Source organism: Vicia villosa, linkage group LG1 (genome assembly GCF_029867415.1).
Source record: "Vicia villosa cultivar HV-30 ecotype Madison, WI linkage group LG1, Vvil1.0, whole genome shotgun sequence".
Lineage (NCBI taxonomy): Eukaryota > Viridiplantae > Streptophyta > Magnoliopsida > Fabales > Fabaceae > Vicia > Vicia villosa.
The window spans coordinates 125,984,400-126,128,578 of record NC_081180.1 but is presented as its reverse complement, the minus strand read 5'-3'; the positions used below and the strand labels follow the sequence as shown (position 1 = coordinate 126,128,578).

The window sequence follows — 144,179 nt, the reverse complement described above, 5'->3', positions numbered from 1 at the left end:
CTGCCGTCCCCTCCACCGTGCACCTCAAAATGAAGTTTTACACAAAGCGAGGACGAGTGGTCACCATCAACGCAGACATCGAAGCGGCCAGAAGGATTTTCGACGCCTCCGTGAAAGGGTTGCAGCTGATTGCCCCTCCATCAGATCCAAACAAAAAGCCGAGGGTCGAAGACAGTCACCCTCAGGAAGATCAACATCCACCGAACGTCAGCTCCATCGACTTAGACGCTCGGTTTACTGACGAAGAGATGAAGAATGCCGAAGAAAGAAGGCCGAATGCAACTCACCCCGTCAGGCCCATCCCAGACGGAGACTTCGACCTCATCCCGCTGGGCGACAACCCCGACAAAGCGGTAAAGATCGGCAAGGACATCCCAGATCTTCTGAGGAAGCAGCTCGTGGCATGTCTTCAAGCCAACGCCGACTTGTTCGCCTGGAGTGCAGCGGAAATGCCCGGACTCGACCCTGAGGTCGCCTGCCACCACCTCTCCATCGACCCAGCTGTAAAGGCAGTAGTTCAACGTAGGCGTCGGCAGTCTCCCGAGAAAGCGGAGGCTGCCAAGAAAGCTGTAAAAGACCTCCTAGAGGCAAATTTTATTTCCGAGGCCAAGTATTCAACTTGGCTCTCAAACGTTGTACTTGTCAAAAAATCTAATGGAAAATGGAGAATGTGCGTTGATTATACTGATGTTAACCGGGCATGGCCCAAATATGCTTATCCTTTACCTAATATTGATAGACTGGTCGACAACTCGGCCGGCTATAAATTGTTATCATTTATGGATGCTTATTCAGGTTACAACCAAATTCCCATGGCGAGATGCGACAAGCAATGCACGGCCTTCATGACCGAGTCGGGCAACTATTACTATAATGTAATGTCGTTCGGACTCAAGAATGCCGGAGCTACGTACCAGCGGATGATGAACAAAGTTTTTCGGGGAGAGATCGGCGACACCCTCGAGGTTTATATGGACGACATGATCGTCAAATCTCGGGAAGACGCCGACCACACAACGCACCTTGAACGAGTGTTCAAGCAGGCCCGAGCCTGCAAGATGCATTTCAACCCTGAGAAATGCACCTTCGGCGTACGGGCAGGCAAGTTCCTCGGTTTCTATCTGACCGAGCGAGGAATAGAAGCCAATCCCGATAAGTGCCGAGCATTCTCAGAACTCCCTACCCCCGTCAATAAAAAATCTATCCAAGTACTAAACGGAATGCTCACGGCACTATCCCGCTTCGTCGCGAAATCCGCCCAGCATGCCCTCCCATTCTTTAAGTTACTTCAGAAAGAAGCAACCTTTGAATGGTCTGAGGAATGCGAGCAAGCGCTGTCCCACCTCAAACAAGTTCTCTCCAGGCCGCCCGTCCTCTCCCGACCAGATAGCGACGAGATCCTATACCTCTACCTGGCCGTCTCAAACGAGGCAGCCAGCGCGGCCTTGATCCGAGAAGCTGAAGACGGGCAGAAACCGGTATACTTCACGAGCAAAGCCCTACAAGGACCCGAGGTGCGATATCAACAAATAGAGAAGGTCGCACTGGCTCTGATAACAGCTGCTAGGAGGCTGAGATATTACTTCCTCGCCCATACCATTGTCGTCCGGACAGACCAACCCATCAAACAACTTCTCAGTCGACCAGACATGGCCGGGAGAATGCTAAGATGGTCCCTCGAGCTGTCGGAATTCGACATACAATACGAGGGCAGGAAGGCACTAAAAGCCCAAGCGCTCGCTGATTTCGTGGCCGAGATGACCTCTATTGCCAACTGCCCGACCCCCACCGAAAACAAATGGACCATCTATGTGGACGGCGCTTCGAGCACCTCAGGGAGTGGAGCCGGCATTATCCTAGAGAATGAAGAGGGGCTCATCATCGAAGTATCCTTGGTCTTATCTTTTACCACGTCGAACAACCAGGCTGAGTACGAAGCTCTCCTAGCAGGCTTACGTCTTGCCGAGGATGTAGGAGCTCGAGAGGTCATGATTTACACCGATTTCCAGCTCGTTGCTTCCCAAGTCAGCGGCGAGTACCAAGCCAAAAACGACACGCTGGCCGAATATTTCACTCTCGTCAGAGAGAAGATGAAAAAATTCACAAAGGCAGACGTCGAGCACATTCCCCGGGAGCATAACTCACGCGCCGACATATTATCCAAACTTGCGAGTACGAGAAAGAAAGGCGGAAACAAGTCGGTAATCCAAGAAATCTTACCCAGACCGAGCATAAGCAAAAATGCGCAAGCTCTGCAAGTGTTCGCTATCGGGGACGACCACTGCTGGATGACCCCAGTATATAACTTCCTTACCAAGGACGAACTACCCGCCGACGCGAAGGAAGCTTCAACTATCAAGAGACGAGCCTGCTCGTACACAGTCATCGAGAACAAACTATACCGACGAGGCTTCTCCATCCCTCTCCTTAAATGTGTCGACACATCGCAAGCATCTGAGATACTCCAAGAGCTCCACGAGGGGATCAATGGCCAGCATCTCGGCGGCCGATCACTAGCGAGGAAAGCCCTCAGGGCCGGCTACTATTGGCCAACCATGCAACAAGACGCCAAAGAACATGTCCGTAAATGCGACAAATGCCAGCGTCATGCCGACATGCACTTGGCTCCCCCCAACGAACTCAAATCTCTATCATCACCTTGGCCTTTCTCCACCTGGGGAATGGACCTCCTCGGACCATTCACGGTCGGCTCGTACCAAAATAAATATCTCGTGGTCGCCGTCGATTACTTCACGAAATGGATAGAAGCCGAGGCGCTCGCCAAGATCACGTCTCAAAACGTGCTCCGTTTCTACAAGCGAAACATACTAGCCCGGTTCGGGGTACCTCAGGCCATAGTCACCGACAATGGCACCCAGTTCACCGACAAAAAGTTCCAAGAGTTTGTGGCCAAGCTCGGCACGAAGCAGCACTTCACCTCAGTCGAGCATCCTCAGACAAACGGACAAGCCGAGGCAGCCAACCGAGTCATCCTCCGAGGACTAAAGAGAAGACTCGGCGAAGCCAAAAAAGCTTGGGTCGAAGAACTACATAGTGTGCTTTGGGCATATAGGACAACCCCCCACTCGAGCACAAGCGAAACTCCCTTTAGGCTAACCTACGGCACCGAAGCCGTGATCCCCGTGGAAATCCGAGAACCTTCCCGGCGCACCGAGTCACCCCTCGAAGAGGAGCTCAACGACGAAGCTATGAGGGAAGAGCTCGACATGGTCGAGGAGATCCGCACAGGATCTTCCCTCCGAGAAGCAAAATTAAAACAACAGATAGCTCTCCGTTACAACACCAAAGTTATCAAGCGCGAATTCGAAGTCGGAGCCCTGGTGCTCCGCAGAAATATGAAGGATTCGCGCGAGGGTAAACTAGCCCCAAACTGGGAAGGCCCGTACCGAGTTTACGATAAAACCGAGAACGGCGCCTACTACCTCGAGGATCTCCTCGGAGTAAAACTTGCTCGGCCTTGGAACGCTGAAAAACTCAGACGTTATTACAGTTAGACCCAACCTAACGCCCCCGGACACCCGTATCCAACACGGGCGCTAGCCGGGCAGGGACCCGCGTCATCGGTACAAACGCGAGGACTCCACGACAGCAACGGTCGGATTTCCCCACAAAACGGGAGGACCGACCACACGGAAGACTCTACACCTAGACCCTCCGTGGAAGTACCTGCACGGCAGAACCCCAGCTCGCGATGGGATCGTTCACGCCGCGAGAACTTGGCCCCAATCGTGGTCTCGTACTCGCTACCAGCGCACATCTACTCTGCGCACCCGGACCGTACTCAACACGCCCGGGCAATCAATCTAGGCCGAGCATAGTCCATAAAAACCGATAATATCACAAGTATAGAGGTAACTCTCCGGCGTATCCGAGCGTAAATCATCAGTTACCTAAAACAATCGAAAAATATTCTAAGTATGGGGGAAATACCTCGTCTTACGAGCACAATAGAAAAGTTGTCAAGACACGAGCATACAACGATAACACTGAAGGTGCAGATAAACATATATAAGCAAGCAAGATTATAAAACATTAAAATTGCCGACCAAATTGGTCAACAATGTCCAAAGGTTACAATCAAATGCCGGGCGCGCAGGCCCCCAAAGTAATCCGGGCATTACCCAACAAAATATAAAATGGCACGCAGGCCGAAGAAGACAGGCACGCAAGCCCAAGGACACACTATCTACTCTTCACTCCCCGGAGACTCGGGCACTAACACGCCGTCCACAATCTTCGAAGAAAGCCCAATATTATCCTCCTTCAGGCCAGGGTTCAGAAGTTTCAGCTGACGAACTGCACGGTCGAAGCCGACTTCGGCCATGTCAGCGAGGCTTATTTTCAGGCTATCTATCCTCTCCATGAACTCCGCCCTAGACTGCAGAGCAGCCACGTCCGGCGACTCGTCAGCCGAGGGAGCCCACTCAAGCTGAAGGTCGGCAAGCTTTTTCTTCTCCGCCGCAATCTCCCCGTCCTTCTGCTTCAGAACCGCATCGATCTTTTTCTTCAACTCCTTGCGATCAGCCTCCATGGTCTTCACCCTGTCCTCGGCAGCCTTCTTTGCCGCCTCCGCCTCCTTCAGGGCCTCGGTCGAGCCCGAGCCACCATTAGCTAACATTTGGGCCATCCCCAAAACCCTCATCACGGCGGCACTGTCGCACGCCAGCTGTTTCTGAAGGGACGGAGGGTCCATCTCACCGATCCGACGAGCTTCATCCAGAGAGGTAACCAGGGGGAACTTCTCAAAATAACCTCCATCCTTGTAGCAAGGAGGCAATACAAAGGCACGCTCGGGACCTAGGCTCGACGGCTCATGGCGTCCCCCCTCGGTAGCACGAGATCTCTTGGAAGCCCTCTCGTCCAAGTTCACCCGAGGAGAGCCTGCCGAGGCCGAGTTCTCTGCAGTACCGGTTCCCCGATTCTTCTTCTTCTGATTCTTCTTTGCGTCCAGAGCCATCTTCAGGACCGTGTCCTCCTTCTCCGGCATGGCATCTGCAAAGAAAAAAAATAAAACAAGTCAGCAAATACACTGGACAGAAGAGGAAAAGCAGGGCGAAGGGACACGACCTAACAACGCCCGAGTCTCCTCGGGAGTCCGACAAGACAACAAAGCCTTGGTATTAATAGGCCGCTGCTCCACAACCGGCACACCATTCTCGTCCAACACGGGACTCCCATTCTTCGTCACCCACTGGGACATAGTAAAGCTGTCTACGTATTTGCAAAGGACCGAATATGACTCTGTGTCCTGCTCGTCCAGATCCCCATCCTCCCAAACGTAATGTTTCGGGGGAGATGAGAAGTGACCTTTCCACCAGAAAAACGGGAATCTCGTGCAAAATTCCCTTGCCACCTGCCCGTCCTCACCCCTCACTATCTCCCCGTCGGCGTCACGATGGACCACAGAATCCGACACATCATAGTAAGCCGTCGGGCTGAGCAGACGGACGACAAAATACCGGTCCTTGAAGCCTTTTACAGAGTCAGTATACATCCCGAAGAGTTTCCGCTCGGCATTTCTGAACGAGACCCAGCTATATCACCCGTCTGCCGCCTGCCTTTGGACACGAAAACACCGGCCAAACAACGCGGTCGTGGCGCCAATACCCAAATAGTTACAGACAATCTCGAATGCTCGCATAAAAGCAAAGGCATTCGGATGCAATTGGGACGGCGCCAAACCTAGAAACGCCATCATCGATTTCTGAAAGTCGGAGAAGGGCAATCGGAAGCCGAGCTCCTTGAACACATACTCGTACATCGCAAAGCCATCCCCGTTGAACCGAGAGCAGATGCGCTCGTCCCGAGACGGGCACGTCACTTGGTAATTCGGCGCTTCACCCTCTCCCAAAACCTCAATTTCTTTGAAGGCCCCGTCTAGAGACTCAGTGTATCGGGAAGTGACCGTTAAGGCTTCGTCGGCTATCCAGTCGAGCGCAACCGTGCATTCGTAACTGAACAAGGGCATTGGCGAGACCCCTCCCTCGGTGTCAGAACCCGGAGAATCAGCATGGTCATTGTCGACCAGAGAGGGCGCGTTTTGATCCTCGATGATCTCAACATCGGAGCTAGTGGCCGTCGAGTCGTCCGACTCGCTACTCCATGAATCAGATTCCGAGCTGGCGCTCGAATCAGACCCACCTGCACGCAGAAGGGAGAAAGTGAATTCGACAGTTCATCAAATCCACCCTTCCACCGCAATGCAAGCGAAAGGGTAGAGCAGGAGCTGCGGAGCCCCCGGCTAAACCCTCATCGAGGAAAGACGCCCGTCCGCCGGGGACTCACGAAATGACGTGACACGACAACGAAAAATCGTGTCCAAACAGGCACGACGGTCTAACACCAACATCATCTGGTCCACCGACCCACGCTAACCCCCGGGCTTCGCCTGGATAACCCGGGGAGGAAGCAACGACCGCTCGTTGGACCCAGCCTACGTTTACGACGACGACCGCGAAAATAAAGCGCACAAACCCTAAGGAAAAGAATAAAGCAACGAAGAGGGAAGCGAACTTACGTGAAGACATGATGACGATGACCGGATGAGCTTCTCGGTAGACGAACAGTATGTTGAACAATCTGGAAGAGTATCTTCCGAGGAACGCCTGTCTGATGCCGAGCACGTAAACAGAGAGAGGAAAACTTCCAAATGAGAGAATTTGCCCCCTTTTATAGGGAAGGGGCTCGGAAGGCGAAGCGTCACCTCTCCTGACAAGCGCCGCCTCCTAGACCCTAGGCCATCATTACCTATGCCACGTCAGCGCGTGTCGCCCACGCGCGACGTTTCGCCCCCTCCACAGGCTGTTCCTCCAAGCACATCTGGTTGACGAGGAGCCATCTCACCGAGCATCTCCGAGGTCATGGGTCCGAGCATAAAGCAAAGTCACAGCTTCTTGACCAGAAAACTCCGACTTGGGGGGCTCCTGTTCTGGACTGGGCCAAGGTTAGGCCCAATATAGTTTTCGGCCCAGTGAACCTCAGAGGCCCACGTTCCTCCATGACCCTCCTACGCACCTAGGATGCCCACCTTAGACGCGCTCGGCTGCCCCATATCCCCGGAGCATATGGCACCCGGCATGCTCGGCACTAACATTCCCGCGAACACCTTCGTTGCCGAGGACCCTGCTCCGCGCAGGGCTCCTTCATATCCAACCCTCCGAACAACACGGATTCCACGTGGCTCCTAAAAGACCGCGTCTCCCTTGAACTTCGGAGCGGTTAACCAGGACAGAGGGCATGCACGCACCTCCGATATTTCCGCTCAGGAAACCTGGCAGTCTCCTAGTTGGGCTTGGGAATCCAACCCAATAGCGAGATCATGGCCCAGCGCTGGGGGCTATAAATACCCTCTTTAACTAGAGGGTCAGGTATTCACTTCCTTCTAACCTTTAGCTAGTACTTGCACTCCTTTGCTCGTCTTCTTACTTTGGCATCGGAGTACCTTGCAGGTACACCCCCCTCCTTCTTCCTAGAAGATCCAGTCCGAGCAGCCTACGACGATTCTCCTGATCAGGTACGATCAGAATCGAACCGAACGGTTCAGCCGGTTGGATTGGGAATAGAGATGAATCCGGTTGAGCCAATTTTTCAAAATCGCTAATGAGTCAAAACCGAAATTAAATCAGAAAAATCAGATCGAACCGTCAAAAACCATTTGAACCAAAGAACCGGAGCTGGTTTTATAAAATTTCCAGGTTCAAATAAGCGCATCAAATTGACTATTTTTTAAAAAAATTTGAAAAATTTAATATGTTAATATTAAAACTTAACATACATTTTTCAATAACAAAAAAAATTGTATTTTTAATATTGATTGACGCTCAAATCAATATTGTTTGCTATCGTCAATTATGACTTATTTGTCGTAGTTTAACTTATTTTGATTTTTGTTGTTTAATTGTATATATTGTATTGTTTACTTTTAGTATTCTATCTTATTTAACTTAAATATTTTTAATTATTCAAACTTTATTTTAGTTATTATATTTTGTTATTTTAATTTTTATTTGAATTAGTTTAATCTATTTTATTATAATTTTTTAAATTATTCAAAAGATTGAAATGAAATGTAGAACTATATTGTGACATATTATAAAATTTAGTTTCATATTATTAATTTATTAAATAAACGATTCGACTCTAGGTTTCTTCCAATTTTTAAAACATTACAATAAATAAAAGTCCCTCTTTCATTTCATTAATATAAAACCTAGCTATTAAAAAATTCTGATAATTTTGAGGGTGTAACCTACTGCTTTGTAACTTCGCCAGTGTCTATAAGTCTATTGTCTTAGATATAATAAACAATGAATAAATTTAATCTTTAATCACAATATTAAGGCTTTCAGAAGCTGATAAACATTCAAAAAATTTGAGATACGGCCATATAATTATAACTAGTATTTTTACCCGTGCGATGCACGGGAAAAATTAAAATAGATATTACATCTTTATAAAGAAAAAATATGAATATAAAATTAACAAAAATTTTATTTAGCAAATATAAAGAAGTTAAAGTTAATTAATTAAATTAGTGAAAAATAATTTTTCTAAATGCAGATTGTACTTTTAAAAGTCCATCTTTTAACGATATAATTTTCAAATAAAATAATATTTAAAAATGAAGTATTATAAAAAATTATAAAATATTAAATTTAAATATTTTTTACATTGACAATTTAATAAAATATTAAATAATTTTGAGAGTATAATAAATATATATAATAAATAATTTATTGATATTGTAAAATGGAGAGAGTACTTTCGAATAATAATATTTAATTTTTATGACTTAAAATACCAGTTTATATAAAAAAATTATGTTTAATATTAGTTCAATTGAAATTTTAAGAATTAATTGATAACTTAGAAAATTATAGTTTTGAAAACAAAGAAAAATAGAAAAGGAAGTGAAGCGTTAAATACAAAGAAGGTTTAAGAGTGAGAGAAATTTTGATAGAATTTTTATTGAATGAACGGTTGAAATACAGAAAAAAATAATATTTAATATTAATTAATTATTAAATAATATTTGTTGGAAAGAGAAAAAAACAAAGTGGTTGGAAAAATAAGAGTGTCTAGTTAGAAAAAATCATGAATAATATTTATTTGTTTGATTTGAGAAGTTACAAAAGTTACTAAAATATAATAAGAAAAAATTACTCCATCAACCAATAAATACCGTGTATTTTACGAATCATATTTTAAAATTATTTAAATGACATGATAAATTATTGATTTATTATTGAAAAGTATAAAATTATTTTGCAGTGTTATTAAACTCATAAAAATATGGACCTATAAAAAATTTCCAAATCAAAAATAAATTTTATAACAATAAAAAAATAAAGAATGAAAATAATATTTTATTAAAAATATGAGGATTCACCGTAGGACCAGTCTATAATAAAAAACTGTTATTAGTATAAAATATAAAGTGTTTAATTTTTTTAAGAAAAAAATGTTTAAAACTTTAAAATTAAATTAATAAATATAAAAATAATTATGTGTTAGACTAAATTTTTAAATAAAATTATCAATAGACATATCAATATTAATGGAATGCATATAAGCATATATCAGTATTATTGTACATAAAAGGACAATTTATTTTAAAAAGTTATAAAATAAAAGATAAAATGAGAGTTAAATGTTAGAGTAAAAAAGAAAACTTGTGGGCGAAGGATGATAGCATTTGGGCTAATAAATCGTTTTCTAAAGGTAATGAGTTAAATAAAATTAAAGACGGGCTAATAAATCGTTTTCTGAAGGTAATGAGTTAAATGAAATTAAAAACTAATGAAGAATATAAACGTTTCTTTGTATGAAGTTTATGCACTTAGGCAAGATATAGGCGGGATATTGATGAAGTTAATGAAAATTTGGGGTACTTTTTATTTTAATATAGTATTTTATTTATATATATATATATATATATATATATATATATATATATATATATATATATATATATAAAATACATTTTGGACAAATTAAGGATACATTTCTCTTTACACTATTGTGATAGAAATAGAATATCAAAAAAAACATTAAATATTTTTTTCTAACCATACTCATATATATTGGTGATTCCCAATAGAATAATATATGAAAAGAAATATAATATCAGTGAGAATTAGAGTCAACGCCCACTCTTTTTTAACCCAAAATATTAAGTAGACAATTCAATTACTTTTAATAGCTCATTTAGATTGATCTTAATAAGAGGGAACAATATGGCCTTGAAAACATGATTATCTCCATTACTTTGAAATCCCTGCATCACAGGTTACAATTCTAGAGTAGATATAAAATTTGACAATGGCTATCCCAAGAATATCAACTATATTTCCTACCCGAAATAGATAAAATATTAAAAAAAACTATTTCCATTCTATATATTCTTAACTTAAGATCCAATTGAATGGGGGACAAAACCACATAAAGTAAGATAACAACAATAGGGTAACAGAAAGAAAAATTGTAGTGATTAAGGGATCATTACTGCATTCTTAGATCACTTTTCATTTTAGTGTTTCTTGTGTTCTATTAATTTACTCCTTTTTATACAATGATAATTCATTTTCTAGAAAATAACTGTAACCAAAAGGAAAGGGTGGGGATAAAACACAACTACATTGGTGGGGACTTGAAGATCAAATGGACTAACACATCAATAAAAAATCTATCTTTTCCAATAATCTTTATGCAAGTTTATGCAAAATCTTCTTATCAAGTACATGACATCAAACTTAGTGAACTTCTTCACACGCTCTAAATTGAAATGAGATTATATATAGAGAATGCATAGATGGAAGTGATATTCCCATCCTCGATTTGTTCTCATTAGATCGATCTTGCTTGACTGCAATATCCTTCCATCCCTGTTCAGTAAACAAAAAATAAAAGGCTGATAAGAAGATAACTAAAATAATGAGATAAAATCATAAGTAAAATTCAAGGAAAAATGATTAAAACAACCAGGAAAATGAAACTTACCCAAAGTTAAGGCATCGTCATTATATCTCATTTTAAACAATGATTAGTTCAATAGCAATTCTATAAATTTAAAATTTCAAAACAGTTTTGAAATTTAATATGAATTGTTGCTAATTATTTTCCACTCAGTGATTTACTAAATCACAAAAATGTTTAAGTATGCAAAGATATTTAGAAGTAGAAACCAAACCTTGCAAATAGACATGAAATCATGATCAGTTCCCTATCTCCATGTCCAATATCAGGATAATAATCACTATACTTTTAAAGCACAAGTAATTCATTGGTGATTTTCTACACAAATAAAACTTGACATAGTTTAGACATTCAATTTTTACATACAACTAACATGTACTGCAATATTAAATTCATAGCCACAGGGCATCTCAAATTCAACTGTTGCTTTGCCTTAGGTGCTTCGCTTGATACTATCATTTATTATTTTCACTTTATAATTATCTTTCTCTAGAGCTCCTCCATCTTATATGAAGAAAGTGCTTCATCAGCATGCTGTCTGTTAGGTATAAGACTCACTTTAGCATGCCTACAAATCAATCAATAGAGAGCAAAATTACCACTTGCACAACCATAATACATATAAATCATCAAAAAAAGAGAAATAAAATGAAAAGGAAATTAGAATTACTTACCCTCTTCATTTCATCAGCACTAAGACAACAAACACATATTGAATAGTGGAATCAATATAAGAGTCCAAGTTGTTGGAGAGACTCTATTCTTTCTGATGATAGGCCTAAGAAGTGGTTTGGGTTTAGATATTCTTTCTGATGTAATCTAAAAAGGTGTGAATTTGGAGAAGAAAATGATCATATTTATATAGGTAAACTAAACAGTAATCAACAAAAATTGAAATAAACTATCTGAAAAATTGAAGAATTGACATTGATGATGAATTGATTAGGTATTTGGAGAAGATAAATTAGAGTTGAAGGATTTGCATAGAGAAACCCATTTAGATGAATAGGGACGGGAAAAGAGAAATGGGATTGGAAAAAGAGAAGGAACTTGCAACAGAGTATTGATTGGAAGAAGTGAGAATTGAATTCAAAGGGTAGATTTCAAGATGTTATGGTTGAAGCGGATTTATTGGAATGGGAAGCGTATGAAATTCCATATGAAGCGTTTACAGTCCTTATTTGTTTGGTTATTTATGAGAAAAATATATTGGATATTGAATACAGATATTGGAAAACCTAAAAATGTATAAAAAATATTTAATACGGAATCCAAATAATTAATACTTAATGTAAATAATTAATAAAAATGTAATTATATTTTAAATAGAATATTTCCTTTTTTAGAAAGTTTTGAAAAATGAGAATTGATAAGAGCATGACACTTGTCAAAATTGCCCAAAAACTCATTTTGCTTTATTATTATGTATGATGTGTGATTAGGTAAAAGTTTTTCTCAACTTTATTTTTTATATTTACTTATTTCTTTTAGTTTTCACCAAATTATAATCTTTTATACTTTTGTTCTTAATAATCACATGATCCAATGACTCACTAATTAGAGGGTTGGTTACAAATTTAATGTAATCACTCTCTCACCGTATTATAAGTAAAAGACTTTCAAAAATTTTGACATTAAATATAATTAAATGTCAACAAATCTAAACATATTTAATATTTTTATTTCAAAAATATTTCTAAATTAATTATTTATTATTGTTATGGGTTAACAATTTAATTAAGAATACACAATACACGTGTAATTGTGTTATAACTTTTGTCGTTAATTGTATAATATTAAGTTCTCTTATTATTTTATTTTATAAATTTTAATCTCATATTTTTTATATTTTTTTTTCAACTTTAATCATTTTATTATATCAATTTTTAACCTTAAACTCAACATTCAAAATTTCGAAATCAATTTCAAAATACTCTATGTTTTAATGGTGTTGTATTCTTAAAAAAAAAAATACTCCATCAATCTAATTCTCACTTTCGTTGTTGTGGTTGTCCATCCTTCCGTATAAAAGTAACAAAAATATTTAATAATAAAAATAATCCATGTCATCAAAATAATTGGGCGGGTCTCGAATGTTTCTCTATAATATATATAGTGTACATGTTTTATAAAGTTTGGTCTTTTTCCTATGTTTACATCTTTATCATATCATCATACTAAATTATATTCCTACAACTTCTTCTCCTAGAATTTTCCCGCCAAAATCTATCATAAATCATCATTTAATTTAATAAAAAATAAATTATACTATTTAATAAAAAATAAATTATACATTATTACAAAAATAAAACATAAACCACTCACCACTAATTATTCTTTATTAAATATATTAAATAAAATAAAAGAAAAGGGGATGTGCACTGACGGTGTAAATTATTTTTACACTGTCAACCAATGACAACCATGTATCATAGCAAGTGAGCATTTGAATTTTAAAATATTGAAATAATTTGGCACTTTAAAATAATCTGATTGGATGTATGTGTTATACTTATTTACACTGACAGTGCACTACCATTAAACTCATAAAATAAACCCTAAAAAAATCTATTTTCATTATCTCCTATTTTAGTTCACTGAAACCAATTAAACACACTAATTATTACAAAAATAAATTATAAAAAATAACCACGTTTCATTACTAATTATTATTGATTATTAAATATATTAAATTAAATAAAATAAACCCTAAAAAACTACTTTCAAGGTTACTTTTGTCTTTTTATTCATTTAGTTATTATTTAATAATTTTATTTCCAATTACTCACTAATATTTTTCTAAGTAAACTACTTCTAACTCCACGATTTAAGACAAACATTTAAATCACTTCATTCAATAATTAATTAATTATTATCTGTAAAACCAACCATATATAAACCTCACTCACCCTTGACAAAAAAAAACTCACTCGCACCCCACTATTCACGTTTTTGTTATTTCTATAACAACTATTAATTCTATTACTCAAAACTTCTCACTAATCCACATTCCACTACTTAATATTATTCACATTTCTGTTATTTCTATAACAACTATTAATTCTATTACTGAAAACTTCCCACTAACTCGCATTCCACTATTTCAATTAACGGTCTAACCCTCTATTTATATTAATTAGTATTAAGAATTTAACATGTTTCTTTCTTCTCTTTTAACGGTTCACCACTATATATTTGTATGAAAGTAGTTCAAGCTCACTCTCTATTCATATGAAAGTAGTTCCATTTGTATCTTATTTTTTACATGTACATGAATGTACATTTTAATCTATTTTACAACTCATTTTAATTTTCTTATCTTTTTTCTTTCCATTTTGTAGACATACTTAAAAGGCATGTGGATGGTTTAATCTCTCATGGATTGAAGTGACGATAACTTCTACTACAACAACAGTCTCTCAAGAATAATAAAATTGGTGAAGGTGATTTTGTAATTTTATGTAAGATAATTTAATACTCTTATTTATGTATTATCATTAAAAAGAATTAGTAACTGGTGAAGAAATGTATTTTCTCATGAACGTGATTATGCAGGAAAATTAGAGAATGATCAAGATATAATTGTCCATCGTCCAACATTTTATACTAATGACAATTATTTATTCAAATTTAAATTTATATTATTTTGAAGCGTAAATTACATGTTATGAAGTATTGTTTAAAAAATAAAAATATTTTTATTTTATTGAATATTAATATGTTATTGAATTTTTTATTTGTAATTTATTTATTTATTTGAATAGATTAAAAATAATTTATTATAACTATTATATTATTTCATTATCATTATATTTCATATGCATTTTATCTTTTCTCAATGAACCCATGCATTGCAATGTGTAAAGGCTAGGTATAATCACATTTTTGAAGTATTAGAAATATATATATATATATATATATATATATTAGAAGATAAATATTAGAAAATTATTTTTTAATTTCTTTTTATTAGTCGATATTATAATATGTTATGTTGTTATAATTTTATTCATCTTTATTAACTCTTGATTATATTTTCTTTGGTACTTATTGATTTTAAAATTATTTAAATTTAAATTTACTATTATCATTATTTTTATCTTTTTTTATTTCTATCTCTTACTTATGCTTTCTTTTCATTGATTTACTATTACTTTTTTACTTTTTATCATGGTTTCTGTAATTATTATAGTTTAATTGTGAATTTTATTATTTACATAAGATAATAAGGTGATTTCTAAAAATTTATGAGCATATGAATTTTTGTTTAGATACACTTTGCATTTTTTAATTATCTTCAAAATGTATATTTATATTTTTTCATTTAATTCAAATTATTACATTCATAATATTTTTTACGAAATATATACTCAATATAAAATACTTAATATATCTTTTAAAATATAACAACTTTATACATTTTAAGTTCTTCAAATTTTAATAATGTTTATTACTTCTTTATATTTAAAAATTCTTTTAAATTTATTAATCTTTGTTAATTTTTAATATTTTTTGCAGGTATAAATTTGAAGCATGCATTACTAATTATGTGTATTCATAAATAATTTGTTGAAGAATTTGGATTGTGCAGGATGAAGGAATAGAAAATGAATATTAGTGATGTTTATTAATTCTTAATTATCTTTTTTTTTAGGTACAAATTTTGAATTATTGTGAAATATAACATTTTGTAAAATTCTGGTTGAAGAAATTAGATTGTGGAAAATTTAAAATTCGAAGATGAATGTTAGAGTATTATTTTTATTTTTAATTATAATTTTATTTATTTTTGTAAATTCTTGATAAATTATGTTTAATTTTATTGATAATTATTAATTTTAATTTATTATATCATTCCATTTTTGTCTTTATTTTTATTTCTTACTTATTTTTCTTTTCATTTGTTTACTATTATTTACTATTTTTTTGGTTTATCATGGTTTATCTAATTCTTATTTATCTTTAATTCTGAAATTTATATACATTTATATAAGATAAATTATTTTTCAAAAATAGATCAATATATGAATTATTGTTTATTTACAATTAAATTTTTTGATTATATTTAAAATATATTTTTAATATTTTTCATTAAATTCCTTTTTTTGGTACAAATTTTTCGTTAAATTCTATTATCGTTATTCTTAATTTTTTAATTATATTTTTATATCTATTAAATTCTTCTATTTTTTAAATAAAAATAATTTATATGCAAAATAATGGTAGCTTATATAAATTCTAAAAATTTAATTTATATATTTGTTATTACATATAAAAATAATAGATACCTAACATATAAAATATTAAATTTTTTTAGGGTTAAATAAGTTTTTGGTCCCTATAAACATTGCAGTTTTCATTTTTAGTCCTTCCCTGTCTTTAGGCAACGGTTTTTACAAAAAAACCGTTGCCAAAACCAGCTAAAACCGTTGCCAAAATCCAGGAGGAACTAAAAATGAAATCACAATATTTATAGGGACCAAAAACTTATTTAACCCATTTTTTTATTATATATTTCATATTCGACCCTATTAGAAGGGTTTGAAATTATTTTTCTACATATTTTATTTTTTTAATATTGTAAATTCACAATTAATATTTTAATCTCAAATATTTATAATAATATATTTTAAATTATTAGATAAAATTATAATTTATAAATAATTATTTTGTAAAATTTATCCCTGCATCGCACGGGTGTACGTCTAGTATAATATAATTATATTAATTTATCTTCTAGTAGGAAAAATCGACGCCGAAGTACATCTATTTACAAAAATAAAAGTAAGTTAATAATATCCACACACAGTGGCGGAGTCAGAAAAATTATAAAGCCTAGACAAAAAATACCGCAAATTCATATTGTATATAATATATAAATAGTCTAAAATAAAAGTGATGAAAGAGATGAAACATAAATTTACAATAGCGTGTTAAATAAAATCACGAGGCAAATGTCCTTTCTGAGACTTTTTTACGGTGAATGTTCGAATAATATCAAAATCATCAAGTGACTTGAATATCTACCGCTCAGTGTAACATATCATCAAGTCATTGAACCACACATCATTGATCTTATTGCGCTATTTAGATTTGATAATCTTCATTGTTGAAAAAGCTCTTTCAACGGATGTTGTCGACACCGACAATATCAAAGCTAACTCAATAAGTTTGTAAACCAATAGAAATATCAAATGTTTCTCAGTTTGAACCATTCTCATAGCCAAATTTTGAACATCTTCACAAGTGGAAAATGAAACATTTCTTTTTTACTTGAAGAACATAAGTTTCAAGTTGATCCCTTATTGTTCCACAGTCATCATTCCAATTACTAAATTATTCCAAATTCAAATTCAACTTAAATCACAAAACATTCAAAATTGACCATGGTGTTTTTAGAATGTAACATGTTAAATGGAACGATTCCACATTGGTGTTATAATTTGCCTTCTTTGTTAGAGTTGGACCTCGGGGGACAATCACCTCACACAATTCATTAGTAACTTCTCAACTCATTCTTTGAAATATTTGCTTCTCTCTAATAACAACTTACATGGTCATTTTCCAAATTCAATATTTGAACTACAAAATCTTACTGTCATACCCCAAAATTTGCCCGCATATATTTTCATATGTCATTTTATTTCAAATAATTGACATAGCCCGGGTGGTAAGGAAGTAAGGTTTGCAAGTGCAAGGTTCCGGGTTCAAATCTCTTATCTGACATTTTCCATTTATTTGTTACTAACTTTATTTTATTTTCAAAAAATTGCATTTTTTAATATTTTTTAATTAATTTTCGTATTTGATTAATTACGTATTTTTATAATATCTTTTTTTTTATTTTTTTCATTTTTATTCACAAAAATATCAAAAAAATCATAAAATAAAAAATATTCAAAAAGATTTGGTTACATCTTCATCTTAGGAGGATATTTTATAGTTTTAGAACAAAATCAATATAATTGATTGAATATGTCAAGAATCAAAATCAAATTAAAATTTGATTTAAAATCTTGATTGTGTTAATTAATTTTTGATTTATGTTTTTTATTGACCTAATTTTCTCAATATAAATATGACACCAACCCTTATTCAGTCTCTAACAACTAATTACCAACCTTCTCCCACTTCTCATACACGCTTCATCGCACCTTCAACCTGAACGAACGAAATTCCAACACAAATCCACAACAAAAATCGTTCACCACACATTAACTTTTACAAAATCATGAGTCAATATATACATATTCTACATATTTGATGGTTTTTTTGTTTTTGTTTGCAAAATAGAGAAAGAACAACAATCAAAAGGGACGAAGATTCAAAGTCGAAAGAAGAGAAAGTGCGAGATACGGACGTCGTTGAAGTCACGAGGCCGATACCACGTTAAACCTTCATCTTCCTCCGCGACCACGCCGCCGTGAAGCAAACCGTCGACATTCTTCAAGCGCGCCGCCCGCTTCTCGACCGCAGCAAACCACGCACGATAGCGATCACAACTCTCGCCGTCATGAACGAATCACCGTCCACCGCTACCGTGCATCAGTAACAACAGCAGCAACTGAAACAACATCCAACCACAAATTTACTGCTTCAACAACCATCATCAATAACAAATTTGATTTGCACCATTGAATGCAATCAACGTCGATTACATCACCAACAACAGTGATGCACACCGAATTTGGCAGAAGGGAAAGAAGAAGAAGATCTGAATTGGGGTTACGATCTAAACCGACACGAGTCCGGCCGTATGTGGATCTCGCTTGCATCCATGGTTTGTTTTCCTTTTATGCTTGGATCTAGATTGTGATTTAAACTGTTGTGGTTATTTGTTTTTGTGAGTAAATAATTAACAGGGCAGAGAAATAGAGAAATAGAAACAAGGAAGTTTCTCTCACGAGAGAAGAAGAAGACAGAGGGAACCTTATCATTCCATTTTTGTTTTCAATTATTTTTTTTATTATATTTTAATTATATTTTGTTTTAATAATGTGGTGTTTGAAACAGTAAAAGAAAAACTACAGGGATTAGGGGCTGATGCTCCATATGGCCATTACTATTTTTATTTTATTTTTATATAGAGATATTGGTGCTGATTGTGAAAATAGGGTGGGCACCATCACCATTTTTCTTGCATATATTTATTTATTCTAATTAACTTAGTATTAGTATAATAATTAAGTAATAAATTAAAATATAAAAATTATGTTGCTTAGTTGTTAACTTATTTTTAGATCTAAGTTTTTTTAGTTAATCTCAACAATGCATCATTTTATATATATTTTGTGGCCACTTTCTTGTTTTTGCGAGGTACTACCACCGTGAGTATTGAACTGCTTTGCAGACATTCATAGCTTATGTTTTAGAGCCTGCAGTCTTGTGGTGGACCTTCAAGAGTCGACCGCACTAAATTCAAAGCTAAGTTCCAATCCCTTCTTGTATTTTAATATTAATTGTACCTTATAAATTAAATTAGGGTTTGATTCCGACTTTAATGAATTCCTCCTACATTCACCTCTTCGTGTTTATTTTTCCTTTTCCAATCTTTCAGGGTTTGCCAACTGCCAAAGCTCAAATAGTCGGTAAACCTTAAAACTCTTATCTCTTCTATTTTTTGTCTAATTATTACTTATGCCAAACCCGCTGGTTTCTTATTCCCCTCCCCCATTATTATGTATCTGTTCCTGGCTTGTATTGGTTGGCCTTTTAAAGGCACTTTAACTGTATAATATTAATTGCTGTGGTTAGTAATCTTAGGGAGTGATAACCATGAATTAAATTAGCATCACTTAATTCCCTCGATTTAAGATCATGGTCCCTAATGATGCTGCCTTCGATATACTAACATGACCTCGACCCTCGGAAGTTGCCCACGAATAAGGCTGAGGTATCTTCTGGTTGCCTACAAACAAAGGCTATTCTGATCATTCCCTTTAGACTACCTGCCTCTCTATGGCATGGGTCAGTCTTAGGGCGAATGATAACGCGATGACCCTCCAATCTCTAAACGAAAGGCGAATGATAACGCGATGACCCTCCAATCTCTAAACGAAAGGCGAATGATAACGCGATGACCCTCCAATCTCTAAACGAAAGGCTTCCTGCCCTCTTATGGCAAGGATAGACCCTTTCATTCTGAAAGGCTAAAAAGAGACCTATCATCTGAGTTTAAGGTAATTGCCCCTAATTGCCTTGCCATGCTCTATTTTCTATATTCTTTCTCAAAATTCTTCAAAAGCTGGCTACGCTCATTTACGAGCTAAAGTCCATTTTTTCCTCTTTCATCTACATTTTCTGAAAACGAGCAAGCAAAGCAATGAAGAGCCCATGGAAAACCATGGATGCAAAGGGTGCCTTACACCTTCCCTTTGCATAAATTACCCCCCGAACTTAGATTTCTTTAAAAGGTTTTTTCTGTTTCTTTTAGCTTTTCTGAATTTGTTTGGATAAAATAAAAGTCGGTGGCGACTCATGCTTAACCGCGACATTTCGATCGATAAAAAGTCAGTTCACCGTATTACACTTACTTAATTAGATTTGTCATCAACAAACTTGAGTGGTGTTGTGAATTTTCACCAATTTTCAACATGTAAAAATCTACATTTCCTTAATCTTTCGCACAATATTGCTCTTTCTATCAACATTGATAGCAAAGCTAAAATCATTACACTTTACCTTTAACACTTATATTTATCATCAACTAACATTAATAGTTTTCCTAAATTCCTAGCACCACTACCAATTTTAAGAGTATTAGATCTCTCTAATAACAACATTCATTGGGAAATTTCCAAATGGTTTCAAAGCCAGCTTTTTATCTCATGGAAGAACATTGAACATATTGATCTTAGTTTCAATAAGTTGCAAGGAGATCTTCCAATTCCATCATATGGCATTCAAAACTTTAAATAACAACCTCACAGGAGAAATTGCTTTGTCGTTGTGCAATGCAAATTCCCTGAGTGTGCTCAATTTGGCTCACAAAAATTTAATAGGGACAATACCATAATTCATTCTAATTTCAGATTAAACTTAAATCATTAACATTAAAAACCTTTTTATAACAAACCACTGACTTGATAATTTTCAAAATCTTAAAAACCTTTTTCTCTATCAATCCTCTCTCAATCTCATTTTGCCTTCAATCTCATTCAAAAATAAGCAAGTCAACTCATACCTGAGCAGAGCCGCAGAGGAGGAACGGAGGAGATGGAGACCGACAATTACGAAAGTGGCGGAGAAGCGACGAATGAGAGTTGAGTTAAGACAGAGAAAAGGGAGGAGACCGAGAGGAAGAGGATAGAGGAAACTAGGAGACGAGGGTGCTCCATGTGTAACACCTTTTTTCTAAACCCCCAAAATATAATTAAACATTCACAGAGTATTAACATGCATATAATAAAAAGGGCGTCACGTGTTGTTTTCACCGCAATGAAAACCCAAAACAAATATACAACATGCACTGATCATTTCATAACACAATTTGAAACTTCATGCTTTCATACATTATGCATATCGCACGCGGAATAACAAATCCCAAGTAATTTCAATGAATATATCTCATACTATATTCATCTACCAATTCAAATAACATAATCAACATATGCTATAATGAAATTCAATAACTAGGCAACTCAGCCTTCAACAAACATATCCAAATTATCATGCTAAAATACCATAAAGACAACAATACTAAAATATCCCAAACATGAGTTCAAAACCCCCCCAATGTTACATGATCAGAGCATTTGACTTACTACCTAATCAAAAGATAAAAATTAAAAGACTCCTCGGATAAATCCTCGTACAAGCTCACTACTCGTCAGAACCTTCACGATGTCACAATGAACATCATTCAAACAGAAGGGTGAGAATTCACATCATAATGAATACATAATATATGTACAATGAACATAGCTTACAATAGTATTATCATTTCCTCACACTTCTTAAATTGAATAAATTCCACAATTATTGCACAAAACACAATTTCTAATTATCACAAAGCAATTCACATCAACTCAAGTAATCACATAACGCATAATGCGACTCGAATGCAATTAATGTGACTCATGCATGTGGTACCATTGTGAGTATCAAGCTCACCGCTCCCAATTAAAAACCAGAGCCACGCTTCCGATCCAGACAAGATCAAAGCCCTCAAAATATGAACTTTAGTTCACCGTTCCCGAATCCACAAAGGAGACAAAGCCACACCTATGTTTCCATACAAGGATCAAAGTCGCACACTTTTTTTTCCACACAATCAAAGCCACCATGAATGCATGTACAATTATCATAAAACATATGCAATTAAGATTATCCATACAATCTTAACTTACCGCATACCACAATAATTCACACATTGAATTATCCATCAATTGTACAAAATACATCAAGTAACCATTCACAACAAATGCATCCAAATAACATATATTCATTCACACAATTTCATGAATATCATATCACATAACATATCAACAAATGTTATCCACAATTCACCAATTCACAATGCACATACACATAATTACATGTTATTCACACAACAACATCATAATTAATTCATCAATTGCTAACCATTCCAATCATATCATATATATTATCACATTAGCTTCCTAACGCTTCGAACAACACATAAAACGGAGTTACCGATCAAAAGTTATGTCATTACAATTATTGCAAAACAGGACACTTTCACCTGGCAAAAGGTCTCACTCGCCCGACGCTCCACAAGAGTATCTTGGTCGCCAAAAACCCCCTCTTGCCCACCTGTATCGCCCGACGAAGGCTTATGGGCGAACGCTCGCCTGACGAACCGATCCTTCTGCCCGGTGAACCGCACCAGAAAGGGAGAAATGCTGCTACGAATTCAGCATCCCCAATGTAACATCCTGATTTTATTAGCTATTCTATTAATTAGTTAATTTGGTGTTTTTATTATTTATTTATTTAATTAATTATTATGTGATATAATAATTATTTAAATTATTTAATTATGTGTGTATTTGTGCTATTTGGGATAATTATGTTATTAGAGAGATATAACTAATTTGGGCCGAAATATTAGAAATAGAAGAATATGAGTGGGTTAAGCCCAATGAGATAATTAGAGATAGTAAGGGTTTTATGAGAATAGAGTTAGAAGTGTCATTTTGTGAAAACAAGCGAAGAAGAAAGGAAGAGAATAAGAGAGGAAGAGAAGAGGAGAAAGAGGCAAAACCTAAAAGAGGAAGATTGAACCTAAGGTAAGGGGGAGAATCCTCATTATTATGGGTATATATGTATGCAATGGATAGTGGTATGCTTAGGTTCTTCATCTCTCTACTTCCACAATTTTCAAAATGTTAGGGTTTGTGTGGATTCCATGAAATTATTATTTTGAATCATGTTAGATGGTAGTAAATGGATCTTGTTTGATAAATTGATGATATAATTGCTGTCAATTGATGTATAAATTGTATGAGGGTTAGTGGTTGTTGTATGAGGGGAATGGGGAAGGAAAATGGTGATTTTTGGGTTTCTACGCAGCATGAGTCGACCTATACCGAAGCCAGAGTCAGCCTGAGCTAACCAGGAAAGGCAAAAATCTGGGTTATGCAGCATGCGTCGACTCATGGGTCGGCCTGAGCAAACCCGCAAGTTATCCAATTTTTGGCAGATTTTGTAAAAACCACAACTTTTGAACCGTAAGTCCGTTTTGTGTGCCATTCGAAGCGTTGGAAAGCTAATGAGATGAATTGTACATTGGTAGAATAAAATGAATCATAGGGTATAGTCTTTAGAGATTGTAACTAAGATTAAATGATGAATTATGTAGAGATAACATAGGAAGTATGTTCTTTGTTATGAGTTGGTGTAACTATGTTATGTTATATTTGATGAGTGATTTCCTTATGATGAGACCATGTGGGAATATAGCAATAGTTAATGATTTTCTATTGTGAATTGATTTAACTATGTTTTGTCGTGACTTAACGTATGTGCTATAATGAATTCATGTTGAATGTGAACAACATGTGTTGGTATTGTTTAGTATATGTTGTGATGATGTGTTGAATTGATGAATACTATAAGTATGAGGCGTACGTGAGTGAAGACATGTTACTTGAACTATATTTATGTAATATGTGAATTGATGTTGGGTGATAATAACATTATTGAGCTATGATGTTATATGTTATTTGTGATGTGTGTAAATGCTTAATGCTATTTGGATGCATTGTTGATGATGGATGTATGTTGTGAAATTAGTGGATAATTGGTGGATAATTCAATGTGTTGAATTATTGTGGTATGCAGTATGTTAAGATTGTTGGATGATCTTAATTGCATATGTTTTGTGATAATTGTACATGTATTCATGGTGGCTTTGATCCTTGTGTGGAAACATAAGCGGTGAAACTTTGGGTTCACATGTTGGCTTTGAAACATAAACGGCGAAACTTCGGGTTCACATGGTGGCTTTGATCCTTGTGTGGAAGGAAACATAGGCGTGGCTTTGTTCCTTTGTGGTTCAGAAGCGGTGAACTAAAGGTTCATATTTTGAGGGCTTTGATCTTGTCTAGATCGGAAGCGTGGCTCTGGTTTATAATCGGGAGCAGTAAGCTTGCATTTAATGAACAAGATGCAATCAAATTCTGAGAATGAACAGTTACAGAATGCAGAGAATCAAATTTGCATTTAATGTTGAATGATGTTAGGAGAGATAACGTGAAATTTGAAATGATTTGCACAGTTACCTAGGGCGGCGTCTCATCAACTGCACGCATGCTTGTCCCTTCAGAATGAACATGTGTTCATCATCTGGAATACCTGGTGACAGTTGTTTTGCTTTAAACAGAAATTTTGAATCAACTTAGACATATGAAACGTTAGCAATAACAGAATTAGAATATCTAAATGAACAACATATCCAGAACATCTGATAAGAAAATAAATAAGCATTTCAAATCTAGTCCATATATCAGATCTTCTCGTCCTTTCATTCTGGGCATAAATCCATACTGATATTCTTCAGAATGAACTTAAACCTATGTTCAGCAAGGGGTTTTGTGAAGATATCAGCCCACTGATGTTCTGTATCCACAAAGTTTAAAGAAAGAACACCCTTCTGAACATAGTCCCTAATGAAGTGATGTTTAATCTCAATATGTTTAGCTTTGGAATGTAAAATTGGATTCTTAGATAAACAAATAGCAGAAGTATTATCACATAATATAAGAATGTTACTCTCATATATCTGATGATCTTCTAGCTGACTCTTCATCCAGAGCATCTGTGTACTACATCCAGCGGCAGCAACATATTCTGCTTCTTTTGTAGAGAGGGCAATTGTGGCTTGTTTCTTGCTGTACCAAGAGATCAGATGACTTCCCAGAAACTGACAGCTTACATAAGTACTTTTCCTTTCAACTCTATCTCCTGCGTAATCAGCATCACAATATCCTACTAAGTTGTATTCTTCAGATCTTCTGTAGACTAAACCAACATTAGTAGTACCTTTCAGATACCTCAGAATTCTCTTAACAGCAGTTAAGTGAGATTCTCTAGGATCTGATTGGAATCCAACACACAGGCATACACTGAATAAAACATCAGGCCTAGAAGCAGTAAGATATAGAAGAGATCCAATCATACCTCTGTAGAGCTTCTGATCTACCATCTTACTTACCTCATCCTTACCTAATACACACGTTGGATGCATAGGAGTCTTTGTTTCTTTGCTTTCTGAAAGATTAAACTTCTTCAGAAGTTCTCTCACATACTTGGTCTGATGAACATAAGTTCCTTCAGAAGTTTGATTAATCTGGATCCCAAGGAAATACTTGAGTTCTCCCATCATGCTCATTTCAAACTCTGCCAGCATAGACTTAGCAAACTCCTTTCCAAGTGTAGTATTAGATGCTCCAAATATGATATCATCAACATATATTTGACAAATTAAAATAACCTTTTTAAAGGTTTTACAGAAGAGAGTTGTATCCACTTTTCCTCTAGTGAAACCATTATCCAGAAGGAAAGAACTTAATCTTTCATATCAAGCTCTGGGAGCTTGCTTCAGTCCGTATAATGATTTCTTTAGTTTGAAAACATGTTCTGGAGACTTAGAGTCTTCAAAACCAGAAGGTTGGTGGTGTACTACGGTGAACTGACTTTTTAGAAATGTGCGGATAGCAAGAGTCGCCACCGACTTTTATTTTATCCAATTGGAAAGGCTAAAAGAACAGGAAAGACCTTTGAAAGATTTTGAGTTCGGGGGGTAGGTTATACAAAGGGAAGGTGTAAAGCACCCTTTGTATACATGGTTATCCATGGGCTCTTAATTGCTTAGCTCACTTTGTTTTCAAAATTGTTTGAAGTGTCGTGTGTGAATGAGAAAAGATTTCGAAGAAGAACTTTAGCTTGTAAATAAGCGTAGTCTTTTTGAATTTGATTTTGAAAAGAGTGGGAAAAAGATTTTGAATTTAGAGCAAGCAATTAGTAGCAACTACCCTAAGTTTTGAAATTTGTTCTTTTAGCTTTTCAGGGTGAAAGGGTCTATCCATATCATGAGAGGGCAGGAAGTCTTTCAATAGGATGTTAAGGGTCATCTAGGTTTATCGTTCGCCACAAGACTGTCCCTGTCATAAAGAGGGCAAGTAGTCTAAGGGAAGGATATAATAGTCATTTAATATTTTTAGGCATCATGCGAGGATACCTTAGCAATTGGGACAATCATCTTTTACCGAGGCAACTTCGAGGGATTAGACAATTTTCAATCTCTTTAGGCAAACTTGCTATAGGTATCCTCAGAATCGAGGGACTTGACTATTATTTAGTATAATTAGAGGCAACAGAATCATAAGGCAATAGGCAACAAAGGCAACAAGAGGAATTACCCTAAAGGTGTGTGTATGCATCAATCATGTGAATTGTATTCAAAAATAATTTATCTTTTTAGTGAGCTAAGTTCATTAGGCTTGTACTCCCTAAGATTACTAACCATAGCAGAAAAGTAAAACAGTTAAAATCCTACGCTATTACAATAAACACCTGCGGGGATGGGGGAAATTAAAAGGAGGAAAAAATAAACCTAATCTATTACAATAAAACCCTTATAGGGTAACAGAAAAATAAAGGCAGAAAATAAGATAGAATAATAATTAATTTACAATCTTGAGCCTTCATCGCTCCTTGATCAACCCTGAAAGTTACGAATGAAGAAGAGAAAAGTTAGTGCATTACAGGTCCATTTACTATTGATGCAAACCCTATTTTAATCAAAAATAAAAAAAATCAAATGATGTTTAAACAAGAAATTAGAAACTTAGCTTTTGGTCTGGAGTGGCATGTGGCTGAAGGATCTTGGTTAACCCTGAAAATTAGGCACAAAGAAGAGAAATGTAAGTGCATCGACTGAAAATACACAAACCCTAATTGAACGAAATATAAAATAACCTTATTATTTCTAATAATCATTAAAGGTTCTCAAAGAATCGAGAATTGGATTTAACACATATCAATCAAATAACTATTGGATAAAAAATCCTGATTATTAAATTGATTAAGTTTTTTGTAAAAAGAATTGAATATAAATAAAATAAAAACAATTATCGATAGAATTGTAAAAAATCGAGTCTTCGATAAAATAAAAAATATTTGTTAAAATATTACATTATTTGATTAAAGATAATTTAATAATAAAAAGAAAAAAGGAAATAAAGAAAAAGAAAACAAATAAAACAATTATGTAATAAATAAGTAAAAGAAAAAAGAAAAAGATTTAAGAAATACTCAGCTTTGATTAGGTGCGGTGCACTCTTGAAGGTCCATGGTGGGTATCACGCTTCCTGGGCACTAGATCTGCATCTGAGATGATTAGACGGTTGTACGATGAGGGCGCACGGTGATCCTTTGTTTGCTGGATGCGCTGGATCTGTAGCCAGGAGCAACCTAAGAAAAATTTGCAAAATAATGTGGAGCGTGGGGATCGAACCCCCAGCCTCGCACTCGAAACCACCAGCGCTTCTTTCTACCACTCAACTATGCTTCTTTTGCTGTCAATAACTCAAAAGCCAAATAAAATATTCAAAACGCAAATCATTTAAAATTTAAAAACAAGAATTCGCATAACACTTTTGATTACTTCCCGGAAAAAGATTTCGGCGAAGTCACACAGGAATTTGTAAGTGATAGCTTTGGGGATTTGAGCAATGTAGGTGCTGCAAGCTCAAGATAACAAGTGTCTTGCTTATCCCTCAGTCGGGAGCCCTATTTATAGCTGCTGGAGCAATAACCACGATCAATAAGGGAGGAACCTTGGATTCCCTCCATAATGGGAAAACTATAATAACCTCCGTCGTTTGGTCATTAAGGGGTTGTAACTCCCATAACGGTGGGGTCCTTTCATATGTGGATGACGGTTACAGCCGACTAGGGTGGCCAACTCCGACCCTTCTGATGATAACATTCACCGATTTGGGGAATCCATTTCAACCGAGTTGAGGGCCCCAACTGGGTAGAAGATCCACGCAGAGTTGAAAGTCCATGTCAAGCTGAGCTAATAGCTTCATGTGATTAGTCACATCTCCTTATCCATCTTATCTTGTACCTACCTTCCTCTTCTGGCGCCGGCTTGCCTAGTCGGCTTAAACATTCTAAATATGTACAGCTAGTAAACAAAGTCTTATAGAAATCAGTAACTAAATCTTGAAGTTGTATTGAATCCTCAATCCATTGACCATTGTTGTTCTTGAGCATGGCAATACGATTCCCTCTCCTTCTTTGGATGGTTCTCTTGTGATAATATTTAGTGTTACAATCTCCACCCGCTAGCCAAGCAATTATGGATCTTTGAAACCACATTAAATTCTCTTTCTCCATGATATTATTAAGCTACACATGAATTTTCTTTTCCAGGCTTTTCATTCCTCCATTATTATCATTCCTCTGCAAACTATTTTGAATGCCATTAAGTTTCACCATAATCTCCTTCTTCTTCCTAATCACTTGATCAAAAGTGTAAAATTTCCACTCTTTAATCCCTTCCTCAACTTAATTTAAATTGGTAACAACTTCATCCTCATTCTTCCAAACTTCCTTGAGCATCAAATGATATGTATTCTCTGTCAGCCAAGCATTTTCAAACCTAAAGGGTTAAGAGCTTTATTATGTAAATCATTAACCAAATTCATCAAAATGGGATGATAATCCAAAAAGTCCACACGAGCAATGACTTTGACTTGAGTTTGGGGAAACTCCAAGTTTGAATCATCATTGCTTATAGCTCTATCCAGTTTCTCATAAATTCTTTGCTCCCCATGATAAATTGGACCCCTCCAAGTAAACTTTGGACCAATAGTATCAATATCATGTAACTTACACTCATTTATACGCCTACAAAAGGTTTCACATTTTTTGACAGAAGCATGCACCCCTCCTTTCTTCTCTTGACTACTAGCAATGTCATTAAAATCACCAGCTAGCGTCCGAGGTTCCTTCACATCATGCGCAAGATCTCTAAGATTCTCCCAAAAAATTATAGTTTCCTTCATTAGGGTTGGCATAAATAGCAGTGGACAACCCCTCGTTATGATGTTGATGCTTAATCCTGAGGTGAATAAATTGAAAATCTTTCTTGCACAGCTGCATTGAGAAGTTATCTGATTTCCAAGCTACAACAATACCACCGGAAAAACCACAATTATGCATCATAACACTATCATCAAACCTAGGGGTGGCAAAATGGGTCAGGCCCGCCGGGCCGGTCCATTTGACCCGCCATTTTGGGCGGGCTGGGCTGAGGTTTTCGACTCGGTACTTTAAGTTGGCCCGCCCCGCCTAACCCGCTTAAAAAATCGGGCCGAGTCGGGGCGGGGCGGGTTTTGCCCGCGGGCATTTTGTTAAAATTTTTTTTTTATTTAGAATTAAAATAACTTTAACTATAAAAACAACACTCTTCTCTTAGAATTATATTGATTGAATTTTATTCTAAATTATTATACATACAAATTGAATTATAATTGTAACGTTCTTTCTATAACTTTCTAATACATGTGTTGATTGGAAAAGCTTGAAATAAAAGAACAGTTGTATAACATGCATAATTATTAAGTTGTTAATACATTAGCTCACATGCTTTCTTTAGAAATAGATGTTGATTTTAAGAAAAAGAGGGATTTGATGAGTCTATAAGTGTGACAAATTTTGGATTTAACTATTAAGGAATCGCTTAATATAAAAGTTTATATGAAGTAATTACTAATTAGTGAGAAAGTTAGGTGTTGATATTTTATGCACTACTATTTTATACAATGTGATGTATTATGCGGTGTAATTGTTATCACTGTCTGTTTTATGTAAATTCTCAATTGAGTTTTTTAGTAGTTAGTTTTTAAATATGATTAAAGTGATATGTATTATTTATTTATTTATTTATTTACTTTGATACGTTTTTTTATTGTGGTTGAGTTTATTTCATTTTTTTTTATAATTGATCTTTATTTGTTTTATTATTTGAACTGTTTGGACTTAAGATATGTTGAAGTTATATTGTGCGTTTTTAAAAAAAAAATACTTTATCGACCTTTTTGGTTATAATTAATTTTTTTGTAAATTATGTGGTAAATCAAACTGTAAAATAAAAAAATAAAATAAAAATTGGCGGGCCGGCCCGCCAACCCGCCAACTCGTTAGTAAATGGGGCGGGCATGACTTTTAAGCTCGGACACCTAAGTAGGCCCGCCCCGCCCCACCCCGCTTTTGGACGGGCTTAAATGGGGCGGGCCTAAACGGGGCGGGCCGCCCGCTTTGCCACCCCTAATCAAACCCCAATAACTTGAGCGGTTTATTGAGTTTAGCAGGATCACAACGAGTTTCCAAAATAACACGCATGGCAGGTTTATAAATATCGATATATTGCTTACAATATTTATAAAAGACTCTACTAGCGGCACCTCTACAATTTCAAACCAGAATTTATTATCTGTATTAATCATCATTAAACAATTTAGAAAGAATCAAACAACCTTCATTATGGAACCATCAATCAAATTTTAATTGAGTTTCCTTCACCACTTCTAGATCCATCACACTTTGAGAGTCAAATACTTGGTCATTCTCCTCTTGTCTATCTTCATTCACACCCCTGATGCATAATATATACATACACTACTGAAGGCTCACTTTGTACAGGATCAATTAAAACATATTTGCATACTTTGTGCAGATCCATAAAACAATTTTTTTTCATTATAATTCTTTAGAAAGAGTCATTACACTTTTAAAAAAAATAATTTTGTTTAGAATGATAAAAGAGTCATTATCACTACAAAAATTTTAATTTTCAAAATAGTATAACAACTTAAAAAATATTTAAAAATTTATGTAAGTCTTCTAAAACCCTCCTTCAATATAATTTTTTGAGTTTTCCCAATTTATTGGATTTTTGGTGTTATGAATAAAATCAAATCCTTCAAAACCCTCCTACCCAAAATCTTTTTATTCTTTTCATCCAATTCTTCCTATTTTTCAAAGTCATCCCCTTCAAACTTCCAAACATGACTCTGTGAACAAAAGAAAAAAAAAATCATTAGGCATTGATAAACACATGTATCGATTTAGTGCTTGAATTGCTCTCTCCCTTAATAATATCTACTGTGCACAATAATTGGAGCAATTGTAACTTATCTTATAACTAGGCATGGCAATAAAACCCAGATCCGCGGGTACCCACCCGAATCCGCCTCGAAGTTGACGGGGAAAATCCGCTTTGACTGGGTTTGGGTTCGGGTTTGGGTTTTCCCCGATTATAAAATATGGGGATGGGTCGGGTAACGGGGACACTAGTACCCACCCCGAACCCGCCCCGTTTATTTCAACATGTACATTATTATTTATATTTCATAATTTATATTAATAAATATGTGGGTGATGTTTTGATAATTTGATTTGTATTTATTATTTTAAATATTTAAAATGTATGTATGAAATTTTTTGAGATTGTTTTATTTTTTTATTTATAATGTAATTTGATTTTTGAAAACGTAAATATTTTTATTAAAAAAATTGATTTTACGAAATAGATGGTGGCGGGGCGGGGATACCCGAACCCAACCCGAACCCGTTTGGGACGGGTTTGGGTTTTAATTACCCATCCCCATTTGGGTTTGGGGCGGGGAACGGGGATTGATTGGGAATTCGGGTTTGGGTTTGGGGAACGTAAAAACCGTCCCCGACCCGCCCCGTTGCCATGCCTACTTATAACCACTGTGTCCAGAACGTCCCACTTAAATAATTAGGCATGCTCAATTTCACAATACTTGAATCCATTGAAATAGTTTTTGTTTATGTTGGTGGTAATCTTGAGAGTTGAGCGACAAATAAAGAATATTCGATGATTTGTGTTGTTCTTCCTCAACCGGTACTCCTAAATGCCTTAATTCTCTTTTGATGAAAAAAAGAGATTAATTGGTTGTATCCGGTATATTGGCGTATTTACATAGTGATGACCAATTAGGTTCATATTATTTCAAAAGGAATTATCCTTATTTACTTATATTTGAGCTCATATCTAATTATTTAATTAATTAAACAATTTTTAAATAAAATTTAATTAATTTTTTTAACTATTTGATCACTTAATTATCTAAGACACTTGATTGATAAAATAACTAATATAATTAAAATAAATATTTTTACATAATAATTACTAAAGTATTAAAATATTATATATAAAATATTTCAACAGATATATTGATTATTTAATAGATTAAAAAGTCAATTTTTTTTTATAAATAAATAAAACCAAAGAAAATAATAAATTTTAAATTGGTAATATAAATAAACAAACATTTTGAAATATCAAGAAAGTATAAATGAAACACTTTTTTATTTTATGAGACGAGGTAGTAAATATTGAGAAATTGTTCCACGTCTATTTTGTAGCGCCTTCCCATTCTTATAAATTGAAGATCCCCTTTCCCATTCTTCACTCACAATATATTTTCAACTAAACAAACACTCCAACTCTTTCTTTCTTCTCCAATGGCTCTTTCCCAAGAAATTGAATCCTCATTTCCCTCTCTGACTTTCCAAATACGAAGAACCCAACCAGAGCTAATCCCTCCAGCCTCACCCACTCCCCACGAAACCAAACTCCTCTCCCACATAGACCAACAACCTGGCCTTCGTGCAAATATTCCAATCATACAATTCTACCGTAACCAGCCTTCAATGGCAGGGAAAGATCCCGTTAAAGTCATAAGAAACGCAATTGCACAAGCACTTGTATTTTACTACCCACTCGCGGGTAGAGTTAAGGAAGCTTCTGGTGGTGAACTTGTGGTGGATTGTAATGAAGAAGGAGTGATGTTTATTGAAGCTGATGCTGACGTCACGCTTGAACAATTTGGTGAAATTAAACCGCCGTTTCCGTGTTTAGAAGAACTGCTTTATGATGCTGCGGTTCCGGAGGGTGTTCTGAATACTCCCATCCTACTTATACAGGTTATATATTAAAATTTTAAATAACTTTGTAATTGTTTAAAATGTCAATTAATTAAACAACGCTAAATTATATTGATAAGTATTAATTAAATTAAATTAAATAGATATAAATTATGGTCTATGGTTTAATATTCAACAATAATATTTCCGAATATTTATATATTAATTTAAATAAATTATTAATATTTAAAAATCAACAACTTAAAAAAGTTATAGATTACACTAAGTTTATTAATCTTAATAAAAAAAATGAACATTGAGAGAAATTCACTTAGAGTCTTTTTCCTAACAATAAAATAAAAAAAAAACATAATATTTTATTTTATTTTGAATTATTGAAAAGTGGACAACAATTCACACTATTCTAATTCAACTAGTACATTCAAATGGAGATATTTCACCTATCCAATTAATAAAATCGGTACATATTTCACCTATTCAATTAATAAATTTGGTACATAGCACTTATCCAATTAATAAAATCGTTCACATATCTCAATATATATATATATATATATATATATATATATATATATATATATATATATATATATATATATATATATATATATATATATATATATATATATATATATAACGAATCAAATTACACTCAAAGAGTTACACCACGAGTTACACTCACTCGTAATTTCATTTCGAATTAAATTTTTTTAAATTAATAGTTGGATTGAAACATAATATCATATAGATCATACCTATAAAGTTTGAGATTAATCTATAATAATTTACTATACCATCAAGATATGTAAAGATTAACATTAAAATAAACTTTCATATAACAATAATTTTGATGTAATTCAATGACATAGAAAATTATTATAGATCTCAAACTTTATATATCTATATGATATTATGTTTCAATTCAACGGTTATTTTAAAAAAAAATATTTATTCGAAATAAAATTACGAGCGAGTGTAACCCGTGGTGTAACTCTTCGAGTGTAATTTGTTGAGTTAAATTAAATTATTAATTTATGATAAATCATCATTTATTTATATTTATTTAAGTATTAATGTAAAAAAGTTGTTAATATTTTTAAATTAATAAATTTAAAAAAAAAATCAATTTAACTGATTTAAATTGGTTCAAAATATTTTTTGAAAAACGTACGAAACTAATTCACTGCACATTTATTAGTTACTCCCTCCGTTCCTTTTTAAGTGTCGTTTTAGAAGAATTTTTTGTTCCTATTTAAGTGTCGTTTTATAATTTAATGTTATAATTTGTCAATTATACTCTTATTTTCTCAATAACTTCACCTCACATTTTTCAATTAGTTATTGGAAAAGGGAGTGTATGAATTAATTTATTTAGAAAGAGAAAAATAAATATGGGTATGATAGAAAAAATAACTCTAACAATCCACTATTTCGGTTGAAGAGTTTTTTGCTAAAATGACACTTATTTTATTTCAATTACTTTTAAAATAACAAATATTTTATTAGCGAAAAAAATTGTTTTACACCAATATTATCTCAAAATAAATACTTTATTTTTCTATTTTATTTTGGATTATGCTAAAGTACATGTTTAAAAACTCAATAAAAAATTTGTGTTGAAAACAATAATAAAAAAATAGAATTTGAGTATTTAATAAAGTTAATGTAAAATTTTCAATACAAAACTTCTACCTTAGCTTTTAATTTTTCTTCATTTTTTTTTTTTGGATTAAATATGTTATTGATCCTTATAAATATCTCAATTTAAACTTTTAGTCTCTATAAAAAAAATTGACTTTTAATTCCTATAAAATCAATTTTGCATACGTTTTTAGTCCATGCAAAGGGACTAAAACTACATACAAAAATAATTTCATAGGGATTAAAAATCAATATTTTTTTATAAGAATTAAAAATCATTTTTGATAATTTTATACAACTAAAATCATATTTAACCATTGTTATTTAAATTTTATCACTTATTCTATTTTCTTTTTTCTAATAGTGTGATCTTTTAGATTATTCATGATTTGCATTTATGCTTTTGAATAACAGGTAACACGTTTGAAATGTGGCGGTTTCATCTTTGCTCTTCGATTCAACCACACCATGGTAGACGGAGTAGGCATTGTTCATTTCATCTTATCGGTAACAGAAATAGCCAAAGGTGCAAAACAACCTTCAATTCTACCCTCATGGAACAGAGAGCTTCTCCGCGCAAGAGATCCTCCACGCGTCACATTCAACCACCGCGAATACGAACAACTCACAGACATTCAAACCGACACCGCTTTCACCTCAACAAAATTCTCCGAACAATCTTTCTTCTTCGGTTCAAACGAGATATCCGCACTACGAAGCTTACTCCCACGCGATCTGGAAAGCGCGTCAACAACCTTTGAAATCCTCACATCATACATCTGGCGTTGCCGCACGAGAGCGTTGGGGTTAAATCCAACCGAAGAGATCCGAATGATGTGCATCGTGGACGCGCGTGGTAAATTCGATCCTCCGATTCCAATCGGTTACTACGGAAGCTGTTTCGCTTTCCCAGCGGCGGTTACAATCGCGGGAGAGCTTAGTGAAAAACCGTTAGAGTTTGCGGTGGAGTTGATAAAGGAAGCTAGTAGTGAAGTGAGTGAGGAGTATATGCATTCTGTGGCGGATCTAATGGTGAGTGAAGGAAGGCCAATGTTTACTGTGGTGAGGTCGTGTCTTGTGTTGGATACGACTGATGGTGGATTTAGAAACTTGGATTTTGGTTGGGGGAAAGCGGTGTATGGTGGAATTGCGAAACCTGGTGCTGGGAGTTTTCCTTATGTGCATTTTCATGTTCCGGGTCAGAATGCAAAAGGAGAGGAAGGGATATTTGTTTTGATTTCTTTGCCTACTGAAATTATGACAGCTTTTGTTAAAGAGTTGAATGAGTTGATTGTTTAAGGACATGGACAAATTAAGCCACTTAATTTAGTTTGAAGTATTTTAAACCCTAAATAAAATTTAAGATTGGTTTATTTTATGAGTATGTTGTGTGCAATCAAGAGTTGGTGAATTCTTATCTACCCAACTCAAAAAGTTGGGTAAGATTACCTCCTTTGTAAAATGTTTTGAAAACAATAAACATTTATAATATTTTAATAAATAATTAAATGTGTTAAATGAGATGGAATCATGTGATTGGTTGAAGGTACACTATCCAATTTTTTGTGATGGTAGAGAAGTTGTCCCCTCAAGAGTTTGACTTTGTTTGTTGTATGAGTTAATAAAGGGACCTCGATGTAGTCTTACAATAATTATTACTTTAAAATTCATTTATTAATATGTGTTCGTTGTTTGGGAAATGTTATATGACTCGATAGAAAATTTGTGAAAAATTCACTAATGACATATTTAAGGTAAAATGTCTACTTTTATGTTCTAATTAGTCTCCTGATTTAAAAAAAATATTCTAATTGGTCTATTTTTATGTTATTTTTTGGCTCTAGTTACCATTTTTTTTAGTATTTAATCCCTACGCCAAAAATGCCTTTAGACAGCACACTTTATACAGCGCTTTTATACAAAAGCGCTGCTATAAGTAAAATAAAAAATAAAACACGAAAATGAGTAAAAGCGCTGCTAAAAGGCCGACCTTAGACAGCGTTTCTAAAAAGCGCTGCTAAAAGGGTTGCTTTAGAAAGCGCTTTTTAAAAAGCGCTGGTAAAGGACCACATTAGCCAACGCTTCTCAAAAGCGCTGTCTAAAGTCAAATCAATTTAAAAAAAATATCTCAAAAGCGCTGCTAAATAAAAATTGAAAAGTTATAAAATAATAAATAAAAAACTAAATAGAAGTTGAAAAGGGATTAGGGTTCAGAGAAACATTTCACATTTCTGAAAACCCTTCTTCACTCTCAAACAGAAAGCGGCGGACGACTATCTCTCTCTCCGGTCGAGTCGCTGCGATCCGATCCTCATTCATCTTTGTTCCAGTCCAGCTCTCCCTCGATCTCCGACGTTCCCCTCCATCTCGGTTCTTCATCAACTCTGATCGTTTTGCATGTTTGTTTGCTGAATGCTTTTGTTGGTTTGATGTTGTTGAACGTGATGTCTCGCGATTTGGCGATAATCATGTTACTGGGTTTGCGATTTGAGAGCTGATGATGATTTTGAGGTTGAACGACGTCGTTCGCTTTTGTTGAAACGATATTGAACAATGATGAGATGCGATGAAGATTCTGAGTTGAGTTGCTTGCGACTTGCTGGGTTCGATGATTGTTGGTGATGATTCAGTGAGATCTTTCCAACTTTTTGTATATTTTCTTTAATCTCGCTTCTTCTTATCAACGATTCCGAAGGGTTAGTGTAGATAGAAAATGATGATGAAAATGTTTAGGGTTTTCAATGAATTTGTGTTTGTTGGTTGTTGTTTTGGATGATGAACAAAATGAATTAGGTTTTATGGTTTGATGTTTGTGGTCTGGGAATCTTTCTGTGTTTGATGTTTGATGAATATGAACAATTTCTAGAAAGGGTTTTTGGTTGTTTTTGCGGCTGATGTATGCACAATTTGTTCTGACATTCTAGTTTATATGTATGCAATGCCGGGATTTTACAGAAATCATATGGAAGAAGTGATCAAGTTTTTTGAGACTAACTATAAGGTACAAAAGGCTTGCTCTAACACTTGACATTACGGGTTATTATACCTATTTTTTTATAAGTCAAAATCTATATTGTTTTGTATGTAATGTTGTTTTATTTCATTTGAGTATCTATACCAAAGCAAAACATATTTGAAATTAATCCCAACCCTTGCAAGTGAATATTGTCTCTTGAAACTTTGAAACTTTGACGAGTCTTTGTCTTATTCTCTTGTCAAATTTTGTAATTGACTTGATTACTGATTTGTAGGACAAATACAAAGTGTATAATCTCTGTTTGGAGCGGTTGTATGATGCATCGTTGTTTGAGGGCAAGGTAGTTTCTGATTTACTTAAGTTTTCGAGAAGACAATTGTGTTAGTTAGAACCATTAACATTGTTGTAATTTCTTTTTAACAACTTTAAAAATCATTAATGTGATGTTATTTAGTTTTCACCTTTGATTTTATAAATTTTATTTAGATTATGTATTCTGAATTAACTATCATTCATACCATCTGTTTTTAGTCTTGTTCAATATGCTAGACAACCTATATTACTTATATCACGTTTCTATTTAACTTGAATTTTGTGTTTTTATCTCGTATTATATTTCAATGAAAATTGTTTAAGTAGTTTCTTACATCTGAAACATTACATTCCTTCTTCAGGTGGCTAGCTTCCCATTTTATGACCATAATTGCCCACCGATTCAACTGATTCTATCTTTTTGTCAAAGTGCTTAATTGGGTATTAGTGTCAAATTATATAGGTATTAGCGTTAAATTATATTAGGTATTAGCTGAGATTCACAGGAAGTATATCTTTGGTGAACATGTTACTGCCTATATGAAGGTATGTTAAAATATTGTTTTTGGTCCTTTAAAATTGAATTCGTAAGTAATTATTCACATGATATTTTGATTACTTTTTTTATTAAGTTTTTGTAATATTCTTTTGTAGACATTGATTGAAGACGAGCCTGAGAAGTACCAAACTCACTTCAGCCAATATATCAAGAAAGGGATAGAAGCTAGTGGAATTGAAGAACTTTACAAGAAGGTTCATGCTGCTATCACGCCGATCCCTCAATCAAAAAGTCTGGGAAGCAGCCACCAAAGCAACACAAGAGGTATATGATTTTGATTCACTGGCACTTGTATGAATTAGTAGTATTTCAGCCATTTTATCATGATTATATAATAAATATGTTAAATGTAAAATATGCTGAATATGTGTATTGTCTTTCGATCAGGTACAACTTGAATAAGCTCACTTATGATGAGAGAAGGACAAAGTTGATTGCTCGCTTGGAGGCACTAAATTCTGTCGTGGATGAAGACGAGGATGATGAGTGAATTTGAGTTGGGAGTGGAGTCAATTGTCAAGTTGGATTTTCATTTGTATTGTCTTTCATTTATATTTACACTTTGTGGTTTTCTTACTCAATTTAACCATGTGTTTGTTATCAAGCTATTCTTAGTTATAGTTGATACAAAAATATTTAAGGTGGTTCATTCTTTTTTTTGTTTTAATTTTAAAACCTGGTGAAAATTTATTCTATATATTGGCAGGGCTTTTTGTAAGTGAAAATAAGTATTATATTATAAAAATTTTGTGCATATTAGACAGCGCTTAAAGAGAAAAGAGTTGTCTGAAGTGGGGAAAAGAGCTGCCTAAAGGGGGAATAGACAACGCTTTTAAGCAAGTGTTGTCTAAAGTGATGCCTAAAAGATGACCAAAGGCGCTGTCTAATGCAAAATCGCTGCTAAAGGGGTACTGATCAGTGCATTTTGATGCACGTTCCTTTATGTTTGTACTTAGGAATTTCTATGGTTTTCTTTGCTTATTTTTATATTTTATAATGTTTTTCTAATTTAGTTTATTTTTGGTTTAATTTCATTTTCGCACTTTATTTTCAGCATTAGCAGTCTGCACTAAAACGGTCATAACTGGAGCTCCGAGAATCCGATTGACGCTTTCTAATACTTGCAGGAAAGCTAAGAGAAAGAGCTACAACTTTCGTGTTGGAGTCAAATTCAGATTCAGAGCACATATTTTTCAGAATTGCATTTAAAGTTGCGGTATTAGTTTTTATTTAATTTTGGGTCATTTGTATTGGGCCGGGTTCTGGATGTTTTTGAACCAGTTGGGTTATTATGACCCAAATTTCATTTTGTCTTCTCTTTAGTCTAGGTCTGGCCGTACATCCTATTGTTCACGTTTTTACTATTCACGAAATTATGAGCCGAATTTCATTTCAATGTGTTTAGTGTGTTCATGAAAAATAGGGTTGTTGGCAATGTGGATGGCACTATTGTTGTCGCACAAATTTGTGATAGGTCAAGGATGTAAGACGGAGAAGTCTCGGAGCAGGTGCAACAACCATTATGCTTCACATGAGGTGTTGGTAAGGGCACGATATTCGGCTCCTGAAGATGAGCGAGAGACAACTTTGACCATAGTTGATTCAACATTGTGCTAGCGACAATCGACCCATTTTCACTTCGACTAACTCCTATGTGTTGCTTCTTTTGATTGACTATAACTCTTCGACCATAGTTGACTTCTATTGCTTATTCTTTAAACCCTCGATGTAGTTGATTGATTTAACACCTGCGAGTAAAGCGAAATGAACTAATTCTCCATGTGGAGTTACTTCATCATCACCAGTCACTTCGTAGTTTTGAAGTGTTGCTAGACGAACTCTAGTTCTTTGTGGTCTTTAACTTATGCTAGCCACAACCTCTTTGACTTTGATTTCGACTGTGTCAAAAATGTCAACAACTACTTCGACTTCCACTTTTATTGGAATTTCTTTGTCGATACCATAACTCATCAAAGGCTTATTAATTGCATCACCAGAATTCCAATCCTAGGCAGAATATTCATCAATCAAAATATCTCGATTCATCATGATATTTTCGTTAATAAGATTGAACAAACTGTATGCTCTAGTTTTATGATATTATACCAGAATCATATGTTCACTCTTGTCATGAATCTTTCTTCTTCGATCATAGTTGACTTCTATTGTTTATTCTTTAAAGCCTTGATATAGTTGATTGGTTCAACACCTACAAGTAAAGCAAAATGAACTAATTCTCCATTTGGAGTTACTTCATCATCACCAGTCACTCCGTAATCTTGAAGTTTTGCTGGACGAACTCTAGTTCTTTGAGGTTGTTGACTTGTGCTAGCCACCAACTCTTTGACTTTGACTTCGATTGTGTCGGTAATGCAGAAACTACTTCGACTTCCACTTTAATTGGAATTTCTTTGTCGATGCCATAACTCATCAAAGGCTTGTTAATTGCATCACTAGAATTCCATTCCTAGGCAGAATTTTCATCAATCATAATATCTCGACTCATCACGATATTCTCGTTAATTGGATGATACAACATGTATGCTCTAGTTTTATGATATCCTACCTGAATCATAGGTTCACTCTTGTCATGAAGCGTCCTTCTTCTCGCATTAGGAACATGCTTATAACAAATAAAGCCAAACACCTTCAGATGACTCACTGATGGTCGTTTGCCACTTTAAACTTCTTGAGGAACTTTGTTCTTCCGTTTCTTTGTGTAAGTGCATACCTTGTAAATGTATTTTGAATGATGTCAAATATTCTCCATCGGTCAATCTCGCACAAGTCCATTGAGGAAGCCACAAATTCATTCAGAAATATCTATGGTAAGCTTTGGTCGATTCACAGACATGCCAGGTCGACTCATGAAGACAAGAATAACAAACAAGCCTTTCTGCCTAATTTAGGTCGACTCACAGATCCATCAAGTAGACCTATACTGAATATGTATCACACTGGAACTCCCTGCCTAAATTTGGTAAACTAATAAGTTCAGCCAGGTCGACCTACAATACAGAAATATCAAGCTGGAGAATTCTGTCCAAGTTAGGTCGATGCACTACAACACTAGGTCGACCTATATTGAACCACTCTCCAAGTTGCAACTTCCTGCCTGATTCTGGTCGACGCATGGATCCCAGGAGGTCGACGCGTCACTAACAAAAGTTGAATTTTTAGGCATATGATTCTTGTTTCAGCTCACCAATACAAGCACTCGCATATATACTTCTTTGCACATCATTATGAAATAACTTTACAAACTGAAAGATACACAAGTATTCCCATCTTCATTCTTCTTCTTGTTCACAACACAATTACATATAATTATTTTTGTGTTGCTGATACATGATCAAGTTTGAATAACATCCATGGATAGGAATTTAATATTCCTTTGGGTGAATATAGTGGTGGTTACATGAAGGATAGAAAAACACTTAGAAAGGGGGGGTTTGAATAAGTGTAGCTTTAAAAACTTGACCGATAAAAATAAATTGCACAGTTATTTTTATCCTGGTTCGTTGTTAACTAAACTACTCCAGTCCACCCCCGCAGAGATGATTTACCTCAACTGAGGATTTAATCCACTAATCGCACGGATTACAATGGTTTTCCACTTAGTCAGCAACTAAGTCTTCCAGAGTCTTCTGATCACACACTGATCACTCCAGGAACAACTGCTTACATACCCTTTAAGACTTTCTAGAGTATTCTGATCCACACGATCACTCTAGTTACAACCTGCTTAGATAACCTCTAAGACTTCTTAGAGTATTCTGATCCACACGATCACTCTAGTTCCTTACAACTTAATGTAATCAAATCTAAGAGTATTACAATTGCTTCTTAAAAGCTATAATCACAAACTGTGATATTTCTCTTATCGTTTAAGCTTATTCTCACTAATATATTACAACAGCAATGTAGTGAGCTTTGATGAAGATGAAGATTCTGAGCTTTGAATAGAACAGAGTTTCAGCAAGTTAATATGAGTTGTTTTGTTCAGAATCGTTAACCTTGCTTCTCATCAGAACTTCATATTTATAGGCGTTGGAGAAGATGACCATTGAGTGCATTTAATGCTTTGCGTGTTCCGTACAGCATCGCATTTAATGTTATACGCTTTTGTCAACTACCTCGAGCCTTGTTCACGCTGTGTCTACTGACGTTGCCTTTAATAGCTTCTAACGTTCCTTTTGTCAGTCAGCGTAGCCTGCCACATGTACTTCCTTCTGATCTGATGTTTGTGAATACAACGTTTGAATATCATCAGAGTCAAACAACTTGGTGCAAAGCATCTTCTGATCTTCTGACCTTGAAGTGCTTCTGAGCGTGATACCATCAGAACTTCAGTGCTTCTGATCTCATGTTCTTCTGATGCTTCCATAGACCCATGTTCTGATTCTGCTTCGACCATCTTCTGATGTCTTGCCAGACCATGTTCTGATGTTGCATGCTGAACCCTTTGAGACAAAGCTTCTGAGCGCTGAATTATGCATACTCTTTATATATTTCCTGAAAAGGAAATTGCATTGGATTAGAGTACCATATTATCTTAAGCAAAATTCATATTATTGTTATCATCAAAACTAAGATAATTGATCAGAACAAATCTTGTTCTAACAATCTCCCCCTTTTTGATGATGACAAAAACATATATAAATGATATGAATTTGCGATCAGAAAGAGCAGACGGCAAAAGACAAATTACACAGCTATAGCATAAGCATGTGAATATGTCTCCCCCTGAGATTAACAATCTCCCCCTGAGATAAATAATCTCCCCCTGAAATAAATACTCGAAGAACTTTAATAAAAGACTTCCCTGATTATTTCGGTAGAGACGATCACATAAGCTTCTGTCTTCAGAGAATTCATAGCTTCTGACTTCTGCTTCCATTGGACAGCTTCAGAACTTGAATTTCTTTAGATCCCTAGAACACTCATAGCTTCTGATTCCCGCTTCCATTTAGGACAGCTTCAGAACTTGAATTTCTTTGATCTTCAGAACATTCACAGCTTCTGATTTCTGCTTCCATTTAGGACAGCTTCAGAACTTGAATTTCTTTGATCTTCAGAACATTCACAGCTTCTGATTTCTGCTTCCATTTAGGACAGCTTCAGAACTTGAGTTTTCTGGATCTTTAGAACATTCACAGCTTCTGATTTCTGCTTCCCTCGGATAGCTTCAGAGCTTTGAATTTCTACCAACATCACTTCATGCTAGATTTGTATCAGAACATTGTTGAATGTACCAGAGCATCATCAGAGCATCTCTACATCCTGAAATGTTACAGAACAAAACTAAACGACAAAAGTCAGCATGAACGAGTCAGAACATAAAATGTATATTAGAACACATGATATGTATCAGAGCCATATAGGCTAAAATAATGTATCAGAGCAAATAGAATTTTGTCAGAACAGATAGACAAATATGGATCAAATTCTATTATCAGTGCTTCTGATTCTGAAGCTTGACAGCACTCAGCTTGCTTCAGTTTCCATGAGCTTATTCTTTTTACAGAATAACGCTTCTTATGGTTTTGCTTCTTGTGTGCTTTGAAGATTCTCTTCACTTCTTTATACCTGCAAAACACTTAAACCATATAGAACTTGCAGTTCTTGTTAGTAAATGTGTGGGAGCTTTACCCAGCAACTGATAGATTAATCAAATCATTTATCATTTATCTTCTCCCCCTTTTTGTCATAACATCAAAAAGCATAAAAGATTCAGATGCAAAGCAAGAGACAAAAGAAAAGAAACACAAATAACTTTTCATTGATTTCAACAAGAAAGATTACAAAAGAGGAATGCAGGAAAACAGATGCAACAAGGAAAGAAAACTACAAAGACCAAAAGACTAAGATCCTAGCCTACGCAAAATCCGCGCCAGAACATCATGAATCCCGTCAGTGCTTGTAGCTTGCCTTGCCATGAAGGAGCGAAACTCAGCATTGGCTACTTCTTGCGCGTCCAAACGAGAAGCCAGCATAGCTTGATTCTGATGAAGTTGCAGATATTGGAAACTGCTAGGGTTTATGATATGAATGCAAAGAAAGAGAACGAAAAAGAAACTGAATGCAAAGTGAGAGAAATATAAGAGGGAAAAGAAACGTTTGAAGAATATAAAAAGAAAAACTGAAAGAGAGTAAATGATGAAAAGCATTTAATGTTACGTGACGTGAGGAGAGATAATAATGACAAAAGACGTGATTTGCACAATTACCTAAGTAGACGTCCCCTCAACTGCACGCACGCTTGTCCAGGAATAGTGAACACGTGTTTACCATCTGGATAGCCAGTTACAGCTGTTTTGCTTTTAAAGAGATTCTGAATCAACTTAGACAATGAAACGTTAGTAATAACTGAATCACAATTTCTAATTGATTTCAATCAGAACTTCTTATAAACAAAAAAAAACAATTTCATTTCAGAAGATATTCATACATAAGAACTTCTCAACTTCTCATTCTGGGCATAAATCCATACTGATGTTCTTCAGAATGAACTTAAACCTATCTTCAGCCAGGGGTTTTGTAAAGATATCAGCCCATTGATGGTCTGTATCCACAAAGTTTAAAGATAGAACACCCTTCTGAACATAGTCCCTTATGAAATGATGTTTAATCTCAATATGTTTGGCTTTTGAATGAAGAATAGGATTCTTAGATAAACATATAGCAGAAGTATTATCACAGAATATAGGAATGTTACTCTCATATATCTGATAATCTTCTAGCTGACTCTTCATCCAGAGCATCTGTGTACTGCAACCAGCAGCAGCGACATATTCTGCTTCTGTTGTTAATAGAGCAATAGTTGCTTGCTTCTTGCTATACCAGGAGATCAAATGACTTCCAAGAAATTGGCAACTTCCTGAAGTACTCTTTCTTTCAATTCTGTCTCCAGCATAGTCAGCATCGCAGAATCCTACTAAGTTGTATTCTTTAGATTTTCTGTAAACTAAGCCAACATTAGTAGTACCTTTCAGATACCTTAGAATTCTCTTAACAGCAGTTAAATGAGATTCTCTAGGATCTGATTGGAATCTAGCACATAAACAAACACTGAACAGAATGTCAGGTCTAGAAGCAGTCAAATATAGAAGAGATCCAATCATACCTCTGTATAACTTCTGATCTACCTTCTTACTTACCTCATCCTTACCTAGGATGCATGTTGGATGCATAGGAGTTTTGGCTTCTTTGCAGTCTAGAAGATTAAACTTCTTCAGAAGTTCCTTCACATACTTGGTTTGGTGAACATACGTTCCTTCTGATGTTTGATTTATTTGTATTCCAAGGAAATACTTGAGTTCTCCCATCATGCTCATTTCAAACTCAGCCTGCATAGACTCAGCAAACTCCTTTCCAAGTGTAGCATTAGATGTTCCAAAAATAATATCATCTACATATATTTGACAAATTAAAATATCCCTTTTAAAGGTTTTACAAAAGAGAGTAGTGTCCACTTTTCCTCTAGTGAAACCATTATCCAGAAGGAAAGAACTTAAGCGTTCATACCAAGCTCTGGGAGCTTGTTTCAATCCATACAACGATTTCTTTAGTTTAAAAATATGATTAGGAGACATGGAGTCTTCAAAACCAGGAGGTTGATGGACATAAACTTCTTCATCTATATAACCATTTAAGAAGGCACTCTTAACATCCATCTGATAGAGAGTGATGTTATGTTGAGTGGCAAATGAAATTAATAGACGAATCGATTCTAACCTGGCCACTGGTGCAAAGGTTTCTGTATAGTCAATCCCTTCTTGCTGACTATAACCCTGAGCCACCAGTCTGGCTTTGTTCCTTACCACTTCACCTTTCTCACTGAGCTTGTTTCTGAAGACCCATTTTGTACCGATTATATTGAATCCATCTGGTCTAGGAACAAGATCCCAAACATCATTCCTTGTAAACTGATTCAGTTCTTCTTGCATAGCAATTATCCAGTCTGGATCTTCTAGAGCATGATCAACAGAAGTTGGCTCGATCAAAGATACAAGACCTAATTGACAGTCTGCATTGTTCTTAAGGAATGCTCTTGTTCTGATTGGATCATCCTTCTTTCCAAGAATGACATCTTCTGAATGACCAGAGATGAGTCTGGATGATCTTCTGACAGATGGTTCTTCAGAAATGCTTAGATTCTCCAGAGAAGCTGATACTTGATCTTCAGATTCTTTGCTTCTGAGAAGCTCTGCTTCTGATGCGTTGCTTCTTGGCTCAACAACTTCTGATACATCAATATCACAATCTGCAAAATTATCAAACTGCTTTGGTTTTTCAGAACCAAGCTTATCATCAAACCTGATATTGATTGATTCTTCTACAATCAATGTTTCAGTATTGTATACTCTGTAGCCTTTTGAGCGTTCAGAATATCCAAGAAGGAAACATTTTTGTGCTTTGGAATCAAACTTACCAAGATGATCTTTAGTGTTCAGAATAAAGCATACACATCCAAAAGGATGGAAATATGAAATGTTGGGCTTTATATTCTTCCACAATTCATAAGGAGTCTTATTTAGAATAGGTCTGATAGAGATTCTATTCTGAATATAGCATGCAGTGTTTATTGCTTCTGCCCATAAATGCTTAGCCATATTGGTTTCATTGATCATGGTTCTGGCCATTTCTTGCAGAGTCCTATTCTTTCGTTCTACAACTCCATTTTGCTGTGGAGTTCTAGGACAAGAGAAATCATGGGCAATACCATTTTCTTTGAAGAACTCTTCAAAGAATCTGTTCTCAAATTCACCACCATGATCACTTCTAACCTTTATGATTTTACACTCTTTTTCAGATTGAATCTGAATGCAGAAATCAAAGAACACTGAATGAGACTCATCCTTGTGTTTCAAGAATTTTACCCATGTCCAGCGGCTATAATCATCTACGATGACTAATCCATATTTCTTCCCTCTGACAGATGCTGTTTTGATTGGGCCAAACAGATCAATGTGCAAGAGTTCTAATGGCCTTGAGGTAGAAACAACATTCTTGGACTTGAATGCAGGTTTGGAGAACTTGCCCTTCTGACATGCTTCACAAAGAGCATCTGATTTGAATTTCAGATTAGGGAGTCCTCTGACAAGATCCAGTTTGTTAATCTGAGAAATCTTTCTCAAACTAGCATGACCTAATCTCCTGTGCCAGACCCACTGCTCTTCAGAAACAGACATAAGACAAGTCACCTTCTGACTCATAAGATCTTGCAGATCTGTCTTATAAATGTTGTTCTTCCTCTTGCCGGTAAATAGGATTGAGCCATCCTTCTGATTTACAGTCTTGCAAGACTTTTGATTAAAGATTATATCATAACCATTGTCACTCAATTGACTGATAGATAAGAGGTTATGTGATAATCCTTCTACAAGAAGTACATTTGAAATGGAAGGAGAGTTACCAGACTTTATAGTTCCAGAGCCAATTATCTTGCCCTTCTGATCTCCTCCAAACTTGACTTCTCCTCCAGACTTAAGCACCAGGTCTTGGAACATAGACCTTCTTCCTGTCATGTGTCGTGAGCATCCAGAGTCCAGGTACCACGACATGTTGTGCTTTGTCCTTTTTGCAGCCAAGGATATCTGCAATAGGAATAATCTTATCCTTAGGTACCCACATTTTCTTGGGTCCTTTCTTGTTAGATTTTCTCAAGTTCTGATTGAACTTGGGTTTAACATTGTAAGCAATAGGAGGAACAGCATGATAATTCTTAATGTGAGTTTCATGATATTTCCTAGGTTGTGTCACATGCTTCTTAGTGTGTGTAATGTGAAAACTTTGAGCATGTGAAGTGTGCCTAATATCATGTGAGTGGCCATACTTGAACTGATCATACAATGGCTTGTATGTGATTTTCATCTTATCAACAGGTTCAAGTTTGTATGGGGTTTCACCCTCAAAACCAATGCCAACTCTACTGTTTCCAGACACAGCATATATCATAGAAGCTAGCTGACTTCTGCCAATACTTCTAGATAAGAACTTCCTGAAACTTAAATCATATTCTTTCAGAATATGGTTTAGACTAGGAGTGGATTTTTCTGAATTGGAAGGAGATCCAACATTATTGGATAATTTTAAAACTTTTTCTTTTAATTCAGAATTTTCCAACTCAAGCTTCTTCGTTTCAAATTCAAATAGCTTTTTCAGCTTTTTGTATTTGAGACTGATCTGAGACTTGAATTCCAGAAGTTCTGTTAGACTGGAAACTAACTCATCTCTAGTAAGTTCAGAAAATACCTCTTCAGAATCTGATTCTGATGTAGATTCTGATCCGTCATCTTCTGTCGCCATCAGCGCACAGTTAGCCTGCTCATCTTCAGAGTCTGAATCATCTTCTGACTCATCCCAGGTTGCCATAAGACCTTTCTTCTTATGAAACTTCTTCTTGGGATTTTCCTTCTGAAGTTTTGGACATTCATTCTTGAAGTGTCCAGGCTCATTGCATTCATAGCACATGACCTTCTTCTTGTCAAATCTTCTATCATCAGAAGATTCTCCACGTTCAAATTTCTTTGAACTTCTGACGCCTCTGAACTTCCTTTGCTTGTTCTTCCAGAGTTGATTTAGCCTTCTGGAGATCAAGGACAGTTCATCTTCTTCTTCAGATTCTGATTCTTCAGGATCTTCTTCTCTAGCCTGAAAAGCGTTAGTGCATTTCTTGATATTGGATTTTAATGCAATAGACTTACCTTTCTTTTGAGGCTCGTTTGCATCCAGTTCAATTTCATGACTCCTCAGGGCACTGATCAGCTCTTCCAAAGAGACTTCATTTAGATTCTTCGCAATCTTAAATGCAGTCACCATAGGACCCCATCTTCTGGGTAAGCTTCTGATGATCTTCTTTACGTGATCAGCCTTGGTGTATCCCTTGTCAAGAACTCTCAATCCAGCAGTAAGAGTTTGAAATCTTGAAAACATCTTTTCAATGTCTTCATCATCCTCCATCTTGAAGGCTTCATACTTCTGGATTAAAGCGAGAGCTTTAGTCTCCTTGACTTGAGCATTTCCTTCATGAGTCATTTTCAAGGACTCATATATGTCATAGGCCGTTTCCCTGTTAGATATCTTCTCATACTCAGCATGAGAGATAGCATTCAGCAAAACAGTTCTGCATTTATGATGATTCCTGAAAAGCTTCTTCTGATCATCGCTCATTTCTTGCCTTGTCAGCTTTACGCCACTGGCATTTACCGGATGTTTGTAACCATCCATCAGAAGATCCCATAGATCACCATCTAGACCAAGAAAGTAACTTTCCAGTTTATCTTTCCAGTATTCAAAGTTTTCACCATCAAATACCGGCGGTCTAGTATAACCATTGTTACTGTTGTGTTGCTCAGCAGAGCCAGATGTAGATGTAGACTTTGCAGTTTCATCAGCCATCTTTTACTGAAGCGTTTTTCTCTTCCTGAATCTTTTCTAAACACGGTTAAGTGCTTGCACCTTAGAACCGGCGCTCTGATGCCAATTGAAGGATAGAAAAACACTTAGAAAGGGGGGGTTTGAATAAGTGTAGCTTTAAAAACTTGACCGATAAAAATAAATTGCACAGTTATTTTTATCCTGGTTCGTTGTTAACTAAACTACTCCAGTCCACCCCCGCAGAGATGATTTACCTCAACTGAGGATTTAATCCACTAATTGCACGGATTACAATGGTTTTCCACTTAGTCAGCAACTAAGTCTTCCAGAGTCTTCTGATCACACACTGATCACTCCAGGAACAACTGCTTAGATACCCTCTAAGACTTTCTAGAGTATTCTGATCCACACGATCACTCTAGTTACAACCTGCTTAGATAACCTCTAAGACTTCCTAGAGTATTCTGATCCACACGATCACTCTAGTTCCTTACAACTTAATGTAATCAAATCTAAGAGTATTACAATTGCTTCTTAAAAGCTATAATCACAAACTGTGATATTTCTCTTATCGTTTAAGCTTATTCTCACTAATATATTACAACAGCAATGTAGTGAGCTTTGATGAAGATGAAGATTCTGAGCTTTGAATAGAACAGAGTTTCAGCAAGTTAATATGAGTTGTTTTGTTCAGAATCGTTAACCTTGCTTCTCATCAGAACTTCATATTTATAGGCGTTGGAGAAGATGACCGTTGAGTGCATTTAATGCTTTGCGTGTTCCGTACAGCATCGCATTTAATGTTATACGCTTTTGTCAACTACCTCGAGCCTTGTTCACGCTGTGTCTACTGACGTTGCCTTTAATAGCTTCTAACGTTCCTTTTGTCAGTCAGCGTAGCCTGCCACATGTACTTCCTTCTGATCTGATGTTTGTGAATACAACGTTTGAATATCATCAGAGTCAAACATCTTGGTGCAAAGCATCTTCTGATCTTCTGACCTTGAAGTGCTTCTGAGCGTGATACCATCAGAACTTCAGTGCTTCTGATCTCATGTTCTTCTGATGCTTCCATAGACCCATGTTCTGATTCTGCTTCGACCATCTTCTGATGTCTTGCCAGACCATGTTCTGATGTTGCATGCTGAACCCTTTGAGACAAAGCTTCTGAGCGCTGAATTATGCATACTCTTTATATATTTCCTGAAAAGGAAATTGCATTGGATTAGAGTACCATATTATCTTAAGCAAAATTCATATTATTGTTATCATCAAAACTAAGATAATTGATCAGAACAAATCTTGTTCTAACATTACATTGAATAAAATTCTTAGGGTTTTGTCCTCAAAGATCAAGGTGATTTAGGGGTTTTTGGACAAGAGGCTTTGGTGAAGATTCAACCGAGTGAAGATCTTGAAGAACATGGGTTCATTCAAGTGAGTCACGGTAGACAGAGGATCAAATAAAGCTCTTGGGTCGACTTGATCTTGCTTAAGATCAAGAGGAGAGAAGATAAAGAATCAACATTAAACTGAGTTTGTTTGTTCATTGCTTTAGCTTCTCCTGTAATAACAATTTGCAAAGTAATAAACATTATCTTAATTCCCGTTTGGAATTAGGGGCACACTTAGTCATAGCGGGAACGAACGACGAACTGCCTAAACAAATCCTTGTATTCTTATTTCCCTACTTCTCTGTTATTTGCTATTGATATTGGTTTATAATTGTTAATTATAAAACTAGTCTAAGTGTTAAATTGTGATACAAAAATATTTTTATTTAGAGAATTGCAATTGGCAAATTGCAATTGGATTTCACAATAAACCAAACTTAGATTACATTGACTAGTTAACTATAGAACGCAAAGAGTTTGTTAATTTGTCAGTGCAACAAATCGTTTGCACAATACATGTTTGATAAATTGCCTCAGCAAATTTATCATTCTCATTCTCATTGGAAGTAGGTGATTAAGTGTATCTGTTCAAACAAATAAGTTTTTGAAAAACGTAATTGATATTTTTCAAACTCTTTAGTGTATCAAATTTCTTCGTGGTTGTATCATGTCCGATCCTACCAATAGTGGTTCGGAATAGACGAAAGTCAATTCCGGGACACTTCCGTTAGTCAAAACTTTTTAAAATCACTTTGAAATCTCTGTTGATCTATTCACTCCCATTCTGTAGCTCATTAGCCTATCGTCTAACAAGTGGCATCAAGAGCTCTAGTTTATCCTTGCATCGAAATACACTTATTAGAAGAATGGCTTCCAAACATACAAGGCACATAATATAGCTCCAGTTTTCATTGGTGAAAACTATGGCTATTGGAAAGATTGTATGCGCATTCTTATCAACTCTAGTGATAGAGAGGTATGGAAATCCATCCAAGACGGTTCTTTTTAAATAACATTGACCAACAAGGACGGTGTGACTATTCCAAAACCTGAAGAAACTTAGGATGCAGAAGATGAGAAAAAGTACTCATATGATTGGAAAGCGAGAAATATTTTGGTAGCCTCTTTGGGAGTTGATTAATATTATCGTGTTTCTTATGTACGACGGCTAAAGCTATGTGGGACGCATAGCAAGTTGCCCATGAGGGTAAAAATGACGTCAAACTGGATATAATCAATACCTTAAATCAAGAGTTTGAACTCTTTCATATGGAAAAGGGTGAAAACCATTTCCAATGTGAAAAAGAGATTCTCACATCTTCTAGGTCATTTGAATGCACTTGAGGAGCCAGTTCCAAATGAGACGGTAACAAAAAAATTTTGAGATGTTCGAACAGGGAATGGCAACCTAAAGTCATGGCTATTAAGAAAGCTAATAACCTTGCAACTTTGGACATCATAACATTATTTTGGAAGCTCGAAGAGCATGAACAACACCTCTTAAGCTTAGACGAGCGTGAGAAAAGAGTAAAAAGGGAGAAAAACAAGAACAAGGAGGTAGAGAAGAAGACCATTGCTCTAAAGGATTCAATCTACAAAACCTCAAACAAGGAGCAATATGAGAGTGATTCAAGCGATGACAAGAAATCCGATGATGAAGAAATGGGATTGTTTGTTAGGAGGTACAATAGGTACATACGGAAGAATGGTGTCGAACACTCGGACCACAACCTAACCAACTATCGAAAGTAATCTAAATAAGTTCAACAAGATGACAACAAGAAAGGTAAAAGCTAAGGACTTAGTTTCAATTGTGGTAAGTCCGATCACTATAAACAGGATTGTCCATCACTCAAGAAGGACAAAAGCAATAGTCAAAATAAAAGGTATAATAAGCCTCGTAGAGCTTATATAGCTTGGGATAACAATGAATTATCAAATGATGAAAGCTCGAGCAATGAAGAAGAAACGACAAATATATGTCTCATGGATCATCAACGCAAGAAAAACAAAGATGTAAGTCACTTGAAACCCGAACTTGTAAATAATGTATCCCATTCTCAATTAAAATTAGCTTTTGAATAGATATGCTGTTGAATATTTTAAAAGATTAGCTTCAGATAAGAAAATATTTTCATATCTTGAATCTAAGGTTGAAGAAACTGAAAAGAATATGGAAGCTTTAAAACAATATATGCTAGATATTCAAAAGGATGAGAATGAGAATAATCAACCATCGTTTTTGGTTGTGAGACTTGCCACATTTGGCATAAAGAAGTGAAAACCCTTAAGGCTAAATTAGACAAGGCTTTTTTACAACCTAAAATAACTTTTTTCGTTGATCCGACTAAATTCAAAAAGTTTTTTACTCCTTTATATAATAAGTATTTTTTTGTTCTAAAGGAATCATCTAGCAAAAGTGAACATGTTCATCATATTAATTGTCTATAATATTGCAAGTGAGGTCACACCATTGTAAAATGCTGTTTTCAAAGATTTTTAGTTCCTAAAGGCGCTTTCCTATGGTTGCCTAAATGCAACTAGTATGTCACTAACACTAAAGGACCCAACGAGAATTGGGGACCTATTTCCCTGGTTTAACCATGTAGGTGGAATATCTTGTATCTACAAAGAGAGTATGGGATCTCGATGATAGATATTCAGGTCATATTACGGGTCACATTATCTTAATCCTTGACTTTGTGGCATAGATGAAATATTTTGCAACATTTGGTGATAACAATAAGGGAACTATCTTTGGTAATGGTAGTTGAGGTAACCCTTCACCCTTTTCTATCTCATATGTCCTTATTTCATTTGTTCTTAAACTTCTAAATGGTAAAACCCTTGTTGTTTAAGAGCTTGAAGGTTGTTTATTTAAATTGTCTTATCCTTGTAAGACATGCATGTTGTTCAATGAGAGAGTATGATTATGTTTATATATATATATATATATATATATATATATATATATATATATATATATATATATATATATATATATATATATATATATATATATATATATATATATATATATGCTTGTTGCTTTTGATGGGTCTTATCCGAAAAATGCCAGAAAAGGTGTTTTGTTTCATGATATAGGTGCATATTTAGAAGACATACTCAAAGATACTAAATAAGGAATTGATCGGCCCAAAATGAGTGAAACTTGAGGAGAAGGAGAAGGAGGAAAATGACAAATCATGAAAAGATAAAGGAAAATCATTCAATCAACAACGATGATATTTCCTTAGCAAATTACAAAAAGCACATCAACACATGCTAAGATAAGTTTGGTTATCTCGTTATCACTTAGATTTCGTCCCTCACATTGCCTTGAAAATCACTCATGACTATCTTACTTGATGAGTTAAATCAGCCTTGATTTTTCCAAACCTATTTGAGTTTTATGATGTGTGGTTCTTCATCATACATCTGTGAGATCATCTGGAAAGAAATAGAAAATGAGTTTTTAGAAGCAAATAAGTTGTTGACGAAATTATGATCATATTGACGTGTATTGTAAATTTCAAATACAAAAAGGAAAAATTTCAAAAGGGAAAAGGAGTAACCGCTCAAGAATAAAGAAGAAAGGAAAGTCTAAAAGGAAGCAACTTTAGTTTTTCTTATAATTATGTATTGATAGTGTAGAAAGAAAGATGTGCTATCAATAATCACAACTCTCGCACATAATACTGAAGTATTTTGCTTCCCAAGAAAGATCATAATTACACCTTTAAATATATGTTCGATGCTTCGAACAACCGGAGCATGGAAAGGGTGATTGGTGGGAGAAGGCTAAAATCTCCAAACACTCGCCTTGATATCAAGCACAATGGCTTAGGGGGTAGCTGTTTTTGGCCAACCATATCTCCCTTTTTCGACCACATTGAGACGAAACACTCCAGATCCCGACGTATCAATCAAATCATCAATTAGCTTATAGACACATTCTCTTGACCATTAGACTATCACAAGCCCAGTTGCAGGAGATTCATGGCTCAAGCACATCCAACGGTTCCCCGCATTCCATGCCTAAAAGATAGCGATGCCGTTATTCCTCTTCCCTACATATATTGAATGACGCCATTTCAGGGAATAAGTTTCAAACACACTTTGAATACTCTCTAGTCATTTACACAGTGACTTGAGCATTGAACTGCTAACATTGCAAGTACACCCCGCTCCATCGTGTCGAAAGCTCCAATTTACCATAGATTCTGTGACTATCTGTATTTCTGGTTCCCGAACGAAACTGTGTATTTAAAGAAGTTATTGATACAATTAAATAAGCCTTAATCCCATAATTCAAAGAAGAGCCCCAAGTCACCCACCGTTTTCATAATTTTTTAAATTCATTTCAAAGTTAGAAAATAAGAATCTTACCAAAAAAAAAAAAACTCTTCATTTTTGTGTAATGGACACACTTGTTTTGATTTGCACCAAATAAAATAAAAAAATATCACAATTCAAGTTTAAACAAAACACAAATAACACAAAAAAAAAACATTATAACGCCCCCGATTAGATTTTTTTTCTTGTTTCTTTGATATGTACTCGTATTTAGTAATTTAAAATTAGGGAAGGGGTGTCTGATGAAATTGCGAAATGTGTTAGAACGGAACCATTTGTTAGCGGGCTTTAATAGTTGCTTAGGCCCAAATATTCAATTCTTACATCGACCCAAGTCCCCACACGTGTGAGTTGCTGCGTTCGGATCTGTGCCTTTCTCGCAGACTCAAGATCTACCAGCACCACGTTCCTCTCCCCAAGTGGTGAAAGTTCCGAACAATCGATCACCCCGACAAGAGCTCACTCCATCGACGCTCTTCCGAGATGGCTTTCATGGCGGTCTTGGAATCCGACCTCCGTGCTCTCTCCGCCGAAGCTCGCCGTCGCTATCCCGCTGTTAAAGACGGGGCAGAGCACGCAATCCTCAAGGTTACTCCTCAGTGCAGAAGTTTCTTCAATTTTTTAATTGAATTTGGTTTTAGCTAACGTTTGGATTTCTGCTGCATTGCGATTCCATTTTTTTGAAATAGGAAGTCTCTGCAGTATTTTGATAGTTTATGAACTTACTTTAAAGGAAGAAAAATGTAATTCTATGGATTTCAATTTCAGCTTCTTAGCTGGTAGATTATTGCAATTCTCAATGTCATGTGCATAGATTGAATTGTAGATTTTAGTTTAAAAGTAATGTCAATGCTGGACGTTTGATTGCTTGGAAAATGAGTAAAACATTTTGTTGCCAATTGTTGAATGATGCTTGGATCAGTATTTAGGAGAGCTTCAGTGATGGGAAGTTCATTGCAACATTCTATTTTTATTATGTTACATGTTAAGTGTAATAATACTAAGAAGCAGTTTTCAAAGTAACACTTTTGTCCATTTTTTGCTCTAGATAGAAAATGGCAATTTTAAAATCTTTACATGTCTGATTTGCAGCTTCGCACATTATCAAGTCCTAGTGAAATCGCACATAACGACGACATATTACGAATCTTTTTGATGGCGTGTGAGGTTCGAACAATCAAGCTTAGCATTATTGGACTATCTTGTCTGCAGAAACTGATTTCTCATGATGCCGTTTCTCCATCTGCTCTGAGAGAGATTTTATCTACATTGAAAGACGTAAGCTTAAAACTAGTTAGATTGTGTTATGGTTTCAGAACTTGCAGTGAGATTTTACTTTTGGTTGCGTTATAATGTTTATTTTTTGGACTTGCTAAGTTCAATTAGTTTACTACTATAAATTTGACGGTTGAGTTCAATAGTAGCGGGTTTATGCAAGATCTGGAATGTGATGTTTAAGTTATTCAAGTTAGGAGGCTTATATGCATTGATAACCTGCTGCTTAATCCTTGCAGCATGCTGAAATGGCGGATGAGGGTGTTCAGCTAAAGACTCTTCAAACAATATCAATAATTTTTCAGTCACGTTTACACCCTGAAAATGAGGTCAGATTCAACAATATGAACTATGTGCTACTGTTTGCCATTTGTAAACTGTATTATAATATCCTAGCTGGACCTTGACATTAGTAGATAGGCTGATTGTAGATAGATATTGTTCAGTGTAAAAGTAATGAATCTAAATAAAGACCATGTATTGTGATATGGGTTGTTGATATAGTTAAGACATTCTGGTTGGATAGTTTGCTCAGTAGAGGTATTGAACCTTTTCCTAAATTTAACTCTGTCGAGGATATGTCTTGGTGAATTTATTAAAGCTGCTTAGCTATGGGTCTCATTAGGATTATTGGATAAGTCAATGCACAATATAGTTATGTAATTATCTAAACATTGTATAACATATCTAAAGTAGATTATAACAACAATAACAACAACCATGTCTTATTCTACTAGGATATGTTTATATATGAATCAATCAGTGTAATCGAGCTAAAAAAAACTTTTTTGAATATAACTGCTAGTTTTCGGAAGCTTTAACAGTGATTATGAATGTGGGTTGCAGGTAGCCATACGTTCACCATAAATATAAACTATATAAAAATGCTAAAATAAGATGGTGGATGTAAAACATAACATTCATGCAATAAAACTTTAGAGACATCTTCTCGGCAATAAATTCACCAAGTGTGTTTCAAATTGAAGATAAAAACCCACTAAGGCTAACCATAAAGCAAACTAATATTGTGATGAAAATGGTGGATATACATTATAGTTCATTCATTTTTATTATCTTTTTATTTTATCCTATTTAAAATATTTTCTAATCTCCTTGTCTACCAGTTCAACATTGGAAGACTTTTATTAAACATTATGTAAATAATTATTAATTATTCAATCAATTAATAATTTTTTAAAAAAGAAAAGTACAAAAAATAAAATCATCAAAAGTATGTTAGGCATAAAATTAATTGATCATAGGCTGCTTAACAGTGATCACTTTTCCAGAAAATATTTCTGGGAAAATATAACTATTCCAAGTCAATGTTCTTAGATTATCCATTGCTCTATCAACTTTTTTGCCCCCCACTTCCAATTCCTTGTTTAATAGCATGTCTTCTACCTGCTTCCCTATTAAGAAACCTAAAATTAGCATCTCTTTAATTTCATTCTTTATCATCTAGCTCAATTCCTCTTTAAAGAGAAGTTCTTGAAACTCACAAAGCAAAGATATTTGGCTTGTAAATTATCAGGCAAATCCAATGCACCAGCTTGTAAGCCTGGATAAGCAAGCCATATCATTAAGCCTTTCCTGTATTTCTATCTCAACTTGCTAGTTGGCCGTATTCAATCTGAACTATTTAGCATTTATCTTCATCCTATAGGCTGCCCATACCCTGCACCTAATCCAATCAAATATCAGCATTATATTGAATGGCAATTCATTACTTTTGGTGCAAACTTGTGTGCTTCTTTGAGTGGAGTGAGCAAATCTGATGCCATAACATTATAAAAAATGGTTGATTAGATTTGAAGATCAAGTTTTTTATACACTTGCGGCATTTGGGCATTTGGGGCATCGGTGGTTTGGACAAACCATGTAAACATCCAGCCAAATCATTATGTGAAAATACTGATAGAAGTGATATGGCTGGCTAGATTTTTAATATTATGCATTCCAATTTTAGTTCAATTTGAATGTTTTCACTTGAAATAAGACAGACTCGATTCTCCTTTATATATGTGTCTGACTTTTTATAACCGTTTATTTGGTTGTTTCAGGATACTATGTCTCAAGCTCTTGGTATCTGTCTCAGGCTTCTTGAAAACAGCCGTTCTTCTGACAGCGTGCGAAAGTAAGCAACACACATACACATACATACATAATGATGATTTCTTATGTGACAAGGAAAGTAAATCACGGTCCTTAGATTGTTCTATAAATAGTTAATAGTAAAACATAAAATGTGATTTTTTAAGTAGTCGTGACCTTTAAATAACTTCCAATTTCGGGCATCCATGTATATGTGACCAATATCTATTCCTTCAATCCATATAAAAGCCCTCTTATAGAGACTGGATGAAATACACCAACGTCACCAAGTAATAAACTCGGAGTTTACACTAATTAAATACTTCCGGTAGAAAATAAAATTTACCAATCTTACCGATGTATTATGTGATATTATCTCCGTGATGATGTATATAAAACTTTAAATAATGGGAATATTTGTAAGTGTGCTATCTAACAAGGAACATTTACTTATCTATTAAGTAATGTATGTCGGTCAAAATAAAGTAGTACGATGAAGTGTCAAATAATTTTTATTTCCATGAAATTTTATAAACTTGACCTACTTTATAATGATTTTGAATTCAAAGGTCGCTTTGGTGAATTTCGTGTCTTACACTAAATTATTATAATCGGTGTAAGTCTCTAAGTTTGACACAAAATGGCTGGTGCCAATATATATATATATATATATATATATATATATATATATATATATATATATATATATATATATATATATATATATATCCAAATTTCAACCGTTAATAGCACTCGATCAAAAAGGTTATATAAATAGCCTATTTTTTAGAAAAAAATGGGTCATATATATTTTATATTTCACTTAATATGACCGTTTGATCAATTTTTTTGACGGTTGAGATTTGTTGTAAGTCTAAATCAGTGGATCATGAATGTGTTTCTACCCTAAATCAGCTAGCTTTCGTACCCTAATTGTGTTTCTATGCAATTGTTTTGCAGTACAGCTGCAGCTACCTTCAGGCAAGCAGTGGCATTGGTTTTTGACCAAGTGGTTTTGGCCGAGTCTCTTCCTGCCGGCAAATTTGGTTATGGAGGCCAGCTCTCTCGGACTTATTCAATTACTGGAGATGTTAATCGAAGCATCAATATATCTGAGTATGTATTCTCAATTGTGAATACAATTGCATATCACTATTCTTTTATGAGTTCGATTTTCATGCGCTATTAGTGTAATTTTTTTTCACCATCGTCAGTACATCACAATCAATTTTAACAATTTGACAGTTATGATTGATTGCCAATGTACAGACTTTTTGTACTAACTAACATGTATGTGTATTAGATTCTTCTTTGATTATATTTTGCAGTTTAAAGTGGGTGTAACTTAATTTTATTCGATTTAATTGCCTTTTTCGTCCCCTTATTTTCTTTGATTCACGATTTTGGTCATCTCATTTCTAAATCCAAGATATAGTCCCCCAATTATTACAATTTCAATTTTTTTTCCTCTCCACCAATTAGTGAAATTATTTGTGCTAATATGTTATGTTGAATAATGAACTCACAAGTTAATGCATAACATGACAATGCATATATTTATTGGAAATTTGATATTATTAGAACAATTATAAGAAAGTGCAAATGATAGGTGGAAAAAGATGACACAAAATTAGAAAAGTAGTAATAGAGACGTTAGGAAAATTAAGAAGTTTTGGACTTAGGAGTAAAGAATCGTAGTGGTGGAAGACAAGTGTTCAAAGTAAAACTAAAGTAAAAAAAAGAATATTTTAAAGCTATGTTCTTAAAAGCAGCTGGAATGGCCGCTATAGCGGCGCGATGCGGCAAATCCGACGAGGCCACTTCCGGTGGTACCGGTATAGCGCGAAATGGTGAAGCGGCTTGAGCGGCCGCGAAATCGGGTCCTGGAGCGGTTCGAGGCGGCCTGGAGCGGCCACTTTCTCTGTTTTTGCAAACTGGGCCGGGTCGGGTCGAAATTTGGGTTTAAAATGTAAAAAAAAACCCTAATTCTGTTTTTGTTGTTGCTTGGTTTTGTTTTCTCCCACCACGACACTTTTCTCCTTCACACATCACCATCGCAACTGCTATTCTCTCCATCGCTCATCACCATCATCAACTCTTCTGTTTGCTCCATCGTTCTCTTCTCTCCATCCCACATCATCTACACTAAATATATATTTTTTAGTGTCTGCGTCACTGAAATGGCGCTTGTGTCGCTCCCCGCTTCCGTGCCATTCCCATTTTTGGGTTGACTGCGCCGCGCCGCTATCCGAGATTAACAACTTAGTTTTAAAGATTAGTCTAGGTGTAAAAATGCCAAAATTTGGAAAATTATAAGAAAGTTAAGAAAAAAACTAAGAAGGCAGCGAGTGAAGCATTGACGCAAACTTTTGATGGGTTATACATACCAATGAATCAAGTATAGTCACACACACATGGATCAAGTATAGTGAGTTAAAGATGGAGAAAGTCGAGTTTTGGTTAAGGAAAAGGATACAAAAGATATATGTAAGAAGCATTTTTACAATTCATTTTATGAAGATATGAGATCTTACTAGACTCTAACAAGCTAGACATTAGAGAGGAGGTTTGGGGGTATCACTAATATTGTCGGATTAAAAAATATGAGGTAAAAGAAGCGTCGAAAATGATGAGTAATAACAAGGCAATTGGGCTAGACAACATACCTATTGAAGTGTGAAAAAGTCTTAGAGATAAAGAAATTGAGTGGCTCACCAAACTTTCTAACGTAATTACAAAGTCAGAACAAATGCCGGATGAATGTACAAGGACTTTAATTGTGATCTATAAAATGAAGAGGGATATACAAAATCGTGCAAATTATAGGGAAGTTAAACTTATGAGTCATACTATAAAGTTATGGAAAAAAGTGATTGAACGAAGATTAAGAAAAGAGGTTCAGGTTACTGATAATCAATTTGATTTTATGTCTAGGAGGTCGACCATGGAAGCGATCTATTTACTATGACATGTGATGGAGCGGTATCAGATGGATCAGTAAGGCTTGCACTTATTATTCATTGATTTGGAGAAAACGTAGATAGAGTGCTTAGAGATTTTTGGGAAACCCTAAAGAAGAAATAGGGTAAGGTTGCCTTGCCTATATTCGTGCTATCCAGGATATGTATGAAGGAGACTCGACTAGTGTGAAGACACAAGGTGGAGAGACAGACAATTTTTGCCTAACAGTAGGATTGCACCAAGGTTCAACTCTAAGAGCTCGTTTGGCCCAACTTTTTTAAGTCTTAAAAGTTACTTTAAAGTTAAAGTTAAAAATAAGAACTTTTAAAAAAAAGTTAAAGTTGTTTGGTTATGATTATTTTTTAAACTTTAAAATTATTTTTAATTTAAAAGTTGTTTTTTAATATATATATATATATATATATATATATATATATATATATATATATATATATATATATATATATATATATATATATATATAATGCATATTGATTAATTGTTGTATTAATATATATAATTTAGTGTATAGTATAAAAAAAATTAATAATTATTATTGAAAATCATTATACAATAAAACAAGATATAATATGCAAAATGAATAAAAAGTTGGACAATACTAACATCTACAAAAATGATAATGTAAACAGAAGAAGAAGAAAAAAATAATAAATAAAATATAACTCTAGATGTTATTAACCATAGAAAAAATTGAAAAACTTACGGTCTATTGTAATAGTGCCATTTTTTTTTAAAGAAAAGTGTTTCCAATGGGATTCGAACCGCGGCCACATATTTTAAGCTTCGAAAAAGTTGGTTTCAACTCCTTTTTTACAAGCTCCTTTTACTCAATTTTTTGTCTTTAAAAAAAAGCTATTTTTTTTCATAAGAGCTTCATAAAAAATGTGTTTGGCCCTCCATCTCCTTATAAGGAGAAGAAAAGTAGATAAAAAGTCGGGCCAAACAATACCTAAGTCCTTACCTTTTTACTTTAGTTTTAGATGTACATACGAAGCACATCCAAGAGGTAGCCACCGAGATGTATGCTTTTTGCAGATAATATAGCCATACTTGAAGAGTCGAAGTTTTAACTTAAATGAGAGGTTGGAACGATGTTGTACTTATCAGGAAACTGTAAAACCAACGATGTTGTATGAGACAAAATGGTGGGTTGTAAAGAACCAACACAAGAATGAATTAAGTGTAACTTAGATGAGAATGTTGCGTTGAATATGTGGCAAGAGTAGACAAGATAAGATTCAATATGACAATATTGAAGAACGTGCACCTATTGTAGAAAAGATGGTGTAAAATAAGCTTAGGTTTTTTGGACATGTAGAGAGAAGATTTGTAGATTATGTAGTAAGGAGAATAGATCAGATATAAAATAGTCAAACAACTAGAGGTAGATGAAGACGCAAATAAACTATAAGAAAAACTATTAAAAAAACATCGAGATTAACGAGTTGAATAGAAACATGATCTTTGATAGAAATATTATGGCGTAATTTGATCCTTGTGGCCCACCCCACTTAGTGGGATATACTTGGTGGTTGTTGTTGTTATAGGGTTTTACATTGTTTAAATTTGAAGTTATATATATTTTTAAAATATTACTTTAATGATATGAAAAAAAAAAGATTTAATCCGCATATGCAATGTCATGTAATTCTATGACTTGCAAGTTCATTATTTAACTTGACCCATCAACAAAAAAAGCTTTTAATTCAGCGGTGGGAAAATGTCTGAAATTTTAATAATAGGGGGACTATATTTTCGAAAATAGAAAAGGGGGACTAAAATCGTGAATTAGCTATACTACCAAGATCTTTTTTACTTCTAGAAGGGCTGTAAACTAATACTTATTTATTAGTGTTTTCTCATGTAGACTATGTAACGGTTTTAAGTTATATCATGTTAATAATCATGCAGCTCATTAGATCATGAATCTACATGTCGAGGGCCTCCTGTGGTGAGGGAGACATTGACCGAAACTGGGAAACTTGGGCTGCGTTTGCTTGAAGACCTGACATCTCTTGCTGCAGGTGGATCTGTATGTGCTTATTTGGAACTTTTTTATTCCCCCTAGCATGATATCGATTTTGTTTGAATTTCTTGTCTGTGTGTTTAGAACCTGTTAGTGATGTTGATACTTCATTAAATGCCATTTCATACTAGATGACATTAACTTCTTGTCTTTTCTACAGGCAATTTGGCTGCGCGTAAACATTATTCACAGGACATTTGCACTTGATATTCTTGAGTAAGAAATATTTTGGAATTTTTGCTTTATGCGATTTTGCAGCTACTTTTTAACCAGATATTTTGGCCGAGATACCTCGGATCAACTATCTTTTCCTTTGTTTTTTTATGCTTAAATGACACCCGAGTGAACCATGAATTGACACCTGCATGAACCGTGACTCCATGATTAGTAATAGTATTTTTTTAATCTCAAGAAATGTTCGAAGTAGTAGTGTTTATTTTGTTTATCATGTCTTTCTTTCTTCTTTAGTTGAAAAAATGGAAGTTCTTGTTTTTCTTATTCACTAAAGCAAAACAGGAAATCAAAATCGGTTGCAAGATGGAAATAATTATCTCCACTCTTCACCCCTCAAGATATATTTTCTAACCTCCCAATCTGGTGTGTATGGAGAGAGGGCTTTTTTTTTCTTCATATTTAACACAGACCAAGTAATTCACGCGGGTATCACATTATATTCTATTCTTTTTAATTGATCTTGTCATTAAAATATGTCTTAATAGATAATGCTCATCGTATTGGTAATGCATTAGTTACTTTTTGGATATATAACAACCCCCACCAAACTTTATGCCTGCTAAGCAGAGTCGGCTACATCGGCTACTTGGATCAAAAGACGTCATGGTGTTTTATCATGTATCATGTATCTATCCAATTCATTAATCTCTAAAATCTTTTTAATAGTTTATCTTATAGTTTTTCTAGGTTTCCCTTGGTCTTTAATTATTTGACTATTCACTTTTCTTCATCTGATCTAGCCCCCAGACTAAAGAATCTACAAATTTTCTCTCTACGTGTGCAAACTACCTAAGTTGACTGTCCACCATCTTTTTTACGACAGGTTCTACCACAACTCTCTCCCTAATGTTGGTTATTTCTAATCCCATCTCATCTTGTCTTACTACACTTCCAACGCAACATCCTCATCTGTACTACGTTTAATTTATTCTCGTGTTGGTTTCTTATTGCGTAGCACTCTATCCTATACAACATTGCCGGTATTATATCTGTCCGATGAAATTTTTCCTTCAGTTTGAGCGATACTTTCGTATCACATAAACACACAAGGCTCTTCCACTTCAACCACCCAACTTGAATTTGGCGGTTTGCATCTTATTCTATTTCTCCTCGGTTTGTACTATAGCTCCTAGATATTTAAATCTTGTAACTTGCGATATGATACGATCTCTAAGCTAGAAATGCCACACCTTTTGCTAAAATTGCATTCCAAACATCATATGTATTTGTAAATTCAAATAAATATTTTAATTATTGGTTTGTCTGTTGAGTATTTCTTATTATACCGTAATGACTTTTGAGCTTTTTGCACTGGGATTGCTTTCCAAGTTTCCCCCTTCATAATGGTTTATTGCAAGTCTCACGCGGATATTCATTTTTCTCCTGCAACTTATGTTCTTATTAAGCTACCAAAAAGTGAGGCTGATTGTGTTCTTTAGCTTTTGGCTTTTGAAAGTCTAATTATTTTACATTATATATTCATTTGTTTCTACTTAATTCACGTTTCAAGCCACAAACATATTTGTTTTACAAATCGGATCACCATAATTCTTTTGAAATGGCTTCACCAGTGTGGCAAATTCTATTTAACTTTTCCATTTAAACAATATATTATCCTGGAAGATTCTGCGCTGCTCTTCAACCTTCATGATAATATTCTGAAAGTGTTTTACAGGTTCATTTTGTCCAATTATGTGTCTGTTTTCAGAACCTTGTTACCCTATGAACAGGTGAATATGTTTATTGTGATTCAAAGTCTTGTTGCTGGTCTTTTAGTCATACCAGGCACCAGCATTTCTTATGTTTATTTATTTTAATATATTTGGCAGGCTTTACGACGGCAGATATGTTCAATTCTTATGACTTCACTTCGTACTAATGCTGAGGTACCCTGAACCATGTAGTATGATATGACTATATATCACCATTGAGGTTCCTTATCCATGTTTTTAGGTGTAAAAAGGAAACTGTTAATATATATATATTTTTTAATGTCAATCAGATTGAAGGAGAAGCTGGGGAGCCTAGCTTTCGTCGTTTGGTCTTGCGCTCAGTTGCTCATATTATAAGGCTTTATAGTTCTTCCCTCATCACAGAATGTGAGGCAAGTTTATATCTCCTTTCCCATCTATGGTTCACCAATTAGTTTACAGAAATGGTCGATGCAAATATCTTCTTTTGATTTGGTGTGAGGGGAGGGGTTGGCAATTGTGCGATGCAATGTTCTATGACTTCTCAGAATGTATAAAGTCATTTCTCAGCTGAGGTGTAATTTTTGTTGTTTGCCTATGATAGAGCTTTTGTTTTGTTGACCTCTATCAACAATCCCCTTTGACATTGTCAGGATATAGAATATTGGATGATTAGAATAGTTGAGTTAGTTAGTTGATAAGTTAGTTAGGTGGTTGTTAAAAGTTGTTATGTTGGTTATTTTTATAAAGTCTTTAAATAGCCTTAAATTGGTAGATGATGAAATATAGCTTTTAATAATTAAATTGTGGTTAGAGAAAGGTATAGTGAAAGCAGAGTGCTCCTTTGTCGTAGCCTTGATTGCAAGGTTATTTTTTTCATTGTCTATCTTTTGTATTCTCTCTTTCAATCTCACTACACAATTAAGAAATTTTTCAGTTTTTTGCAAGCTTTATCTTTATTCATTTGCGTTTATTTTACCAATTCCTCTAATCTTGAAGCTTAGAATTCTTCGGTTCCTAACATGTATTTCTAAATAGCATCTCACAGAATCAACATTTGCTATTTTTTTTTTCTGAATTACGTGCAGGTTTTTCTCAGTATGTTACTAAAGGCTACTTTTCTTGATTTGCCATTATGGCATCGCATTCTTGTTCTTGAGATTTTGAGGGTAATGTAGATGTGTTGTATTATATTTTTTTTACTTTTGTAAGAGTTGTTGATTTGCTCTGTAAGTCTTTATTAATCTAACATCCAAAAACGGTGGTTTGTAGGGATTTTGTGTTGAGGCTCGAACATTGCGGATTCTTTTCCAAAATTTTGATATGTAAGTTAATATATATGTGTATGTATGCAATAAACTCAATTATGTAGTGCACAATGCTAGATGGCCTTGGTCTATTTGATATGCTGTAAAATTATAATGTTCTGCCCTACAATTATGCATGTCATGTGAAACTTTCCAATTATGCGCGTTGTGTGAAATTTTCCAATTATGTATATCGTGTGAAACTTTCCTAGTTAATGTATTGCTTTTTGACTCGTTATTGAAGTTTTAAAGGTTTAGATTTGTTGGGATTTCCACCTTCATTACAGTTCTCCGCCCCTAGTTGCCTAAACTGCGGCATTTGGCCTGCCTTCATTGTAGCCTCCAACACCTTCATTGTGTTGGGTTTGAAGGGGTGACTTTAGTCACACATTGCTTAGAGATATGATTTGTGTTTATAAGTGGGGGCAATCCTCACCTTACAAGACAGTTTTGTTGAGATGAGTTAGGCCCAACCAACACATTTTAAAATGGTATCAAAGTCTATCCTACATCACTTGTTGGGTTTCCCTCATCATCCACGCTCCGGCCTAATTTAGGGTGTGTGTTGGAATTTCCGCCTTCATTGCGGTCCGCCTCTAGTCGTTTAAATTGCGGCATTTGACTTGCCTTCATTGCAGCCTCCAACATCTTCATTGTGTAGGGTTTGAAGGGGTGGATTTCCTCTTGTAAGTCTTTATTTCAACAAGCATGCAATTCTTTGGTTCATGTTGCTTTAGCTGAATGCTTGGGGTCTTTAAGGGTGCCTCATTGCCCCCAATACTTGTTATGGGCTATAGGATTATATACATGGTTTTGTTTTGGTGTATCCATGCATGTTTTGAAGAAGCTAACATTTATGATACACGTAGAGATTAGACATCCTAGCTACTTTTTTCCCTTTCATACTTGTTATGTGATATAAACTTAGGCCAAACCATTTAGAAGGACTTTGGGTTAAATGGTTTGTCATTAGATATGATTCACAATATGTTATTATCATCCAATGTTGCTGCTGTCCATTGGCATTGTAGGAACCCCAAGAATACAAATGTTGTGGAAGGAATGGTCAAAGCTCTTGCTAGGGTTGTTTCAAACGTACAGGTATGATTTGAAAGCATACAAATATAATCGTTTTTCAATGTATTTTGGTCATTGTACAAAGGAAAATTGAATTGCATATCTCTGGTTGATTGCTTTGAACACTGCCTACTCTCTTTAGCTGACTTTAACTCATATTATGCATCTTGTCTACCAACCCTAACATACCATGCATAGACTTGGGGGCATGAGTCGGGGTTTCTGTACTCTGTCTATATTTTAAGATAAAGTTTTTGGTTAGAATTTTTTTTCTATGCATTTTGTAGGCCCAAGAATCAATTGAGGAGAGCCTGGCAGCTGTTGCAGGAATGTTTAGTAGCAAAGCTAAAGGTATTAATTTTCATATTTTGATGGAACTATACTGTTGAGACTTGTCTCTTTTGCGAAGTCAAATATTTGTTTAACTTACTTTATTTATCCAGAGGTTCAAATTAAGCTGAGTGGGAAGTCTGATGGTAATCCAGTTGTGGTGTTTTTTTTTTCCGTATATTTATAATTGGATGATACTTTACTGATACCATTTCCTGTTTTCAGAATCACTTATTAGGCCAACTCTAGATTATTTTTTTGCTTAGGTGTTATTTTATGTCGTGTTATCATTTCTTACATCTTTAACATATCTAGCTGATAATTTTTTTTTCTGACATTGAATGTATTCTGTTCTTTCTATCATTTGTTGTTTGGTTTTTCAAAATCACACATTTTACTCCATTTCCGTATTCTCTTTTTTCTTTCTTTCAAGAACTAGTCTAATTATCCTGTTCAACTTGCATTGGGATACAATATTTGATGTCCAAACCTGTACCCAAACACATGCATAATGATTTATAGCTCTGATCTGGCCAGTCTATAGTTTGCTGGACAGGTAGTATGATTTTTGTACAAATGGGAGCTTTCTATAAAAGAAAAATTGTATTGAGATGAAAAGAGAATTACAGTTAGTAGGATACTGAATCCTCCAAAACAAAAGAATACATGAAAAAAAGATCAATATAACAATGTTTCTCAGTCTCTCAATGTATCTGTCAAATTGGTTCATCTCTACCAAATCGGCTTGTAAAGTAAGGATAACCCCCACTTATAAACACAACACAAATCATATCTCTAAGAAATGTGAGACTAAATCCATCCCTTCAAACTCAATACAATGAAGGTGTTGAAGGCTGCAATGAAGGCAACCCAAATGCTGCAATTTAGGCGACTAGGGGCAAACCGCAATGAAGGAGGAAATTCCAACACACCCCTCACGCTCGAGCCTCAATGAGGCCGAAGCATGGACAATGCGGGAAGTACAAAAAGTGATCTAGGATAGGGGATAGGCTCTGATACCATCCTAGAATGTGGGTTGAATTTAACTCATCCCTACAAAATCTGCTTGTAAGATGAGGATTGCCAAGCTTTATAACACAATGCATACCATATCTCAAAGCAATGTGGGACTAAATCCACCTCTTCAAACCCAACACAATGAAGGTGTTGGAGGCTGCAATGAAGGCAAGCCAAATGCCGCAATCTAGGCGACCAGGGGTGAACCACAATGAAGGTTGAAATTCTAACATTTACCGGGAACACCAAATACAGATTGCTATATAGGAACAAACTATTAATATTAGTTCTATTTTAAAGTACCTCACTCCAAATAATAAGACTTGACCTTAGATTAGAGGAAGACTTCGATTTTCTATCATGAAGAAAAGTATTCCTACTCCCTTGCTAATTTTGTTTTACCTTTTTAAAACAAGATAAATGAATAGAGTCTTGGTCTCAAGAATGCATGAAAGGGACTCTGATTCAGATTTTGACTGTCATTTGAACTTCCATGAATGAAGTCGCTATAAAAATCAGTATAAGAGACTAATGTTTAGAAGAAAGACGATACAAGTATGGAAAAGCACAGCTAAACGAAAACAAAAGCTTAAGGGAAAACAAAAAATTTGAAGATTGATTAACCTAAAGCGATAAATTTCCAAGGACTAAATGAGAGGCTTGAATAACAGTGATAGCCTCTCATCATATAAACTATGGATTTGCCGGTGCCGAAGATTGTAATTTTCAAAAGGAAAATACCAAATCCATTGAGTTGGCATTGCAAAATTTTTTTTACACTAAATTACCAAGACTCATCTCAAATCCCCTATGGGAATGGACTGAAATGATTATTCCCATTAACCTGTTTGGCATATGGCCATAAATGGAATCATTGTTCACATCTATGTTTGTGCTTGGTTATCAGATGAATCTGAAGCTTCATGTTACAGGTTCTTTGTTATTAATAAATTTGTTCGAACTCTTTGGTTACTTATGATCAATCTCCCCTAACCATGATCTATTTAATTTTTTAACATCTCTACAAATTCTTAAATTTATACGGCTTTTCCTCTGTCAAATTTGATATAAATTCTTAACCAAAATGAAATGGGTGACAAGAAAGAAATTGATATTGTTGTATATCAGGCTATATTTTGCCAGCTAGAAAATGTTCCTTAATTTAAATTAGAATGGTCTTGCAATTCACTTTTAAAAAAATATTAATCTGTATGGCATGATATATTTGATGTGGCTGACTACTATAACACACAATTCTACCCTCAGACTAATAAATACTCATAAAAGTTACAAGTCTTCTTCTTCATGCCTTAATTTTTTTGAGCCTGGGGCTTGTTTAATTTTAGCAGTACCATTTGACATTGAGATATGTAAATGATCTACAATAACAAAATATATGATATTCCTTCTGTAGGCATTGAATGGAGTCTAGATAATGATGCATCCAATTCTGCAGTCTTAGTTGCCAGTGAAGCACATGCCATAACTTTGGCAGTTGAAGGACTCCTAGGAGTTGTTTTCACTGTTGCAACTTTAACAGATGAGGCTATAGATGTTGGAGAGGTAAATTTATATTGTCTTCATTTTATACTTATTTTTGGTTATGTTGCTTAATGGCCTGTTTTCTCTACTTCAATTCAGCTTGAGTCCCCTAGATGTGATAATGATCCACCTGTTAAATGGACTGGTAAAACTACAGTTCTCTGTCTCTCAATGGTTGACTCGCTCTGGTTGACAATACTTGATGCATTATCCCTTATTCTATCAAGGTTTGTTTTTAAACATGCATTTTTTGTATAAATAATAAAAATTTATATTGGTGGAATGATCTTACACTGTTTAATACCATATTAAAGACTGGATTTTACTCCATCTCAACCTTTTTTATTTAGTGATTGTCATGTCATGTAGGTGTTGCATCTGATTTTCTTATTTTTTTTGCATATAATTGTTTTTATTTTTAATAAAGTTTAGTACTGAAGCATACAAATATAGGGCAAACTGAATCTTATTCATCTGAAAATTGAGTATGGACAAGCTGGTGGATTATATTTAACAGTTTGCCGGATTTCGAGAAATTCATCCTTTAAAATGTTATCTAAGAATTATTTTTTACTCTGCTGGTTTTGACGTATCTTATTCCTATGTTATTTTTTATGGTTTCAATATTTTCTTGACATTTGACTTGTGGTTAATTTAAAGGTCACAGGGAGAGGCCATTGTATTGGAAATATTGAAGGGATATCAAGCATTCACTCAGGTATCTCCATTTTAACTTATCTAAAATCAACCTGGAGCTTTTAAAAACGATATATGCATTATATGATTTCACAGGCTTGTGGGATTCTTCGGACTGTAGAACCTTTAAACTCGTTTCTTGCATCCCTTTGCAAATTCACCATCAATTTTCCTGTTGAAACTGAAAAAAGGAGGTATGATGTTAAATGCCGACTTACTTCTTTCTGTTTACTACCTCTGTTCTTTATTATAAGTCGTTTTTCCATTTTTACACATATTAAGAAATGTAATTATTATTGTATGAAAAAGAGAAATTATGAATGATTTTACAAAATTGTTCTTCATGAATGGTATTGGAATGATAAATTTAAATAATTGAAAGAAGAGAGAGTAATAAATGCTTGCGGATATAATAGGTAAAGTGTCATTAATGAGATATTGATATTGTAAAACGACTTATAATGTGGTACAATTTTTTTTCCCAAAGCGACTTATAATAAAAAATGGAGGGTGTATCATTTATTTGGCTGTCTTTGAAGAATTCTAGCTGACAGTACTGAGATTTTGGCTATAACTTGAGATATTAGCAGTGCTTTGCCGTCTCCTGTATCAAAACGGTCAGAAATAGCAGTTGACCAGAGGGAAAGCATTGTGCTTACGCCCAAGAATGTACAGGTGGTCTTTTTGGCTATATGTATGGCAATGTGTACTTTTTTCCTTGACTGTAAAGAATTTTATCCAAATAATTTTTCTTAGTGGATATGTATATTTGATTGTGTCATTGCAATTACTCATGTTTCTCCCTGGCGGATTTCGTTAACTGTAGGCCCTGAGAACTCTCTTCAACATTGCTCATCGATTGCATAATGTTTTGGGTCCATCCTGGGTTTTGGTATGTCGTTGTATTTTTCTCCTGCTTTCTGTCAGTAGATTTAGTTTATTTTTTTTGCCTAATGAATGATCATGATGAACACCTGCAGGTCTTGGAAACTTTAGCAGCTTTAGATCGAGCAATTCATTCCCCACATGCTACTACTCAGGTATTTTGTCTGTTCTTTAACTTCTCAGTAAAGCGAGCTTCAATTGCCAAACAAGTTATGCTAATGTCATGGATTAGCAATATTGAAGCAATAACCTTTTTTCTTGATGGTTATAACATGTGTTCACTATTATAAAGGGTCAAGCTATGGCCATGTAAATGAATAAATGGTCTAGTTGTTTGATTTAAATTGCTAAAAGAGAAAGCAGTAAAAGTAGAATATAGAGTTAAGTTTTGAGTTCCAATGTAATTATTGTTGTTGGAGATGTTAAGAGCAAAGCCATTCTTGGTCCTTCTCGTTATAGATCAAGCTTTCCTGGTTACAGGCATTTCCTTTTGATCGCTGCTGAACAAGAAACATCAAACATGTAAAGCTATCTTTTTCTCTTGGCTGTGTATCATGTGACTTAAGCCATTTAATGGGTGCTTTCCATTTTACATTTCTTTATAGCTCAATCCATTTGGATCAGTTTCCTAAGCTAAATTTGAGGGGTTTGTACCATAGCTGATGGAATGGCTCTATTAATATACTGTTTATGTTGTTCTATGGAACATCTAGAAAGAAGTCTTTCTTACAAACAGCTCTGTTTTAAGACTGTTGAGTTCGATAGTTGTGTAGTTGAAGTTTGTTTGAAGTCCCACATTGCTTAGGTTCCCGGGCTTTGATACCATGTTAAATATGCTTGAATCCCACATTGCTAGCTTTTGGGGTTGAGACCCAAGCATATTTAACAAAGACATGATTGTCCTTTTTTGGTGCTTGATAAATGTTTCTTTAAGTGATTCTCCTTCCTTGTTGATCATGCTTTTGAGGATTGGAGAGCTTTACTGTTTTTGACTCTTTGAGTTTTCCAAGTTTCATTTCTTGCGCCTCTTCTCAGGAGGATATCTTAATCATATCCTCTCATGCTGTACTCTATTCTGTTTACTTCTAAAATGATATTGTAAAAAAGTTTGTCAAATTAAGTTTCATATGCAACATGGTTTTGTTGAATTTCTTTTCGGTGTGTTCTATAAAAGCTTACAGAGTACATGATAATGAAATCTGCAGGAGGTTTCTACCCCTGTCACAAAGTTTGCAAAGGAGTTATCAGCTCAATACAGTGACTTCAATATACTTTCTTCTTTGAACTCTCAGGTGAATGAATAAATTTTGTTTTGTTTGGTGGCCGGGCATGAGATATAAATTTAATCACCACACACAACTTAGGATGAATATGAATACAAGAAAAATTATTCCATAATATTATTCATGTGCCAGGCTTGTTATCTTACATGTTCCTAACAAAATGTTGTTAGAACTCTCTTTTTCTTGAATTCCTTTTCACGTTAAAAATTGAGAAAACAAATATGATTTTAATTACCGACTATAAGCATTCATATTACTTTTTTTGCTTTTTTCTTTTCAGAATTTACAGACCAATTGATCTAACTTTGTATTGTTTTTGCTTGAAAGCTCTTTGAGAGCTCTGCCTTGATGAATATATCGGCCGTGAAATCCCTCCTCTCTGCATTATGTCAACTTTCACATCAAAGCATGCTGGGAACTTCAAGTGGTTTGGGACCAACAACAACTCAAAAACTTGGAAGTATCAGCTTTTCAGTGGAGAGAATGATATCCATCCTTGTGAATAATGTTCACAGTATGTAGTTTCAATTACTATGAACATAATAGTGAATGTACATGTGTGCTGGATGTTTTGTCCTTCACTTTTCATCACCTGTAATATTTAGGATATATACCTACTTAGGTTTTGTTTGATATTATCACTTTTCATCACCTATGTCATCTTTTTTTACTGTAGGGGTTGAGCCATTTTGGGATCAAGTTGTTAGTCATTTTCTTGAGGTTTCCTTCTCTACCTTTTTATTTCTTTGATGCAGCAATGCTAGTTTCATTTTCATCCCTCCTGATATTCTCATCTGATTTTGCAGCTTGCTGATAATCCTAATCCACATTTGAAAAATATGGCACTTGATGCGCTTGATCAATCTATTTCTGCAGTATTAGGTTCCGATCAATTCCAAAACTACAAACAATTCAAGCCTCTTCAAACATCTCAGGAAGTGAGATCTTCTACCCTTTTTATAACCAGAAACCGATATTTTACTTATAGCAGGATTTATAATGTGCCCCAATGGTATGCAGAAGGAAGCCGATCTCGATAAGTTGATGTCTCTTGAATGTTCTGTCATATCTCCTTTAAAAGCTCTTTATTTTTCTACCCAAAGTGTCGATGTTCGTCTTGGATCTTTGAAAATTCTTTTGCATGTCTTAGAGGTACTGCTATTGCTTACTGGTCATTTTTGTTTTCATTTTTATTTCCTTATTCTTAATTTCTTCAAGTGATATTATTTTAAAAAATCTTCCAGAGATATGGAGAAACACTTCATTACAGCTGGCCGAATATACTTGAAATGTTGAGGTTGGCTTTTTAATGCCTATTCCAATGCCCTATTTTTTTTTGGTAATTCTTTGTTTAACCTATGCTTCTGTCTTGCTGTAAGGTATGTAGCAGATGTTTCCGAGAAGGATCTTGTTACTCTTGGTTTCCAGGTATCTTGAGTTAGTTTGTAGCATTTATTGTAATGGGGCTATTGATATATTGAGTTCTGAATATTAAGTGGGGAACCAGGGACCTTTTAAAGAGAAAACTCATTGTTATCTATAATCCCTGGGTCCATCCTCTTGCAGTTTCTATTGAAAATTTCTTTGGACAAAAAAGATTTATTTACAATTATTTTAATATTTACTTCTGTTTTCGAGGCATTGGCTTAATAGTTATTTGAGTAAATTGTTAAAAATTCATTCCCTCTATTTTCCTCATTTTAGCTTTCTTCCCCTCGGTTTTTGTACACGTCCACAAACCTTTTATTAACTTCTATCATAGGAAGGAGCTTTGTGTAGGTTTTGAAAATATTTATCTGCTCGACTTTTTATTTTTATTGATTAAATCTACTACATCACATTTTGATTAACTCAAACATAACGAGTACAATTAAATTACTAAAAAGTAAAAACTGAATAGGTTATGATATTTACTCCTAAATCATAAGATTATCATCTTTAGAGCTATGTTTAACATTGATAATTATCTGTTGGATTTCTCCCCTTTAGTGTGTATATTTACAGCAGATAGCAGATAACTGAAAGTTCTTTTTCACCAAACTGTGCTTTTGATTCATCTTGTTTTTTGAGATTTTGAACTTTTACAACACAAAGCCAGCCTTTTCCCAGAAGATGGAGTTAACTAGTCAATCAAATGATGCCATAATGCTATAGACCATCTATTTTAATGGTTATTTAAATTATTTTAAAAAAGAAGAAGTGATTTCTCTCATCCTCTAACTGTTGTTTATAGCCATTGTCTTGCTTTTGATTTTTCAAGGCATCAGATACTTATCAATTCTAGACTCGTTACATTACACAACTTACAAGTTAATTATGAGGTGTCATTTGAAGTTATTGTTTTTTATGAGTTTATTCCATTGCTCTCTTGTTTTAGTTTCTTATGAATTTATCCCATTGTTTCACACTACTTTCTTTATTTCAAGTTTTCCGAGGCCTCTTGTTTAACTAGCAATAGGTTAATACTTGAAATAAATACTTCACATTCTTCCAAAAAATTGTTACTTTTTTTTTAAAAATATATTCCTTTCTCTTTAACATTATAAAATTTTCTAATTTTCCAATTTTTATTTATGCCCAGAACCTACGGGTCATAATGAATGATGGACTGTCCGCCATACCTAGAGACTGCCTTCAAGTGTGAGATCTCAAATTTGACCATGCATAATTCATGCATAACTATGATTTTTTTTTTATCTTGTAACATTACACATGTTTGAGCAGTAATCGCAACATGTTTGAGTTCCTTCATAAATGTTGTATTCACATTACACATTCATTTATGCACAACATACAACTTGCCACATATACTAATTCCGGACGGGCTCTTCCTGTCATCTTATGTTGATTATTGCATGTATTACAGGTGTGTTGATGTGACAGGAGCATACAGTGCTCAAAAGACGGAGTTGAACATAAGCTTGACGGCGGTTGGACTTCTGTGGACTACGACTGATTTCATTGCAAAGGGCCTTCTCAATGAACCTTTTGAAGAAAAAGAAACAGGTTTAGATTATCTTTTCAAGCCATCCATGTCATAAAGTTCCGTAGCTCTGAAATTATACCAAGTGGTTTATAATGGTTATACCTTTCAGGTGTTGGTTCCATAGTGAAGCAGGTAGACGGTGAAAAGATGGAGGATCAAGCACATAGTTTTCCCAATAATGCAAGAGAACGACCTTCTTATATAGACGGTGTTGATTATGAGAAGCTTTTATTCTCTGTTTTCTCATTACTTCAAAACCTTGGGGCAGATGAGAGACCAGAGGTATGATAATTAAATTTCAAATGTTGCTTTAACTTCCACTTTTTTCACTCCTTTTGTGGAGTGTATTGGTGATGTTCATATGAACATTTTAGGATAGATAATAAAGGTTTTTGAAAAAACCATTTATATCTACGCACCAAGTCCATTATATCCAGCTCTAGTCGTAATGGTGTGTGTTAAGAGTCCCGTAATGGTGTGTGTTAAGAGTCCCATTTTGGCAATAAATAATTGAACAAACGTTATTTTGGCCTCAGGGGAGAAAGTATCTCCATAATCTAGTCCATAAATTCGGGAATATTCTTTTGCTACAAGTCAGGCTTTGAGATGATCAATCTGTGCATTGGCCCCAATTTTAATAGCATATACCCATCGACATCCAATAGGTTTCTTACATAGAGGGAGAGTAATTAATTCCCAAGTACTGTTATGCTTTAAAACTTGCATTTCATCAATCTTGGCATGTCGCCATTCTTTAAAACTTGCATTTCATCAATCTTTGCATGTCGCCATTCTGGATGATCGAGTGCCTGGAAAACATTTGTAGGAATGGAAATAGAAGATATAGATGACACAAGATTAATAAGGAGAGAGACAATGATAACTTAAGAAGCTATAAATAGGACGAGGATTGCAAGTGGACGGAGTTTCTTTTCGAAGAGCAACGGGCAAATCAAGATTTTATTCAAGAAGGTTTGCAACTGGAACATCCATTGGTGCAAGACATGATTCAAATGGTGTTTCAGTGCCTTCCAGTTTTGTATTAGCAACACGTGGATGACATTGATATTCGATGGGTGATCTTTGAGATTGCTTAAGAGGAGGATTGTCAGGAATATTTGTAGTCAAAACTGATTCTTGGACAAGGGAAGGTGATGGACCAAAATAAGGAATCGGAAAGTTTTCTTGAATAATCTGAGACTCAACTATGGATGGTGAGAAGTAAAACTTTTCTTTGAAGAACGTTACATTTGCACAAATGTGGTAATGGTTATGCACATAGGAGCAACTAGAGTTATTAATCCCGGATAGCGGAGCGGAGTGACCGATCCCCAAAAGTGGGAATAGCAGAATAACTTTTTGTATACTAATAATTATATTATAATTTATAAAACATATGTCATGTAATAGTAACACTAATTTCACAACACTTATAAAATATTTATAAAATCTAATGTCAAACAAAGAATAATGCTTAATCAAGATTCAAAACATAAACACAAAGATTCAAATTCAAACTTAATACTATGATGTGAAAATTCAAGCAAACATGGAAATCATGTAGCATCATCAAAATATTCCTCCAATTCTTCATCTTCACCTTCTTCAAAATATTCCTCCAGTTCTTCATCTTCAACTTCTTCAATATCTTCCTCCAATTCTTCATCTTCAACATCTTCAATCTCTTCTACCACCACTTGTTATGCCATTGGTGCTCTAGGTGGCATTGTTGCTCTTGGTGCAATTGTTGCTTTTGGTGCAATTGTTGCTCTTGTTGCTTGTGATGCCATTGTTGCTTGAGAAGTACTTCAAACTTCAAGTTGCCTTGTCCTCGGAGTGTAGATTATAGGCTCATTAGCCCCACTAGCATCGGCAACTTGAGTCCAAGTTAAATCATGATTTGGATGAATCAAGTCTTCACCATCATCTCCTACCTTTTCCATCTCTCCCACCAACCATTCGGTGTGGAAATTAATTTCGTTAAATTCTATAGGATCAAGGAGATGGCGGAAGAACGAAGGAGAGTTGCAGGGAGATGGCGGAAGAACCGTAGGAGAGTTGAGGAATTAGGGCACGATAGAACACAAGAATGAGGGAGAAAGAAAACAAAAATTGTTTTAAAACTGTTAAGAAATGTGGTCGGGCCTAACTCAACCCTACAAAACCGGCTAGTAGAGTGAGGATTGCCCCCAGTTATAAGCACATGTTCAAGCCATATATTGTCCGATGTGGGACTCTTAACACACCCCTTCACGCCCAGGACTAGTCAACTGGAGCGTGGAAATAAATAGTGGGTGGCCCGATAGCGGAAACCATAATAGGTGGCCCACCGGATCTTAAGCGAAGCTCTTGATACCATGTTAAGAAATGTGGTTGGGTCTAACTCAACCCTACAAAATCGGCTTGTAGGGTGAGGACTGCCCCCACTTATAAGGACATGTTCAGGTCATATATTGTCTGCTGTGAGGCTCTTAACAAAAACTATTTTAAAATAGGGGCATTTAAGTAATTTGGTCCAGAAAATTGTTAGAAAAAATAGAGAATCGGAGCCGCTCCGCCCGGGAACTTCCCGTGACCCGGTAACGCGGCTGAAGCGGTTACTTTTCCATCTCCGCCACCGCACCCTGCATATCGCGCGAGGGGGGGGGGGGGGGGATGCCGCGCCGCTACGGTGCCCCGCGATAGTGGCTGGAGCGCCCACTATTGATAACTCTGGGAGTAACATTTGTAACCTAGAGTACCCCATAAATCCATATTTTATGGCTCAGGCATCAAACTTATCGAGACCTAGTGACAAGTCATAAAAACACTGGTTACAAATAGAGCTTGAAAAGAGTTTATATAGTGTCACCCCTCACCTTATAAACAGGTTTTATAGGGATGAGTTAGGTCAAACTCTAAGTCTAATAATTTGTGCTTAACTGATCCATCATATATATATACTACTAGAAATAAATGCACAATACATTTACTAGGAGATTAATAACAATGTTATTACCTAGGTGCATGGATGTTATTTCTTGGATGCATGGCTAAGTAGATTGCTACACCTTCCAATACTAATAATTGCTACTAATTCCAATATTTCAATACTAATAATTGCTATTAATTCCAACAGGGATAAATAATAAAGAGAAGTTAAAATAGTTATGATTAGTTTGGTTAGTATGTTGTAAAAAATAATGTCATGTAAATAGAGGAAAAAATGATAGAGGAAGCAATTTCATACATATGATAGTTTTTGAAGGGATTCCTTGGAAGAAAGAACTGTCTCCTATTCTCTTTCATTCAATTTCTTTCTTTAAAAAATTCATCTGATCTCTAGAAATGGAGAATCTGTGTTTTAGAAAGAAGCTATTTGATCTTGTATTACAACATTCTTTTGAGAAAGAGCATGATTGAGCTTAGAAATTAGCTAAAACGAGTGCCAGTGAAGCATGGTCCTGGTTGCGATGAAGAAATGATAGAGGCAATTACCGCTGTGGTCAAGAAGAATGCCCGAGGGATTATTGAGGCCAAAGATGAGATAGGTCAAGGGACAAATATATAAATGCCAGATGATGAGGGAATATAATGGAATCTTGGAAGCACGGAGACACAGGAAAAATGGGTGGGGGCTTTGATGGTCATTTTCAAGGTCACATAGCGTAAGTAAAAATCGAGAAGATAATCCAAGTGGGTAGTGTGCTGGGGAAGTGGATTGTAGCAGTGGCGCCAAGGACAGTGTAATTGTTGAGCAGTGTCTTATTCGTAGTTTTCATAGCAGGCAAACCACTAGGGATCTGCCAAGACTTGTTTCACTGGATTTTCTTTATCTTGAATCAATTAGAGAGTAGGATCAATTACGATCCCTGATTTAGACCAAGTTTGCATATGATGATATTGGATGGACGGTGAGGATCACAATGATTTACCACCGGATAAGGTGAAGGAGAAGGTCAGGAGTTAGTTGTTATGGCCATGGGTGTAGGGGAGCATGTGGAGCCTATGCTAAGTGTAAGTAAATGGAAGAACGGGTGGTTAAAGGTAGAAGCTGCCAATTAATTTTCTTCCACTTCTCATTGCTTATACCCCTCATATTTTCCTCGTCATTGTCGCCTGCTCTAGACTCGGAACACGAGTCAAGATGGTATCACAAGTGTTCCTGTGCCAATTTATAAGATCTCCAAATTCCCATTCTTCTGTGCCTATACTTTTCCCGTGGCAATTAGGGAAGTTTGGACAATAAAGCAAAACCCATCAAGTATTAGAACCTAGTTAACATCATCTTGACTATTACAGCTGGATATGAAGGATTTCTGGCACTGAAAGTTTTGTTTTGCAGGTAAGAAATTCTGCGGTCCGGACACTTTTCCAAACATTGGGAACTCATGGACAAAAGCTTTCAAAGAATATGTGGGAAGATTGTCTTTGGAATTATGTATTTCCTACATTAGACCGTGCTTCTTTCATGGTAATGTGAAATGATTGCTGTTGATGTTTGAAAGCTTATGTTCAGCACAAGTGGATGTATTTTGAATTTTTGGTTATTTGGTAAGTAGGTTGCTACTTCATCAAAAGACGAATGGCAAGGGAAAGAACTCGGAACTCGAGGTGGAAAAGCGGTTCACATGCTCATCCATCATAGGTATTTGAATTTATCCTTGAATTTTTTATATTAATTTTTGTTTTTAATTTGTGGCCTCAGTGATACACGTAGTTGAGAAAATAGGAAGAATGAGAAATGGAGAAAAAAGTAGTTGTAATTATTCTATTCCCTGAAAAGACTGAACAGTGTACATGCTAGTGATCCCTAAAGTCCTAATCTTGTATCTACTAATTATATTATTTTTTCTTCCATAATAAAAAATTACCAGTTGTAATATGAGTAAATCATGACACTTTGACCCTTTAGTTTGGATGCACCAAAACTACCTAACATTTTCAATCCCACAAGTTTTGTTAAATTGCGGCCATGGTGTGGATGATTTAGTACCAGCTGCTATAGGCAATATGTGAATTACCACATTTGTATGGGGGGAACTGTCTTGCATAAAATGCCATCCGTCATTGACAACATTTCCCACATCACTTCCTCGGGTTTCCCTGTATTGCTTGACACTCTTCCTTTAGCTGAAGCTTATTTAAGCTTTCTCTTTCTTTTTAGCAAACTAAAGCTGACAAATGGAAATTTAAACATAGTCCAAAAATAAAGAATTGAGATTTGAAATTTAACGAATTTAATTGACTGCATGTAACTCTAATAACAACTTGTAATGAGCTTCAAACAACTACTACCAAACTAACAAAATAACTGGTAGAGAGATCAATGATTGACAACTAGCTCAACGGACCACAACTTGCAATTAACAACATAGCTCATGTATTAAACTACATGAAAGACAATGTATAAGCTGATTGTTGGATCCACAAACTGGGTTTAAAACTGAGAGGAGAGTTAAATAGCTCTAATTACAAGTTAAGGAATAGGGAAACTTAAAAGATATAGAAAAAAATAGGTTTGCAAATCTCTTGAACATTGTACAGAATGCCGACTCCCACATCTGTTTATGCTGATACTATTACCGATAATGACACTTATACCTTTTACTATAGATGCACTGTAGGAAGCTACTTTGTTAATTTCATAATCATTCCAAAATATCTTGATATATTCTTATGTTTTTATCAATTATGCAGCCGTAACACTGCTCAGAAGCAGTGGGATGAAACCCTTGTGCTTGTTCTTGGTGGAATAGCACGTATATTACGTCTGTTCTTTCCTTTTTTCACAAGCTTAAGTAACTTTTGGTCTGGTGCGTTCAGTATTTAAATCTGATTTATCTGCCAGTTTCCTATGGTAGTATGTACAAGTAATGCTGATTTAATTTGGCCATGTGTAGGCTGGGAATCACTGCTTCTGTTTGTGGAAAATAGCATTTTAAATGGCAGCAAAGAAGTAGCACTTGCTGCAATTAGTTGTTTGCAGACAAATGTTAACTCCCATTCGTTGAAGGTAGTGACAGTGATAGGAGTCAAATCTGATATTCTGTTTGTATATGTTAAGTAGGCTCCCCTGCCAAATTGAGTTTCCCAAAGCCCTTCATCTTTTTGACAATAGCTGTTTTGACATTTAAGCAATGAACAAATATAAGAAAGCAGTCTTAGTTGAAGTATACTCATTTAAATACTGACAGAAGTTCATGAATTAGGGAAATATGCCGATGCGTTACCTGATTTCAGTGGTTGATGTTTACGAGCATGTTCTGAAAAAGCCATCCAATTACAGTGACAAGGTGAAGCAGGAGATTCTGCATGGTCTTGGTAATGTATTGGTTTTCATTTTATTATTATACCTTAATTTAATTCTGTGTATATTACTCAATGAGAATAGTCACCTTTAAGTTTCTATTTGCACCACAGTCAAGTTAGCTTCAGATAGTGATAGTGACATGAGGCTGATTTCACTTAGTATTTTGAACGACTATCAGGAGAGATTTATGTCCAGGCTCAAGGATCATTCAATGATGTCATATACACACAGTTGGTAGCAATCATAGATTTGGCTGTGAAGCAAGCCATGATAACAAATGATAACTTTGAAATGGAATTTGTAAGTCCATATTTTAATAACCTTTTCTTTCATTTTTAACTGATACTGTTATGTTCGACACTTTTTCTTTTATACCAGTGTAAATCCAATGCATAACACAAATGAAGATAATTTATTTATCCTCACTGCACTTTACAATTACCACATCTATATTAATGTTGAGAATAATTAGTGTTATATAGTTGTGAACTTCATGCATTGTTACTGATAGGAGTTTGTATCAGCCTGATCCAGTAAAGAGAGATGTGTTTTTGGGGCTTAACAATGAAAAGCCCAAAGTGTGGTGAGTTTACACTGGGAAAAAGAAGAAATAGAGTGTGAGGAAGGCGTGAAGGGTGAATTGATAGTTAGTTAGAATATTACCCTATTAAGTGGGTGTTTGGGGAAAATAGAAGTTTCCGGCTTTCCGCAAGTGATTTGTGAGAACCTTTACGGTTAGGCAATGAGAGAAATACCTTCTCTTTGATGAGGAGCTCTAGCTCTTGAATTGTATTTAGCTTTTACTCATTTTCCACCATAATTCAATAACATTCCTCCATTGATTCCATTTCTGTTATCTTTGCTCTATCAGTTGCCTTGGAAAAGAAATGTAACTATGTAATCAAATGCCGTTGTCACTAAATTGAAATTGTTTATTAAAGCATGTAATTGATATAGTTTAGCTGTATAGGGACTGACAGGTATCAGTACAGGAGGTGTGACCTGCTATAGCAGGTCACCATATTGCACAAGTATAAATATGTGGCACAGTTGTAACTGATTGAAGAATAGATAACAGAATTCTGTTATCATGAATAACAGTTTATCTATGCTTTCTAATACTGTTAACCAACAATTAACTCTTCAGTAACAAGGTGTTTGCCAGTTGTAAAAATTGAGGTGTAGCGGAAATGTTCACCAAATTGCAAAGGTGGACTGAAGAGTTCTTAAGTGTCCTGTTTTGTTCATGGCCTAAGAAAAATTTGTAAATCATCTGAAAACTATAATTTGTTAAAAAATATAAAGGTGTTTGGATTGTAAAGAGCAAATGCAGCTGTAAGATGGAATGCTATTTTTATTCTAACATTACTGATTCTGGTAGTAAGTTTCTTGACAATTTTTTGTTTGTAAACTTGCTTTGTTGCACATTCTAAATTTCTGAACTTCATTGCCGGCCTCGTAAGGCTTTATACTCTCTTAGCAGCAGAGGCGGTAGTTTTTGTAAAATCCAGAAGTTGGAGTTGTAACTTTGGAGTAGGACGAGGCATTCTCCACGTTCATATTTAGTTCATTGCACAGTTGATGAAAGGGAAACGGGTTTAATATCCGCTCTACAGCAATAATGATTTCCGTAAAATTCCATAATTTTTATGAACATGACACACTATTTTTAAGTTCCATGTTAACTTATTTATATTCCAAGTGACTTTTGATGATATTGCTTCCTCAAATTTTACTTTTCTTTTAAGAAGAATTCTGTTGTATATTTTAAAGAACCTACTTTATAGTTGTAGTAGAATTATCCTTTTTACGTATAAACTTTTTCATAGATGTGTTGTTCCAATTTTCTAGGGTAATGTCCCACCTGTGCTACGGACTGTACTGGAAATCTTACCGCTGTTAGGCCCAACTGAACACATTTCTTCTATGTGGCCTGTTTTTCTTCGAGAGTTTCTACAGTATCTTCCTAGACAGGATACCCATTTACTGAATGACGATGGAAAAATAGATCAAGCAAGAGGTTTGGATCTTATCCCAAGCATGGAATTATCTGGTTGTATCCGAGCTACTTCAATTTCCTCTTTAGGTTAAAATAAAAAATCCATTCTCATTTGTGCAGATTCTCCGGTGAACAATGAATCACCTAATGGCTCTATTCCAATATCACGTGATATAATAGCAGTGTCTCCGGATTCTGGGTCAACTGCAGCTATAAATGCATGCATTCCTAGCTATATATTCGCAGAAAAGCTAGTTCCTGTACTGGTAGATCTATTCCTGCAGGCACCTACAGCTGAAAAGTATATTGTATACCCTGAAGTTATTCAAAGCCTCGGAAGGTAGTAACTGCTCTTGATAAATTTAATTGTTTCTGCAACTATATTGTTAATGGTAGATAGGAATAAGCTAGCTCGCTTAAGGAATGGAGAGTGTTTTTCAAAATTTTAGTTGAAAATATTTATATAATGCAGCCATGGAAAAACTGAGATTGTGTTTCTGCTAATAGTAGATTCAGGCAGAGCTCATTGTTACTGTAGCTGCACACATCAGGGGTTGTATGATGTGTTAATCGGAAACCAGGGAAAAGAAACTTGACTTTGGGATGAATGCTAATTGTAGAATCCTCTGATGAGAATTGTTTGTCATGCTTTCATTTTGGGAAGATGTGCGGTTTCAAAATTTTCTTTCTTTTATCTCTTCCGAGTGTCACATGCTACTCGATGTGGGACTTGGGCATCCCACAAATGCCCATGTCCCTATCATAATATCAGCCCAGGATCCATCTATTGAAATTTAAGAATGTAATATTACTTTCTCCTTAACAAAGAATATGTCAAGCTCCATGTGTTTTATGGAGAGTTGGACTGTGTGCCAAAGAAACTGTGCTTAAATTGTGACATTGTATTTGAGGAGTGTGAATCTAAGTTGTAATTCAACACTGGAACGAACAATTAAATTCTCTTTCTTGGACCACCATGACACAAGGTTTTGGCCTAGATGGATACATGCTCCTGAGTTTGATATTTTGTCATCCTTTATGAGAGTGAAGGGTTGAATTTGTGAGGCATGTTGAATAAGATGGTATCAGAGTCTCATTCAAGTCCTGTGCATAAAGGAGTGTGCTAAAGAGTCCCACGCCGGACAATATATGGGCTGAATATATGTTTATAAGTGGGGATAATTGTCACCATGGTTGTCAAGATCTCGATTTAGTTCTTTAAATCTTACGATTTTGCGATCTCACTCACTCCAACGATCCCGATCTTAAATAGAATTGTGTGTGGTAGCCAAATTACGAAAAATAAATAAATTATAAAACCGTTGATTTTGTGCGATCTTGGCCAGTTCTGGCCATAATCAGTCATTTTTCGGCCTTGCTTGCCGTTTTCCGGCCACCGCCATTACAAGCCAAGAAGGTTGACAAGATGCCGATGCGCAACAATTACGGTTCGAAAAAGGCCATTTTCCCACGGATACACTTGCTACTCCCTCTCGATCTTACAAAAATAATTGGGTAGTCTTAGAATTTGGGTTGGACCTATCTCATCCCTACAAAACCGGTTTGTAGGGTGAGGGTTGCCCCCACTTATAAACAAAACACATGCCATATCTCTAAGCAATGTGAGACTAAATCCACCCTTTCAAAGCCAACACAATGAAGGTGTTGGCTGCAATGAAGGCCAGACAAATTGCCGCAATTAAGGCGACTTGGGGAAGACCGCAATGAAGGAGGAAAGTCCAACACATCCCCTCACGCTTGGGTCTTAATGAGCCCGAAGCGTGGATGATGCGGAAGCCCAACAATGGATCTAGGATAGACTCTGATTCCATCTTAGAATTTGGGTTGAGCCTAACTCATCCCTACAAAACTAACTTGTAGGGTGAAAATTGCCCCCACTTATAAACACAACACATGCCATATCTCTAAGCAATGTGTGACTAAATCCGCCCCCTTCAAAGCCAACTCAATGAAGGTGTTAGGGGCTGCAATGATGGCAAGCCAAAGTGCCGCAATTAAGGCAACTAGGGGCGGACTACAATTAAGGTGGAAAGTCCAATAGGTAGGACCTTCTGATCTTAGTTACGATCTTATGTTATACGATTTTACTGTCATCTCCCAATCTTATGCAAGGTCCCGATCTTGACAAGCTTGATCCTCACATTACAAATTGGTTTTGTAAGGTTAAGTTAGGCTCAACCACAATTCTTAATATGGTATCAAGAGCCTATCAATCGTGTCATCCACCATTTATTCAACGTACCAAGCCCTATAATGTTGGGCGTGAAGGGGGTGTATTGGAAAAACCAAGTCCCACGTATCAACAATTCGGGCCACCCATCACATATATCCATGCCCCAAGTCCAATAGTCTCACATTGGTTGAAGGTAAAGCCTAAAAAGAGTTTATAAAGTGTGACACCCCTCACTTTACAGGCCGATTTTCCAATACTCCCCATCACGCCTAGCATTATTGGACTTGGTGCGTGGAATAAATGGTGGGTGGCCTGATCAATATGCTCTTCATATTGGATTAAGAATTGTTGTTGAACCTAACTCAATCTTATAAAACTGACTTGTAAGGTGAAAACTGTCCCCACTTATGCTCGGGCTATATATTGTCCGATATGAGACTCTTAACAAAAAGAAAAGAGCTAATCAAGTGATAAAAAGTTCACAGCTATCAATTTCATGAGCAAAAAATATCGTAAAAGGGAGCTTTACTTCAAAGGTTGTTTGTAAAGTGTTGAAGTAATAGTTTTTTTTTTTTCCATTGCTATAGACTATAGTAGAAAAAAAAAACTATTACTCCAACTCTTTACCAACAACCTTTAAAGTAGAGCTCTCTTTTACAATATTATTTGCTCATGAAATTGATAGCTGTGAACTTTTTACCACTTGGCAACTCTTTTATTTTAGTGTTGTTCCAAACGAAGGACGATTCTAGAAAAAAGAGCTTTCCATCCTTGCTCAATATTTCCTTCCACAATCAGTACAAACAAACACACCCTAAGTCTACCCACTGTTACTGCTAACAGACTGGTATCGTTATTCACCTAGGAATGGAACAATGTATTTACCTCTACTGAGTGCTCCAATTCACCTTGTTAATCTGTGCATAATATTTTCCTTTTTCTCTATAGATTTGTGAGTATTGTGCAATTATATTATTATGTTACTTCTCAGATGTATGACAACACGACGAGACAATCCAGATAGTGCACTTTGGAGGTTAGCAGTTGAAGCATTCAATCGTGTTCTTGTTGACTATGTAATGAAATCAACAAAAGGTGGTCCACAGTCTGGCATTACAAAACCTGTCAGAACACGAATATGGAAAGAAATTGCTGATGTTTATGAAATATTCCTTGTTGGATACTGTGGACGAGCTCTTTCTTCAAATTCTCTCTCGGCAGTGGCATTAGATGCTGATGAGTCCCTTGAGATGACTATCTTGGAAACTCTTGGTGACACTGTTCTTAAATTGCCAATTGACACCCCTGCAGATGTAAGTTTTTCACCAATAATATTATAAATTATAATTGGTGCACAATGTAGTTAGCATGAGCATGCACTTCGAATGCATTACTGCTACTGGTAGGTATTATTAAATTGAAAAAGGCTTGGTAGATGTAGGCATTTGTTGATATGTGTCTAGTTTAGACCCAGGATTGATCAAAATTGATCTGGCTGCAGGAAGTAAAAAAGTTCCTGATACACCAAGACAATTTTAATGGTTATGAATTATGTCATCATATTCTCATGCCAAATGCCTGCATGTAAGGTACTTTGGCATTCCAATAACCAGTATACTTGGTACTTATCCAGACATGGATCTGTACATGTAACTACAGGTCTGTTATGTAGATCTGTCTACACTGTCAATAGTTTTCAACTTACTGTTAGGAGGGTGTACATTATGAAGGATGATAAGAGGATTGGGGAACCAACCCAACTAATAATGGATGTAAAAAAAAAATTCTGCCATAGAAATAACAGATACTTGCACGGAAGGGGAAGAGGAGAGGGAAGAAATCTAGAAAAAGAGAGATAAATGTGAATGTGAGGATCTTAGCGAGGTAGGACATTACTTAACAAGGATTTCGGCAGGTTTTCTCTTTAATGACATGTGGTATCAAACTATCATCTCTTTTTTGGTTGTGTAATTATAGGGGACTGCTTCTGTTTTAAGGAGCTGGTCTAGGTTGTTCCACAAATGAATATCAGTTTCTATTGGGTTCCTCAATCACTCATCCATACCCTCAAAATAAATATGAAATTTTTTAACTTTAGTTTATATTGCATATGTATATATAGTTATACTTACATGCATTCGTACATATTTAACTGTACAACAGGTGATTAGTGAACAATATTTTATTCAATATCAGTTCATTTATCTTTCAAATGATAATATATGTTAGCAGTTCAAAATTTTACACCCATCTAAGAATTTCATTGCTAACATTTCTAAGTTTTACTATGGTTATGATTTAAAACGTGGTTTTAATGAAATTTGAAATGAACCTCTATGTCGTCAACCATAAATCTGCAAAGATGTGTAAAAATTCTTCATAACATTTAAAACGACCTATAAGTTTTATTTTTGTTTCTTACAGCCCCTGCTCCAATTTTTAAGACCTTTTGATGCACATATTAAAAAATGTCGGTAGTATAATTAATGTGTAAAATTTGTTTGTCACAATTACTAAATTATCCTCTATGTACATCTGTGTTCAATGCTGATTTTTCATATTCCAAGACAAATTGGTAGTACTAAGAAGGGATGCATTTGAAAAAATAAATAATAATTGTATGTAGAAATTTGCTATGGGTCTTATATTGACAAACAAATGTTCCAAATGGCTATTATAATTAGGTACTGAGGGAGGGTAAAATCTGACTGGCTCTCTACAGTGGTTAGCTTAAGTATTTACTGCTTAGGAAAAGTAATTTGTAAACTATCGATTATTGAGTTCTTTAATTTTGTTGTCAACAGAGTTACTCTATTTTTGAAGGACATCCCACCCCTTATTATACTTGACTTGTTGTGAGTAATTATTGTTATTGAGAACATATTTCATGCTATTGGTGTTATTTGTTCTTTATGCTGTAAAACTCACCTGACTGAATGGACTTGTTTTGAGCTTTTCTTGCCCTTCATATTATATAGCCCAATGAAAATGCCATTAGCTCGTTGTTTCAGTGCAAAATTTGCATTTCCCATCTAATGGTGTGTATTTTCAGGTTGTGGAGCGACTGGTCTCCACGTTGGACCGTTGTGCATCACGCACATGCTCTTTACCTGTGGAGACTGTAGAGCTGATGCCCCCACACTGCAGCAGATTTTCTTTGACTTGTTTGCAGAAGTTATTTTCTTTGAGCAGGTGCCATCCTTTTACCATTCTTATTAATAAATGTTTAGTTTCTAATGTTTGAGCTTTTAGCATTTTTTACTTGATTGCAATTAACTTGGGGAAGCACTAAATTATCTTATACTCCCTCCGTCCCAACTCCCAAATTATAATACGGTTTGGAGAAAAAATTTGTCCAAAATTATAAGTCACTTTACATTTTCAATGAAACATTGCTCTATCATTTATTACTCTTTCTCTTTCACTCTATTAATTTCACTTTCCAATGTAATTATTGAAGGACATTTTTGTAAAGTTATACAACATTTCACTTTCTCATAAAGTAATAATTGCATTTCTTAATTCGTGTAAACTGCCCAAAACGTCTTATAATTTGGGACGGAGGTAGTATGAAATAGTGTCAATGACAGTCTTGGATGCTTCTGCAATCTAATTTTGTGTGCATTGTATACAGTTGCCTGTTTGGTCTGGAAATTATTTTCTAATGCACCTTTATTAATGTACTTTCATCCGAAGAGAAATCTTCTAAATCCAATTTTGTATATTTTATTCATACCTCTCGGTATATTTTAGGTTTCTGGTTAGTAATTTGAGTAACACCATTGGAGACCACAATAGAGGCCTCATTCTATTAGCGAACTTTCCATTGACAAGATTTGATCAACTCACCCTGGCTAAAAATCTAACTATAGTCTCCATTGCAAATTTTCTCTCAACTTTTTATTTTAATGTTTTTCTTGTTTTAACCAGATTTGATATGAAGTCCTTTTTTCCTTCTCTCCCTCTTGCTCTTCACCTTATAGTTGTCAGTTTTATATCATCTTAGTAATGCTGACCATTTTCTGTCAAAAAATGTTGACCATTTTTTATGTAACTTTCTCAGTTATTCTAATGAAATCAATTGGAATATGACGAGAACTGAAGTCAGCAAAATCTCAATTATGGTGCTTATGAACAGATGTGAATACATCTTGAGCAGGTTTCTGACAGATGAAAAAGGCTTGGGTGAGCTTCTTCTTTGATGAAAGAGTGTAGACATCAATAATCTTTATTTCATCTCCCATTTTTTACCTACTTATTATTTTCTTTTTTCCTGCAGGAGAGTATCCATTACCTAAAGCAAGACTTGAAGAAATTAATTATGTCCTCCAAGAACTGGCATGTCTTCTAATTCATCCAGACGTAGCATCCATCCTCCCCTTACGCCCATGCTTGAGAACTGACCTACTAGATGACAAGGAGAAACACGGGAACCGTTCCCATTTATTTGTGTTATTACCTTCCTTTTGTGATCTTGTTACATCAAGGTAAAGCAAATATAAATAGGGTGAACTATGTTTTTGATTATCCTAAAGTAATAATTGTTGATTTTAGTTTCGATAAAAAAATTGTATATTTTTAGTCCTTCTGTTTTACAAAAAAACGTACTATATGTTTAGTCATGATTATAATATTCTAAGGTAGTGGTGAAATCTCAACTTCTCGCAATAAGGTACTAGCTAGTCTGAATATGCTAGGCCACTCGACAATGTCAACAAAAATAAATACCTTCTGAATTATGAACTCTGACAAGATCTCGTATATCATACTTTGGTCTACCGGCATTTTTTTTTTTGTTTTAATCCAAATAAATTTTCCAATCCAAACAACTATACATAATCTTAGAATGGATTTAACTTTCTAGCAGCAAAAGGAGATAGAATATAATTTTTTTAATCATCTACTCCTTGCTCTATGGTTTCTAAATTTGTTCTTTTGATGGACAGAGAATTAAGAATTCGGGAGCTGGTGCAAGTACTGCTTCAATTTGTCACCAAAGAATTGTGTCTGGAAAAGCTCAGCATAGCATGTGAAAAATACACATCCAGATAAGCCTACTATCAAAGTTGATTACTTCAACTGTTTAAGCTTATGCAAAGCTTAGGTTTTTTACCCCCCTTCATCTTCTCGGCTGGGATTGTATATTTTTTTGTAGACTAACATAGAATCACCGAGAGACTTCCCCAGTCTAGTCTTGCTATTGTGTCATAAATTATGGTTAGCTGTTTCTCAGCTCCATCAAGCACGTGCCCATAATTGGCCTACCTGAAGTGTTTCATGGATCAAAGTTTTTCATATATTCCATCGCTTCTAGCTCAAGCACCGCTAATTTGGCGCCAAGCTTAGAAAACCATAAATTGGGAAAAACAGGTGTGAAGGTTACTGAAATATGCGTGGTGGTTGAACAACCAGGTATTATATAGACAGAAACAGGCAAAGGGGTGGAGAAAACCTATTAAAATGATCCAAGAGAGCAGATCCACATTCCCCTGTCTTGCCAATTTTGTTGTACCCAAATTACATTATGAATGATGTATGAGTCTGACGTTGAATTCAGGTACTTTAAGAAAAATAAGTAACTTAAGTCAGGGCTTTCTCGTGTTGTTTTTAAATATACTAACAGTTCTTGCTACTTGCAATGGTCAAAGTTATGTAAAATACCGGTTTGGTTTTCGATTGACATTCACGATCTCTTATGGTGAGAAATATAGACTAAGAATTTGACTATTATTGCTGCCATTTAGTACTCAAAATCACTGTTTCAAAAACTACCCTTGAATTATGATGGTTGGACAATAATACAAAGTACTCCCTCCCTCCGTTTTTTATAATGGTCACTTTTAAACTTTTTACATATAATCAAGAAAACTAATGATTATTATTACTTTTTATGCTATAATTCTCTATTTATCTATAATATCTTTAATTATTTGTCACGTATATTTGACTTTTTGTCTCTCTACAATAAATGATTTAGGATAATTTTGGCAAAAGTGCAATTAATGTTATCTTAATTTTTACAAGTGACAATAACAAAAAATTATTCTAAAAGTGACATTAAAAAGAAACATAGGGAATGGCACAGTCCAATGATCCGTTGACTAAAGCATGTCAAGTCTCTATACAATATTGATAGGCAATTTTTTCATTCTTGCTATATGTGGCGCACCGATAAAAAACCGAAAATGCTTCTGGGTGAATAAGGATATGCATCTCCGAACACATCAATTATCATTTTTTTTGACAAATTTTAGTTCGGATATGCCTCTCCGAAGTCACCTTTTGTCCTTAAAAAAATTAAACAACCCCATGTTTCTTAAAGAAATTGGTTCGGAGATGCATCTCCAAATTTTTGTCAGTGGAGTTTTTTCAAAATCAGTTTTTAAGTATTGTGGTGTTTTCAATTCAATTTGATTAAAAATGTTATTTGCTTCAAGGATTGATAAAAACAAATATTATATAACCATGTAAAGTTTTAATCAAATCAAATGTTATAGAAATCAAATATATTAGTACAACCATTGTTCTCAAAGTCGATTAAAATTAAACAAAATACAATAAAAAAATACTCTAATATGTATTCCTAATCCTAACACCCTGATTCCTTTTTTGTCTACGGTAAGTCACGACACGACACTCTGCGCCTTAGAAAGAATGGATTGTGCTAGGGCGACCACTTTATCCCCGCCTCTTGCAGACACTCCAAACTTGATGCTCTGGCGTGTAAGCTGCATAATGTTATGACTGCGCGACAACACATTAACGTCATGGTCGTCCAATGCGTGCTGATTCTACAGGAGCTCCTCATGAGCAGACCTAGGTGGACGTCTAAGAGCGTCCTGTGTCATGTAAGGGTATGACACTTTATAGAACCATGTCATCTAACCTTCAAAATAACTCCACTGAAATGTGGTCCCATGAGTCCGATACTCCATAGGTACCAGATGATTCTCAAAATCCACCAGAATGTCATTCACGTCTCTGCTGAGAGTTCATGTAGAAACAGTTTGACAGGGTGATCTGGGAATGATCTGCACGTCCCCAAACTAAAAGATACATGCACATGATGTTGACCCCATATAGAATATTAGAAAATGAGGTCGAATGCAACTCTATTTCGGTGAGCACCATATGGCCTCCATTATATGTCGTCATGTTGAGTGCGTCAATATACACATAGTACGATAAGATATGATTATTTCATCTGCTATGGAAAAACAAGTAAGCATATGGCCAATCATGAGTATAGTCCGGGGAACGTGCAAATCTGTGGATGCGGTGATAGTGAGCTAGGATTCATCCTTGAAAACCAATAAGAAAAAAGTATTAATAACAAGTGTAAGAAAAAAATAGTTTGTAACTTAATAGTGATTTTTGGAAATTACTATAACTAGGGTGCACGAATCTGTCATCTACTTTGTCGTCCAATTACAAGCTTCGTTCAAGTTGTGGTACATGTAAACCTAGCATGTTGCTCCCAAATTCCATTCGCGAATGGACCCCATATCGATGAAATACTTTAAGTATGACACATCCACGTAATTAGCACTTTTGTCCATAAAAATGGACATGCCAGCCAAGAACATTAAGTAACACCTCAGGGCACACTCCCTATGATAGTCAATTCAGAAATCATCGACGTCCGAGTGTTTGGATGTCTCCAATCTTTTCTCATACAATTCCGTCAAATAAGAAAACTTGGCATGTGCACCCCTGATGCTTCTACACTGCCTAGAGGCATCATCATATTCATCTCCCAAAAAAGTCACGATCATATCAATGGCCTCAGTCCTGCTGATCTTAGAATGATCAAGCAACCTTCCTTTGATGGAAAGGTGTAATAGGCATGCTAGTGTAATAGTTATCTCACCAATTAGGAGGTGGAAAGATGACGTATCATTATGCCATCTCTTTGTAAATGCAGCTTGCATATCACTGATTATGTTGGTGTACCGGATGCACAAAGACCTGCAAGCCTGAAATTTTAGAGTATATTTTGGAAGTAGGCATCCTCGGGGCTAATAAAGATGGTGAATTTTTCTTGCATGATTGATATATTTCAGACAATCACACTCCTGTTGAAAATAAATATAACATGATCAGTTGAGTTGAAAAAATATAATATAGAGGAAGTTCAAAAATTAAATAGAGGAAGTTCAAAAATATACCTCTTATTCCCATACATGCGGAGCCACGTGCTCTGCAAAGTTGATGAGTAAAGACGTGTCCACGGGTCCTCTTGGAAATGAGTCTGCACGTGGGCAACCTCACCAAATGGGACCTGGGGTGCAACTGGTTCATCCTGATCATGGGCCGCACCACTCTATAATCCCGACCCCGTGAAAGTCGACTCCTATACGTCGACGCCTCCTTATCGTGAGGCAGATGCAGAACGAATGTAGCCAGCTCGTGTTGACGAGCCCTCTCACGATGAGCAGAGGCAGTTAGGGTGGGTCGTCCGAGTCTTATTCTTCCTTGGTTTCCCTGGTTTTCAACCATATCCTAAAAAAAATCATAACAAATTATGACACAGAAAAGATTTTGTATAAGCATATCCGAACACCTGAAACAACCCAATTCAGAAATGCATATCTGAAAAAAGCTTTGTATGCTTCAATGGCAACCGTTTTTCTTCAAATTTCCTAACTCATTCAAACACATCCAAAGTCATCCAAATCATATAAACAAGTATCTAAACGTGAACACTAACCTATTTGAGTTATCTAATGCATTAAAACTAACCTATTTAAGCTAATGCATTAATTAAAAATTAAAATAAGCTAAACGAAAAACTTACTAAAAAATGTGTTGGAGGGGGATTAAAGTGCTTTGATGTTTAATGCAGTAGGTATAAGGAGTTGGGAATGGTAAAAAACATGTAAATATAGCTTCAAAACTTGATCTTAAGTGGGAACTTGAAATGGGTAGAATTAGGTAGAGAGGAAGTTGTTTTTCTGAAAATGAAGAATGAGAAGAGGGAAGGGTTTCATGTGAGCTTTAAGTATGCTCACCTTATTCGGAGAACTATTTTTTTTTTTAATTTAAAAAAGTGTATTCGGAGACGCATTTTCAAATACACCCTTAAAATTATTTTGGTTGGACATTTCTGAATTTTTATTGTAGAAAAAATAGTTTTTGGTGCGTCCGGAGAACATACACAAAAAATATGAGGCATTTTAAAAAATTTGCAAAAATTATATAAAGATGGGATAAGAAATTGCCAATTATTATTAACATTGTGCTATCAATGAAACATAGTTTGAGGGTTAATTACCTCTTACAATTTTGTAAATTTTTGTCCAAAAAAAAACTTGACTACTTTTAATTGTCTTTTTATCTTTGTAACACTTCATACAAGAATGTATCTAAATTTGAACGTTTGCTAATATACTTAAAAACTTCTAAAAATGAAGTAAACAAGGCATCTTAAACCCACTGCTATAATTGATGAAAAAGGGTGTCAGAGCTGCAATCCAGCAAATCATGACTCTTTTCTCAAATTACTACATAGCAAAATACGGAGTTGCTTCTTTGTCAATAATAAATACCTATCATCTTAAAATCATTAACATCTTGAAAGATGATGTTGCAAATAGAACTTTTCATTGAGATGTGTATAAAATTGGTAAAAGTTGATTGATACATGTGTTTAATAAATGTTTGTCTTTGGAAGGTTAAATGTTTGTCTTTAAAGTTGTAGCTAATACTACCAATTGTTAGTTGGTCCAATGATATAGGGGAGAATCTGAATCATATAATTTCAAGGAAGATTCATAGGGAGTGGAACAAGGATTCACTGCAAGATGGCCTTTATCAGAGAGCAAATCCAAAGTATACTTGCGCTGATTGAGCAAGATACCACTCGAAGATTGAGCTATCTCAGGAACAAGAAAGAAGCGAAGTTTGCCAAGATATTTAATAGAAAACTGGCGATCCAAGAAATGTTTGACATGTTGGATTTCAACAAGATCATCACCTGCGACGACAATATCATCCACATACACTAGAAGAGCTGTTAGTTTGGTACCAGAAGTCTTTGTAAATAAAGAGTAATCAGCAGAGAAATGCTGGTAACCAATGGACACAAGAGTTGCTGAGAGTTTGGAATACCACTTTCGACTTGCTTGTTTAAGGCCATAGAGAGATTTGTGAAGCTTACATACTTTTGTTGTCTCTGGAGAAGAGTTCGGAACCATGAGGCCAGGCGGGAGTTTGATGTATACTTCTTCATGAAGCTCTCCATGAAGAAAAGAATAATTGACGTCATGTTGTTCAAGAAACCAACCTTTGATAGAAGCCAAACTGAGAAGAGCTCTAACATTGGTCAATTGTGCCACAGGAGAGAAAGTGTCGAAATAGTCCATACCTTCCATTTGAGTGTAACCCTTGGCAACAAGGCGAGCTTTATGACGCTCAATGGTCCCATCAGCATGAAATTTTACCTTATAAACCCACTTGCACCTAATAGAAATTTTGCCAGGGGGATGGTCCACAATTGACCAAGTATGAGTGGCAGCAAGAGTTGTTAATTCATATTTCATAGCTTCTGTCCAACATTCAGACTTACAATCCTGGGCATAAGTTTGAGGCTCGGTGGTTGACAATATAGTAAGACAATAATTTCTATAAGGGATATCACATTTATCATAAGACAAAAAAGAAAACATGGGGTAAGTAGAATTACTTGAATGTCATTGGTGCAAAGAAGAGGTGAGGAGACTGTAGTGATAATCTTCAAGATATTTTGGTTTTTTTGTCCGTATAGAATGTCTCAATGCATCAGTGATGGGAGGAGAAGGAGGAGGTGGAGGTGTAGGAGGAAGAGCGGAAGTCGACGGGAAGGGCTCAGATGAAGGAGTGGAAGATGGTTTAGGCAAAGTACCAACCTGAGTTGGTTCATGAATGATGGAATCAAACTCGGCAAGGGGAGTGAGTTCATAGGAATCAAATGAAGTTCGAGGACTAGATGAAGTAGAAGAAGATTTGACAGAGTAAGAAAAAGGAAATTGATTTTCATAACAAATAACATTTCTTGACAAAAAAAGCATTGGGATATCATAAAGAAGATATCCCTTGGTTCCTTCTCTATAGCCAAGAAAGACAGTTTTTCTAGCACGTGGATGGAATTTAGAACGATTTTGTTGGATAGTGGAAGCAAAGGCTAAGCAACCAAAGACCCTTAGGTGGAGAAGAGTAGGTGGTTGTTTATGGAGTAATTGGAAAGGGATTTTACTGTGCAAGAGAGGAGAAGGAATGTGATTTATAATATGCACTGCATGCTGCACAGAAAAATGCCAAAAAGAAGTAGGAATTTTGGATTGAAAGGAAAGGGCACAAGCAACATTAAGGATGGGTTGATGTTTCCGCTCAACAATTCCATTTTGTTAAGGGGTTTCAACATAAGATCAATGATGAATAATGCCTTTAGCTTGATAAAAGTCAGACATCAAGAATTCAGGCTCATTATCACTTCTTAAACACTTGAGTTTCAGGTGGAACTGAGTTTCAATGAAAGAAATAAAATTGGTGAGATGTTGTTTAGCCTCACTTTTGGTTTTCATGAGAATGATCCTTATAAAACGAATAAAGTGATCAACTAGTGTAAGGAAATAATTATGGCCAGAAATAGAATGGGTGGCATATGGTCCCCAAATATCAGCATGTAATAAATAAAAAATATTAGAAGTACGAGTGACACTATGGGGAAAGGGTAACTTTCTTTTCCTTGCATAATGGCATATATCACAACGAGATTGGGATTCTTTAAAATTCACAAAGGGAAATTGTGATGAAAAACATTTATGTATTGAATCTAATATATGTCCTAGTCTAGTGTGCCAAATGGAAGAGTTTTGTATGGTGTCACTTGTAACGCCCCAAACTGCTTTCGGGATGATCGACTGACCCATCCCAAGATTGCTCCAAGTCAAGCACGCTTAACTGTGAAGTTCTTATGGAACATGCTACTGAAAAGAAGACACATGTTGTTGGTATAGGTAGTACCTATCAATCCTTATAAGTTTTCCTTCAACCATGCAGTCCCATACCTACACGGCCTTAGGATCCCTCTTATTCCGATGTGGCGACCACTTTTTCCCTCTTCGGCCTCAGATGTTACATGCGGTGCAACCACCCCTCGTCTTCTTCGGCCTTGGGTGTTACATGCCCACCAGCTTCCGCATGGTTCGTCCTCGAACCACATCGTACTGGGAGAGATATGGCTCTGATACCATTTGTAACGCCTTAGACTGCTTTCGGGATGATCGACTAAGCCCACAAACCAACATGGGTCTTTTTAGCATGCTTTAACCTCACTCGCACGCTTTTTGAGAAACTTCCCAGAAGGTCACCCATCCCTGAATTGCTCCAAGTCAAGCACGCTTAACTGTGAAGTTCTTATGGAACAGGATACCGAAAAGAAGATGCATCTGGTTGGTATAAGTAGTACCCATCAATTCTTATAAGTTTTCCTTCAACCATGCAGTCTCATACCTGCACGGCCTTAGGATCCATCTTATTCCGATGTGGCGACCACCTTTGCCCTCTTCAGCCTCAGGTGTTACATGCAGTGCAACCACCCCTCGCCTTCTCCGGCCTTGGGTGTTACATCACTGACAACTTGAGAGATAGAATTACAAGAAAGAGCAGAACTGGAACTAAAATCTTGAAGTTGAATTGATGAAGGATTCAGCACAAACAATCCTCCAAATCTCTTAGTTGCACCAATCATTGTACGGGTTGAAATCTGCAAAATTAAGCAACCATTAATGGAGAAGAAGACCTTATATATTGTGGTGTCTAAAAGCTGGGTAACAGAGATCAAATTAACATGAAAATTAGAGATGTAATAGATATGATATTGAATAAGGAATGGAGAAAGTTACACGGTGCCAACAATTGTGGCAATGGTTTTGTGGCCATTAGGTAAGGACATAAAGACAAGAGAAATCTTATGATAAGAGACAAAGTTATGTAAGGAATAAGTGATATGGTTAATGGCGCCAGATTCTACAACCTAGTGGGCAGAGATCTTACCAAAAGTGGGAGAAGAAGATGAATTTAGAGCCACGTGAAGAGATATAATAGAGTTGACAAAAGGTTGATTGGAACTAGGATTTGAGGGACTTGGTGAAGCTTGTAATGTTGAATGTTGAAGAAGCTGTAAAATCAGATTATATTGCTCTTGAATGGTGGTGATAGTAGCTGAAGTGGGATTGGTGTGGCCTTCTTTTAGTGGGGCACTTGAAAAGGTAGCAGCAACATTTACTGACTTAGAGATTTTTTATTGTTAACCAGGCGGATAGCCATGTAAGGCAAAACATGTGTCAACAGTATGATTGTGCCTACCACAATGAGTGCAGGTTCTATTATTAGAACCACAACCTCCGTAAGTATTTCCGCAACCTCTTCTGCGGCCATTCAAATAATTCTTGTCATAATTAGAAGTAGTTTGCTGAACCTGCATAATAGAAGACTGTTGATCAACATGATTGTCAGTAACAGGAGGAATTAGCATCTGCCATTCTTGTTGAAGAACCAAGGAGAAGCATCGATCAATATCAAGTAAAGGATTGAGGAGCATGATTTGAGACCGAACACTTGTATATTGTTCATTCAAACCTTTAAAGAATTTGATGACTTTGTCATGTTCTTTGTGTTTCTTCTAATCAGATGTAGCACCACAGGTGCAGGGAATAACGCATGAACAATCTTTGAGAGGTCGAAAATTCTCCAATTATTCCGAAACTATTATCAAATGAGTAAAATAGGAGATATCTAAGGTACCTTGTTGATAGCGAGCGATTTCTTCAAGAAGGTCAACGATTCTAAAAATATAGCCGTTCCAACCACTTCTAAACCACTGCGGTACGATTGCACCGCATGATTGACTTAATGATGGTTTCTGAAATAGAACGTTGGATCCAAGAAAGTACCATATTGTTACAACGGATGCACGGTTCATGAAAAAGATCAGACACAGCAGGAAGATAGAGTACCGTCAACCATGTCTGATCGTTTTTGTGATCAAGAAGAGGAGTAACAAATATAATAGAAAGATTCTCATTGGGATGAGGTAATAGAAATTGGTAGGGTTTGTGGCAAAATCAGCAAAGGGTTGAGTTGCCATTGATGAACAACATAAGATGAATTGAGATGTAATTCTCTTTATATTGTTATGTAAAATTCTGATTCAGAGTAAGATGAATTGAGATGTAATTCTCTTTATATTGTTATGTAAAATTCTGATTTACATCTTTATAACAAATTCTGGTTTACATCTTTATATTGTTATGTAAAATTATGATTTACATAGAGAGCTACTATTAATTTATATACAAAGTTATAATTTATATACAAAGTTATAAAACTATTAAAACTATTGAAGTTCAAACACTAAGACCACCTCCAGCGGGTGGTTCCTCAAGTGAGTTTGCCAGCATGGCAATGAATTGAGGTCACTTTTTCTTTGTTTTGGGGCTCCACCTGGCCATCAGTGTATAATCATACAACGGTTCTTCAATTTTTTTTTTTTGATTTTAATAATAAAAGTAGCTGGCCATCAGTGTATAATCCAATCAACTTTTTTTTGATTTTTTTTGATTTTAATAAATAAAGTAAAATTGTGGGATCCAATATGGATTCTTCAGAGTTGCACCATTGAAGATAAAAATGAGTTGAGTTGCTTCAAGCTGACGTGGCTTAATAGGTCCCACAAGAAACCCAAAAATAGGTTCACGGTTGGAGATGCTCTAATAACTAAGAAAAAGACTAACTCACTTCCCAAGTGCAGATGAGATAAATTAGTTATTAGATCTTTATTAGGTAATAATATCTTAATTCTTAGAATATTTTCTGTTATAAAACTTCACTCTCATGCTTCTCCTAGTTTCTTAATGGACGAATTTGATGAACGCCCATGTTCTATATGGTTATATTTGTTCTTATTCAAGACAGATATGAATTGTGAATGTGTTAACCAAATTTAACGCAGAAGACTCAGATCTCAAACAATAGTAGCATGTGAGTGTCTACTGTTTTTTTGCTGAGATAAAACCCAGAATAACAAAAATCTAATACAGTTTTCTAATACTCTTTCATTGATTTAATATATACTTTGCAAACACTAGTATGTAAACATAGTTCCATTAATTTAAAGAAAGTAAACAAAAGCATATGAAGAAAAACATAACTCCATTAATTTACATATATGTATATGTTAGCTACTACATAGCTAGTTACTTGTTAGGTAGCAACAACAACTAGTTAATATTGTTTTGGTTAAGTCTAGCTGCGGCTGCCACCGACGCAGACACTCCCCCAGGATGAGTTGTTAGCGACGGATCATTTCTCATTTCTGCACCCGTCACACCTTCCGCATCTCTCCTCGTCGCTGGCCTATCCGCCGGTAACTTCGAAGTTGCATCCTGCATCAATTACAACAACAAATAATATTGCAACTTCAATATAGGGACACACATCATGTTGCTTGATTATTAATTTTTGGGTACATACCGTGAGAACATCAGCGAGTTTGGTTTTGTTCTCATCCTTTGTTGTTCGAGCATTGAGAGTTGCAGCTGATTGCGCCGCCGCGGCAACACCACCAGGGACGATGTTTGTGCGTCCGGTAGCTCGGACTTCCGCTGCTTGAATGGCGGCTGCGTCGCTCCATTCAACGGGTTTCTTTCCTGCTGTCAAAACAGTGGCTTCGAGTGCTTCCCCTATGGTTATCCCGCCGGTGCTACCACCACCAGCAGCTCCAACTCCCATTTCTTCAACAAGAGAAGCAGGCGTCATCGTATTCAACGCTGGATTTTGATGACTGAATTGTTCCACCACCTTTTCGTAAATATGATAATGAATACATATTTCAAGAATCTAATCAAACCAAACCAATTAATCAATGAATGAAAATGAAATAACAAGAACCTGGCCACCGATAGACTCCGAGATAACATGCCGCCCTTTAACATTTGTCTCAGTTATACTGACACCACCGTCGGCGGCAACTTTACTCATATCATCGTGCCCTACAACTCCATCTCTTTCATTTTTCGATGCTGCCGATTGCATGGTAGCAGCAGCGCCACCCTTTTGGGTTTTTCCGAGCATTTGAGTCTCGGCCTTCTGCATCATCGCCGCGTCCTTCGGCGCCACCGTCTTTCTTCCGGTGTCTCCCTGTACGTTGAATACATCTTCGTATTTTATTCCTTCTTCCTTTCGAGGTTTCTCCTGACTCATTTTCTTGGAACAAATTGTTGTGTGTTTTGTGATGTCAAGTATGATTTGCAAACTATAGAGGTGTAGATTGATTAAGATAGTTAATATATACGTGCATGGAGGGCCATGCATTAATGGTGTTAACACGTGGTAGAGGTTGAGAGAAACACGGATGAATATGTGAAGAACACTTGGCGAAAAATCAGGAGATGATTTTGTGCGTCATCCGTTGGTTTTTGGACGTTTGTTTGAGAAAGTGAAGTCATGTGTCCCGCTAGTGCGTCTCCACGCGGTGACTTTGTTCATAGAATACAGGGCTCGTCAAAGTGATTTCAACTAATTTGTTTCTTATTTTGGAACTTGGTAATGATTAATCTAGAGATTAATATCAAACTAATTTATCATATTTAATGTTATTATTTTAAAGGGTTAAATGCAATTCAACCCCCTGTCATTAGGGCGTGTTTCAGATTTGCCTCCTTGAATTTTTTTTTTAGGAAGACACCCTTATAAAAGTGTAAACCCAGTTTCACCACACCCTTTTACTACCAATGCTGACTGGGCTTTGACTGATTGACTGACGTGGCAAATGAATTATTTTTAAAATTAAAATTCGTTAACATGTCTTTATGTTTACCCCCCGTGAAATAGATTTAGCTAGGGTTCATTGTTTGTGTTGGAGAAGACGACTTGGAAGCACAAGGAAGTTGTGAAAGACAAAACAATGGACGACAATGGCGAAAGTTCAGAGGTTAGTTCCATTAATCAATGTCTGTAACTTGCTTGTATCATGGTTTTGTAAACTTTTTTCTTACATTACATTTAACATTTCAGAACAATGTATTGTTTAATGTTGTGTTTCGACATGGAGGAGAGTTTATTGATAATAATGGTGAAACGATTTACAAGGGTGGTGTTTCTACTCTGATTTCTGGGGAACATATAAATGAGTGGACAATGCATCATGTTCTTAACTTAGTAACTGGGTGGCGGTACTTAGAAGGTTCTTTTAGGTTATGGACCAAAATATTAGACATAGACCCTAATTACTTTCAGATTAGAAATGATGGGGATGCCTATGATTTTGCTGCTTATGGTTGTGCGATGCAAGTGGATGGGGAAATTTTTGTGGAACATGGTCCAAGTGTAGTTGGTAATTGCCCTAAGTTTGAGTCTGATTTAGAGGTTAGTGATGAAGAGGTTGTTGAAGGTTTTAATGATAGTGAGGATGAGAGGACAACTGCCATTGTAGATGGGTTTGATGAGCTTGATGGTATTGATGTCACTGTACCAATTAGGGAGGGTCCAGTCATTGCAGGTTTGTTACCATGTCCAAAGAAGAAGAAATATGATGATGATGAGGAGGAGTACCTTAGTGAAGAGCTTAATAGTTCTAACCCTGATAACTCAGAAGATGACAAAAAGCCTAAGTTTGAAAAGTTTAAGAAAGAACAACTTACAAAGGATTTTAAGTTTAAGTGGGGTATGGAGTTCACTTCCCTAAATGACTTTAGGGATGCTATACGTGAGTGGACAGTTTTAAATGGTAGGGAAATAACATTTGTAAAAAATGAGGGGTATAGGGTGAGAGATGAATGTAAAGCCAAGTGTAGTTTTTTAATGCTTTGTTCCAAAGTGGGCCACAAGCACACTTATGCAATTAAGACTATAAAGGACACCCACACATGTGCTAGGGTTTTGGATAACAAAACTGCAAATTCAAAGTGGGTGGCCAAGGCAGTTGTAAAGAAAATGCAGACTTGTGACAACTTGAGGATCTGTGATATTATTCAAGATATGAGGCAAAATTATGGAGTGGGTATCACTGTAGGCAGGGCATGGAAAGCAAAAATGATAGCAAGACAAATGATAGAAGGGGATGCAGACAAGCAATATTCAAATTTGTGGAGGTATGCAGCTGAATTGCATAGGGTGAGTGCTGGAAACACTGTAAAGATCAACATTGAGAGACCATCACCTTCCATCCAACCAAGGTTTGGTTCTTTCTATTTTTGTTTTGAGGGATGTAAAAAAGGGTTCATAAATGGTTGTAGACCTTTTATTGGGGTGGATGGTTGTCATCTGAAGACTAAGTATGGAGGTCAGTTGTTGATAGCAGTGGGAAGGGACCTCAATGATCAATATTTTCCACTGGCCTTTGGGGTTGTTGAAACAGAAACAAAAGAATCTTGGAAGTGGTTTATACAGCTGTTAATGGAAGATATTGGAACAGAAAAAAGATATGTATTTATCTCAGACCAGCAAAAGGTATTGCCTCCAACATTTAATTATATGCTTTGTTATTTATGTGTTTTTAAATTGATTATGTGTTATCTATCATTGTTGCAGGGTTTGGTGGCTGTATTTGAAGAAATGTTTGAGAGGATTGAGCACAGACTTTGCTTCAGGCATTTGTATGCAAATTTCAAGAAAAATTTTGGTGGAGGAGCACTTATAAGAGATCTAATGATGGGAGCAGCCAAGGCAACATACCATCAAGCATTCTTGCAGAAGATAACTGCATTAAAGGCAGTAGATCCACAAGCTTGGGCATGACTAATGGGAGTGCCAACTAAATCTTGGTGTAAGCATGCTTTTAGCTTTTATCCTAGGTGTGATGTTTTAATGAATAATATCTCTGAATCCTTTAATGCAACAATCTTATGTGTTAGGGATAAACTCATATTGACAATGTGCGAGTGGATTAGGAAATATCTAATGAATAAGTGTAGCCAATCTACTTTGAAACTTGATAAATGGCCACACAAAATCATGTCAATCCCTAGGAGGAGATTAGATGTTGAGCTAGCTATGAGTGGTCAGTGGTTACCAACTTGGGCAATGGGGGAAAATTTTCAAGTCACACATTCTTTTAACAACCAAGAATTTATAGTTGACATAGCTAAAAGGTCATGCTCATGTAATTTTTGGCAGCTAGTTGGTATACCCTGTAGGCATGTTGTTGCTGCCCTAGGCTTTAGACAACAAAATCCAGAATTGTTTGTTCATGAATGTTATAGCAGGGAGAAATATGCTTTATGGTATGGTTTTCCTATTAGTCCTATAGATGGACAAGACATGTGGCCTATAGTTGAAAGTGAAGATCTCTTGCCTCCTGACTTCAAAAAGGGTCCTGGTAGACCAAGGAAATTGAGGATTAGGGAGACTGGAGAGGAAGGTGCTAGGAGGAGGCTACCTGGTGTGTCTTACAGGTGCACTAGATGTGACAAGATTGGACATAATATTAAGTCATGCAAGAGCAAGGTGCAAGATCCAAGTGCCTTGAAAAGAAAGGTATGATCTTAATGGATATTGATATTGCTTTTTGCTTTAAATTCTGCTACTGATAATGTAATTATGTTGCAGAAAAAAGGACAATTGAGAACTGCTACTAATGCAAGTGCAGTCACTCCAAGTGCTAGTGCAGTCAACACAAATGAGGTCAATGAGGTCAAAGCAAATGTGGTCAATGAGGCCAATCCAAATGAGGTCATTACAAGTGAGGTCAACATAAATGAAGGCAATGCAAGTGAGGGCAATCCAAGTGAAGGCAATGCAAGAGAGGGCAATCCAAAGGAAGGCAATGCAAGAGAAGGCAATCCAAGTGAAGGCAGGCCAAGAGAAGTCAAAATCAGTAAAGTCAATCCAAGTGAAGTGAAGACAAGTAAAGCCAAACCAACTCCAGCTGAAGTCAGTGCCAAAAACAAAGGAAAAGCTTAAGTGAAACTAGTGAGAAAGAGGGTCAGTGAGAGAATTAAGGAAAATTGGTTTAAAAAACCAAAACCTTTCACAGGCCCTAGGTCTGCACCAGAACAACCATTTTTGATAACAGAAGAAGAAGATAACAATGCATCACAAAGGAAGATGAAGACTACTCCTAAGAAGAATTTGAAGAAGACCCCAAAAAAGAAGTCTATCAATGACTTGTAATTTACTATGTCTGTTTACTATGTCTGTTGCACAGTTTGGTGCCTTTTGTAATGAACTAATTATGCACTATGTCTGTTTACATATGTGCTTTTGATGGTTTTCTGAATTGTGCACTTAGGTGCTTTTTGTATTGACTGAATTATGCACATTTGTGCATTAAGTGGTTTTCTGAATTATGCACATTTTGTGCTTTTGGTATCAACTGAATTATGCACATTTGTGCTTTTTGTATTCTGAATTATGCACATTTGTGCTATTGGTAATGAATCAAGTATGGATTTGGGTTATTTATATATGATTTTGAATTATGCACATATGTGCTTTTGGTTATTTCTCAATTATGCAGTAGTGCTTCTCAGTACATGTACCTCAGCAAATTGAACCAAATAAAACTGTTAACAAAATCAGCACACTCCTTCCATTAAAAACATGTTTCCAAGTATATTACACATCATCGAAAATTACATCATTCAACCCTAACTAAATTAGACAAATTACATGAAATTTTAAATAAAACCAACAATCATACAACACAAAACAAGTGCTATCCTAAGCTGCATATTTTTCCTTTTCTGAACTTCAACCTTTATCTTCACTTTTTCCAATTAGTTTGACACTGATTCCAGTTTCATTTGTAGTATATCACACTTCTTGCAAAATGGTGAAGTGACAGTTTCTCCTTTGTTGAATTCGACAATTTCATCTTCCCATAGAAATAGTTCACAGCTATTTTCAGTCTACACAAAATGAGATGGAACCTGAGTTAGCATATAGAAAAATCAATATTAGATGATGAGATAAACATACTCACCCCAGCGCTTCGACATTTCCAGAATTTTCGGTTGGGGTTTTGCACTGTGTTGGCTCTCCACATCTTCATCGTTACACCACACCCACATATGGGCAAATCATGCGATGATACTGACCCAACCGTGCTCATTCATGAACTGCATCCAACCATGACTACGCGATGATCGAATTGAATGGACGAGGAAGAACAGGGTAAGCACAGGGATGGAATTGAAACTGGTTCGAGCAATTTTCAGATTGGGGGAGAAAGAAAACCCTAGAAATCTATTTATTTTTAAGAAGATAACACAGTCAGCATAATTCATTTGCCACGCCAGCCAATCAGTCAAAGCCCAGTTAGCATTGGTAGTAAAAGAGTGTGGTGAAACTGGATTTACACTTTTATAAGGGTGTCTTCCTAAAAAAAAGATTCAAGGGGGCAAATCTGAAACACGCCCTAATGGCAGGGGGTGAATTGCATTTAACCCTATTTTAAAACATTTCATCTTAAATAATAATCTATTACTTCCATAAGTTCAATCAACATATATAAATTTCACTCTCAATTGAGATTATACTATTCATTTCTCTCACTAACTTCAGCGTTAGAGTGTTAATTTACAGGCCAGCTTCATTCTGTCGCATCAGAACTCAACTCCACTGCGACGCAACAAGCACCTCACCTTTTGCGAAGCTTTTACTCCCTACTTTACGGCTAAGTAAATGTAACCAATAACTATAGTCGTCCTTAGGGGAGTGACCCAAGTCAATAAAAAAAACTCTACGCGCATACATCAACTAGTTCACCAAGGTAACAATGGTTGTCGAAGGAACGAATGAAAGCCTCGAGTGTTGGATTTTTGGGAAAGGACTCAGACCTGAGAGTATGTTCTAAGAAAATCAGGGGCACAAAGAAGCCTTTAACCTGAAAGACCTGTTGAGTATGTCGTAACCCTACATTAACTATGAGGAGAAATTGTTGGCCGATATAGGAGGTCGGGGACTGGGGATCCCCGGATACGATCGAGCATAAGAAAAAGATTCTAGGAAATCTAGAGAATAGCACAAGCGAAGGCCCCACTTAAAATTTGACTCCTATACTCCTTTAAACACCTTTTGATAAAGGGTTCTAACAAAGTGTGCTAACACATAATTCAAAGAAAATAGGATAAGAAATTCATATCCGATCAAAGAATTCTCCCGAAGTGATCGATCAAAGTATTGTTGTTCCAGAAAAGTCACAACCATAATACAAACGACTGCATCTAAGTCAAAAATATAATCAAAGGGCTTATCAAAAAGGGACGGCTATCTGAATATACCAAAAATGGTAAGAGGGGCAGAGAAAAATCCCCGAAGAAAAGATAGTCGCCCAATAAGATAGTCGAAGTCGTGGTTGGAGGAAAAGGTAAAGACACATGTAGTAAAAAGAGTGAAGGACATAAGGGCAACGCCAATATATTGCCTCTATAATTGGAGGAGCTGCCAGGTCAATCCATCCATCCAAGGTCACAATATAGAGGAAGATCACTAAGATAATGACCGTGAACAAAAAAAAGGGAAATCCATCATCCGCCGACCAGAAAGGTAGATCCCCGAATTTCGAGATAGTGAGAAATTTAGATGAGTCTCGGATGAGAAATTCTCTTTGGTGATAACAGTTCCTATAGCCAATTTTGATGTATCTAGAGTTCTCATTGATGGAGGTAGCTCTTGCAATATCATGTACGCCAATCTCGTTAAAATTGGGATTGAATAAAGATAAGTTATTTCCATATGAGGGGTCAGACTTGTAAGTCTTTAATGGCACGGTGACCCGTCTTTTGGGGTACGTCGAGCTGATGGTTGGTTACCTTAGGGGTAGGACCAGATAGGCAGATACTAGATCTTTGATGCCTACTTCTTCGTCATCCCATGCCGAAAAGTTTACAATTGTATCTTAGGTTGGTTCTTTGCAAAGATATTTGATGCATTCACTATTACAAAAACACCTTCGTTAACACAATATTACTATGGAAATTTATCCACTGTAGTCCTATCTCATTTTTACGCGCATGTTTCTTTTTTATTTTATTAAGAAACTTTTCATCACGGTTCCTTTAAATAACCGTTGTCATTTAATTTATGTGACAAGCTTCGAATCCCAACATCAACATTTTTTCCATTGTTAGATCCATGAATTTGGGATTGGCAAAATTTTGCTAAAATATGGAGCTTGAAAGATGTTAAGCAAGATGTCATAACATCTTGATCTCTTAATACAACTGAGTATGGGCTTACATTGAAAACCAGATGTCCTGACTGATGTCGTGACATTCTGAACCAGAACCTCAGCATAGGCTGTTTAGAATCTTGACAAATTTGATTTGATTAAAATTAATTTTGTGATATTTCTTTTGGATATATGTCAGTGATTTATGTAGGTTAAGAAGATTTAATCTGGAACAAGGAATCAAATCTTCACCAGAATTAAAGTTTCTAAAATTGGATGATAGACACAATATTTATTTCAAGATTCAAAAAGATATCTCTTCAGATTTGTTGCAACTCTTAACTTGTGGATAGTGTAAAGTGTTTCGAAGCCCATGGATTGTTGAAGACTATTTAAAGAGATCCCTAGACCTAATGTAACTAAGTCTTTCACAATTGTAAAATTAGGGAAAGGTTATAAGTTTTAGGTTTTGAGAGTCTCTTTTATTTCAATTCACCCACGTATCTTTTGATATTGTGTGGTAGACTATTTTTTGTTTGATTGTTTGTCAATATGTTTGTTCTCACTCTTAAAGCTTTTAAGCATTTAGTTGATATTGTTCTTGGTTGAAACATTTAAGCAAGACCAAGTATTTAGTATTTGAAGTGTAATCTTCTAAATTGGGTTGTTCTTGATATAATATTGGGATTGAGACTGTTAGACATCACTGAGGTGATTTAGGAAGTGGGATGGTGATTTTCCATGTCTAGATGTAGATTTCTATGTAGAAGTTGTATTGGATAGTGATTAAGTGAGAAGTTGTAAACAGGGACTGTTTAGCTTTGAATTGATACCACTAATAGTGGATTTCATTCATGGCTTGGTAGCCCCAAATTATGTGTTGTTGCACTGAACTGTGTTAACATTTCTCTGTGTTGTTTATCATTCTGCAATTTTAATTAAGTATCAATTTCGGTCTGATGTATTTGGTCTGTTTCCAGATGTCGTAACATCTGTCTTGACATCATGTGAGACATTTGTGTTAGCATGTGTTGTGACTGTACCAGAAATTTCAATTAGCAATAGAGCAGACACTCTGTGTGTTTATTGGGTGAGCTTCAGGGAGATATTTTTCCAACTATATACCTTCATCTAGTGATATATGGAATCTCAGTAAATGTATTTTCAATGGCATGGAAATGTTGTAACATCTTCCAGCAGTCAAAGCTTAGAAAGAGAGAAAAAACATAAAGGAACGTGTATCTCTCCTATAATGAATGATGCACTGTTACTAAGAATGATTTTATCTTCTTCCAAAAATACTCTCATTGACTAGACTATCATTACAAGCAAGGTTTTCGTTACATTCTAGGTAACACTTCTTATATTTAAAGGCTTTACAACCTCACCATCCTCACAAATTGCATTTCAACAATGAGCAAATCTTTCAAAGATTCTGGTGCTAAGAAAGTTCATATGGAGAAGTACAATGAGGATAAGGGCATTGATCCAAAGAAGGCTGGTTTCAACATTGCAACAGATGTTGGAACATCTACTGGAGCATCTAGGACAGGGAAAACATTTGTGACAAAGATGAAATCCCTGAAGAAGAATCATGTTCATCTACATGTTCAGACTCAAATGCAGATGAACATTGGGTTAATTTCATTGACTCAGGAGGGGGACTTGGATAGCTGTTATATGTTATCTGTTAAAAAATACACACACACACACACACATACATAAAAAGAGAATGGGTTTGTTTTTCTATTTTTTTCTGTTTAGAGTCAGTTATTTCCCTCGTTAATTTTTGTCTATTTGGGTCAAGTTTATTTTTGTGTTTACATTTTTTTATTTTTTTGTCAGTCCAGGTTGGGTGAGTCCTTTTTGGTGGAGTCAATTGGGTCAAGCATCTAGTTATTGAGTCAATTTTGTTTTATTATTTGTCTTGAATCAATTCTTGTTTGTTTTGTTTTTGTTGGGTCAGTTTCTTTCTACTCACTTCTAGTAAAGTTTTGGCTAAAAAGGGGGAGAAAAATAAAAATGTTATTGAGTCTAGTATCTAAATTGAGAAATGCAACAATTTAGGGGGGGGGGGTTGAGTCTTAAGTCTGTCTTTGTTTGTTTAGTGAGTCTTGAGTCTGTTTTTGTTTGCACAATATCGTGTTGGATGTTATGACATCCTGTTTGTGTTTTGTGGTCTGAGTTATGAGCATAGTTGTGTCCTGTGCTCTGGATTATGTGAACTTTCACATAGGAAGTTCAGGGTGGTAAATTAGAGTTGTTTCTGAGGTGGAGTGTCTCTTATCTTCTTCCTCATGTACACTGTGTTTGAGGGGGAGTATCACTTATCTTCTTCCTCATGTACTAAGTTTAGATGTTTAGCATGTAGCTTGTGTTGTGTAATTGCGTTTGAATTGACATATATTTGTGCAGTTTGGTCTTTGGTTGTTTTAGCCAAAATTTGACAAAGGCAGAGATTGTTAGATCCATGATTTTGGGATTGACAAAATTTTGCTAAAACATGAGGCTTGAAATATGTTCAGCAAGATGTCATAACATCATTGATCTCTTGATACAACTGAGTATGAACTTACATTGAAAACCAGATGTCCTGACTGATGTCGTGACATTCTGAACGAGAACCTCATCACAGGTTATTTGGAATCTTGACAAATTTGATTTGATTTAAGTACATAACCTTAAGATAACTAAATAGACTAAGAACATAAATTTCTCAATGAACATAATGATTTAATTAATCAGAGTCATTCAAACACAAAATTCTATCAAATAATTTTATAATAGGGAAATAATATAATATCAATATCTATAAAAAAGAGAAGTATATATTTTTTAAAAAATAAAGATAATGTAATAAAGGAAGTCAAATTACTCTATATTTAAATGACGATGAAGTAGATTATAATATATATATATATATATATATATATATATATATATATATATATATATATATATATATATATATATATATATATATATATATATATCATTTGCTCCCTTTAAAAAATGTATACATTATAGTGTTTATATTTTAAAAAAATTTATAATAACAAATGTATCTTTTTAGTTTTTAAATGTGTGGAATGTTATTACAATAATCAATAAAGAATTGAAAAAATATAACTAATGTCTCTTTTTATAATAATTTTATAGGTTAAAATGAATAATAAAAAACATTTAAAAGTAAATTGGTTATCTAAACATAAATGTGATAAACAAAATTAACTTTTTAAACTATTTCAAAATCAAAAATAATTAATAAAATAAATATTTGAAAAAGTGTTCAAAGTTTTAATACACTATTTAAAGATCAAAGTTGTTACATTTACCAAAAGAGTATATTTTCCCAAGAAAGAATGTCATTTTTAGTGTACAACTTTAACTTCAATTATTCAAAGTTTTAATACATTATTTAAAGACCAAAGTTGTTATTTACCAAAAGAATATATTTTCCCAAGAAAGTCATTTTTAGATTACAACTTTAATTTCATATTTTTTTATTTACATATTTTCTTAACTTAATATAAAAAACATTCCCTTCATTTTATTTATTTGTAATTGTCCTAATTTAGTAAAATCCATTTTATTTCAAGTACATACTCCACTTGGCAACGCCACGCAACGCAAGTCTACTAGCTCACACCGTGTACTGCAACGCAACTCTGAATGATTGAATTCTGTGTTCAAAATGCAACATGCAATTGAAACCCAATTTACCCTAAATCTCTTTCTACCCTAATTTAATCTTACATTCCTTCTAACAACACTGCGATCTCTTCTTCTCTCCAATGGCGCCAAAACGACGTCCCGTTAAGGTCGTTTCCACATTCTTCACCTTCATACTTCCTTCATCCCACCATTTTCATTTTCTTCATTTTCGTGAATCGAATTGTGATTGTGATTGTTTCACAGAGAGGAGAGAGTCGAATGGATGCAGCTCTTGACGCCATGGCTCCTTTCGGTTTCTCTAGAAAGCTCGTTCGGAGAACCGTTGATCAACTACTCGAAGTAAATTCTCCTTTCTATTTTCCATTTAATCATAATTATTAGCTTCTAATTTCACTGCATTATCATTAATTAGTGCTTAAGTCGTGTTTAGGTTTATGGCGGTAACGAAGGTTGGGTCTTCATTGAAGATGCAGCTTACACTCTTCTCATCAATACGCTTCTGGAACATCAACAAGATCAGGTAACTCACACTCTTACTTAAACATGTTCTATTTTATTTTATTTTAAATCTCAATAATTAGTATAATCTGTGGGAGGAAATTTTAAGCATTAGCATTTTTTTGATAGACAAATGATCGTTGTTAGAATGTTATGTTAGTAGTTGAGGGTTTGAATTCTAGGCCTCCTATATTATGGGTTTTCCTGCAATAATCTGTTATAACAGCGCTGCAAAACGGACAGTATGGCGGGATTTTGGCAATCCGCCATCAACAACACTGCATGGGAGATGCTATTTTATAATATTTTGACCAAAGAAATTAATTACAAGTTAATGAAATTAAGGAAAGTAAAAAATTTCTTTTCAATAGAGTGATTAATTAAGAACATAAGTTAATATTGGATTTATTTGATTTTTAAAGCTCGTGATTTATGATATTTTTCATACATTATGAGAAAGATATTTGTGGTTTTATAAGGAGTGTGTGTATGTGATGGAATCATAGAGAGTTTAGAATGGAGACTCATGTTTCATGTATAGAGGTGAGGTGATTATCTTCAAATAAGTGCTGATCTAATGGTTATTTTATTTGTTGTTTTGCTTTATTGCATTCTCTTTTGTTTATGCTTTATTCAGATGTCTTGTAACTCAGAATTTATAAATTTATCTGCAAGATTTGATCTATGTCTGATGGTGGTGTATATCAATCATTATTATTAGGTTGTTGTTGATTATTTAGCAATTGGTACATTAATCTGACAATGATCACAATTTGCTAATTTGCAATCCTCTTTTGTATGTTCTCACACTTTGAATTGTATCTCCCGGTAAATTGTCCTGCTCTCAGCTCTAGCTGTGAAACATGTTTTTTTCCGGATAGAAATGTTGTATCACAAAATCCATATTTTGTTTATGTTATGTGATGCAGTGAGCTGGTGTCTGATTCCTACTTTGTTTCAGGCTTTCAGATCTGGTTATGAAACACATTTTTCCCAAATTAAATGCATTTGTTTCAATTTATGTTAATGTCATGAGCAGCACATTACTCCTCAGAGTCACTGATACATTTCGGCAAAGCCCATTTGCTTTAGCGTGTAGTTGTATATCATGAGTTCTTTCATTGTTTCTTCTTTTTAATCTCAGTGTTAACTTTAGATTATCCTTTAATGGCATGCATATCTTACAGAAACATGATTACTCATGTCCTGTTCTGTGCTCTTGTAATGGTTTGTGAAGGATTCTTTGATAGAGGATAATCCAGAAAATGGTCCCAATGAGGCATTGACTGCTGGTTGCTCAAACGGTACCCTTCTCCTGCCTTGCTCTAACACGGAAGCTTCCGATGATGCGCCAATAGCTAATCAGGTTGTTGGCACTATATCAGCAGCCAGTGAAACCGGTAATTATCTTCCTTTATCTGTAGACACCCCAACAGCTGCAAGCAAAGCTGTTATTGGACTTCCCATCACTGGTGACACTTCAGCAGCCGCCAGTCGACCTAATAATCAACTTTCTATTATGGCTGTAGATACTGCTACAGCTTCAGGAAGAGCGGCTATCAAACGTCCCATCAAGCCCGCAGACACTTCAGCAGCCACCAGTCAACGTAATTCTCATCTTCCTATGACTGTGGACACTGCAACAGCAACAAGCAAAACTGTTAGCAGAATTCCCATTAAGCCCCTCAACACTTCAGCAACCGAACACAAACCTAGTAATCAACATTCAATTAAGGTTGTAGACACTGTATCAACAAGCAATGAAATTAACAACCAAGGGTCCATCAAGGCTATTATAGACACTGTATCAGCAGACAAAGAATACGGTAAACAACTTCTCGTACTTGTTAATTCATTTTATTTAGCTTTGAAGACATAACTTGAGCATCTTGTATACTACTATCATCCCTCTTGCAGAACCTCCTAAGACAAAGTCCTCGCAGCCTATTGGGAAGCTTTATCACAAGAGGCGTAGACCTTGCCATGGTTGGATTTCTAGTGATGATGAAGAGGAGGATCTAATAGAACTACCTGCATGATATAAGTTGTGAATAGTAGGGTCAATTATATTACACTTGAGTAGTTTAAGAGCAGTATGGACTTAGCTCCAAGGTTTGGAAAGTGGCATTGCTACATGTCCTTGCGTGTCTATAATACGGGCATGGCTTACTAATACTAGAATGTTCATCAGAACATCGTATGGTTGAACAACAATACTTGTTTTGGCAAGTTAAATTTTACTATATAAACTTTCTGGCTAATTATACATTTTTTTTGTTTAGTTTTTGGTGGAAATGTTATTATTGGAGTTATATATAATGAGTATTGTATATGAGGAAGAGTTTTGTGCTTCCATAATGCATGTAGGATGAAGTTACATTTTCACGAGCATTCCATTTTTGACACTATTCTTTATCAATTTGTATCTTATAGATTAACGGAATCCTGGATATAATTTCTTCAACATTTGTGGAATGGTCTTCCTCTTAATTAAACAATATATTTTTATTGAATTTCATCAAAATATTTTAAAGTTTTTGAAAAATATTTTGTAATATTGTAAATTGTTAGTTGGCCAGTCATTTTTAGAGGCATGTGTACTATTAAATTGGTCCTTCCGGCTAATAATTTTCATGTTAAAATATTTTTGTGTTAACTTAGATGTTTTTAATTTAGACAAATGCATATTGATTATTCTATTATTGCAACATTTTTTTTAAAAGTCATTATAAAAAAACTATGCATAGTAAGTTCATAACACAAAAAGGCTTAATTTATGAACTATCACTCCCTTCAACTTAGATTATAAAATTTGATTATGAAAAACTTACTTTATAAAATATAAATTAGTTGTTTGTAAAAGTTAAAAATTTATGAAATTTATCATTTTAAATTTTAAAGCAAGAGAAAATTTATTACGTTAGCTTTTTATTTTATCACATTATTTTTTAGCATTTTAAAAATAAAATTTTAAAAATCAACCGATCTCATTAAGAAGAAATGTTATTAAAATATAGGGGAACACTTTGGTATCCTTAAATTTAGTTGAATACTAATTAGGGGCGGCAAATGGGCATGCGCGTCTCGTTTAGTCTGTTTCGCAAAAGCCCGTGAAAAAATGAGGCGGGACAAACATATTTAAGAGTGCGAGTCTAAAACCTTGCTCCACCCCGTAAAAAAGTGAAGGCAAAAAAGTGAAGGCGGGGCGGGTAAAGTCCGCGAACATTAAACATTTTAGGTCTTAAAATAGTATAATTGTATAAAAAACGCATGTCCGCAAAAGTCCGCAAAAAAACAGGACGAAAAAGGACGAACACATTATAGGAAACGGGCCTAAAACTTTGTCCCGTCCCGCAAAAAAATCGGGCAAAACAGATTTTCTCCGCAGATCAAACCCGTTTTACCACCCCTAATACCAATACCCGCAATCAATCAAATACTATTTTAATAAAATTTACACCAAACTAGTTTAACTTCGTGGGACAAAAAAACCTTTTCTAGTAAGAAAAATCACGACCTCCACGTAGACTATTAACGGGACACGTTGGTTCCCATGCCGTCATCGAATTGGCGCCCTTGATATTAGCGCGTCTAAGTGTGCGTGTCATTTTCGTCATTTACCATCATTTTTCGCCCATTTTATTTACCGATCATGCCAACATCATCACTAGTTATCTAGTCCAATTTTTACTCTCCCAAAGTTTTTCCCTCCCAACACTTTCCTCTCAAGTCTCTTCCTTGACCATAAAAAAACCTCACACAAACACAAGCAAAAAAAGGTGCAGAATTTCAAGAGAAAATAAAACGGAGAGAATTCACAGAAACTGAAATAGATTGAGATTGTGATTATACTATTACAGTATAATTTAGAATTAGAAAGTGATTCCTTCCGATTTCGCTTTGATGAGTGAAAGAGGGAAGAAAGAAAAACCAACAGAGAAAAAAGAGAGGATGAAGAACATCTTCAAAAAGCTTCATATAGGTAGCAGCCACGATCCTCATCGATCCAATGAAATTCCGCCACCTGTACCATCGCCGTCTGACGCCGCCGAACCTATTCAGACTTCCGGCGGTTCTACAGTCACTCCTTCTACCTCGTCGCCGTCTACAGCGCCTATCACTCCTGCCTCCGCCGGTGGTGGTTTGTCTGCGGTAGTCAATCGGCAAGACTTTTTCTCATCGGAGGAGGAATTTCAGGTACAGTTAGCCCTAGCTATCAGTGCTTCTAATTCGGAGTTTCGCGGTGATGATCCGGAGAAGGATCAGATCCATGCGGCAACGCTACTCAGTTTGGGAGGACATCGAATTGATTCGAATAAGGATGATGTGGCGGAGGCGCTTTCCAGGCAGTATTGGGTGAGTTTTGTTGAATTTTCAAATGAAATTGTGGCAATGTTGGTCTTTTTCATGATTAATTGGAATGAACTAGTGAGGGTAAATTTTAGGGGTTTATGCTGAGTGATTTTTGTTCTAGTTTTTTATAACTTTAGTAAATCAGTTCTTGTAGTGGATTGATTTCTGTTTGAAAGTTAGATTTGGGGATTTAGATGTGACTAGGGTTGTTGACTTGAGGAGAAATTTTGCTTCTGTCTGGGGTAGACTGAGCTTCGAAAGTATTCCATTTTCCATTTATTGGCCTTTAGCAGAATCTGTTATTCCTTGTGGGATCTTAAGAATTATATGAATATCTCCCCACTATATGAATTGATCTAATTGTTTGGACCGACGTAGGTTGAAGGTTTTTGTACCTTTGGTATTTTAATACTTAATCCATAGCTAGAAATTCGAAATGTGGATCATTATGTTATAATCTTTAGATGTTTATTTGTGTGCTTGGGAATTAACATTGAAAAGTAATCACCTTCATGATTGAATTTTTAAACTGGTTCATTCAGTGTATATTGAGATGAACTTTCTGATGTAATCAGCAATTGTATGTTTAACAGCTCTTATGTCTATGATTGCCTTTCTAAGACGATATAATTGGAGAAATTATATTTTGACACGAATTTCGACAACAATTTCAATAGTTAACACACTTCAAATATGTGGCTAATTATATTCAATGGATGGTTAATGAATATAGCAAGTTGTTGCCACTGATTAACCATCGAATAACCATCCATTGAATGTAATGAACCGTGTTTTTGGATGTCAGTAACTAACTATTATTTGTCACATGTTCTAACATACATGATATCTACTAACCATCGATATTGTGTTCAAATATATATGGTGATTTTCAATTGTTCAAATATACATGATATCATTAACCACAACCTGTGTTAAAATTTACATTTGAAAATTGTAGTTAGACATTCAAAATTGTAGCTAATTATGTTCATTTGACAATTAATGAGTGTTGTGACACATTGTTATATCTATTAACCAACCACCAAACGTAATTAACATGTATTTGTACTAAGTTAACCTTCTAAATTGTTGTTGAAATTTGTATGTCAAAACAACACAACTCATATTATTAAGGGATTAATAGTAATGCACTGACGGTGTAATTTTTTCTTACACATGCATCCAATTAAATCACACCATGTAGATATTTGTGGAGATATTTTAGGAACTATTCTATTAAAATGACACTTTTATATGATTTGATTGGATGCACGTGTAAAAAAAAATTATACCGCCGGTGCATAGCTATTAATCTCTTTAATACCAGTTGCTTTGGTTTTCTACCTAATATTTTTATGGGTTATTAAACATGTTTTAGTCCCCTATAAAATCATGAATTTCAAGCTTAGTATCTACATAAATAAACTATTCAATTTTAGATTGTATTTTGAAAACTCTTCATAAAGAATGGGTGCTTTTCCTCCCTCTACTAGGATTAAAAACATAGTCCCTATAAAAGCTTAATAGGGACTAAAATTGAATAGAATTTACGTAAATACAAAACTTGCTTTTTTGTTTTTTAGGTAAAATTTCTATACACGCACACATGCTCCATTACATGCAAATGCTTACTTGCAACAAGTGAGCATGCACTCCTTCATTTATATTCATCAGTTGAACACCAAAACCAAAACGGAAACAAATAAGTCATAACTTGAATTTTGTGAACATGTAATGCTGGCAAGTTTTTTTATCTCCATTAATACTATTTTCACCTTTCCATTAATGCCGTTGTGCATTTCATTTTTTGTTGGGACCAGGAATACAACGTGCTTGACTATGAAGAGAAAGTAATAGATGGTTTTTATGACGTATATGGCCTATATAATGACCCAGCAATGCAAGGAAAGATGCCATCTCTAGCTGATCTTGAAACAAACTCAGGTGGTTCTAGCTTTGAAGTGGTCATAGTTAATAGAACAATTGATCCTGCCCTGGACGAGCTGGTGCAAATTGCACACTGTATAGCATTGGACTGCCCTGTCACTGAGATTGGTATTTTGGTGCAAAGGCTTGCCGAGCTTGTTACTAGCCATATGGGTGGCCCTGTAAAAGATGCTAATATTATATTAACAAAATGGACAGAAAGAAGTACAGAATTAAGGACATCTCTTCACACAAGTGTATTACCTCTTGGGTCCTTAGATATTGGGCTCTCTAGGCATCGCGCTTTACTTTTCAAGGTTAGCACAATGGCTTCTTGGTGCTTAAAACCTTGTGAGCCATAAAAAATTTGATGTTAAGTCTAGTCATCTATGAAGCACAAACTCCGACACGGACACCGGGACACGACACGACACGGACACTCCGACACCGATAATGTTGAAAACTTAGGACACCGACACCGCTACATATAAGTTAATATTTGAGTTTCATTTATCCATATATTGATCAAAATTAATGTCTTTAATTCTTTATTGATAACATTGTTTCAATACATGTTTAATCCTTTTTAGATGTGTGTGAGATTTGTCCAAAAAAATATATATAAATGTGTGTTGAGGCAAAGAAAAAAAACAAATTTTTGTTTGAAACATTTGTCTGAGTTGTCGGACATATGCGGTATGAGTGTCGTACGGGTGTCGGACACTGATTAAAAGAGTGTCGAAGCAAAGAAAAGAACCATTTTTTAGGGGACACTTGTCTGACTTTTCCGACACTTGTTTGACTTTTTCGACACGTGTCGTACGGGTGTCATACAAGTGTCGGACACCGACGCGTGTCGGACACCACGACACGCCTACTCCTAGAGGTGTCCGTGCTTCATAGCTAGTCATTATCTACAAAAGATTTTATTTACATTGCATGATATGATATGTGCAGTATTGTTAAGTACAGCAATCACTTAAAACTTATTTGAAAGAAGAAATGATTTATGAATTAATAAAATTGAATCTGATAATTTCTTTTTAGAATTATTCACACTGGGAAAGTATTCCCTGCTAATCTAGCCTAGGCATGTATTCTGAAATAAATTTTGAGGATGTAAGTATACTTAACTCAATGGGAAAATGCTGCTCAATCAATTAAAGACGGAGTCATCAAATTTTAGGCTGACTCTGTCTTCAGTACCTCTAAAACTGTTGCAGGTTTCTAAGCTTTGAATTCATAGTGTATACTTGCTAAGTCTAATTTTGCATATTGAGAATTAATTGTATTATTAAAATTAGTATATTTTCTGTGCATTTTATATTACTCTTACTCTTTTTCTGATAAATCTGTTGGCTGTGTAATACACCTTGTGTTTTTATGGATGTAGATATTAGCAGACAACATTAAGATGCCTTGTAGACTGGTTAAAGGTAGTCATTACACTGGTGTTGAGGATGATGCTGTCAACATTATAAAATTAGATGATGAAAGGTTAAGGCTTTTGTTATTCTTATATTTTTCATGCATTTGTTGTTGACTTACTCATTTGTCTGTGCATGTCTATATGTTTCCCTTTTTTATCTTCTATTATGTGTTAGCAATGGTTGATAATCATTGGAAGTGTCTCTAAGCGTGCCTAGAAATTCCTGTCGATATTCTGGTCCCTTGGTACAGACTACTGATATTATACTGTTATGCTCTCAGGGAGTTTTTAGTTGATCTCATGGCTGCTCCTGGAACACTCATCCCAGCTGATATTTTAAATGCCAAGGATAATGTCTTCAAGTCTTACAACCCCAAGATTGTGCCGAGTTTGCTTTCCACTGAGGAAACTGAGCTTTCTTACTCAAGACCTATACCTCCCTCTAATGGTGAAGGCAGTAGTCAGACTTCTGTAATAAAAGGTCCTACGCTGCCTTGGAATGGACAATCATATACTGAGAAGTCAGAGTATATGCCTTCAAACTTTGGTTTGAACAGAGACACTGGAGTTGGTCCTTCTAAAATTCCTAATAGAGGGAGTCCTAATCAACGGGAAAATTTGCCACCTTCATATGTTAATTCTTTGTACAAAGGTACTCTTGGAATGAATGCAGTGGGTGATGGAACAAGATTGAATGTCAATGTTGTGCCATATGCCCAGAACAACTCCACCGACCCTCAGAACCTTTTTGCAGATCTGAACCCATTCTTGATAAAAGGGACTGGGAAGTCCTTTGTGCATAACAAACCTGTGGAAAATAAACCTCCTGAGAAGGGTACAAAAAACAATGCTGTTTCTGGTCGACCCGTGTCACCACTGATGTGGAAGAATCAGCATGCCTACAACGAAGTCCCCAGAAAAACTAATCATAACCCTAATGAATATAACCCTCCTTTATTAAATACTGATCTCAGCACTTCCAATTCATCATACAATTCAAATATAAATAATGATATTAGTTCTCAAACTTCTGCACAAATTACTGGTTCAGCCTCATCAGCTGGTGTAGGTGAGCCGAACTGGATCGAAGGTCTCAATACTAATTTTAGAAGGGGAGATTTGGAAAGTTCTCAAAGTCAAAATGTCATGGTAAAGGGATTTAACGAACCCGAAAGCACTGAACTCGGATATCGTGACAGGAGGAAGTGCATATATGACAGATTCATGGGAAGCAATTTGCAATTAAAAGATTCCGATAGTCCTAGCACTTCAATTGATTCCATTACATACAGGGTCGATCAAATATTGGACGATGCAGATGTTGGTGAATGTGAGATTCCATGGGAGGATCTGGTTATTGGTGAAAGAATTGGTCTAGGTAATGTGAATGATTCATCTTTATTCTCTTGTAGGAATGTCATTAATATTTACAGTTAAGTTGACTTGGCTCTGGTTTTTTATTTCTGTAAATATTTAAGTGAAGTTCGCATCAGATGCACACAATCATTAATCACTTAGATCTAACTATAATTTCTATTATATTTTTTATTGAATAAATTACTGAGGGTTCAAATTCCGATCATTATATTAACATTTTCCGTTTCAAATTTGTTTTTGATTAAGTTACTCTTTTTGCTCTTCTATTTGTGCAAGCATATATAGTCTGTAGTTTGTTTATAAGCCATATAGTCTGTAGTTCATCGCAAACATGTCTTAACTTCACAAAAGTTCCTATTTTTCTCATGTGATATACCTTTCACCGGGATTGAAATTGATTGTTAGTAGTTGTTTGGGATGTTCCTGGCATATTTAAATCTTGCATGTCTATTGATGAGGTATTATTCTGTTAATGTTCCTGCTTTCTTTCAAATAGGTTCATATGGTGAGGTATACCGTGCGGACTGGAATGGCACGGTGAGTACTATAATTCGTTTATATACTTGGGTGGAAGATTATTCTTGTAGATTAAATTGGAAGTTGTTTATACTCTTATTTTTAGTGATGACAGTTTTATACTCTGTCTGCATGATAGAACAACAGCAACAGCAACCAGGACTTATCCCAAGTGGGATCGGCTACATGCACCAAACTACCCCACAATGTTCTATAAAAAAATATGTTTTTATCCAGCTTATTTATCTTGAGATCTTTCTTAAATAGTTTCTCTTATAGTTTTTTTTAGGTTTTCCTCTATATTTAATAGTTTGACTGCCCTCCATCCGATCCTCTCTCCTTACCCCAAATCTTTTCTCTGCATGCCCAAACTGCATAAGTCTAGTTTCCACCATCTTATATTTTCTTCTATAGGTGCTACCCTAACGCTTTCTAATACTATATATATATATATATATATAGGGCATATCATATGAGAATGGCATATTTATATGAGAATATGAGAATGAATCCGAACTATTGGATTTTAAAATAAATGGTGGAGATTATGAGTGAATCTTTTTTTTCTCTCTCCTACTTCATTTATTTCAAGATACAGGAGAGAGAAAAAAAAGATTCACTCATAATCTCCACCATTTATTTTAAAATCCAATGGTTCAGATTCATTCTCACATTCTCATATAAATATGTCATTCTCATATGATATGCCCTATATATATATATATATATATATATATATATATATATATATATATATATATATATATATATATCACAGTGGCATTAATGTAATAAAAATGATGGCATTAACTCACACTAAGTACAGATTTGGGAGTGACTCAATTTAACTTGTATAAAACTTAAAAGCACTAGAATAACACTCAGGAGGTTATCGGCTATTGAATGACTTGAGGTCCCTTTTTTTTTTTTTTTATGTTTGATATCAATCATATCACAAGTTTTTTTTTTCTTCGAAAGGTAATGAGTTGTTTTCTTTGATTTTTTTAATATCAGGAGGTTGCTGTGAAGAAATTTTTGGATCAGGATTTTTCAGGCGCTGCCTTGTCTGAATTCAAAAGAGAAGTAAGCTCTATTTAGGTTTATTTTTGCATGCAACGAATATTTTTCTTATTTGCATAAAATAAATAGGAAAGAAATAGTGAATCCTTGCGACTTTAAGAAATTATTATGTTTCTCTCAAAATAAGACTAATCAGAAAATTTGGATTGAGATACCAGTCAGGAAAAAGTTAAAAGTTTCTTGCCGGGATAATGTGTTAGAAATGCAATAATAAAATGAAAAGAAACAATTATATATGGAAGGTTCATCATAGTTGTGTACTTAAATACCAAACCTAATCTCTTTTTCATCCGTTTGTTGCAAGGTACGGATAATGCGTAGGCTGCGTCATCCAAATGTTGTTCTTTTTATGGGTGCTGTCACCCGGCCTCCCAATCTCTCAATCATTTCAGAGTTTCTCCCGAGGTAGATATCTTTCACTTTTTCAATCATTAATTTTTTTTAACAAAAATAATGGTATTTCTTATCAGCAACATTGGTCTTGGAAGTTACTCTTTTCATATTTGGGCTTCACACTGGCATTATTGTTGTAAAATTTTACAGAGGAAGCCTGTACCGAATTCTTCATCGCCCTAATTGTCAGATTGATGAGAAACAAAGAATAAAAATGGCTCTCGATGTGGTATGAAATAATTATCCATCTTCCTTGTCATCTCTCATTTACATTGGTGAACTTCAAATTTTAGAACATCCCAATTTACAGGCTAGGGGTATGAATTGCTTGCACGCAAGCACACCTACAATTGTTCACCGAGATCTGAAGTCCCCAAATCTTTTGGTTGATAAGAACTGGAACGTTAAGGTATATGATTGAAAATTCATGAGCTATACCACATGCCTTTTTTGTTGTTTCTCTCATTTATTTGATTCCTAAATTATTTCGTTGCATATCAAATCTACATATCTGTAAGTTTGATGAAGTCAACTTGGTTAGTTTTGGAAATATGATGTTGAATATACTTTGAATTTTTGTGCAAGTGCTGTATATTTTGGGTTCCATTTCTGATCCGTGCTTTACTAAATTTGTTTCTTATTTTCATTATTTTGGAAGTATGGTATTGGGATATCATAAAGTGGGTGATGTAGACACTGGCTACCATATACTTTTTTGTTTTTGCAATGGATAGTAATGTATATGATGATGGGGGAGATGTAGAAGTTGCCAATCAGCTTAATTGTCTATTTGGTGTTTCTGTGTCAAGTTAAACTTGGACGTGCTTGACTTGATAAGTAAATTGCCATGCCTATATAAGCCCAATTGATGTCTTATGGGAAGCACTATCTCCGTCCCAAAATATAGGACCCTCATTGGTTTTTTCTTGTCCCTTTTTAAAAATTTCCTTTTAAATTTTCAACTTCACTAGTGATATTTATACCACCATATTTATGATTATTTTTCTGCAATATGTAATAAGTACTTAGTCTCTTACAAACAATAACAATTTTTAACAAATTTAATACTACAACCAACTTTTTTAATTTTTGTGATTTACTCAGTTGGGTTTTAATAGACAAATGTAGCACCGTTTATGGCTGTGGGATGTGACATTTAGGGGTATATATATGAGGTTGGTATTGAAGCCTAACCAGTCCATTCCAGCTAATTTTATAAACTAAATGAATTAAACCCTCATGGTAGAAAACTGACCAATCCAAAAAGAAAAGTTGGGTTGGTTTAACAAATACCAATATCATACTTACAGATTGGGTTCCAGTAAAACTTGTGAAATTTTTGGTTAACTGAATATAGGATGATTTACTTGGTTATGATAAATGGTTACAAAATTTCTACTCTAAAACATTCCATAATAAAGACTGCCAAAACCTGACAAGTATGAGTATATCAAAAGATTCGGAATACAAGTTCAACCAGAATTCTTGCATGTTGAAAGAGGTTGAATTTGATAAGCATATAAGAAAAGGCAACCATTTTTCACTTCGGATTACTTTTGTTGATTATGTTTTGTTGAAATTATATAGTTTAAAATGAAAGATAAACAGTTTGATTGGGTTATAGTAGTTTTTTAAAGTATACTAGCTTAAACCAGCTTAAAATGAAACTTAGGTTCCAAGACAACCTATGGCTAAAAAGGAAACTCCACCCATCCGTTTGAGTTTGGTTGCTTAGGTTTTCTTGAATTATGAACTGTTGTCATGGCAACTGTGTATATATCAAGGCTATTTTCACGTGGTTGGTAGTTTTATGTTTTCTGAAGATTTCCTGAACTGCGTAGAAATCACTTTGGATTTTACTTTTACTTGATCTTGAAAGCAAGCCATTATTTCTTCAGGTATGTGATTTTGGTCTGTCAAGGTTGAAGCATAACACATTTTTATCATCCAAATCAACTGCCGGAACGGTGAGAATAAAGAAATTTGTTTAGTCACATGCAGTTTGTGCCTTATCTGTGTTTTGTATATCTGACATGATTATTTTCAATTTGTTAGCCGGAATGGATGGCTCCTGAAGTTCTCCGCAATGAACCTTCAAATGAGAAGTGAGTAATTATTGATTCAAGATTAAGGTCTTTCTCGATTATAATTTTTACTTATATCTTATTTGTATAATCAGTGGCTAAATCTTTACAAAATTATAAATGTGGAAAGTCTTAATGTAGTCCAGCTGCCAGCCTTCTCCTAACAAAAAAATATACCAACTGTTTCATAACTCAAGTAAAATTGGTTTAGTAGGCCTTTTTAACAGGCTTTTGGTTGATAATTTTTTTCCACAAAATGCTGTTTTGACAACATTTTTATGGTTTGCGATTCAGTGATTCCCTTTTATTTTTGTTTTATAAAAGTGATTCCCTTTTTCATTCACTGAAATATATTTTTCTCCTATAGTAAACAATTTAGTGATGGCTGTCTGGACCCAATATTCTTAAATAAGCGTGGAATTTCATTTTTCCGTGTCTTTCATGATAAAAAATTTAAAGCTTGGTAGACAAGGTGACTGCTGTTTGAGAAGGATGATGCAAAAATTTCTGAAAATATACTAAATTATGTCAATAGCTGCGTCTCTTGGGCGTAACTCGGTTAATTATCATTTCAAATGCACAGGTGTGATGTTTATAGTTTTGGTGTCATCCTATGGGAGCTTGCCACTCTAAAGTTGCCTTGGACTGGAATGAATCCTATGCAAGTTGTTGGTGCTGTAGGTTTCCAAAATCGCCGCCTTGAAATTCCTAAGGAAGTTGATCCTTTAGTAGCAAGAATAATCTGGGAATGTTGGCAACAGTAAGTCCGTTAGCCTTAGATTTACTCTTATTTTCTTCTATATTTCATCATTTAAATTGTTTAACAAAATGTAGATTTAAACTTCATTTCCACTTGATGATCTTTCTCTCCCTCTTCTCTTTCTCACTCTTGTGCCAGGGATCCAAATTTGCGCCCCTCGTTTGCACAGCTGACGGTGGCTCTTAAGCCCTTGCAGCGTCTGGCTCTCCCATCTCACCAAGACCAGGTAGCTCCACCTCTACCTCAGGAGATTTCTGTAAATTCTACCCCATGAAAAATCTCCCTTTTCTCAAGTGTGAATAACTAGGATTTCTGCACAGTTTACTCATGTCCTTATAAATGTAACCAACAAAAAAAAAGAAAAAAAAAAGCAAAACTTGTAACGGCAAAGTTTCAATTATTGAGGAATGCATCAAATTATCAATTACTGCTGTAGCCAAATAACTACAGAGCGATTTTTGTATTGTGTTGATAGCTTGTCCGAGGAATCAAAACTCGGTAATATAATGTGTAAATTACTGTTCATTAGTAAAGTAATTAAAATATTTTATTTATATAATATGTAAATATATAGTAAATATTTTTTTAAAATCATGTCAAAATTTTAACTAATGTAATATGATTATATTGTATATTTGATGAGATTAAAAAAAAAAAGATGTTTTATTAACAGCAACAATAACAAAAATTACTCTTAGCATAATTTTTGTTTACTCTTGTATAGAAAGTGCTCAGGGTGTGGCCATATCACTGGTTTACATTATTTGTTAAACTTTAATATCTTCAAAAAAAGAAAAAGACATCTCATGAGATATAGGCCCCACATTATAATTTGTGGATTTCCATTTCAAGAAATTGAAAGGGAAACAGACGTCACTAACATTAATTAATTGTTCTTATGACTTTGAAAAGAAAGAGACATCTTGGTTTTTTAAATAGAGTTAATACTACTTTACCCCCTGCCATATAGGCGAGATTCGGTTTACCTCCTCTAAAAAAAACTTATTAGACAAACCTTGCAAAATAAAGATTTCATCAAATTTGACCTTGATTAATTTTTTTGACCAAGATAGAATCTTGCCTACATGGCATTTTTGGTAGTGCTGACTGTACAACACATAAGCAATGTAACACAGTCAGCACTGTCACGTGGAATTTAATTTTTAAATTTTTTTTTTTTAAAAATTTTTTTAATTCTTTTTTTTATTTTTTTTTTGATTTTTTTAAAAAAAAATTTAATATTTTTTTAAAAAAAAATTTAATATTTTTTTTTACGTTTTTGAAAAATATATGACAGTACCTGCGGATTTACATACGGATTTAAAAATACCCGCGGATTCACCTACGGATTTGACAATACATGCGAATTCACCTACGGATTTGACAATACCTGCAGATTTACCAACAAATTTGACAATACCTGGGGATTTACCTTTAAAAATACCTGCAAATTTGACAATACCTGCGGATTTACCTGCGGATTTACCTACGAATTTGACAATACCTGCAGATTTACCTACAGATTTAAAAATACCTGCGGATTTACCTACGGATTTGACAATACCTGCGGATTTACATACAGATTTACTTGCGGATTTACCTACGAGTTTAAAATTACCTACGGATTTACCTTTAAAAATACATGCGGATTTACCTGCGAATTTGACAATATCTGCGGATTCACCTACGGATTTGACAATACCTGCGGATTTACCTACAAATTTGACAATACCTGGGGATTTACCTTTAAAAATACATGCGAATTTGACAATACCTGCGAATTTATATATAATAAAAATAAATTTTAAATAATAATTAAAAAAAAGTTGGAAAAATATTGAAAAAAAATATTAAATTGGAAAAAAAAATTTAAAAACGTAAAAAAATATTATTATTTTTTTAAAATTTTTTAAAAAATCAACAAAAAAAATTAAAAAAAAAAGTTAAAAAAAATCAATAAAATTTTAAAAAAAAAAAAATTAAATTCCACGTGGCAGTGCTGACTGTGCCACATTGCTTATGTGCTGTACAGTCAGCACTCCCAAAAATGCCATGTAGGCAAGATTCTAAGAATTTTGGCCAAAAAAATTGATCAGGGTCAAATTTGATGGAATCTTTATTTTGCAAGGTTTGTCCAATAAATTATTTTTTTAGAGGGGGGTAAACCGAATCTCGCCTATATGGCAGGAGGTTAAAGTAGTATTAACCCTTCTTTTAAAAAACATTTTTATGACTTTGAAAAGAAAGAGGCATGATAATGTAATAAATATTAAGTTTATAATGTTTGACACAAAAAATAAGACGGTAAAAGATTTAGGAACTGAAATACAATTAATGTTAAAATTGTTGGATGAACACGAATATGTTTTTTAGTATAAAATGTTTAGTGATGGAAATCCTAATAGGTTTAGCATATAAGACAAACAAATACCAATTGCGTATGCTTGAATTTGTTGGCCTTATTTCTATATAGATGACATATTTAAATGACTTTGTTTTACTAAAATATGAAAAGGAGAATTATGTTACTTGGGTTTTAGTGATATGTCACAATTTGTTCAAGGATTGAAATAATACTCCTATGTCTGAGGTCATTTCAATATTGTATTGGAAAAAGCCCATTAGTTAGTATGTTATGTTTTATTATAAATAGCATACTAGTCTCTCATCATTGCAACGCTGCATATCCTGATTTAGGGTGAGAGAGGTTATTTGTTATTCTTGTAACCTTGTAATCTTGTTTTCTAAGAGAAAGTAAAAGAATAGCAGTTATAACCAATTCTTGTGTTCTTCTTCTTCCTTGTTCTTCCCTTGCAATATACTTTGTTCTTGGCATTGAATTCACAACAAATTGGTGCGGTGAGCGTGGAAAAGATGACGTCAACAAAGTATGAGATTGAAAAGTTCACCGGAGTGAATGATTCTGGTCTGTGGCGCTTAAAGATGAAAGCCATACTGGTATAGCAGGGTTGTTTGGAAGCGTTGAAAGGAGAGGCAGCCATGAATGCTGCATTAACGGCGGCAGAGAAGACGACTATGATCGAGAAGGTACACAGTGCAATTTTGTCGAGCCTTGGTGATAAGGTTCTCAAACAGGTATCAAAGGAGACGATGACATCAGGGTTATAGACGAAACTTGAAAGTTTGTATATGACCAAATCACTGGTAAATCGACTCTACCTGAAGCAAGCTTTGTATTCATTCAAGATGGTTGAAGACAAAGTGTTAGCTGAGCAGTTGGATATGTTCAACAAGCTGATTCTTGATCTTAAAAATATTGATGTAAAGATCGATGATGAAGATCAAGCGCTGTTACTATTGTGCGCTTTACCTCGATCACATGCTCACTTCAAAAAAACTCTCCTGTATGGAAGGGAGTCCCTGTCCTTTGAAAAAGTTCAATCAGCCCTGTGTTCAAAGGACTTGAACAAACGAAAGGAGCGTAAACCTTCAACTGTTGGTGAAGGTTTGGCCGTTAAAGGTAAATTCTTGCGAAAGGATGGTAAGTTCGACAAGAAGAAAGGCAAAAGCCAACAGAAGTCTTATAGTGGCGAAGCATCTGGTATTCGATGCTATCATTGTAAGAAGGAGGGTCACACACGAAAGGTGTCCCCTGAACGCCTGAAAGATCATGGAGGCAAGGATAATGGCAATGCAGCCATTGTTCAAGATGATCTCGAATCATCTGATGTCCTCGTGGTTTCGAGCAGTGACTCCGAGAAGGGTTGGATTATGGATTCAGGTTGCACTTGGCACATGACTCCAAACAAAGACTTGTTCGAGGAATTATGTGATCAAGATTGTGGATCAGTACTGCTGGGAAACAACAAAGCTTGCAAGATTCCAGGTGTTGGATCTGTGAGATTCAAGCTCCATGATGAGTCAATAAGGTTGTTAACTAAAGTCAGGTATGTTTCTGATTTGAAGAGAAATCTGCTTTCTCTTGGTGAATTCGACAAGAAAGGATATGTTTTTTAAGGAGAGAAAAGTATCCTAAGAGTCATGAAGGGGTCGAAGGAAGTCATGAGAGGCGTGAAGAAACAAGGCTTGTATACCCTTGAGGCTAAAGTTATAAGTGGTTCGACAAATGTTGCATCCACAAAACCTTTATCGAAGACAGAAATTTGGCACATGAGATTGGGCCATGTCAGTGAAAGGGATCTGGTCGAATTAGGGAAACAAAATCTGCTTGGTGGAGATAAAGTCGAAAAGCTGGAGTTTTGTGAACCCTGTGTATTTGGAAAATCTTGCAGAGTGAAGTTCAACAAAGGCAAACAAAGAACACATGGATCCCTTGATTACATCCATGTTGATCTTTGGGGGCCTGCAAGGTGTCCATCACATTATGGAGCGAGGTATTTCCTATCAGTAGTAGATGATTATTCCAGGAAGTTATGGGTATTCATCCAAAAGACTAAGGATGAAAATTTTGAGAATTTCAAAAGTTGGAAGACTCTGGTCGAAAATCAGACTCGCAGGAAGGTCAAGAGGTTGAGAACCGATAATGGTCTTGAATTTTGCAATGAGGCGTTCGACACTTTTTGTGCGGCCTCTAGTATTGCAAGGTATAAAAATACTGCAAGTACTCCATAGCAAAATGGTTTGGCTGAAAGGTTTAATCGAACTATTTTTGAGAGAGTCAGATGCATGTTGAATAGTGTTGGGTTAAAGAAGATGTTCTGGGCTGAGGCTGTTTTGACAGCAACATATCTGATAAACAGATGTCTTTCGACAGTGTTAGATATGAAGACACCTGAAGAAGTTTGGTCGAGACATCCACCGGATCTCGACAAACTGAGATTTTTTGGTTGCGTAGCCTATGCTCACATTAGGCAAGACAAGGTCGAACCTAGAGCTCTGAAAAGCATGTTCATGGGATACCCTGAAGGAGTCAAAGCTTATAGGCTATGGTGCCTAGAGCCAGGTCACAAGTGGTGTATCACCAGTCGAGATGTAGTTTTCAATGACGTTGAAATGGCTTTCAAGAAAACTGATGATGATGGTCGAAGTGCAGAAGAGCTGGAACAAGTAGAGATTCCTGTTGAGGTGGAGCAAGTTGATGCTGAATTGCATATCCCTGAAGAAGTCAAAGAAGAAGCAGAATATACTGATGAAATTGAGGAAACTATCGATGACTACCTATTGTCAAGAGATAGGTCGAGAAGAGTCATCAAGGCACCTCAGAGACTTGGGTATGCAGATCTTATAGCTTATTCCTTAATCTCTGCAAGTCAGGTTTTGGACGAAGAACCCAGAGATTATAAGGAAGTTATGAGGAATCGAAATAAGACTGAATGGCTGAAGGCCATGAATGATGAGATGAAATCTCTTCATGATAATCATACTTGGGAACTGATCAAGAAATCTGTTGGGGCAAGGTTAGTCAGCTATAAATGGATTTTCAAAGTTAAGGAAGGAATCAAAGGAGTGTCGTCGAAAATATACAAGGCAAGGTTGGTCGCTAGGGGATTCACTCTGAAAGAAGGTGTCGACTTCAATGATGTGTTTTCTCCTGTTGTGAAGCATAGATCCATTCGAATGTTGCTTGCCATAATGGCACAGTTCGATCTTGAACTGGAACAGATGGATGTGAAGACTGCGTTCTTGTATGGTGATATAGATGAAACGATCCTGATGAGGTAACCTGAAGGGTATATAGAAAAGGGGAAGGAAGAATATGTGTGCAAGTTAAAGAGATCTTTGTATGGGCTGAAACAATCTCCTCGATAGTGGAATAGGAGATTCGACAAGTTCATGACACACATAAGTTTCATTAGAAGTCAGTTCGACCATTGTGTTTACTTTCGATTTCGACCTGGTATTTCATTTGTTATTTTGTTGCTTTATGTGTATGATATTCTCATAGCGAGCAACAATGTCGAAGATGTAATGAGGGTGAAGGCTGAACTCAATAAGGAGTTCGATATGAAGGATCTGGGAGCTTCTTCTAGGATTCTAGGAATTGACATTCGAAGAGACAAAAAAAGTCGAAGTTATGCTTATCTCAAGAGGCATATCTACGAAAGATTCTCGAAAAGTTTGGTATGTCGAATTCGAAGCCAGTTGTGACTTCGACAAACCCTCAATCCAAGCTGAGTATTGATCAGTGTCCCGGTACTGATGTCGAAAGAGCCTATATGAATAGCATCCCATATGCTAATATAGTTGGTTCTTTGATGTATGCTATGGTCTGTACTAGACCCGACATAGAATATGCAGTAAGTCATGTAAGCGGGTACATGGCGAATCCTGGAAAGGCTCACTAGCAAGCATTAAAGTGGATTTTAAGGTACATAAATGGGTCTCTGAACAAAGTCCTAATTTATGGTGGAGCCTTGGGTGAAGATAGTAAAGCAGTAATGGAAGGATATGTTGACTCTGATTATGCAGGTTGTATGGATTCTAGAAAATCTATTTTTTGGATATGTTTTCACTATGTTTGGCACAACAATTAGTTGGAAAGCAACACTTCAGAAGGTTGTTTCTCTATCAACCACTGAAGCAGAGTATATTTCCTTAACTGAAGCTGTGAAAGAAGCATTGTGGCTTGAAGGTTTTGCAAAGGAGCTAAAACTTCAAGGTTGAGGTATCACTGTTAAATGTGAGAGTCAAAGTGCAATACACCTGTCGAAGAACTCAGCATATCATGAGCGAACTAAGCACATTGATGTGAGGCTGCATTTCGTCAGAGGAGTAATCGAGCATGGAGAAGTCCAAGTGCTGAAGGTTTCGACAAATCACAATGCTGCTGATATGATCACCAAGTCATTGCCGAGTTGCAAGTTTTTCAACTGTATGTAGTTGATAAAGCTGCATGAAGAAAGCTAGTTTGTTCCATTGATGTTGTAGAGTTAGGTCCAAGGTGGAGATTTTTGAGATATTGGATCTAACTCTAGTATGATCGAATGGTAGCTTCTTGGTTCGACAGTTCGACATGGTTAAGCATGAAGTCGAAGGTTGTTCACATGCTGGTGTCGAAGTGTGCATGCTGTAGTCGAAGATGGGTCGAGCATGCAGGTGTCGAAGATGCTAGGGTTATTAGCATGTTAAATTACGTTTTAGTGTTTAAACCCTAATTTGTTAAGTTAGCTTGTTTATTAAGTTGGCTTGTGTAACGAGCCTTGTAGAAAAAGCCCATTAGTTAGTATGTTAGGCTTTATTATAAATAGCATACTAGTCTCTCATCATTGCAACGCTGCAAATCCTGATTTAGGGTGAGAGAGGTTATTTGTTATTCTTGTAAACTTGTAATCTTGTTTTCTAAGAGAAAGTGAAAGAATAACAGTTATAACCAATTCTTGTGTTCTTCTTCTTCCTTGTTCTTTATTCTTCCCTGGCATTATACTTTGTTATTGGTATTAAATTCACAACAAATTGGTGCGGTAAGCATGGAGAAGATGCCGTCAACAAAGTATGAGATTGAAAAGTTCATCGGAGTGAATGATTTCGATCTGTGGCGCTTTAAGATGAAAGCCCTACTGGTACAACAGGGTTGTTTGGAAGTGTTAAAGGGAGAGGCAGCCATGAATGCTGTATTAGCGGCGGCAGAGAAGACGACTATGATCGAGAAGGCACACAGCGCAATTTTGTCGAACCTTGGTGATAAGGTTCTCAGACAGGTATCAAAGGAGACGACGGCATCAGGGTTATAGACGAAACTTGAAAGTTTGTATATGACCAAATCACTGGTAAATCGACTCTACCTGAAGCAAGCTTTGTATTCATTCAAGATGGTTGAAGACAAAGTGTTAGCTGAGCAGTTGGATATGTTTAACAAGCTGTTTCTTGATCTTGAAAATATTGATGTAAAGATCGATGATGAAGATCAAGCGCTGTTACTATTGTGCGCTTTGCCTCGATCACATGCTCACTTCAAATAAACTCTCCTGTATGGAAGGGAGTCCCTATCCTTTGAAGTAGTTGAATCAGCCCTGTATTCAAAGGACTTGAACGAACGAAAGGAGCGTAATCCTTCAACTGTTGGTAAAGGTTTGGCCGTTAAAGGTAAATTCTTGCGAAAGGATGGTAAGTTCGACAGGAAGAAAGGCAAAAGCCAGCAGAAGTCTTATAGTGGCGAAGCATCTGGTATTCAATGCTATCATTGTAAGAAGGAGGGTCACACACGAAAGGTGTGCCCTGAACGCCTGAAAGATTATGGAGGTAAGGATAATGGCAATGCAGCCATTGTTCAAGATGATTTTGAATCATCTGATGTCCTTGGGTTTCGAGCAGTGACTCTGGGAAGGAGTGGATTATGGATTCAGGTTGCACTTTGCACATGACTCCAAACAAAGACTTGTTCGAAGAATTATGTGATCAAGATGGTGGATCAGTACTGCTGGGAAACAACAAAGCTTGCAAGATTGCAGGTGTTGGATCTGTGGGATTCAAGCTCCATGATGAGTCAATGAGGTTGTTGACTGAAGTTAGGTATGTTCCTGATTTGAAGAGAAATCTTATTTCTCTTGGTGAATTCGACAAGAAAGGATGTGTTTTTCAAGGAGAGAAAAGTATCCTAAGAGTCATGAAGTGGTCGAAGGAAGTCATGAGAGGCGTGAAGAAAAAAGACTTGTATACCCTTGAGGCTGAAGTTGTAAGTGGTTCGACAAATGTTGCATCCACGAAACCTTTGTCGAAGACAGAAATTTGGCATATGAGATTGGGCCATGTTAGTGAAAGGGATCTGGTCGAATTAGGGAAACAAAATCTGCTTGGTGGAGACAAAGTCGAAAAGCTGGAGTTTTGTGAACCCTGTGTATTTGGAAAATCTTGCAGAGTGAAGTTCAACAAAGGAAAACAAAGAACACATGGATCCCTTGATTACATCTATGCTGATCTTTGGGGGCCTGCAAGGTGTCCATCACATTCTGGAGCGAGGTATTTCCTATCCGTTGAAGGATAGAAAAACACTTAGAAAGGGGGGGTTTGAATAAGTGTAGCTTTAAAAACTTGACAGATAAAAATAAATTGCACAGTTATTTTTATCCTGGTTCGTTGTTAACTAAACTACTCCAGTCCACCCCCGCAGAGATGATTTACCTCAACTGAGGATTTAATCCACTAATCGCACGGATTACAATGGTTCTCCACTTAGTCAGCAACTAAGTCTTCCAGAGTCTTCTGATCACACACTGATCACTCCAGGAACAACTGCTTAGATACCCTCTAAGACTTTTCTAGAGTCTACTGATCCACACGATCACTCTAGTTACAACCTGCTTAGATAACCTCTAAGACTTCCTAGAGTATTCTGATCCACACGATCACTCTAGTTACTTACAACTTAATGTAATCAATTCTAAGAGTATTACAAATGCTTCTTAAAAGCGATAATCACAAACTGTGATATTTCTCTTAACGTTTAAGCTTAATCTCACTAATATATTACAACAGCAATGTAGTGAGCTTTGATGAAGATGAAGATTCTGAGCTTTGAATTTGAACAGCGTTTCAGCAAGTTAATATGAGTTGTTTTGGTGCGGAATCGTTAACCTTGCTTCTCATCAGAACTTCATATTTATAGGCGTTGGAGAAGATGACCGTTGAGTGCATTTAATGCTTTGCGTGTTCCGTACAGCATCGCATTTAATGTTATACGCTTTTGTCAACTACCTCGAGCCTTGTTCACGCTGTGTCTACTGACGTAGCCTTTAGTAGCTTTTAACGTTCCTTTTGTCAGTCAGCGTAGCTTGCCACTTGTACTTCCTTCTGATCTGATGTTTGTGAATACAACGTTTGAATATCATCAGAGTCAAACAGCTTGGTGCATAGCATCTTCTGATCTTCTGACCTTGAAGTGCTTCTGAGCGTGATACCATCAGAACTTCAGTGCTTCTGTTCTCTTGTTCTTCTGATGCTTCCATAGACCCATGTTCTGATTCTGCTTCGACCATCTTCTGATGTCTTGCCAGACCATGTTCTGATGTTGCATGCTGAACCCTTTGAGACAAAGCTTCTGAGCGCTGAATTATGCGTACTCTTTATATATTTCCTGAAAAGGAAATTGCATTGGATTAGAGTACCATATTATCTTAAGCAAAATTCATATTATTGTTATCATCAAAACTAAGATAATTGATCAGAACAAATCTTGTTCTAACAATCTCCCCCTTTTTGATGATGACAAAAACATATATAAATGATATGAATTTGCGATCAGAAAGAACAGACGGCAAAAGACAAATTACACAGCTATAGCATAAGCATATGAATATGTCTCCCCCTGAGATTAACAATCTCCCCCTGAGATAAATAATCTCCCCCTGAAATAAATACTCGAAGAACTTTGATAAAAGACTTCCCTGATTATTTCGGTAGAGACGATCATATAAGCTTCTGTCTTTAGAGAATTCATAGCTTCTGACTTCTGCTTCCATTGGATAGCTTCAGAACTAGAATTTCCTTAGATCCCTAGAACACTCACAGCTTCTGATTCCTGCTTCCATCTAGGACAGCTTCAGAACTTGAATTTCTTTGATCTTCTGAACATTCACAGCTTCTGATTTCTGCTTCCATTTAGGACAGCTTCAGAACTTGAGTTTTCTGGATCTTTAGAACATTCACAGCTTCTGATTTCTGCTTCCCTCGGATAGCTTCAGAGCTTTGAATTTCTACCAACATCACTTCATGCTAGATTTGTATCAGAACATTGTTGAATGTACCAGAGCATCATCTGAGCATCTCTACATCCTGAAATGTTACAGAACAAAAACTAAACGACAAAAGTCAGCATGAACGAGTCAGAACATAAAATGTATATTAGAACACATGATATGTATCAGAGCCATATAGGCTAAAATAATGTATCAGAGCAAATAGAATTTTGTCAAAGCAAATAGACAGATATGGATTAAATTCTATTTTCAGTGCTTCTGATCTCTGAAGCTTGATAGCACTCAGCTTGCTTCAGTTTCCATGGTTTTGCTTCTTGTGTTTGCTTTGAAGATTCTCTTTACTTCTTTATACCTGCAAAACACTTAAACCATATAGAACTTGCAGTTCTTGTTAGTAAATGTGTGGGAGCTTTACCCAGCAACTGATAGATTAATCAAATCATTTATCATTTATCTTCTCCCCCTTTTTGTCATAACATCAAAAAGAATATTTCAAAAGATTCAGATGAATAAAACGACAAATAAAATCACTGGAATGTAAAACAAGGAAAGTTTTCATTGATAATCAAAACAGATTACATGAGAAGATGTTTAACAAGCAGATGCAACAAGGAAAGCAAAACTACTAAGACCAAATCCTAAGACCCTAGCTAAGACAAAGTCTGTGCCAGCATGCCATGAAGGAGTGAAACGCCTCATTGACTGCTTCTTGGACTTCCAGGCGAGGGGTCAGGGAGACTTGGTTCTGATGCAGATCTTCCACAATCTTTATCAGAGACAACATTCTCAGCGGGTGAAGATGAAGAGATTTCTTCGGAATGGGTTGAGGGAGAGGAAAGGTTAGATGAAGAGGAAGTTGAGTCTAGAAGGAAACAAGATGAGGAAGAAGATGGAGATGATGGAGGGCTTTCACCAGGGGGTTGAAACACACGTCTAGAATAGTTTCCAGATAACATTGCTTCGAATGGATTCACCTTGAGAGGGTCATAGGTGATCTTTATCTTTTTGGGTTTGGAGGGAGATGTTTCAACAGCTTTCCTCTTTTTGTTTTGATCTTTTCCATGGTTTCCTGGGCTTGATGAAGAGTTCATGATGGATTTGCAGATAATGAACAACTAGGGTTTGATATGAATGCAAAGAGATAGAGTGAAGAGAGAAAATATGAGAGGGAAGGAGAAGTGTTTGAAGAATATAAAGAAAAACTGAAAGAGAGTAAATGATGAAAAGCATTTAATGTTACGTGACGTGAGGAGAGATAATAAAGACGAATGAGGTGACTAGCACAGTTACCTATGGTCGGTGTCCCTTCAACTGCACGCGCGCTTATCCATGAACAGTAACGACAGGTTTACCATCCCGAGATAAAACGTTACAGCTGTTTTGCTTTAAAAGAGGTTTTGAATCAACTTAGAAAATGAAACGTTAGTAATAACCTAATCATAATTTCTAAAAGATTTCAATCAGAACTTCTGATAAAAAAAACGAGATCCACATTCATTTCAGAAGATACTCATACGTAAGAACTTCTCATCTTCTCATTCTGGGCATAAATCCATACTGATGTTCTTCAGAATGAACTTAAACCTATCTTCAGCCAAGGGTTTTGTAAAGATATCAGCCCATTGATGGTCTGTATCCACAAAGTTTAAAGATATAACGCCCTTCTGAACATAGTCCCTTATGAAATGATGTTTAATCTCAATATGTTTAGCTTTTGAATGAAGAATAGGATTCTTAGATAAACATATAGCAGAAGTATTATCACAGAATATAGGAATGTTACTCTCAAATATCTGATAATCTTCTAACTGACTCTTCATCCAGAGCATCTGTGTACTGCAACCAGCAGCAGCGACATATTCTGCTTCTGTTGTTGATAGAGCAATAGTTGCTTGCTTCTTGCTATACCAGGAGATCAAATGACTTCCAAGAAATTGGCAACTTCCTGAAGTACTCTTTCTTTCAATTCTGTCTCCAGCATAGTCAGCATCACAGAATCCTACTAAGTTGTATTCTTTAGATTTTCTGTAAACTAAGCCAACATTAGTAGTACCTTTCAGATACCTTAGAATTCTCTTAACAGCAGTTAAATGAGATTCTCTAGGATCTGATTGGAATCTAGCACACAAACAAACACTGAACAGAATGTCAGGTCTAGAAGCAGTCAGATATAGAAGAGATCCAATCATACCTCTGTATAACTTCTGATCTACCTTCTTACTTACCTCATCCTTACCTAGGATGCATGTTGGATGCATAGGAGTTTTGGCTTCTTTGCAGTCTAGAAGATTAAACTTCTTCAGAAGTTCCTTCACATACTTGGTTTGGTGAACATACGTTCCTTCTGATGTTTGATTTATTTGTATTCCAAGGAAATACTTGAGTTCTCCCATCATGCTCATTTCAAACTCAGCCTGCATAGACTCAGCAAACTCCTTTCCAAGTGTAGCATTAGATGTTCCAAAAATAATATCATCTACATATATTTGACAAATTAAAATATCCCTTTTAAAGGTTTTACAAAAGAGAGTAGTGTCCACTTTTCCTCTAGTGAAACCATTATCCAGAAGGAAAGAACTTAAGCGTTCATACCAAGCTCTGGGAGCCTGTTTCAATCCATACAATGATTTCTTTAGTTTAAAAACATGATTAGGAGACATAGAGTCTTCAAAACCAGGAGGTTGATGGACATAAACTTCTTCATCTATATAACCATTTAAGAAGGCACTCTTAACATCCATCTGATAGAGAGTGATGTTATGTTGAGTGGCAAATGAAATTAATAGACGAATAGATTCTAACCTGGCCACTGGTGCAAAGGTTTCTGTATAGTCAATCCCTTCTTGCTGACTATAACCCTGAGCCACCAGTCTGGCTTTGTTCCTTACCACTTCACCTTTCTCACTGAGCTTGTTTCTGAAGACCCATTTTGTACCGATTATATTGAATCCATCTGGTCTAGGAACAAGATCCCAAACATCATTCCTTGTAAACTGATTCAGTTCTTCTTGCATAGCAATTATCCAGTCTGGATCTTCTAGAGCATGATCAACAGAAGTTGGCTCGATCAAAGATACAAGACCTAATTGACAGTCTGCATTGTTCTTAAGGAATGCTCTTGTTCTGATTGGATCATCCTTCTTTCCAAGAATGACATCTTCTGAATGACCAGAGATGAGTCTGGATGATCTTCTGACAGATGGTTCTTCAGAAATGCTTAGATCCTCCAGAGAAGCTGATACTTGATCTTCAGATTCTTTGCTTCTGAGAAGCTCTGCTTCTGATGCTTTGCTTCTTGGCTCAACAACTTCTGATATATCAATATCACAATCTGCAAAATTATCAAACTGCTTTGGTTTTTCAGAACCAAGCTTATCATCAAACCTGATATTGATTGATTCTTCTACAATCAATGTTTCAGTATTGTATACTCTGTAGCCTTTTGAGCGTTTAGAATATCCAAGAAGAAAACATTTTTGTGCTTTGGAATCAAACTTACCAAGATGATCTTTAGTGTTCAGAATAAAGCATACACATCCAAAAGGATGGAAATATGAAATGTTGGGCTTTCTATTCTTCCACAATTCATAAGGAGTCTTATTTAGAATAGGTCTGATAGAGATTCTATTCTGAATATAGCATGCAGTGTTTATTGCTTCTGCCCAGAAATGCTTAGCCATATTGGTTTCATTGATCATGGTTCTGGCCATTTCTTGCAGAGTCCTATTCTTTCGTTCTACAACCCCATTTTGCTGTGGAGTTCTAGGACAAGAGAAATCATGGGCAATACCATTTTCTTTGAAGAATTCTTCAAAGGATCTGTTCTCAAATTCGCCACCATGATCACTTCTGACCTTTATGATTTTACACTCTTTTTCAGATTGAATCTGAATGCAGAAATCAAAGAACACTGAATGAGTCTCATCCTTGTGTTTCAAGAATTTTACCCATGTCCAGCGGCTATAATCATCTACGATGACTAATCCATATTTCTTCCCTCTGACAGATGCTGTTTTGACTGGGCCAAACAGATCAATGTGCAAGAGTTCTAATGGCCTTGAGGTAGAAACAACATTCTTGGACTTGAATGCAGGTTTGGAGAACTTACCCTTCTGACATGCTTCACAAAGAGCATCTGATTTGAATTTCAGATTAGGGAGTCCTCTGACAAGATTCAGTTTGTTAATCTGAGAAATCTTTCTCAAACTAGCATGACCTAATCTTCTGTGCCAGACCCACTGCTCTTCAGAAACAGACATAAGACAAGTCACCTTCTGACTCATAAGATCTTGCAGATCTGTCTTATAAATGTTGTTCTTCCTCTTGCCTGTAAATAGGATTGAGC

General features: G+C 35.5%; 7 protein-coding genes, 1 long non-coding RNA gene and 1 pseudogene across 10 annotated transcripts; 7 read left to right on the top strand and 2 right to left on the bottom strand.

Annotated features, from left to right (window-relative positions):
• Nucleotides 1-10,495: 10,495 nt before the first annotated feature.
• LOC131616429 (uncharacterized) lies at nucleotides 10,496-12,179 on the bottom strand. The gene is made up of 3 exons (XR_009288098.1): nucleotides 11,666-12,179; nucleotides 11,210-11,563; nucleotides 10,496-10,904 (listed from the first exon to the last, which is right to left on the bottom strand). It is a non-coding gene; the product is annotated as an uncharacterized LOC131616429 (long non-coding RNA).
• A 20,756-nt stretch (nucleotides 12,180-32,935) lies between these two features.
• On the top strand, nucleotides 32,936-36,788 carry LOC131616411 (benzyl alcohol O-benzoyltransferase-like). Its single transcript, XM_058887739.1, has 2 exons — nucleotides 32,936-33,486; nucleotides 35,503-36,788. Exons 1-2 carry the CDS (start codon nucleotides 33,025-33,027, stop codon nucleotides 36,385-36,387), a joined length of 1,347 nt encoding a protein of 448 aa, XP_058743722.1. The 5' UTR covers nucleotides 32,936-33,024; the 3' UTR covers nucleotides 36,388-36,788.
• Nucleotides 36,789-38,794: 2,006 nt separating this feature from the next.
• LOC131616419 (large ribosomal subunit protein uL18-like) lies at nucleotides 38,795-39,445 on the top strand (annotated as a pseudogene).
• A 16,964-nt stretch (nucleotides 39,446-56,409) lies between these two features.
• LOC131644129 (uncharacterized) lies at nucleotides 56,410-93,562 on the top strand. Of its 2 annotated transcripts, none has more exons than XM_058914542.1 (44): nucleotides 56,410-56,656; nucleotides 57,161-57,346; nucleotides 57,583-57,672; nucleotides 59,407-59,480; nucleotides 60,398-60,553; nucleotides 64,331-64,451; nucleotides 64,606-64,661; nucleotides 66,355-66,409; nucleotides 66,509-66,565; nucleotides 66,682-66,783; nucleotides 67,459-67,539; nucleotides 67,643-67,695; nucleotides 68,709-68,778; nucleotides 69,042-69,105; nucleotides 71,516-71,664; nucleotides 71,743-71,870; nucleotides 72,304-72,361; nucleotides 72,436-72,533; nucleotides 72,930-73,014; nucleotides 73,166-73,231; nucleotides 73,320-73,379; nucleotides 74,430-74,516; nucleotides 74,835-75,021; nucleotides 75,184-75,227; nucleotides 75,314-75,445; nucleotides 75,528-75,659; nucleotides 75,752-75,804; nucleotides 75,887-75,935; nucleotides 77,089-77,147; nucleotides 77,374-77,513; nucleotides 77,603-77,775; nucleotides 81,818-81,946; nucleotides 82,035-82,120; nucleotides 83,173-83,288; nucleotides 83,376-83,488; nucleotides 83,685-83,796; nucleotides 83,964-84,085; nucleotides 85,637-85,805; nucleotides 85,905-86,124; nucleotides 88,970-89,291; nucleotides 91,031-91,170; nucleotides 92,042-92,163; nucleotides 92,258-92,465; nucleotides 92,925-93,562. In XM_058914542.1, exons 1-44 carry the CDS (start codon nucleotides 56,552-56,554, stop codon nucleotides 93,028-93,030), a joined length of 4,935 nt encoding a protein of 1,644 aa, XP_058770525.1. In that variant the 5' UTR covers nucleotides 56,410-56,551; the 3' UTR covers nucleotides 93,031-93,562. The 2 variants fall into 2 exon arrangements, with proteins under 2 accessions (XP_058770525.1, XP_058770524.1); XM_058914541.1 differs by having other exon boundaries at nucleotides 72,927-73,014.
• Nucleotides 93,563-103,106: 9,544 nt separating this feature from the next.
• On the bottom strand, nucleotides 103,107-104,288 carry LOC131616403 (late embryogenesis abundant protein D-34-like). Its single transcript, XM_058887727.1, has 3 exons — nucleotides 103,909-104,288; nucleotides 103,492-103,818; nucleotides 103,107-103,403 (listed from the first exon to the last, which is right to left on the bottom strand). The coding sequence occupies exons 1-3, from the start codon at nucleotides 104,218-104,220 to the stop codon at nucleotides 103,239-103,241; spliced, it is 804 nt and encodes a 267-aa protein (XP_058743710.1). The 5' UTR covers nucleotides 104,221-104,288; the 3' UTR covers nucleotides 103,107-103,238.
• A 640-nt stretch (nucleotides 104,289-104,928) lies between these two features.
• Nucleotides 104,929-106,755, top strand: LOC131653480 (uncharacterized). The gene is made up of 2 exons (XM_058923633.1): nucleotides 104,929-106,467; nucleotides 106,549-106,755. The coding sequence occupies exons 1-2, from the start codon at nucleotides 104,968-104,970 to the stop codon at nucleotides 106,753-106,755; spliced, it is 1,707 nt and encodes a 568-aa protein (XP_058779616.1). The 5' UTR covers nucleotides 104,929-104,967.
• Nucleotides 106,756-106,890: 135 nt separating this feature from the next.
• Nucleotides 106,891-107,919, top strand: LOC131653473 (uncharacterized). The gene is made up of 2 exons (XM_058923623.1): nucleotides 106,891-107,493; nucleotides 107,566-107,919. Exons 1-2 carry the CDS (start codon nucleotides 106,891-106,893, stop codon nucleotides 107,917-107,919), a joined length of 957 nt encoding a protein of 318 aa, XP_058779606.1.
• Nucleotides 107,920-114,747: 6,828 nt separating this feature from the next.
• Nucleotides 114,748-117,622, top strand: LOC131616387 (uncharacterized). 2 transcript variants are annotated; one of them, XM_058887716.1, is made up of 6 exons: nucleotides 114,749-114,951; nucleotides 115,049-115,144; nucleotides 115,236-115,325; nucleotides 116,541-116,703; nucleotides 116,833-117,129; nucleotides 117,221-117,622. In XM_058887716.1, the coding sequence occupies exons 1-6, from the start codon at nucleotides 114,925-114,927 to the stop codon at nucleotides 117,340-117,342; spliced, it is 795 nt and encodes a 264-aa protein (XP_058743699.1). In that variant the 5' UTR covers nucleotides 114,749-114,924; the 3' UTR covers nucleotides 117,343-117,622. The 2 variants fall into 2 exon arrangements, with proteins under 2 accessions (XP_058743691.1, XP_058743699.1); XM_058887708.1 differs by having other exon boundaries at nucleotides 114,748-114,951; nucleotides 116,541-117,129.
• A 1,347-nt stretch (nucleotides 117,623-118,969) lies between these two features.
• Nucleotides 118,970-129,980, top strand: LOC131644128 (serine/threonine-protein kinase EDR1-like). Its single transcript, XM_058914540.1, has 13 exons — nucleotides 118,970-119,659; nucleotides 121,477-121,899; nucleotides 122,976-123,079; nucleotides 123,293-124,389; nucleotides 124,885-124,925; nucleotides 125,919-125,987; nucleotides 126,289-126,389; nucleotides 126,528-126,606; nucleotides 126,688-126,786; nucleotides 128,276-128,344; nucleotides 128,433-128,482; nucleotides 129,045-129,221; nucleotides 129,360-129,980. Exons 1-13 carry the CDS (start codon nucleotides 119,207-119,209, stop codon nucleotides 129,493-129,495), a joined length of 2,898 nt encoding a protein of 965 aa, XP_058770523.1. The 5' UTR covers nucleotides 118,970-119,206; the 3' UTR covers nucleotides 129,496-129,980.
• Nucleotides 129,981-144,179: the final 14,199 nt, after the last annotated feature.

Coding starts and splice junctions, on each gene's coding strand:
- LOC131616411 (XM_058887739.1), top strand. CDS start 33,025: ATGGCTCTTTCCCAAGAAATTGAATCCTCATTTCCCTCTCTGACTTTC. Junction 33,487..35,502: donor CTCCCATCCTACTTATACAG/GTTATATATTAA, acceptor TTTGAATAACAG/GTAACACGTTTGAAATGTGG.
- LOC131644129 (XM_058914541.1), top strand. CDS start 56,552: ATGGCTTTCATGGCGGTCTTGGAATCCGACCTCCGTGCTCTCTCCGCC. Junction 57,347..57,582: donor TTTTATCTACATTGAAAGAC/GTAAGCTTAAAA, acceptor TAATCCTTGCAG/CATGCTGAAATGGCGGATGA. Junction 64,452..64,605: donor CTCTTGCTGCAGGTGGATCT/GTATGTGCTTAT, acceptor TCTTTTCTACAG/GCAATTTGGCTGCGCGTAAA.
- LOC131616403 (XM_058887727.1), bottom strand. CDS start 104,220: ATGAGTCAGGAGAAACCTCGAAAGGAAGAAGGAATAAAATACGAAGAT. Junction 103,819..103,908: donor CGGAGTCTATCGGTGGCCAG/GTTCTTGTTATT, acceptor ATTTACGAAAAG/GTGGTGGAACAATTCAGTCA. Junction 103,404..103,491: donor AACTCGCTGATGTTCTCACG/GTATGTACCCAA, acceptor TAATTGATGCAG/GATGCAACTTCGAAGTTACC.
- LOC131653480 (XM_058923633.1), top strand. CDS start 104,968: ATGTCTGTAACTTGCTTGTATCATGGTTTTGTAAACTTTTTTCTTACA. Junction 106,468..106,548: donor TTATCTCAGACCAGCAAAAG/GTATTGCCTCCA, acceptor TCATTGTTGCAG/GGTTTGGTGGCTGTATTTGA.
- LOC131653473 (XM_058923623.1), top strand. CDS start 106,891: ATGTGCGAGTGGATTAGGAAATATCTAATGAATAAGTGTAGCCAATCT. Junction 107,494..107,565: donor CAAGTGCCTTGAAAAGAAAG/GTATGATCTTAA, acceptor ATTATGTTGCAG/AAAAAAGGACAATTGAGAAC.
- LOC131616387 (XM_058887708.1), top strand. CDS start 114,925: ATGGCGCCAAAACGACGTCCCGTTAAG. Junction 115,145..115,235: donor CCGTTGATCAACTACTCGAA/GTAAATTCTCCT, acceptor AGTCGTGTTTAG/GTTTATGGCGGTAACGAAGG. Junction 115,326..116,540: donor TGGAACATCAACAAGATCAG/GTAACTCACACT, acceptor TGGTTTGTGAAG/GATTCTTTGATAGAGGATAA.
- LOC131644128 (XM_058914540.1), top strand. CDS start 119,207: ATGAGTGAAAGAGGGAAGAAAGAAAAACCAACAGAGAAAAAAGAGAGG. Junction 121,900..122,975: donor ATCGCGCTTTACTTTTCAAG/GTTAGCACAATG, acceptor TTATGGATGTAG/ATATTAGCAGACAACATTAA. Junction 124,926..125,918: donor GTGCGGACTGGAATGGCACG/GTGAGTACTATA, acceptor TTTTAATATCAG/GAGGTTGCTGTGAAGAAATT.